Genomic DNA, 144179 nt, shown 5'->3' with positions numbered 1-144179 from the left:
GTGTCGGACAGGCACCGCACAAAAAGCCGAACCCCCCGGATATGCCGAAGGAAGGCAGAAGCCACGTGGCTGCAGGACACCACCATGGAACAAATTAATCCTTGACGAGATGAGAAGGAGGAGAAAAGACAGGAAGAGCAACACGCTTCAACAAAGACACAAAAACACCACAGCCAACAGGCAAACAGGGTTGGCCAGAAGAGCAAAACCATGATTAATCATTTCTTTGATGGGACTTTAAACAGGAAGGAGAGGCCACATCCTGTCTTTGAACAGTCACATCTTCAGGGAAAATTAAGCTTAAAGGGGACCTATCATGTTCATTTCCGGCGCTTTGTGGACTCCTATAGAGCAGCTATACACAATACCACACACAGAAAGCTTTCTAGATCTTCCAGATTCTGCAACACTTTCTGCAGTGTTTCCATGGACTTCCTACTTACGACCCAAACAGTTTATTTAATTTACTCTACCCCCGGTTCTCCTCTAGGTACGCGCACTTCACTGTGATTGGTCACGATCCTAAGTGCTCCCGAGGACTTCCGGATACATAGGTAGAAGTTTCGAAACCAAAAACTCAACCAAAACCAAGCATGCAGAGCCATCCAAAAGTTTTTTCAGGGCTGACTTCCGTATGCGCATAAGTCATTATCTGAGGGTTTGGCATTGTTTAATAAAACAATAGAACATTGTAACAACATTTATAGGTCAGAAGAGTGGGGAAAGCATTTTAACTGTCTATTTATCCCTTTCAATCATTCATTTCTGTTATTCCATCCATCCAGCCAGTCTGTTTCACCTACAGCTCAAAATAACGATTGACATCTACTATTTGGAACACCTAAACTGCCAAATATTGTTCTTTGATTGCTGACGGGATGCAGGAAAACTAACAGTCTGGTAACATATAACTTGGTTATTGGTCGTAATCTTACAAAATGATTACCTTTTGACTATATTGATATTGTTTTGAAAAACTGCTTGCAGTGTATTCCTTCCTAAAAATGCCACATTACTTCCTACTTGGCCGCTTCCAAACTCCTTTGGGTTTCATTAGTCAAATACGATATTAGCATTAGCATCAGCATGGTGCTCAGGTAATTTCTTGACAGGCTTGTGCGGGAAAACTAATTTCACTATCTATATTTGTATGAGCAACATCAAATATATTCATAAATCATGCTGTTGTCTTGTTAAATACGACCTATTAGTAATAAGTATGCATATTTAAGCATGTTTACATTTAAGCATGTTTATATTTCTTGCCTAAATGACGCATTCAAGCACAAAAATGTCTAAATGCAGCATTCAGTTTGCTACACTGACCATAAAGGAATAGGTCATGTGGGTAAGTATGTGTTTACGTCAGAGTTAAAGGTTGCATCAGCTCATGTGTCCTCACTTACGACAAACTGGTTTAACCGCAAAGACAAAGCTGAATGTTGTCATACGTACAGTGTAGCGCTTCTTCCTGACAGGCACATTGTGTGCGCTGTAGTCACCAGTGCAAGCTCAGTGCCTCTGTTGTAGTAGTCATCCTGTGGGAAGCACATGGAATAAATAACAGGCCTTGACGCAACAGTTGAGTCCCGAGGGGACTTGGACGAGGAGCAGAGGGAGCGCTATGGGAAAGTTCAGTGCCCTTGAAGGGGGCCCGATAAGCCCAAGGTGATATAAGCCCAGCTTGTTTGTGTTTTAAACATTGGCAACCACTGCTTGCATGACGCATGATTGCAACAACTCATCTTAGAGCGGGTTTGGAAAACAACAACAACAACAAAAAAAAATGTCTGTCCAAAGGTTGCATTAAAATGGGTGTGTGCGTTATCTTGGTGATCTCACTTTGTGGGGTCATCGTAACACTGTGTGCGTAATGGACTTGTTCAGCTTGTTCAGTCGTCACACACACACACAGGCGTCACATGAGAACACTCTTGGACAATCATTTACATGACAATAGTGCTTTGGAGCACTTTGAAACAACATGTGTATCATTTCCTTGTAATGATAAAAGTAAAAAAGACTGCAGTACACATTGACCACAATACACACAATACATTCTTGTGTGTAATAAAGACTTTGTACTTTGTGTCTTTGTACTTGCAAGTCATTAATGACAATAGAATAATCAGAATTTCTCGGAATAAGGTTGGAAATAATCCACAAATTGCAGTAATACACCAGTGTAGAGGGAAACGGTTTCTCTAGTATTTCCGAGTGCAAGGGTGTTGACTGAAAGTATGCATGGACCAGTTTGATGTTTTGTTGGTATGGTAACAGGTAAATATGCTAAGTTATATATACCGTGTATATTTTTTTAAACTGAATCTCATCTTTTTGATATACAGTACATATAGGTGAAAATGTGTCTTGGTAAACTAGCTGTTTTCTCATTTTTGCTGTTTTTTTTTCACCAAATTTACTGTCATAATATTTTGACCCATGTTAAACTTTTCCACAATGTAATATTCAAAATATTATTATTATTTTTTGTCACAATATTACGACTTTGAAAAAAACATATTTTTTCTTTAATATTTCAACGCTATGCTACTAAAATTGTAATATTTTAATACATTTTAAAATTATAACATTTTCTCTTAATATTTTGATTTTATTCTTGTAAAATGAATGCTGATTTTTTCATTTTTGTAAAACGAATGCTGATTTTTCCATTTTTTATTTTGTAAGTTTTCTTGTAAAATTATATTTTTAGAATGGCAGACCAATAAATAAAACAGTTGCAGGCCACAAATGGCCCCCGGGCCTAATTTTGGACACCACTATACTCCTACCAAGGGTTTTTAATGGTGAATAATAACATGGAGTTTCTTTCTTTCTGATAATGGCTACTATCAGCAGAGCATGCAAATTATAATGTCCTTTGTGTGTAAATCCTTCAAAGGATTCTTTTTTTTTTTTTTAGCAAGTTGTGTAAAAACACCCTTAACAGAACTGCACGAAAAAGTCAGATTTCTTTTCCATCCTTCCTTCTGCTAAGTGATTGGATCCGCCTTGTTGTGCAAAGCTGCAGATGCGTAACCTGACCTTGTTCCATGCAAATCAAATGAAAGCTCTCACTCAACAAAGACGGTATAAAGTTCACCTACGTATGCAGCATTGCCACACAGTCGGAGGGCGGAGTCAGACAACCATTGAGAAGGAGGAAGTGGTTTCACGCTGACTGAAAAGTCTGGCTCCACCCTGGGTCGCCCGGAGGGAAAAAACACACCACCCTTTCCCAACTCTGCACTTTTATTAGTATCACGTACTCATCTGCTTGTGCAACAACTTTCCTCTGCTAATTTCCTCCTCCTTCCCGGGGGCTGTGTGACGTCGTGTCCTCACATGACAAACTCGCCCTGATGGAAAATGTGCTTGGCTCCATAACAACACGGCGAGCAAAGTTCACCTCCGACATGAAAAGGCTTCACCGCTCTAGCGTGATCCGGTTAAACATTGACAGCGGGGGAGAAGCAAGCGTTTTGAACGATGGCAAACAACATGTTCATTAACTCAAAACATGCCGAAACATGAAACTCATCAAGTCATCCGACACTGGCGGAGAACAATGCGTGCGGACGGCGTTCCCATTATTATGAAAGCGCTCTGTCACAAGACAAACGCTTGGCTAGGAATGCTGTTGTTACACAAGCGGGCTGTTGACACAAGGTTTAAACATTGAACTGCTTACACACACACTTTGGCACCCAAAGGGGGGGGGGGGGGGGGGGGGGGGAGCGTCAACCGCCCCAGCACCACTGGTGTGTTTGTCTTTCCACTCCCGGCTCGTCTCGTTCCCGCCACCTCCCTTCAACAGCCATTGGGGGGTTATCAGAGGAAAGTCCTATGACTGCAGCCAGGTGCAGCACCGTGTAATGATTCACACAGCAGACACACACACACACACACACGGTTGGAGCTTTGCGGAGGTCACAGGGTGCGTATGTGTGTGTGCTACATATCATGTGGCTCTGATCTCTGGCTCTGGCGCACAGGGTTCAGCAGGAGTTCACTACAGATTCATTATTCATGCATCTCTGTGTACCGAATGATGGCACTTCTGGTGGAAAACACGCATCTATGTTCAGCTACTTTCGCTTTCACTATTTAGACTCCTCAATGTGGAAAAAAACGAATTACACACGTGTATTTATTTACAGACTTGGCTCGTCGACACGAGACGGCTGTAAGCAGAGGGGGGGGGGGGAATATTTCTGTGATTCCTCACAGGCGTCTCTTTTTTTTTAATGTGTGTTGGCAACACTTTGAAAAATCCCTGCTTAACAATTCCAGGAAAGCTGAGCCACCTGGAAATCTCATGACTTCCCGAATCTAATTCCAGGCCAAGCTATCAGACGGCCTGACTAGAAGCTTTCATTCAGGGGGAGTAAACACTGAATGTCAAGCATGTTTGCCAGAGCCGGTGTTGAATCAGGCATTAGTACTCATGTAACGCCCACGGTGAACTCAAGTGCCCCTGCAAAGCCCTGATTATATTTTGTACTCTGTATAAAAAAAAAACAAAAGTACACTATGAACTCCTGCGAGAAAGCCGGCACAGGCTGTGTAGTCTATTCTTGTTGTTGTCAAATGCAGTCTCCACTTAAGTCCAACCATATAATAACACATGCGACTTGGCTGTTTGGACAACCTGTAATTGTACCCAAGACGCTCACAGAGCAAAATAAGGCAAAAATGAGAGAAAGGGAGAGCAAAACAGCTCAAAAGGCATGACACCCAGCAGGGGGAGAATCCAGAACAAAATCCCCTCTCATGTCACAGTGTGCTGCGTTGGCGGAGCGTGACCTCATCCAAAGTTTACACTCAACCGCCTCGTGCTGTCGGGTTTATCTTTAAACTTGCAAAAGCGGCACATTCCTGCTCTTAGTGGCAACAGAAAAATGTCAGAACTCAGAAACCACGCTTACGCACACACTTCACCAAATTAGCAACGCGTTTTTAGAGTGTAAAAGCACACGCGCAGATAGACTTTCACGAGGCGGAGGAGGAGGAGGGGTCGACATGTTTATAGGTCACTTCTGTGTGTGATTACTCAGCAGGCTGCACCAAGCTTAGCTCGGCTTCAGACCTCCTTTTTTTTTTAAAGCGGGCCGGCAGCTAGTAAATAGCTGCGAGGAGTGTCTCGGCCTTCACAGCTGATTGGCTTGATGCTTGCCCGACTTCAACAGGAAGTGACCGATGTGGGTCCAAGAGGGCGACCAATAATAGTTTGTAGTAGAGTGTGGTCATCGCGGGACAAAAAAGATGGGAATGTGGACAAGCCTGAGGGATTTGGACATCTTGACTCACACTGTGATTCGGTTCTCTGCATTGTCAGCATGCAGTGAGCAGTAATGTGGGTCATAGCGTTGTAATGTTCGTGTGCAGTGAACACACCATTGTTGAAAGTACTCACTCAAACCCATTAGGTGTGAAAACCTACTATAGCAACATCGAGTAGTATTCAAGGTACCGATGACACAAATGACTCAATCAGTCATGTTTTTGCTCATTTGGTCCGACGAGACACTCCTGTTGCGGTTATTTGTTGCAATGGAGTCGAACGGCACTGTATCATACCGAGACTAGATTTCTAATAATTTGCCTTTCCGGTGCAGCTAAAAGAGGTAACCAAAATATTAGAAACCAATCAAAGCAAAATCGAGTGATATTTTTAAGATTAGTGTAGCTAATGCACACCTTTTTAGTATACAGTTAATCCACAGCCATCTTATACATAACACAGTTTCTAATGCCTCAGTTTTAATTCAATATTACTCATATTACAAATATACAACATAAAGTGGCCAGAAATATTTCAATATTGAACAAAGCAAAATTTGTTCTCAATCAGAAATCACTCCACACTCTTTATTGCTCTCTGGTTCTACCATATCTTACTTATTGTGTGGAAATATGGGCTAATAACTATAAAAGCAATCTTCACTCGCTAAATGTACTGCAAAAAAGGTCAGTAAGGATAATTCATAATGCCGCCAACAGAGAACATACTAACTCCTTATTTCTAAAATCACAAATACTTAAACTTGCTGATGTAGTTCATCTTCAAACAGTTATATGCTAGGACTACGTTAAAAAGCCATAGCATTTCAGTATGTGGAATCAAACTATGGAATGGATTGAGTAAGGACCTCAAACAATGCACAACGATGAGCCAATTCAAGAAACAATACAAGCAGTTGATGTTTGCTAAATACAAGGATGAAGAGTCTTGAACCAGTCATGATGTGCTATACATATCACTATATTGACACTTACTATGGTACCCATTATGTCATTGGATGCTCATATCGCCTCGTACTTCGGTACGTGACATAAAAAAAACAAAAAAAACTATATTAGGAAAGCAGGAAGTGAACAAATGTAACAGTTACTGATTGTAAAAGTACCAGATGGAGGGGTAGGATTTAATAAGCTTTGCTTCTTCCTACTCCTTTTGGACATGTGGAACTGTGAACTGATTATGGGATGCACTCAATTGTAATCTGATGCATGTTCAAATGAAATAAAACCATTACCATTACCAATACTTTCACTAAGATATTGCATAACAATTTCGTCCACTTGCCCTGTACTGTAGTGTTATGCAAAAATGAGTACCCAACTAAAGCACCCTATGTGTTGCAGATTGAGCGCAACTGCTAAATAATCTGCCATGGGGCCTAAGAAAGTTGTGAGTGATGATTTGCTAAAGAAGGTGAGAAACACTAAACTATGTGACACATTGAGGAGGCCATCTTTCTTGCATTGGGTTAACTCCCTATTGGGGAAAAGAAAAACTGCATGTGCGCACAAACGGTCGTGTAAAAAGTAGTAACGCTGCGTTTTTAACATGTGAAACGTCCGGTTGTGATGTTGTCATCTGGTTGCACAATGGATGTAACTGAAGCTCCGATGACAAATCATTTCCCTTCCCCTTTGTTTGGACCCTTTCATGCTTTTTTTTTTTTAATGCAACTGTGTGTGCAGCAAACTGCAACCACGGTAAAGCATCTCTCTGACAACAAAAACTGTTGTAAAGGCAGACATTTTAATCAAGCTCTTGCATTAGCGCAGGGGTCTCAAACACGCGGCCCGCGAGCCAAATGTGGCCCGCAGGATGCTAGTTTAGGCCCCCGCCTTGATATGAAAGTTTAATGTTAGTGTGGCCCGCGCAAGTTTGCTATGGATGCTGTATGGTATCATGTACCCAGAAAAAATTATTACGTTTGATTAATGTACATGATAAAGGTTAAATAACTGTTAATAGTTATCCTCCCTATCCGTGTGGAAGTGGTAAGTTTTTGGCTATTTAAGTTTAAAGGAAATAAGTTTAAGGAAAAGGAAACCGTTTAGGTCGCTAGCTCTTTAGTTTGCGAGTTAGCATGTGTCTCAAGACCCTGCAGTTGCGCAATATGTTGTAAATAAAAATAGTATAAATGTGACTATAGTCGTGTTTTGTCATGTCTACAGGGCTCTAATAATGCTTTGTTCATTTTAATCTGAAAAAAATAATTTGTCTACCCACCAACTATATGTGGTTTCTTAAGTTTTTATTATTTGTCGTTTTATTATTATTATTATTATATTTATTTATTACTGATTGATTGATTTTCTTTATTCTTGATTTGTTTATTTATTTGTCATCTTATTTTGTGCAGAAAAATAAAAATTAAGATATTTGAGAACAGTGGAATGTTTTATCAGAGCTTTTCTTGTAGAAAATCGGAACCAAAGCACTGAAAAAGTTTGTATATTTTTCTGTTTTTAATAAATGCGTTTTGTTTTTTGTTTTTTGGAAAACCTGATGCGGCCCAGCCTTGCCCAGACCCTAGCTCCAGTGGCCCCCCCAGGTAAATTGAGTTTGAGACCCCTGCATTAGAGGGTCTTATTAGAATGTGAAGGCGTATCAGGAAGTATTCAATTGTGTTTTAGCTTGTTTGTAGCTGCAGTAAATTCTATTTGTCATGTAATTAGTGAGCAGTGAGGCCTCTCTCTCTCTTGTTCTGTGTGTGTGTGTGTGTAATGCTGAGCGTGTAAAGCACTACCGAGTTGTTGCATGCTTCTCAGAGGGCTGTGACAGGGCAAAAGCACAGAGTGGAAATAATGAGTGACATATCAGCCATGCTACCCAAAGAGCTTTTAGAAAAAAACCACCACCACCTCCCCTCCCCGAAACCCACTACCCCCTCCCCCCCCCACCCCCACCACACGCCTGCCATTTTGAAGGTCAAATGAGAAACAAGAGAAGTCAGTGCAACCGCTCCACCTCCACCACCAACGCCACCTACGACTGACTGGTTCAAACAGGCCCTGGGAGGAAAGGGAAGAGAGAGAGGGGGGGGGGGGGGCATAGCAGTGGGGAAAGGCCCACTGAGCATGCCCAGTGATGAGGAATGCCGTGTGATGGTAACACGGGCTCTCCCATCTGCTGATGCATTGTACACTGCTCGCCCCGGGCCCCTTTCCATCCAGTCTAGAGAGCAGCCAGATCTATTTACCACGGAATGAACACAAAGTCAGTAGCTGACGCACACACATGCACATCATACACATACATTGTGCGTGCGCAGTAACAACAACAGACGCGATGCATAGCTTTTCACCGCAGCACAGCCGCCGTACAATGACACGCACAGGAATTTACTCATGCATGCAAAAAAATAGTAAGGCGCAGGTTGAATGAAAGGCCTGATATATTATTCAGGGAGAATCCCTTTTTACTCCAGTCGAGGGTTACAATGCAGCTTATTCTGCTCTGGTTGCACGCAACGCTCTTATATAAAAGTAGGGTACGTTCGCACTGCAGTGGCTTGCTAAAGTGAAAAGTTTTTCCTATGAAATCGAAACAAGAATAAATAAATATGTAAAATCCAGGTCACATATAAACAACATTTTGTATTTTTTGTCTAATAGTAAAATACAAACATAAAGCATTTCAAAGATGCATTCAAAGACAATGAAAAGTGGTGCTCTCCACTGGTTATTGGGTGTCAGTTGTGTTTGTTGAGACACAAAGGGATGAGTTATGTACGTCACAACAGGCACAATAATCCAGAATAAAAACATATGCTACTTTTGCAGGCTTTAAGATGAAACTAAACTTTGGACCTCCTACGTCACTTCTTGACTTCCTCTCTTTCAGGCCCCGGAGGGTACACATTTACAGTAAAACACACAAGCACCAGTCTTATTTATGTTTTAGATGACTTTATGTATAATATATTGGGAAATATGAGTATAAAGACAACTATAGGGGTATTATTTCATGTCTTGAGGGCTCTAGACAGACTTTCTTTATTGTCATTGCACAATAACACAGCAGTGAAATTGCCAACGAGATGTCGTTGCCTGGCTCTCATATAATAATAAATAATAATAATAATGTGGTGAATAAATAGATGACATCAAATATGAACAACAACGTACAGCATAAACAGTAAATTGCAATTTTAAATAAATAATAATAATAAATAATAATGATAAAATAATAAATAGGGCGGCACGGCAGTCGAGTGGTTAGCGCGCAGACCTCACAGCTAGGAGACCAGGGTTCAAATCCACCCTCGGCCATATCTATGCGTTCTCCTCGTGCATGCGTGGGTTTTCTCCGGGTACTCCGGTTTCCTCCCACATTCCAAAAATATGCTAGGTTAATTGGTGACTCCAAATTGTCCATAGGTATGAATGTGAGTGTGAATGGTTGTTTGTCTATATGTGCCCTGTGATTGGCTGGTCACCAGTCCAGGGTGTACCCTGCCTCTTGCCTGAAGACAGCTGGGATAGGCTCCAGCACCCCCGCGACCCTCGTGAGGATAAGCGGTAGAAAATGAATGAATGAATGAATTAATAATAATATTAACAATCCGAAATCCTACTTCTGCGGGAATTCACTTATCACAGTTGGGTCTAAAACCAAATAAACACTACTTTAGCTACTTATGACAGCAAAGTGGAGATTGTGGAGTCAGTTCACCCCAGGGTTGGGGTACTCCACCCAGTGTGTGGCGTGAATGAATAATGAATTTCAATGTAAAGACAGAAAGGGGCTATATACGTAAATCCAACCTATTGTTCTAGTATTATTATTATTGTCATTTCTAGTCGCCTATCCTCAAATGTTCCAATGAGTAAGGAAGAATCTGCCTGATCCCGATGAGAGAACAGCTATGGCATTTTTAATGGTTTATTGTCTCTTGTAAACAACACTGATGTCTTCCTCTTGTTTTGGCTGTTAGCACCACACATGCTGAGGGGCTTTTATCATCGTAGTGTTAGGGCTCTTTGGGGCTAAAATGCCACAGCCAAGCAAAACAATTTCTAGAGAATTGTCATCTGTGTCCAGTTTAGTAGAACAAACAGGGTGGTGGGGAGGCGTGCACGCTCTCTATCACACATGCAAAGGGAGAACATTGCATGGGAAGCTAGTTAGCCTATTTGTACAGCACTTTGGTCAATGTGTTATTTTCCCAATTGCTTTTATATATACGCATTTTTCCATAAAGAGAATATGGTAATGGTAATGGTTTTATTTCATTTGAACATGCATCAGATTACAATTGAGTGCATCCCATAATCAGTTCACAGTTCCACATGTCCAAAAGGAGTAGGAAGAAGCAAAGCTTATTAAATCCTACCCCTCCATATGGTACTTTTACAATCAGTAACTGTTACATTTGTTCACTTCCTGCTTTCCATAATACAGTTTAAGGTTTTTTTTTTAATAATGCACCTCGTACCGAAGTACGAATATATGAATATCTATGTTTTTATGTATGTTTTTACTACTATCATTACTTATGTTTTTACACTTTTATCAGGCAAGTCATAACCATTTTCAAGCTATTCTAATTTAAATAGTTGTGCTTTAGTTTATAGAGGATGTTGTTCATGAACGATGACCTTGTCTATGAGTTTTTGTTTCTATAAAAGTCTCGGTAGCATATTCACAGTCAGTCAGCTTTGCAAACTTACTTGATGGATGAAGTGCTGGACATAAACCCTCACAATCACGCTGCAGGGGCGCCACCAGGAATTCTGGGCCCCATGAAAAAAAAAAAAATCACCCTGAGCCTTCCTGGACAGATGTTGTCACCATCATCTAACTGAACCAACAAGAGCTTTACATACGTAACTTCAACTCTGAAGGTTTGCTTGTTGTTGTTCACTAGTACTGGTGTAATAATGGCTGCTAGTGAGTTGACCATGCAACAGTCGGATATTGTATACGATTCACGATCAGATGCAAGAGAACATAACAAATGTGCTACATAGTCCCTGCAAAGATACTAACCGAATTTGTGACTCAAAAAAGTGCAGTTCCCCTTTAAAAAGAAACTACACTTTTTGGATTGTCCACCATTCACTTTCCTTAAGTGAAACATCAACACATATTTTTTGTCCCTTTCCTGTGCATTCCAGAGCGATAAAACAAGTTTATATGAGCTAGCTAACAATGGAAGTCATGGGATATATACGTATTTTGACTAATAAAAAAACAGCAACAGTAACCACGTTGCCATGAGGAGTTTTTCTCTTTCCGAATGACCTTTCCGAAAGCAATGGTATACATGGAAAGGAATATTCCAATCGTGTGTCTACATGCGCCGCTATAATCAAACAAAATAGTAAATGGAGCATGCACAGTAAAGTGTAAACACCAACATCATGTGATACCGACTTCGAGTTTTTCTTTCACTTGTTGGAATAACTCCGTATTGCCAGTTTTTCGTTCGTCCAGTCTTGAAATTTAGTTTGAATCAAAAACAAACTTTCCACAGCAGTCCAGTGCTGATTGCTCACCTCCATTTTTTTAAATCGAAGAACGTCTGGATCTGCGTGTTACGTAATATCTCAGCATTCGCTGAATTAACGCACCCGGGAACAGGAAAAGATAAAGTTCAATCTTGCTAATATTTTATAATTAAGCTCGGCACATGTTTTATATAGATATATATTTTCTTTTTTAATAAAACTGGACTTGTGAATAAAGTATAGAAGGGTTTAGATTCTGTTCCACAGATGGCGCTAATGCACACGAAAGCTGCTTGCCAACCGCCAATAAACAACAGAAGAAGAAAAACACCACGAAGAAGAACGCACCCTGACAACTTTCCATTTGAGCGGGTACAAGATACCTCAATCGGATTGGGGAAAGGAATATTCCCGATTATATATTCATTCAGATTGGAACTTTCTTTCAGAATGAGGTGTATACAAAGGTTACATTCTTTCCAATTGAGCAAATAACCCGAATGGAATTGGAATATTTGGGTCCATGTAAACGTGGCTATTGTTCCAGTCATATTACTGACTTGTATATTAACCAAGCTAGAACAATATTATTATTGTAGCAGCTAACATGTCACGTCTTGTGCTGGAAGACACAGCCATCCCAATGAGAGCGGACATCGTAAGTGTTGTCGCTGCTGTTGTTGTTATTGAAGGAACTAGCATGAGTATGTGTATCAATGCACTTGGGAAATAAGTTTGGGTAGTGTTTTAAAACATAAAAATGTGGCAAGATACATGTTATCATCAGTGTACGTGTTAATACATGATCACAGCATGTACATCAAACCATGCAACGAGGGTTTTTGTTTACAGGAAATGTACCTTTATGCAATATATATATATATATATATATATAACATGTATACATCTTTTTGTTTGCGTTGATAAAAGGATTTATATACAGACAATGTTGATACAAAGGTTACATTCTTTCCGTTTGAGCAAATAATTTGGGTCCATGTAAATGTGACGATTGTTCCATTCATATTACTGAATTATATTAACCAAGCTAGAACAATATTAACGTGTAACGTTGTTAGAGGGTTTTTGCTTTCAGGAAATGTACCTTTATGCAATATAAATATGTATAAATATATGTATAAATCTTTTTGTTTGTGTTGATAAAAGGATTTATATACAGACAATGTTGATACAAAGGTTACATTCTTTCTGTTTGAGCAAATAACCCGAATGGAATTGGAATATTTGTGTCCATGTAAACGTGGCTATCGTTCCATTCATATTACTGACTTGTATATTAACCAAGCTAGAACAATATTAACGTCTAACGTTGTTAGAGGGTTTTTGTTTACAGGAAATGTACCTTTATGCAATATAAATATAATATGTATAAATCTTTTTATTTGTGTTGATAAAAGCATTTATATACAGGCAATGTTGATACAAAGGTTACATTCTTTCCGTTTGAGCAAATAACCCGAATGGAATTGGAATATTTGGGTCCATGTAAACGTGGCTATTGTTCCATTCATATTACTGAATTATATTAACCAAGCTAGAACAATATTAACGTGTAACGTTGTTAGAGGGTTTTTGTTTACAGGAAATGTACCTTTATGCAATATAAAATGTATAAATATATGTATAAATCTTTTTGTTTGTGTTGATAAAAGGATTTATATACAGACAATGAACTAGAATATTTGTGTCCATGTAAACGTGGCTATTGTTCCATTCATATTACTGACTTGTATATTAACCAAGCTAGAACAATATTAACGTGTAACGTTGTTAGAAGTTTTTTGTTTACAGGAAATGCGCACTTGAAGGATGCTAACCCCAAAACGGGACATATCTCCTGTGTGTGTGTATGTGTGTGTTTTGCCTTCTTCTGCATAATTGAAGGGGTCTGCTTTGTGCAGCCGGGGCAGACGCTGACAAGGCACCCAGGGTGGCACTCTTTAACTTGGGTGACAAAATGCCGCAGCATGAAAAAGCGATGCTGAGGTGATCTCCCCGGCTATTTGATGTCAAAATAATAAGTCAGCTGGAGTAGAACTCGCAAGCTGATGTGCCGGCCGGGAGTGAGAGCTCCAAAATGCTAATTCCCAAAGAGCGGCGATGGAAATCAAGGTGCCCTCTTACGTTGCATGAATAATTGAGGCGTTACGAGTGTGTATGGGAAGGAGTCTAATGTGTTCTTTTATTTGCAAAGTCACGTCTGCGCTCTCTGATATGATAATGAATCTCCCCTCCAGTAATTGAGCTGTGCTTTACAAAATCAGGCCAGGCCTAATGGCGTATTGTCTCTCAGTAGATGAAAAAGACAGCAAGATGGGGATGTGGCCATCTAATGACACCAATAACGAGTGTTTGGGGGGGAGGGGGGGTGGACATAGTAACCATTTAAGTCAAAAGACTGAAAGAACAAGGAGGGGATTTGGAGATTTGTCCTTCGCTGTTGTGACCTTCGGCGGTCGAGTGGTTAGCGTGCAGACCTCACAGCTAGGAGACCAGGGTTCAATTCCACCCGCGGCCATCTCTGTGTGGAGTTTGCATGTTCTCCCCCGTACATGCGTGGGTTTTCTCCGGGTACTCCGGTTTCCTCCCACATTCCAAAAACATGCTAGGTTAATTAGCGACTCCAAATTGTCCATAGGTATGAATGTGAGTGTGAATGGTTGTTTGTCTATATGTGCCCTGTGATTGGGTGTACCCCGCCTCTCGCCCGAAGACAGCTGGGATAGGCTCCAGCACCCTCCACAACCCTTGTGAGGATAAGCGGTAGAAAATGAATGAAATGAATGAAATGAATGAAATGAATGAAATAATAAAATAATAAAATAATAAAAAATTAAAAAATTGAGGTTTCCTCCCACATTCCAAAAACATGCTAGGTTAATTGGTGACTCCAAATTGTCCATAGGTATGAATGTGAGTGTGAATGGTTGTTTGTCTATATGTGCCCTGTGATTGGTTGGCGACCAGTCCAGGGTGTACCCCGCCTCTCGCCCGACGACAGCTGGGATAGGCTCCAGCACCCCCGCGACCCTCGTGAGGAAAAGCAGTAGAAAATGAATGAATGAATGAATGAATGTTGTGACCTTCATATTTTTGACCCTGAAACCACTACAGACGGCGCCGCCCGCTCCTCCGCTCTGACGCTCCTCCTCTCGTCTTTCTAAATCAGGAGGCGCGTGCTCACCGCCATGTGGCTCTCCGCAACTCCCCGTGACCTCCATTGCGTTACATGCGAATGTTGCAGCCTTGCACACTTATCCATCCATCCAGCACTCGGATACATTTTTAACGCTCCCCGCGACCACATTGCACGCACAAATAACGAGAGACAGACAGCTGCAGTTCAAAGGCGAGCAACAGCTGTGTTCCATTGTCCGACACCCGGCCCGTGACATTTGAAGCTTGGCTGCCTTTAAACGCGTCTATTCTTTCTCTTGCCTTCTCTCTTATTTGCTCCCTCCATACTTCCCGCTTTGTCCTTCTCGCTCGCCATTCCTCTGATGTTTTGGACAATGTAGAAGTCTGCCTGGATACCGCAATGTCTCAAATTCTCTCAGTTACCACGGTGGCGGTGGAAGGAAGAGAGGGGGGGAGGGTCGGGGGTTTAAACGTAGAATATGCTTCTAATTTGACGCCCACAGGAGGCAAGACACTCAATCCCGTGTCTTTGCCGTCTAAAAGGGCGCTAGAGATATACTTGGCAGGATGTGTTTTGCATTCACACCCCACCCCCACACTGCCATTTCCACACCCCACCCCCCCCGCACCCCCCAGCATGTGTGTCTTCTAAGCCCTTCATTTCCCAGAAAGGAGTCCAGGATTTGTGAGCGGCTACGGGCAACATCTCCAGAGAAGGATGAGTGTTTCCTGCAAACAGTCGGGGGGGGGGGGGGGGGGGGGGGCACTCTGTCTGTGTGTGTGTGGGAGGACAGCTTCCACAGAGACACTATCCAGTAACACTTGAAGAGCGTCATCAGGAGGGAGGTGTGTTGCGTGTTTGTGTTTTTTTTTTTCCCTGAGAAAAAAGCCCCAGAGGCCTTTGGGGCCGTGATTGACAGTTACCTCTGTTGATGGCTACCCCGCAGGGACGGAGCTGTCTCGCAACAGCTGCCGCCTCAATCTCGACCCTGAAGCTGTTGCTAACTTCAGGATGGCTAAATACGTCCAAACGTGTCGACTTGAAGTGAAGCGTTTTTTTTGTTTTTGCTAGCAACGCTCGTCTTCACGGCCTGATAATCCCGCTGATGTGCACACAAAGCACGAGAGAGAGAGGCCTCGGTCACGACTCCCCCCTTCCTTATCCTGCTCGCCGTTGGGTGCGGACGTGAGGAGGAAGAATGACTTGATGGGGAGTTGTGCAAGAAGCGCTCAGGGCGAGGCTTGAAAGGCGAGACAACCGAAAGTGCTGATGCACCAAAAAAAGAGGGAGGCGGCGTTTTGTTGAAAGCACTCGGAGACAAAGGAGTGTTTCTACACGAGCATTTAGAAGTGAAACCTGATCAAAGCGGCGTCGTGAACACATTTTACTTGGCTGATTACGAACTCACACACGGTGCCGACTAGTGGCCTGGAATGCATATTACAGTTTCAGTTTTTGCAGGATGATGTGTTCGTTTGACAAGATTGACCTTTTTACTTCTAGCATACGGACGGCGTTTAAAAACATTAGCCTTTTGTTGACATAACAGTAGCATGTATTATGCAAACACAAACGCCGGTCAAGGGCTGCACGGCGACCGAGTGGTTAGCGCGCAGGCCACACAGCTAGGAGACCCGAGTTCAATTCCACCCTCGGTTCATGTGTGGGTTCTTCCCAGGGACTCCGGTTTCCTCCCACATTCCAAAAACATGCTAGGTTACTAGCCAAATCCAAATTGTCCATAGGTATGAATGTGAGTGTGAATGGTTGTTTGTCTATATGTGCCCTGTGATTGGCTGGCCACCAGTCCAGGGTGTACCCCGCCTCTCGCCCGAAGACAGCTGGGATAGGCTCCAGCACCTCCGCGACCCTCATGAGGATAATTGGTAGAAAATGAATGAATGAAACGCCAGTCAAATGCTAAAAACACAAACACTGGTCAAGGGCTGCACGGTGGTCGAGTGGTTAGCGCGCAGGCCATGCAGCTAGGACACCCGAGTTCAATTCCACCCTCGGTCATCTCGTTCATGTGTGGGTTCTTCCCAGGTACTCCGGTTTCCTCCCACATTCCAAAAACATGCTAGGTTAATTGGTGACTCCAAATTGTCCATAGGTATGAATGTGAGTGTGAATGGTTGTTTGTCTATATGTGCCCTGTGATTGGCTGGCCACCAGTCCAGGGTGACAGCTGGGGTAGGCTCCAGCACCTCCCGGGACTCTTGTGAGAATAAGCAGTAGAAAATGAACAAATGAATGAAACGCCGGTCAAATGCTAAAAAACGAAAAATGTTCGATATTGCATCACTTGGCGATTCAAACGTCGCTCCCTCACTCTATCATGGTTTCTCGATAACAAATGTATGATTGCTGTTCCGTGGTTAACTACGGTCTAATTATTAGTCAAAAAACATGATATAGCATCACCGTAGCATCTCCGACATGACAAAAATGTGGTCTCCCTCCATTGTGAGTGGAAGTGGTAAGTTTTTGGCTTCTTACGCCGTCCTTCTTCCCCACTCTGAGTGAAACCCTTTCTTAAGCTTAAAATAAATAAATTGTAGGCTATCCGGTTAGCTCGGTGGCGTGCTATATTTAAATCGGTGGCTGTCTCGTGTCCCTGAAGTGATCCCAGAGCCGATGCAATGTGGTGTAAACAAAGAATAACAGGAGGGTGAAGGTGACTAAGGGGTTTAGTTCATGCCTGCAGGACTCTAATAATGGTAAAAACATATTTATAAAGTCATAAATAAGTTTTCTATGAGGTGAGTACAAAAATCGTATAACCAGTTTTTTGGTCGGACTTCCGTTTTGGTTTTCCTTTGTGCTAATTTTTGGTTCCTGTTTCATGTGGCGTGATATGCAGCTTGTTTCTCCTTAATAATCAGCGCTACTAATTAAGCGAGATGCATTCCACGCAAACAGGAAAATGCAACACTTTTGCATATTTACAATCTGAAGGCAAAACTTGGATATAATTCCACACTACAGACATTGATGTCAATATCGTTATTGGACGATAAACCAGTCCTGATATGTCTCAATCGGAATTTTATATCAGATGATATCAAACAGGCCTACTAAAACACTTCAAGGTGTAACTTTAGCTACTGTGTTCAGCAGACTCCTTTTATTACACTCATATTTATTTACGCCACATTGCGCAGGCTGCAGGATCACTGTAAGGACATAACTGTCTGCGCCGCTAGTATAGCAAGCGATCAAGCTAACTAGTTAGCCTCTCCAATTGACTTATTCTAATGTTAAGTGTTTCAAATGGAGTTGGGAAAAAAGACAAGGTAAGAAGCCAAAAACTTACCACTTCCACAGGGAATGGGAGGAGAACCTTTTTTCACCGAGACCTGACATGGATGACTCCATGCAGTGTTAAGGTAATGTTAAGGTAATGTTAAGATAATGTTAAGGTAATGTTGAGGTAATGTTAAGGTAATGTTGAGGTAATGTTAAGGTAATGTTGAGGTAATGTTAAGGTAATGTTGAGGTAATGTTAAGGTAATGTTAAGGTAATGTTAAGGTAATGTTAAGGTAATGTTAAGGTAATGTTGAGGTAATGTTAAGGTAATGTTGAGGTAATGTTAAGGTAATGTTAAGATAATGTTAAGGTAATGTCATGCCTCAATATAAGAGAATACTTCATTTAACTTTCAATATTTTGTGACTAATAATAAATAGTCCATGGCCAACCACAAAACAGCGATAATTTATTATTATAATCAGGGCATAAAAATGCAATATCAGTATCAGATTTTTTCCCTTTGTGTGTGTGAGCTATGTACACAAATACAATCATGAGTGACCAATCATCTTATTCGGGCTGAACAAAAATATACACCAATTTTTATGCGGTTTGGCTTGTAATTGTAAATAAATGTTACCTTTTAAACATTACCTTATTTTTATGCGGTTTGGCTTGTAATTGTAAATAAATGTTACCTTTTTTATGCGGTTTGGCTTGTAATTGTAAATAAATGTTACCTTTTTTGTGTTATTATTAGTAACAAACATTATGATCTTCAGTCGCTTAGGACATTGCTACATTACTTAGATATGTTACTATTATATTATTATAAGATGTTTGGTGACACTGCCAACTGGTGGCCCGGCATGCATGTTACAGTATTGACGTCATTTTGAACGTTGATCGTTTTATCAACATTGTCGTCTTATGTCGTCAAACAAGAAGATTTATACATAGCATAAAGGTACTTTGAAGCCAAAAATTCAGAAACCAGATGTTAGCGAGGACATGGCCTGAACTCAATGAGCGCTAAAGGGTCAGACGGCCCACCGAGAAGGGGGCGATGGAGGTGTAGGGGATCTATTCCAGTAGAGAGAGAGAAAGGTCACAGTGTAAGCTGATAAAGGTGGGAGGCAGAACTTCAGGCCAGCTAGTCAGCTGACGCCTGCAGCTGTGTTTGGAACATCAATATGAGCCTTGTTCGGCTTTCTACAACCCCCCCCATCCCCCCATCCTCATCCTCCCAAACCCTCCCTTCCTCTTTGCGCTCACTCGGCATCCCCTCTCTCTGCTCGCCCCTCCTCTCCTCTCACACTGTTTCCCTTTTATCCAGCTCTGATTTATGAAAGTAGGGCATGTGCCCATAACTGCTGCATCAAGGCACATGGCTGAGCCTCCAGAGGCACTAAAGCTCTGTTTACATCAGCCCAGACAACTGCAGTGCATTGCACAATCGCCACAGGCAGGAGTTATATAAAGCACAGGCCCACATTGGCGCCATTGTTTTTGTTTTTCTGCTTTTCCCCCCCACCTGTAATTCCTGCACCGATTTGTACGGACACTGTGCTTTGGCATGCAACTTTTCCTCAATCCCAAATGCCGGGTGTCGCGTTACTCATTTCCCAGGCCGCCGTTCCGTGCGGATCACAGCGGAAGGTAAAGGTTGCAGGAAAATTCAATTGATGTATTGTTTTGTTTTCAGTGTTATTTTCCGCTATGTCGTTCACTCACGCACCGGATTCCATGGTGGCTTTGTGTTGGGCTTTATTATGGAGGAGTACTGGAGCATGAGGATCAAATAACAAAGACGGTAAGCAAACGCGGTGACTCGAGCCTACGAGCATGTTTGGGGATGACAATTAGTCCCACACGGAGCGGCAAAGCACGTCATGGGCTGTTTCCATGGCAACAAATCAGAGCACTCAGTTGGTGTGAGACGGAAATGTGTGTTAATATAATAATGAGCACACATGAGAAACATTTCAAACGGGTCCAACACAATGCTGGTGTGACGTAATTATATTTGGAGTATGGTGCATCTTGGTGAAAAAAAAAATAAATAAATAAATAAACCACATACGTCATCCTTGTTAATCTTTCATGAAGTGACTCACAGGGTGCAGCCCGTCTTTGAAAAGCGTCTTAACAACAACATAAAAACATGACCAGCTGCTAAAAATACAGAGCGGCCAAACCTAATGGATGCAAGCCACATTTCCAACATAAACAAGCCGGAAAAAAACTTGGGAATGTTCACTCCAAGTAACCTTCCCTGTTGGTGGACTAAAGCTGTGCTGACTCAACACGGGGCCACTGGGTGCAGCTGCATGCCTGAGCCTCCTGGACTACAAGGACACACTCATTTCAAGCTCGGGGTTGGGGGGGGGGGGGTCTGTTCTCAATATTTCTCTTGCCTGCTCATGAATCATGGCAGGCACGGTGCCCTCGATGTGGTCATGGTGCGGTCAAAGCGGCCACACAATCACTACTCTCGTTTTATATTCAAGATGAAAAGAATTTGGAGAGATTCTCCACGACAAATTATTTATTTTTTGATGACTGACAAAAAATGGGGGCGGCACGGTGCTCGAGTGGTTAGCACGCAGACCTCACAGCTAGAAGACCAGGGTTCAATTCCACCCTTGGCCATCTCTGTGTGGAGTTTGCATGTTCTCTCCGTGCATGCGTGGGTTTTCTCCGGGTACTCCGGTTTCCTCCCACATTCCAAAAACATGCTAGTGTAGTGGTAGGGTGCCACTAACGATCAATAGGGGAGGGGTTGCCACCCGGAGGGGTGGGCACAAGGGATGGGGGGTTTCCGCTTCCTGTTGTGGTTGAGAGACGGGGCTTTCATGTCTTACGTAGCAAAGAGTGCAAGTTAATGTTAGAAAAAATGCAAGAAAAATAAAGTTTTCTCCCAAATTCGACTTCGATTTATTTTATTTTTATTAACTAAATAAAACTAAAATAAATTAGATTTTAACTATTTTTGTACTGGACAATGGAGGTTTCATGTTCTCCCCGTGCATGCGTGGGTTTTCTCCGGGTACTCCGGTTTCTTCCCACATTCCAAAAACATGCTAGGTTAATTGGTGACTCCAAATTGTCCATAGGTATGAATGTGAGTGTGAATGGTTGTTTGTCTATATGTGCCCTGTGATTAGCTGGCGACCAGTCCAGGGTGTACCCCGCCTCTTGCTCGAAGACAGCTGGGATAGGCTCCAGCAACCCCCGCGAACCTCATGAGGAAAAAGCAGTAGAAAATGAATGAATAAATGAATGACAAAAATGGCTGAACACTGTCATTCCGTCAATTGTTTCCCACGACAACGACATTTTCAGCCATCAACAAACAATACAAACATTTTAAAGCGGTCTTCAAAGGGATCCTTTCTAAAAGACAAGTGTTATTATTCTGTCATCTGTCAGTTACTGATTGTAAAAGTACCAGATGGAGGGGTAGGATTTAATAAGCTTTGCTTCTTCCTACTCTTTTCGGACATGTGGAACTGTGAACTGATTATGGGATGCACTCAATTGTAATCTGATGCATGTTCAAACGAAATAAAACAATTACTATACAAATATTGAACTTGCTTGAGCATGTTGTACTACGGTTACTCATCTGAGGTCTTTGAACACCCCAAATCCAAAGTATCAAAACTGCCATTTTATTTCATAGGAAGGCCACTTCTTCCAATTGTTGTCTTTTCTCCTTGCAGAGACAAAAGAAGCTTTGTGGTGCAGCAAAGCATTTATATTCTCTAGCAGAGAGAGAGCGCCCTAATCGAAATAAGCACACACACACACGCTGTGTATTTTTTACTCGATGCGCTATTTTCGCCTTGTGCTTTTCACTCTTTGTTGTTCGCCATCTTCGTACGAGTCGTCCTATCCTTGGCGCTCTCGCTTCCCACTCACTCGCTTCCCTCCCGGTTGCCCACGCTCCTCGCCTCCTCTCTTCATAGCTCAGCTGTTACTTGGCAACGTGGTCCCAGCTGGACCAGAAGCAGCAGCCACGTTGCCATGGCAACAGAGCGCACGCACGCAGGCACACACACACACACGTGGTAAACACCTTGTATTATTTATTTTTTGTCGAAGAGGCACATGAAAGCCCGGCGTATGTTCGACGTGCTACCAAGATGCTGATGAGCCAGCGAGGACGCTTGTCAATCAAATCTGATAAAGCAAATCAATGGGAAAAACGGAATAGATTGAATTTTTGGAATGTGATGGACTGGATTGATTGCTCAACATCCATCCAGCGGGATAAAGCCCCCCCCCGTTGCCCTTTATCAAGCACGTCCTGTGCCAACATAAATTCCGAGCACTCAAAAGCCGAGTGCACGCTTCTGGGAAACAGACCTCGCCTCCGTGTCCTGCCTGAGTAACACTGCATCTGTCGTCATAGCAACCGTATCCATCATCTGCAGGGGGATCAATTGATTCATTATTGAGTGAGACGCAGCCCCCACTTCTCTGCTTCCAGTTCACGTCTACTTACTCCGTCTTCCAGCATCAATTATTGACGCGAAAGGCTACCCACTCACTGGGATGGGAAAAAAAAAAAAAAAAAAAAACATAAGCCGTGTCAAGGCTCCCTCGTGGAAATATAATTCACATCCTACATTTTCCCTGGAAAACATGCACTTGGACAATCTTTTTAAAAAACGCATCATTTCATGAAATTCTAGTTGAAGACAAATGAGCGAAAGCGTCAAACATAAATGTAAGATAAGACAACACGGGTATAGCGTGTAAAAACGCCGCTGTGTGGAGAAAAGCCATTTACCGCCGCAGGCGAGGACGTGCTTAATACAATGATAGCGTCCTTTATTGCGGCCTTTCATCTTATGGCCGCACACCCTAAGTAGAGCCCGGTGGCGGCACTGGGGGCGTTGTCTTGTTTGGAAAGAAGGCAAGAGGAAAAGACAAATGTAGAATATTGGAAAACGTGTTCTCAATGGATGATGTCAGCTCTTTGCACTTTGACATTTTAACGTGCTCTCTAAAGGGAATTACATCATTAGCTCCCTTTTCCCAGCCTGGCTCAATGATGGGAAACCTCCTAATGGATGTCAAAAATGTTGTCCCAATGGAAGAATGGTGTGTGTGTGTGTGTGTGTTTAGGAAGGGGGGGTGGGGTTTCGCATATGATATGTGGAGAGAGGCCTTGCTCTTATTTACTTAGCATCATGAGCCGCACTAAAAGCCGAGATCAAACCGGCATGGCTGCACTGAGAAAATCTTTTTCCGGCCCAGACGACCTCGTGTTTAATCACCCTCCCTCGCAATGGATTTGTTGTGTTAATTATTGCATGCATTTGTAATTACAGGAACATATTCAATTGGCAGCAAGTATCTCGTCGGCTTTGCAATTTTGCCACTTAAGAAATGACATCCAATAACCGAGTCATTAATCATCAGCGCACGCGTGTAAAAAAAAAAAAAAAAAATCTCGGGAAGAATGGAGGATTTCTGATGGGAAAGGTCAGCAGTCGTTACTATTTTAGGTCAGGAAAATAAACAGCATCTATTCTATGACACTAGCCAACCTTTGATTTATTTTATGGTTTAGTTTATGAACATGCTGACATGGACGTACATCACTTTGACGAAATTCAACATGTCTGAGAGAAATTAGGATGAGTAGGACGAGAGCGTAACCACTGAAACATTATAATGTTTAAACATTGTAATTCTATAACAGGCCTAATTATTCATATTCAAACATAACACTCGGAACACGAATGACAAGAACATGACAGCTAATCAGTCACCGCCTAAAGGCATCAGCAATGTTATGAGACGTGATGTTAGCTTACATCACTTGCTGACATGCCGTTACTGAGATGGAATAGGAGGGAAAAAGGTTCTCATTCAGTGTGGAAGTGGTAAGTTTTTAGCTTTTTTGTCCTTCTTCCCCACTCTTTTTGAATCACTTTGAGAATAAGAAAATTAGAAAGGAGTGGTTAGCGCGCAAACCTCACAGCTAGGAGGACCAGGGTTCGATTCCACGCTCGGTCATCTCTGTGTGGAGTTTGCATGTTCTCGCCGTGCATGCGTGGGTTTTCTCCAGGTACTCCGGTTTCCTTCCACATTCCAAAAACATGCTAGGTTAATTGGTGACTCCAAATTGTCCATAGGTATGAATGTGAGTGTGAATGGTTGTTTGTCTATATGTGCCCTGTGATTGGCTGGCGACCAGTCCAGGGTGTACCCCGCCTCTCACCCAAAGACAGCTGGGATAGGCTCCAGCACCCCCGCGACCCTCGTGAGGAAAAGCGGTAGAAAATAAATGAATGAATGAAAATTAGAAAGGCTAACCAATTAGCTCTGTAGCTTTCTATGCTAGCGGCGGCCGTCTGTTATGTCCCTGCAGTGATCCCGTAGTCTTTTCATTCATTCATTTTTGACCGCTTATCCTCACGAGGTTCGCGGGGGGTGCTGGAGCCTATCCCTGCTGTCTTTGGGCGAGAGGCGGGGTACACCCTGGACTGGTCGCCAGCCAATCACAGGGCACATATAGACAAACAACCATTCACACTCACATTCATACCTATGGACAATTTGGAGTGGCCAATTAACCTAGCATGTTTTTGGAATGTGGGAGGAAACCGGAGTACCCGGAGAAAACCCACGCATGCACGGGGAGAACATGCAAACTCCACACAGATATGGCCCAGGGCGGTGTACTTTGCTTTGTGTACTTTGCACTTTACTTGCACGTTTGTGCCACATGGAAATATGCAAGTTCCCAAACTGGAATTTGACTCTGTTATTTGTGAATGTATGGAGACGAACCTTCCGTGTCTTAATTGTTGATAGTAGGAGAACATAACATAACATAATAACATAACATAATAGAGAGAAGCGATGTTGTGCTATATTTATAGCATGTATATGCTAATAAAAGCAGCGCTTTGAAAACAAGCAGAAGTTGCTCATATTTTAGGCATGCATCGTCACAGTCGCCACGAATAGACTCCAGGCAAAAAGGGAGCAGATCAAAGCTTAGCGTGAAATAGGTCAAAATGGTGGGTATTCATGTTCTGCGAGCCCATTGGGAACATGTAGCTGTCAATACAGAAAATCATCATCAGCGGGGGGACGGAAATGTGATGGAATGAGGGCTGGAATAGTTTTCTCCGAGTTTGGCACGCACGCTGACAATGTGTCCAGTCGCCTGCTGCCTGCAGGGGGATTTGGGTGGCGAGTGCGAAGCGTTCTGAAGGATAGGAAAGAGCGGCTTAGGTTCGCTGAACAATCGCAAGCCTGACTGCTATTTCAATTGGATTGGGAAGGCCGGATGAAATCATATTTCCAGCGGGACACAAAGGGGTCCGAAGAAGCGCTTGCAGTCCCGAGAATGAGAATGAGATTTAGCACACGATGTCCCCTCTCTATTCTCCACATCATCCTCTTGACGACTTTCATTCCAGACTTGCCGTTGTTATCGTCTCGCTGCCTATGAGAGCCTATAATCTTCCTCCGCAGTTTGTTGAGGAAAAGCAGATTTAATGTGACAAATCTAGGGCCTCTGATGACAAATAAATCAGGAATTTGCCGTGATAAGTACCACTCATGTTGTCGCGCAGAAGAGTGGGAACGACAGGGAAGGGGGGGGGCTGGGTTTTGTTCCCTTTTTTGACCACAGGAAATATCATCACCCGGAATGACCTTCATTCATTCTACCGCTTTTCCTCACAAGGGTCGCGGGGGTGCTGGAGCCTATCCCAGCTGTCTTCGGGCGTGAGGCAGGGTACACCCTGGACTGGTCACCATATAGACAAACAACCATTCACACTCACATTCATAACTATGGACAATTTGGAGTCGCCAATTAACCTAGCATGTTTTTGGAATGTGGGAGGAAACCGGAGTACCCGGAGAAAACCCACGCATGCACGGGGAGAACATGCAAACTGAGGGTGGAATTGAACCCCCGTCTCCTAGGTGTGAGGTCTGCGCACTAACCACTAGACCACCGTGACGCCCCCCGGAATGACCTATAGACTTATATAGTTTCGGGAACAATCGGAGTCTTAAAGAATATGTCAATATATGTCAATGTCCTGGGGTTTTGTTGGGGAGTCCGATGTTCCCACTCTTCTTTTGTTGTTTTGTCTTATGTAAGATTCTGTGATTATATGTGTGGAAAAAATCACTTATTGAATTGCTAACTGCTATGGCGTGGAGAAGGGGTAGGATTTAATAAGCTTTGCTTCTTCCTGCTCCTTTTCAGACATGTGTAGTAATGAGGTGTTGTGTGTATATATATATATACAGTAAACCTCGGATATATCGGATTCAATTGTTCCCACTGGTTTTGTCCGATATAAGCGAAATCCGTTATATGCGTATACCGGAAAATGTCCGTTTTACGCATATATCGGATTTATATCCGGTATATGCGTAAATCGGATTTTATCCGTTATAAAAAGGCACTTCCTTGACTATGTTTCCAATGTACCTGGACGCGCAGGCAACGCTGCAAATGACGTCATATAGCGGCCTGTCACGATTCGACGAATCGGAGCGCCACGATGCGGCCATCCGATATATGCGAGGGAAATTTAATGGAAATGCATTGGAACGGGACTGGAGATTTTGTCCGAAATAGGCGAAATCCGTTATAAAAAATCCGATATATGCAATGAATTTTTATTGGAAATGCATTACAGAAAAATTGGTTCTTTTTTATCTGTCCGTTGTGAGCGAATTTCCGATATATCCGAGTCCGATATATCCGAGGTTTACTGTATATGAAGATATGTGTATATGTATATATACATATATATATATATAGATAGATATTGTAAGTGTATATGTGAGAAAGAATAATGTAACATAGTATGCATGTCTGAAATAAATTAAGAAAAGAAAAAAAAAAAGATGATTGGCATGGAGTTGGATGACTTCATCCATGAGATGGACAACACTCAGTCCAGACTGGATAACGTTATGAAGAAACTGGCCAAAGTTTCCCCACATGACCAGCGATCGCCGCCAGTGGTGCGCCACAGGTGCGCTGCTCGCCATCCTCTTTGTTATCCTCCTCCTGCTCTTCATCCTCTGATTGACAGACCTTCATCCTGCATCTGTAAACCGGAGGTCAAAGTTTGCGATTTTTAACAATTCCGACTTCGATGGACAAAGGTTTGTCTTCATCCCGAAAGCTTGTCCCGTGTGTACAGACGCTAGCGTACAGTCATCATCATCTTCCTCCTACTCATCCTCGGAATACGGTTACATAAAGAAGCCAAGTGGAGAAGCATCCTGCATGCACAGCCTGCCATATAGTGTGCATGAATGAATGAATAACAAACGAGTGGGGCAGATAAGAAGCCTCCCCCTCGTTTTGTGCTGGCCTGACATTCAAATGGAGGTTTTTTTTTTGCGTAGGGAACGGATGAGACACTCAGCTCAAAGCTAAAGTCTTCAGCGGCCGCGCTTACACAAGATACAAGGTGTCCAACTCACTTTGTAGTTGCGAGGCGAACGAGTGGGTTGCATCTCGCCGCACCGCGCCGCAAAGCGCCGGGCAACACAAGACGATATAAAAAAAAACTCAGAAGTTCCTCCAAGGTTACATCTTGTGCACAAAAAGAGGAAATGTGTTCTTTTTTCCCAATGATTGTAGCAGTGGGAGTAGGGATGACTTCACCCATGTTTCAAGGTTACAGTCCCCTTCATCGCTCCCATAAAAAAAAAAAAAAAAAACAAAGCTGGTGTGGGAGAAAGATAGAGAAGAGCCAAGGGAGGGTGACACACAGAGATAAGGAGATGATGGTATAATAGTGCAAGTTTCATCACAGTCAGGCGGAGGAGGAGAGTGACATCCAGCCTCAAAAAGAAAATGATTTCAAAGCGTATTTCATCCCAGATTATTGCATGGAGACATGTTCTGCAACGAGGCAGATGGATTTTTTACTTTGGAACACTTTAGAGTGGCTGATTGAAGGCCCAAAAGCTGAAGCTCTGCTGGAACAAAAGCGTCGCCGTTCATGTTTGGAAAACTGAAACAGGACATAAGCGGCGTCCTTTTGTTGAGCTCCGAAGCCTAAAAGGCAACGTTTGAACGTTTAGAGCCGATTCCGCTCGTCATACGGTACGACAACACAAGTACACAACTGGTAGTTTGTAGTATTGTACCTGAACAACCTCGTGATTAGGGCTGCAACTAACCGATTAATCATTGACTATTTTTCAATGAATTGAAAGGTTAAATGAAACTCCATGGTAGTACTGCCATTGGTTATATTTAACATACTCTATTGTCATTTAGTGGCGGCTGGAGAAGAGTTTTATTGTGTCAAGCAGGAGTTTTGTGCATAATGTACAATACATTATTATCAATAGTACACACAATAATGGCTATAAGTAGTCCAATTTACCACAAGTAGTTAAAAAACAAAAACAGCAAGGATAATTCATAATGTCGCCTACAGAGAGCATACTAACTCCTTATTTCTAAAATCACAAATACTTAAACTTGCTGATATAGTTCATCTTCAAACAGCTAAAATAATGCATAAGGCTAAAAATAACCAATTAGCTAAAAATGTCATCCAATACTTCTCTACAAGAGAGGAGAAATATGATCTCAGGGAAGAACTACATTTGAAACACTTATATGCTAGGACTACGTTAAAAAGCCATAGCATTTCAGTATGTGGAATCAAACTATGGAATGGATTGAGTAAGGACCTCAAACAATGCACAACGATGAGCCAATTCAAGAAACAATACAAGCAGTTGATGTTTGCTAAATACAAGGATGAAGAGTCTTGAACCAGTCATGATGTGCTATACATATCACTATATTGACACTTACTATGGTACCCATTATGTCATTGGATGCTCATATCACCTTGTACTTCGGTACGTGGTGCATTATTAAAAAAAACAAACCTTAAACTGTATTATGGAAAGCAGGAAGTGAACAAATGTAACCATTACTGATTGTAAAAGTACCAGATGGAGGGGTAGGATTTAATAAGCTTTGCTTCTTCCTACTCCTTTTGGACATGTGGAACTGTGAACTGATTATGGGATGCACTCAATTGTAATCTGATGCATGTTCAAATGAAATAAAACCATTACCAAGATAAGATAAGGTTGTGCAATTCTAAATTTGCAAACATGCAACATTTATTCCAAATACCAAACACAAAAATATACACTGGGATTAACATGTATAGGACCGTATTTTCCGGACTATAAGTCGCACTTTTTTTCATAGGTTGGCTGTTCCTGCGACTTATACTCCAGAGCGACTTATACATGAAAAAACTGTTTATGTTACATAAACACTGGACACCTTTTCTGTTCATATTTATATTTTTTGTGTAGCTGAATAAGCATTGTGTTAGCATATCTTACATCTATTTAGCCTATTCTTTTATTAATGTTAGAACTTGCCTTCCAAGAGGACGTAATGTCTGTTTTGGTCAAGTAGTTTGTAAAATAAATTACCCGCAAAAAATGCGACTTATACTCCAGTGCGACTTATGTATGTTTTTTTCTACTTAATTATGCATTTTTGGCTTTGTGTGACTTATACTCTGCAACGACTTATAGTCCAGAAAATACGGTAGTTTGATTTCCCGTTACTGTAGAACTTCGGTTTTTGAACAATATCTTGTGGTGCTTATGGATGGACTACTTTATTCAGCCATCTTGGATCATACACCCAACAGCAAGTACTTGTAAGGCTGCTTAATTATAACATAACAAATGAGACGTTCGCTTGCCTGCATGTCATTCTGCAGTCTTAGGTGCACAAAGAAAGAATCCCATGCATTGGTGACTAAGTCCAGTCGTGTTATTAACGTGTCATTATTACAAACATGCCTGTTAGCATGATAGATTTCCTAACTGTTACATCACAAGTCTTTGCTTTTGTTCCATTTTCGGTGATTTGTTATGAGTTGTGGACTACAGCTACACACGATAACAGTCTCTGGTTCTTGCCAATTAGTGTCCTCCATGTAATTAGGACATTAAATGTTCCTCATGCTTCTTTTTGCGTTATTTTCTGCATCAACAACCAGAACTGTTCTTCTCTAAAGTGAATTGTGTTAATATATTTGGGGCATCTGGAACAGATTTAACTGGATTAAAGTGGCAAGCAGGTATTGTTTTTAAATGTTTGGTACTGGACTACAAGTGTGAATACTCCCTTACCGAGTTCCTGACATGTAAGTGTACCTTTGTACTCCAAAATAGCCGCAGCAGCACTCTAGTGTTTGTTTTGGTGAAACACAGAGCAGAGCGGAAGTGGAGGATTGCTGCATTCTTGCTGAGGCCCCACATTCCCCAGAGTTCCACCCCCCCCCCCGAAAGCCCCTCCCTCCCACGGCCCCCCAGCTCGCCTGCTTCCTGTGTATGGCTTGCCTTCCCTTGCATGCCCTGAGCAGGGTCAACTCACCCCCCCGCCGCCACCCCGCAACCCCACCTCCTCCAGCACCCTGCCGCTCCAAATACATTATTTACTCTCTCCGTCCCTCCCTTTTGCTCAAAGGAATCAGGACAGTGAGAAATAACACCACACTATAACACCCCCCCCCTTTCCACATACACAATTCTACACACACATGATCGACCCCTCCTCCTCCTCCTCCTCCCCCACCACCAGCAGCAGCATCACCCCACCTACTTGCTCTTTTCTCACTCTGCAGCAGGTTGAAAATAGAGTGCAGGGATGGGTAGCCACAATGGGGAACTCTGTGAGGCCCGGGCCCTCCCATTAATCCCCTCTGACATGCCTCCCCAGGGCAGGGATTTGCTACAAGTCAATGCAGGAGAGCGACAGTATGCAAAACAAGCCTGTCTGACTCTCTCATGCTTTTCAAAGCAGCTCTGCTGTGCCAGAGTGAGACAGGAGGGCAAAAAAAAAAAAAAAATCCAAGTCTGCTCAGTTAACCCTTGCTTCACCCCGCTGCTCGACATACTTTCATATGGTCTGGCTCTCTTATACGTAGTGTTGATGACGGCTCTGACAGGACGGGAAATGTTACATGTTTTTTTTTTCTCCTCCATTATCCTCTTTGCCTCCATTCCTCACACATTTGGCAGCCTGACAGAGCGACTCGCTCGGCGTCAACAGGAATTCACACGTCATGTGATGCATTCACTCCTGTCAGGCACAGCCGGCCTATTGAATTTCAATCTTATCAGGGATCTGTTGATGAGGAGAAAAGGTGGAGGTTGGGACAGGATGGAGCTTAAGAAGAGGCGGGTCGGGTGCACGCGGTCCCCACCCTGCAGCTCCACGGGGAACGTAAACAAGAGGGTTTGAATAGAAGCTGGGCCGCAACCACAAAGCTGCAATGGAAGGCTTGCAGAATAGCTTTGATGAGAGCAGAGAGATGGAAAAACAACACGACAGCAAGGCTTTAGCGGGAAGAGAAATCCGCCAGGATTTGTAGCCCGCTTTGGATTCACGTGATAGGCTCGGCGGCCTTCCCTCCCTCTTTTTTTTCCACCCATCCGTGGACCCTTTGAGACGGAAAATGGGTCATCTGTGTGCAAGTTAATACTCTCAGCACGTACAGTGGCGCTTTTATTTTTAGGACATGCCTTCTTCTTCTTCCCCCCTCCTCACATGGTGAATGACACAGAGGTGTTGGGTAATGGGCTCTACTCGTGTTTATTATTATAGCTGCTGGCACCGCACGCACACGTCTAACGTTCCCCTCCATGACTGTGTATATTTGACAAGCCGCACAGAGGCTTCCACATGCATGACATCAGCCACGAGGCGCAGACAGAGTGACTCTGGGCATCAGGTGTTAAAACACTCCACGGCGCATACCCGCGAGGCCGCTCCGTGATCAACACATAGCCTCCTTGAAAGCCCCTCAGACCGGACCCGAAGCTGCCATGGCAACCGCATACAAGCCTAGCTATTTCTGGCCGCTCGACTCCCAAACACAGCTGCTCCTGCAGCACCAGCAGTCATCCCCACCTGTCAAGATACCCAATCTGAGCTATGCGTGGCATTTGGCACAAAGGATCACGACCTGACATTCACACAGACAAATAGCAGAGCAACAGTAATTACTGCCGACATTTGTTGACGGGATTTTCCAGTCACGGCTTGCAGGGCTCAAATACTAATAGTGGACACTAGCGTTTAAAAATGTGTGGAAGTGGTAGTTTTAGAGAAAGCCACACATACCCAATATAGGGATTTTAACATGACCTTCGGTGACAGTTTACTTCCTGGTATGTGTATAAAAACCGCACATTCACATTACAAATTCTAGATTATGCGTACGCATTCGGAGCACATGATAGCTATAAGTCAGGCACAGGATGTTTTCTTTTAGGGCTGTCGTGATCACATCTCTCATTCACTTATACAGCAAAGTGGGGCAGACTTGTGCTGGGAGGTCGTGCTCAGAGCAACAGTGCCCCCTAGTGTACAAAAGGGGACTTGCACGTTCACCCTTTTTTTCCCCTTATGTCAACACGAAGAGCTGACTCATTCAGCACTCATGCACTCACGGCTACAGAATGAACACCGCTAATAATTACAAGCAGCATCTGCTGTTATTTAACTGGCACAGAAACGTACCTTCAAAGATGCCAAAGTGAAGGCATCATTGTTACATGCGCAGTAAAAACAGTGACGACTCACCTGCAGTCAAATGAGTACTAATATAAATACTTCACATTTTAAAAGGGGCCTTAGTAACTTTCTCATACTAGCAAATATGGGTGTACCTTATATGGCCTATAATAGAAAGCACATTTGTATATGACAAAATATGCAAAAGAAAGTACAGATTAACATCCTGCATACATAATCTCCTTTCAGTCATTTACATGCATTTAGAATTATTTATGCATGCAACATCATTATTGGAAAACTATTAAAAAAAAGTTTTAACCTTTTTGAGTCAACTGCTGATGACATCATATATGGGTGACACAGCTGTCTTCTGGTTGTAGCTACCATGTTGTTAGTAAGCAATAAAAACATTAAGAACACAGCTGGACTCAGGTAATGTGTGTAACATATTGGACACTGGAAAGTGAATGTAAACAAAGGCAATATTTTGACCTGCTACCCGGGGTGGACACCAACTATGATTCCACGGTAACTCTAAAATAACACTTTCCACACATTGCACGTATTATTACTAAAGTGTACATCTTCCCAAGCGGAAAGAAAATACATTGCACAAAAATATACTACCATTTAGCCCCCATTTTTGAGAGTTTTCTCCTAGAGGTAAAACTTTTTCCATGTATGTAAAAGGCCTATTTCTCTGAAATATTGTTCACAAATATGCCAGTGAATGCTTGTCCTTTACCAAGATACAATGGGTGTGGCATATCAACATTCTCATTATACAATATTAAAGAGAAACAAGCCCTTTGTCTCTTGATCTTGGGAATTCAGCTCATTAAAGATGAGAGCAAAAACAAAAGTGGTGCGTTGTTGAGTATTTAGTACATGTGAAAGTGTACCAAGTACAAGAAAGTTAACTGTGTCTTGCCTACAGTCAAACGTGGTGGTAGCGTCATGGGTTGGGGCTGCATGAGTGCTGTGCCATTAGCTAGATCTTGGAGATCATCATCCACTTCCATTAGGAAACTTCTCCAAAACAGGCCAAAAGCGCCTCGCTCAGGAAGCCGAAAGTGATGGAGCTGCTAAGTACATCTCCCCCCGACCTCAACCCAATTGAGCACCTGTGTGGAATCCTTAAGCAGGAGAAGAGCAAGTCAGTGGCAGGCAATATTGACAAATGCGGCTCTGTGGTGCAGAATGTTACTTCATTCTAACCACTGTTTCCGCTTGGACACATTTCACTGCAGCACACAACTTTCTGTGAAGAGGGCTGCCTATTTTGTGGAGGAGCTGTCAATAAAACAGTGTCTTGCATGAACTGCAAGCGGTAGGTACATTTTCAATTACTTTAGTCCATTCCAGTCAGGTTTACTCACTAACATAATTTCCGAAATTCCACTAGTGAGTTCATAATGCAAGAGGATTCAAGAAAATAGCAATTGGTCTCATTCAATGACAGTAAATCCAAATAGTTGACAGACTATTAGTTATATCACACTTGCACATTGTCAGTATTGTCCTTTAAGAAAGCAATAGAAATGGTTGCTGAAATGTGAGTGGTGTATTTCTTCTGTGACACAGCCGGTGCCAGCTGGGTATCCTTCAGCTCTCTCAAGCCAACAGGATAAGTGGTAAATGTTTACAAAGTGTCAAGTAGAGAGAAAAGGGGTTCCTGTTGTAATTTCCAACTCTTCTAGACCATATTTTCCCTGCCCCAAGGACACAAACAACAAATCACTTCCTGTGCACATGCACACAAGTCAATGACTCTGCAAGACCGTATGCATGACTTCATGGAAAGTGGGACATCTTGCACACAGTATCCACTCTCTACTTTGTGGGCGGTGTTGTGTATTTTTCATTCTAGAGAATGTAGCCTTCTCTCGTTTCCTGGCAACGTCAAGCCTGAGAGCGGAGAGAAAAACAGCTGCAGACGGACAGGAAAATAATTACCACTCTATTTGGCTTCCAAAAGACACTCTGTGGACTCGCTCTCTTTCACTGAAAACACAATGACCCCATTCATATACATATTTTTACCCCGCTGGCTTAAAACGCACTGTAGAGACAAGTGAGTATAATTAGATGAGTAACATCGACCTCCTTGTTCCAGCAGTTTTAGGAAGAAATCCCCAGGAATATTTCATCACCAAAAAGAGAGCAGCTCTAGTGTGCGTTGCTACTGCCATCTATAGGCGGAAAGACACAAGGAGACGCTTGTATGTGGACATTCTTTTATTTTTGGAACTGCACAATAAATAAATGTTGGCAGTGTTAATGTGATTTTTCCCCTTAAATATATCTTTAAAATGTTGGGGTAAACAAAAAACAGACATGCTTGAAGACAATTTTCAGGGGTGGCAATATGTTTTGATTACTATAACATTTTAAATACAGTTTTAGAAACCATAGAGGCATGCATTTTTTCCCACAAAAGTCTGCCAGCATGTAGCTAAAATTTGGACTGCAGATACACAGCACCTCTACTGGCTGCATTGAAGTACTACACCCAATTTTGATGAATAGACATTTTCCACATCCCCTCAGAATTTAATATCAACCTACTGATCCCAAGACAATGATCTGTACTCTGATAAATCATATAATTTACAAACAAATATTCTTTAGCCTCTGTGCTCATTATTACCAAGGTTTAGAGGTTGGGCATGGAGTCATGTTAAATTCACAGAGAAGTTCAGACATCTCATTCAAAAAGAATTCAGGTTAGAGCCCTCATTTAAACCATGCAAACTTTTATGACCCTTAATCTAGCAGACCCTAACCCTTCAGAATCAAGAATTATTAGGAACTGGCATAGAAACAAAGAATCGGAACTGCCGAACCCTACCAATATTCTACCTACCTACCTACCAATCACAGTACAACTTACCAGTCCATCCCATGTCGTCCTCCCCTTGAGATGCCTTGCTGAAATACAAACGATCAACATTTACATGTCATTAATAGCATATACAGCATTTATCAAGGCATCAATAAAGATAAGTCACTCACACTTGTGTCTTAGAGGTGAAATAACCTGGAGCGTGACAAGTGGCTCTCAGTTTTGGATGTTCTAAGATTGATCTTGCACCTTTTCTTGTGCCAGAGGCCACATATGGCAACTGGGGGGTTTTTAAAGATGCAATGAGCAATAATAAACGACGGAACATTGCTAAGCATGAGGGATGCTTACATCAGCCATGTCGGTGTGCAGTCAAGTACGTAGGGGGCACCAAACCTGTGAGGACAGAAATAAATCCTTAATCACATGACATTTGGTATAAAGTGCTAGAGTTTTTCTGTTCATATATTTGGACTCATGCTACGGTGGGCAAACTGTGCTCAGAGTCCTACACAACTAAAAAACTATAAAAAAAAAATACTGAAAGTTCACAGACAAGCCAGACGTGAGGGACATCCATCTTACTTTTAAAGATATGGTATGAAAAAGCACAAACACTTGGCCGTAATGTTTGACATATAAGAGCAACCAATTTATGTAGCTAATGTCAGCTTATAGAACAGGTCCAGTTTGATGGACCTTGCATTTATTTTATGGTGTTTTGGGTGCTTTTCCATCACTTCTGTGTAATTGAGTGTTTACCCATATCGGTCACTGTGGTATCGATCACTTAATGTCGCTACATTTATGATATAGCCAAAAAATAGCACTGGTGCATTTTTATACGACTGTTACTATCTACACAAACCAGCAAAGTGAAATTATATTACTCAACCTGCACAACCTTTGTCTGAAATGGAACAAATATAAACGTTTATATATACACAAACATTTATACCTGTGTATGACTAATGAATTGGTTGAACATGTGGTCAGTCTACCGTGTGGTGGCTAACACGTGGTTGTTCAACATAGGCCAAACTAGAAACTAGCTCACGTGTATGAAATGGAACAAATATAAACGATATATATAAATATAAACAAACGTTTATACCTTTGTATGACTAATGAATTGGTTGAACATGTGGTCAGTCTACCGTGTGGTGGCCAGGACGTGGTTGTTCAACACAGGCCAAACTAGCTCGAGTGTATGAAAAGGAACAAATATAAACGTTTGTACCTGGGTATAACGAAAAAAAGAGGTCTAATGAATTGGTTGAACACGTGGTCAGTCTACCGTGTGGTAGCTAACACGCTCCAAGTGGTTCCGCTCACCAACACAGGCCAAACTAGCTAACAAATAACGTATCTTAGTTGGGTGTAAAGTGAGGATTCGTCTAAAACGACAAAATATGTAATGAAAGAGCGTAAGCTTACCGTTCTCAACAAAGCAAGAGGAGGACCAATGCTAGCATCTTACCGGGTAGCAGCACAGCTAGCTAACGTGTTAAGAGGAGCGTCGACGTTCTATTCCAAGCTTTTTAATTGGCTGATGACGTATGCGTGCCCGGAAGAAAGTAAAACCTGATTGGTTGGCTGTTAAAAATAGGCCTTATTCACTGACCAACCAAATAACACGATATTAAAAGGTTACGAGTGCGTATGGTGGGCGGGGAAAATACGTGGGCCAAATAAAAGAAACTAAAAAATGTTTAACTTTTGTTTATATAGGAAAAGCGGTAGAAAATGAATGAATGAATGAATGAATGAATTTATAATAACAGACAATCTGGATACTTCACAAACTATGGCATTTATTTCAAACAGACGCTTCTGCTTTGCATTTTTACAATAAATTACACAATGACCATCATTGGATGAGCCTAATAAATACTATTTCAACAAGCTCCTTTGTCATAATCTCTGACCCTGACCAATTTCTATGCAGTTTGGAAATTAGGTATGCTTCATTCAAAACCACCATTCTCTTACAAGAACAAGCAAATGAAGAACAGAACTGAGTACAAACTGAAGCAAAATAAGACATTTTAAAGAAAAAAACAAAAGGAAAAAAAACTATTTAAATGGATAAGAGTCACAAAATAAGCGTTTTTCTTTTGAGAAAAAATATATGGGGACAAGAGGGAGAACAAACATGCTGTAACTCTCAATATTTACACCCAAACTACAGTTAAACGCATAAAACTGTCTGTACAGAAAAGTACAATATTAACAGTGCAAGATATTAAATAGCTCGACTCAAAACACTTCTCAATATACAAATCTAACAAAAGCATACACTTACATACAAGTGCTAAACAAAATGTAACTTCGGGTTATCATTGAATAGGGCTCTACACAAAGGAAACACTGGAGATGTAATCCGAAATGCATCCATATACATTACTGTATAATATAAAAGCACATTTACAATAGCTTTACCTTTATTCTGGTCATAGTACGTGAAAAGAAAGAAGATTTTTGGTAAGGGTGAATAGAAGAAGCCTTGTGTGGCAGTTGGCATGATGCAGTATATGAATAATTGATCCTCTTTCCAATGAAAACAAAGTACAGTAACTTCATGTTTGCAACACTGTACACGCAGAATTCAGCTTCATCGAGCCCGTAAATAACTCTTATGGCTATTTTCAAGTTCATTATTCAGTTGGAGATGAGTCGAGACTGACTAGTGAACAATGTGGACATACACAGATAGTTTTTTTTTTAAAAAAGGCAGGTGAAGTGAAGTAATGCGACCATTGCATTCACCATCATTGCACGGATTTATACCCAAGCTGGATGAGTATTCAGTAGTAGATTACAGGTGATCCAGTATAGTTCTGTGTTACCGTTTACATTTCATTTAATATAACCATATGCTGTTAAATTCCACCAGTATTCATTATTCACAGCTCTTCACACACACACACACACACGCGCACACATACACACACACAGCATTCTTAAGTCTTTTATAAGGGATATAATTCCAGGCAACCCTCTGATTTGAGAAGAGGAGCAGGAAAAAAGTGCTGTCCTTTCTCCAAGTGCCACAGGGAAGAGAACAAAAAGGCACTACAGTATCATTCCATGATCCAACCACTGTGGCTACATGTGGACCGTAGATGGCTAAAAAGCTATCTACATGTCCACCGCTAAGACTCAATGCAAACCTGTGCATGGCTGTGGAAAATGAGCATTGTCAACCAATTTAGTTTTTGTTGTTGTTTTTTTAACATGTATGATGACGGTGGAGAGGGAACATGGTTAAGTTAAAACATTTAATATGCCCTTAATGCCAATGTGGCAGTGTTCCTCTTAATTCCTCATAATTAAGACAGCAAGCTCAGGCAGTGCCATGTAGAGCTATGAGGACAGAGGACAGGAGGGAGTCGATGGAAAGGAAAACACCCCTAACCGATGCATTTCATATCAAATTGAAACAGTTATTGCTTGCAAAAACAATTCTTATAAATGTTCAATTAGAATTAAGTAGAGCACAAAAGACAATCGTGTATCTTTTAGACAAATTTCATCCCCCTACGCAATCGTCATAAAAGTGCACTTAAGTGCCATTAGCTTGCCGAGAAAACAGTTGTCAATAAAAAATAGTGCTTGTTTTTTTTTTTTTTTGTCGTTGTCTGGTGTTGTGCCCCAGTCGTTACAGTATGTAGTAGGTTGACTTGTCCATCCTGCAGGAAGGGAATGGGGATGATGGCCCCAGGGTGCTGGTTAAGTGCTTAGTGCGGCGGCTCTTTGCTACTACGTCCTGTCACCTGCACTCCACTGATACCCCAGAGTTCTGTGAAGAGGAGGAGGATGAAGACACCGGCGGGTCGGCCAGTGTCAGCATGACTGCTGCTGTCAGTGAGCTCGAGGACGGTGATGAGGACGACGATGAAGAGGATGCGGCCACGGTGCCTGCGGAACAGAGATGATTGGTTGAGAAATTGGTGTCCTCAAAAGGAAAACGGAATTTCCCAGAAGGGTCAATGTGAATGAAAGAATTCCAAATAAATGAATGAAAATGGGCGGCACGGCGGTCGTGTGGTTAGCGCGCAGACCTCACAGATAGGAGACCAGGGTTCAATTCCACCCTCGGCCATCTCTGTGTGGAATTTGCATGTTCTCCCCGTGCATGTGTGGGTTTTCTCCGGGTACTCCGGTTTCCTCCCACATTCCAAAAACATGCTAGGTTAATTGGTGACTCCAAATTGTCCATAGGTATGAATGTGAGTGTGAATGGTTGTTTGTCTATATGTGCCCTCGTGAGGAAAAAGCGGTAGAAAATGAATGAATGAATGAATGAATGAAAATGAAAGAACTCACTTTCCCTTTCCTTCTTCTTCATGCGCTTTCGTCGTCTGTCGATGGAGGCCACCTCAGACTTGAGGGAGAGGTAGTGGTTCCTGATGTCCTGAAGCTTCTCCTGAAGGAACGAGATCCTTTCTAGACTGTTCATCTTCTCCAGGTCAGCTAGTGGGGATTGAAGAAGTTCATTAGTGCACCATCAAAAGAACTCATGAAGATAAGACGGGCAGATGAAATTGTGCTAAACAAGGTTTGCCCTGATCTTTCCAATGTCAAAGGAGTATATAGTTTTTCCATTCCACACTTACACATCTGGAAGCTCCACTTGTAGACCCGTGACGATCTTCCGTGGCTTTCCCGGTGCTGCGAGTGGTCAGCATCACCCTGCTTGTGGTACTTATGGCTTGATGGGGGAGAACGGCCGTGACACTTGTGCGAAATGGCAACCTTGACATCAGCTGCGTCATTCTTCGGGGCGGCTGGTTTGGCGGAGCCTTCAACCACAGACTGGTCCTCGCTGTCACTGCTGTTGGCTGAAGGACACAAAGAGTCTGATTTTGGCGCCATGTGGCAGGATGTGTGGATGAATAAGAAATAAAAAAAGGACTTCATGTGAGCTAGCCCATGCTAAAGTTGTGTTTACCTGTTTTCCTATTCTTTTTGGGAGGCACACCAAGGCTCTTACGGTTTGGCTTGTGTTTCTTTGAGACACCGCCAGTCTGTGATTCTTTCTGCCGTTTCTGACTCACAGACCCTACAAGTGGATGAAATTAAATATGGAGGACATCTTCAGACTATTTAGCATTGAAGCTTGAGCTTGATGATCAATGAAAAATAATACTAAATTTTATTTGCATGCGCTTTTCAAAATACTCAGTTGAATAAAAACAAGTAAACAGAGTAAAAGATACGTTAAAATACAACATTCATTCGTTTATACACAGTTAAAACATGAGTAAAAGTAGGGCGGGGCACAGCAGTCAGGTATAAAAAGTTCGATTTAAAAAAAAAAAAAAGTACATTTGCAGCTTGTACCTTTGGACTTCTGCTCGCTCTCCTGCTGGCTGCCGCTGCTCAACTCCAGACTGCAGTTGCTGCTGCTGTTAGAGGACAGCGTGGCCTCAAACACCTTTGGTGGGGAGCCCGCCCCTTCATCCTGGGGAAGGTCCGGCAGCTCCCCACCAAGACTCTCCACTTCCACTGTGCTGCTGTCGGTCTCGCTGCGCCCGCCCGCCACTTCCTCCTGCACCAATCCTGGCAAGAGACGGCCAGAACCCGACTCTGGAGGCAGGCCAGGAGGTGTGGGAGGCGCCTGTGGAGAGGGAGGCTGTGCTTGACCAGAGTCTTCCACCGTACTGCCTCCTCCTGAGGGGGACTCTGGTGTGGTGGGTGGTGTGTTGAGTACAGAATTGCTACCACTACTGGGGAACTCTTGTAGTTTGTCATTATCCATCTGCTCCTCCGAGATGTCGTCGTCAGGTCCTGCATCCTGTTCAACACTTGTGTCATCCAGGCATGAAGGTACGGGTGGAGGAGGAGAGTTAGCAGCTTCTGTGTCTGAATCGGAGAATAACTCCTTTAGAGTCTTTTTAGGCCATTGCGCTTGAATGCTGGACCACACGTCCTTTTGGCCTTTGGAGCGCACGGCCGGCTTCTCTTCTCCATTTCCGGACACCTTGGACTTCTTTTCAGGAATGTCCCAGAACCCAGCTTGTCTACTGGATTTGCTCTTCTCCTTAGTCCCGTTGTACTTTTTGGAAGGGGAACCTTTGGTTTTAGGGCGACTTCGTTCACTCTCCTCAGCCTGGGGCCCAGAATGTGCTGCACCCTCCTCATCGGAACTGGTGCTAGACGAGGCACCGGTTCTCTCCTCCATGGCACCACTGCTCCTTTCCTCCAGCTTCCTGGAAGAGCCTCCAGGCAGCCAGTCTGCACTTCTTGTGGTCCTCTTAGCTTTGGACTGGTTTTTGGGGGGCCTCTCTGCTGCACCTTCGGATTTCCTCTTCCTGGTGTTTGCCTCCACCATCAAATCAGGCGGGCTTTTGCGCTTCACCGCTTCTGCACTGATTATCTCCTGGTTCTTCTCTGAAACTGCAGGTTTGGATCCATCAGGTGATGTGTCACTCTCTTTCCGTTCTGAGGGTTTTTGAAGCTCTGACGTGCCCTTTTTGTCTCCGCAAGTGGGGTGGTCCTCTCGGTTATGCTCCTCCTCATCCTCATGCTCACTTTCATCTGTGGACAGCTCAGAGGCTGAAGCAAAGATGAAAAGTTAGTTTCATCATAAACGTGATGGGAGTGACAACCTCATCAAGTGTGCAGCAGAACTAGATGTTTGAGACATTTGAGACGTTTGAGACTGTTGCTACCTTGCAGGCCATTGAGTATAGAAGTGATTTCAATAGACTTGACAGGAGACTGCTGCGGAGTCCCTTGGTCCTCCACACCCTGGTCCAACTTGGAAAATACGTCCTGACTCAAGTCACACTTGGATCGAGGCGCGCGGTTACTGTTGGGTGAAGGATCAAGGACATCTTTGTCATCGAGACTCTCCAGCCTGTCTCGCTCCCTCTCAGCTTTGTTCTAAGAGAATTAAAGACAAGTCAGTGATCTCCCTCATCATGAACCATGAGGGCAAAAAGCCAAAAACCTGTCAAGAGTTGTACCTTTATTTTTTTGCGGTGCTTTATTTTTGGTACATTCTTATTGGCAGGGCGAACAATCTTGTCTGCTTTGATCCATTCATCATATCTAAAAAAGCAAATGCAAAGACAAAAGACAGTTTTTCATCAATCAGCGCAATAAGAGAGGAGCTCAATAAATTCTCCTCACGCCGCCACACACCACACGGCCACCTCCGCTGTCTGGCCCAACACATTGCTGTGATACAATAAGCCTCTATAGCAAAGGAATAAGTCCCATGGTGTTAAAGATAAAGCCTTAGAGAAACATATTTACACCAACCACCACAACCAACACAACAGAGGGTGCTATGCGGGTCATATGAGGAGAATGAAAAGTTGCACAATATCACACACGCACGCACGCACACACACACACAAGACACAATGCAGAGAAAATCCCATTGTCTTTGAGAGAGTACTACGGGATCACACGACAACAATGAGACAATGAAATGCAATTTTTGCTAGTTGCCCTAATGCTCTACTTGGCACTACATTAAGCCTAGCCCACTGGCGGGGAGGAGAGGTAGAGGTGAGTGTAGCAGAAGTTTGCTTGGCCTCTCAAATATTAGTATATCTCAATATGGCAGGCTCTAAAAAGAATTATAACTGCAACAACTGCATGGCCAATCCAGGCAAAACAGATAGCAGTTTCAGCGTGTCTCTAAATTTGGCTGAGAGACAGACAGCTGAGGGGGGTGGACAGACAGGGGATTCAATCACAACTGGCTAAGAGAGAAGCTGAGAAACAATCCACACCAACCCCATGCCCAATTCTGCCACAAGAGGGCCCAGTAAACTCAAAACGAGACACTGGATCGGATTGATTAAGCAGAATTGTGAGGAAGTCAGGGATATCCATGAAAATGGTGATCCCACTGGCCAATTTGAAGGTTAAGATGTGATTTGTCTTTAGGGTGAATACAGAAGTTAGGTGATTCTCCCCACGTCCTGTCTTACCTGACGTTCCAGCCACAGTAGTGCACCAGGTAGAGCACCTCTCCCCCCTCCACGTCTGCCTCTTTCACAGTGGCCTCGTACGTCTTCAGACTGCGGCCTCGCCCATACCTCACCTGCACCTTCATCCCCGGGGGGTAACACTCAAACTCCTCCCCTTCCTCCCCCTCCTGACTGTTGTCATCCCTGCAAGAAAAACAGTTCAGCACTTCCTGTCCCTAGTCTGCTCCACAGAACACTACAGAACCCCACACGCCCACCCTGCCGTACTACATTCTAATGCATAGCCTCTCAAGATCTCTGCAACATTCCCATCCCTGACTGTCGTCTACAGCAACCCGAATAATACAGCGAAAGCCTTACAAACCACAGCACTTGAGGTATTGCATAAATAGAATACTTATTACTATACTATCTCTCCAGCCCTACATGCATAAAGCTCGCTTGGGATTATCATTCACACGCTGTAGAGAGCAAAACAGCCACAAGGAGGAGCCAGTGAGAAACAGTCAGGAGACGTCAAAGCTGGAGGGTCTACTGGCAGTGCAGGGGGGAGTGCCGGTTAAGTGGCTAAAGCTCAGGGGCCACAGGGGCTCCAGAGTCACAGGGGGCATGTTAGCACAGCAAAGCACGACTTGGCAGGCAACACAGCAACCTGAAGCACAACTACGATCTTCAATTGTCTTTGCTACCATAAACAGCAGCTCAGAGCAGGGGATCCCTACTAGAAACTCCAACGTCCAACATGGCATAATCAGGACAATGACATTATCCGTGCAGTAGTCCACACAGGACAACCAAAGAAGCAGATAATACTCAAAATACTGAAACAACAAATGCAGGATAAAAATAACATCTACTAAGAACACTGGTTCCAATAACATCTTGATTATTGGGAATATTTACCCAAAATGAAATCTAATTAATGAATGATACCAGTGAATTAGACTGTAAAACAGTCAATGGGTCAATTAATGTCAATATCAATTAAACAAATTAATTTGGATAAACTTTATAAAAATTAAAAATTATAGAAATAGAATCAAATTTCCCCGTGTTGTCAGAAGTGAGCATGGTGATGTCCAATAATAAATATATACGTGTAGAGAGTTATACCAAAATGAGAAAATAAAATTACAGTAACAAACCAACAGTTTTACTGTGAGAAATCGGCTACTATAATATAGTATATTAACGATATATTCTTATTTCACAATATGTTACTGACTATGTCACTTTTGGGTGTCTCTATGTCTCTATCTATGCCTAGCTGATTTTTTTAAGGATGAACACAACTTTTTTATTTTCAGATTAAAGGACCAACAAGTCAGCACAACTATGGATGAGAACATGATGGCATCCTATTCTGGAGTCATCCAGCATTAAGTACTGCACTACGGCACCACATAGGCAGTTCATTTACAACAGTTCAGCCTCGTCACAAGTACAAATTGAACAAACACCCACCAGACCTCAAGTAAACAGCCACAAATTAGACGCTGCTTCTCTCCCCATCGCGAAGCGACTTAAAAGACACCCTCACAGGCACGTTTTAACAACCAAACGCTAACATTTGTCCACACGCAGAGTTAATCTTGCCTCTAAAAGGTTACTGCCTTGTAGACGTCTAGTCGTCTAATGCGTCAGCAACAACAATCACACTCACACGCACACTCACACGGAACATTTGATAAAGCTGAACACAAAAAAAAAAGCCAAGAAGGAGCTAGAGTGAGAGAAGAGAGGACAAGTGGACAAGTCGCTTTGTCAATATAAGGGCAGGGTGGAAGTCAAGAGGCCTTGTTGTGTGCACTGACAGGGTGAGGCTAGAGAGAGACAGTGTAAAAGAGTGAGTGATAAGGACAGAGAGTGAGGACAGTGTGACATGCCAGGTGAAAAGGTAGCAGTCAGGCTTTGCCAGCTGATGCTGACTAAGCCATGAGTAATAATAACAGCGCAGTGGGTAAAAGCGTAGTTAGGCAAAGAGAGGGAACCCTTCCTCTCTCGCATCCAGGAGCAATGGGAGTATAGTGGGAATTAGTGCTATTAATGTCCGGGTGGATGCTGCCACCAAGCAAAGACAATGGTTCCTTAACAGCATCCTGCTAATATTCCTGGAGACGGATAATTGCACAGTGACGCCATTCCGCCCTTGATGTGTTTGCACCATTGTGCCACGGTGGAGGAGTCGTCCCTACAAATCACCTACCCAGAGTTGTCCTTGCTTTCTCGCTCCTCATCATGCTCCTGTTTGATGCTCTCGCTTCCCAGGCGAGACGTCGAGGAGCCTTCATCTGCGTCTCCCGAGGGTGGGGTGTTGTCTTCCTCCTCCTCCTCCTCCTCCTCCTCCTCCTCATTGTCATCATTGTTATCTCCAATGCTGTCCTTTCCCTCAGCTTTTGAAGACTCACTTTTGTTTTGCGCCAACTCGGGTTTCTCCTCCTGAGGGAGAGGGATGCTTTTAATATAAAATGATTTGTCAAACAAAATGTGCGTATTTATCAGGGGTGTCACGAGATCTTGTGAGATTTAAACATGAAGAGACTTCTCGTTTGGAGAAAACAGGGCAGCCATAAGCCAGATTGAACTATGGCGTCACTACTACGTATAATAATATATAGTATGGAAGTGGCCGTGTGCTAGGCTCTAGTGGATGCACACATGCTTTAAACACTGCAGTCCAACCTACCTTGATGTTCCCCACGTCAGCCATATTAACATCTGTCACATGTGTTAATATCCAGGAAGAAGCTGTACTAATTCTACTAACGATCCAAGTTACGATAAGTATCAGATCAAAATACGTGGATGTTCGGACTTCAATGCACTAATAACCGTTACCATTAAACATCATCGACGTTAATAATGATAGCTCGGGTCTGCTCCGTGCAGATGTCCGACTACAGTGCACCATGGCGGCCACAGCAAGTGACTCCCTCCGCTCTATACAGAGCATGTGTACGACATGAAGGCATAACATAGGGACCATAACTCCGCTTCATAACATACCTCATACAAAGAGGAGATCTTTGTTGACAATTTAGCAGCATGGTTGTTACATTTAGCAATTATGATACAGGCATTAAATGTGAAGTTCAGGAAGTGTTGCTTGCATCATGCATATATTCCGTAATTAAATAGAAGCGGTCTACAAGGGGAAGTATCCAATTCCACCACTTGACAGAGTGAAAGATTACATATTAAAGGAAATATCGCATTACGAAAAGCACGGCAAAATATGAATTCACCTTGCAGACTACAGACTGTGTGTTGATTGTTTCTCCATTCCTATGGTCCTTCTGTTCCTCTGGGGTGGGTGACGTGGCTGCTGGGCTTCCGCCCTCACCCTCTGACTTCAACTCTCCCTTGGCGGTCTGCTTCAAAGGGAGGTCCATTTTGAAGGTGATGGCTGTGGAAGTGCAGTATTCCTCAAAGCCATAAAGGTACCTGCATGAAAGCACAATTTTTGTCACATGGAAAAAAAAAAAAAAAAAACATTGTCCTAAAAACCAGCTTGACTCATTGGGTACAGAGCAGTTTACAAACAAGAAACATTTGCCCTGAAGAGCCCCGATGGATGCGGCATTTGTACATACTTGCGGTAAGCACATTTGACATTGTAGCCAGCAGCTGAGTTGAGCACAGGGATTCCGAGGTCCTGATAGACTTGCTTCCAAACGGAGCCACTTTCAATCTGCCCAAACAGGAGAGAGTGGGGGGGGGGGGGGGGGGGGGGTTTGGGGGGTTAGCACACAGTCCACTGGAGAGCCATGACCAAGTCCGACTATAATAAAAAGTCACTGCTGTGCCATAGTAGTACTCACATTGTCAAAGCCTCCCAGTTTGTTCACCAGTCTGTAGAGCTTGAACAGGTTGAGGTTCTTGTAGCCCAGAACAGGCCGCTTGTTGATGGGCGTTCCTTTGGAGCAGATTGAGAGTGTAAATAAAGTTATGACCAACCACCAAAGTAAAATATAATCATTTAAGTACAGTCTCTCCATTGGTGCATATTTAATTCAGTGCCATTGCTAAATAACCCGCCATGGGGCCACCAATTTGATAAAAAAGGCGAGAAACACAATCAAATTAAATCTTGCCAGGATGTATGAGAAGTCCACATAAACAATATTCATCTGTCATTTGTAATGGTTTTACATTGATTTCTGTATTAACACTATAATTATTCAAAAAAGGAAAAAACAAGTTCACATTTTTGGGTGTCTGGAACAGATTGGATTTATATTTACACCATTTTTAAAGTATATTTGCGTGTCTTTGTCTGTCTGTTACTTAGCAGGCTACTTCCTGGTTCATGGAGGATTGTAGGACCACAGTGACCCAAAAAGTAATAATAAATTCCTTTATCACTACTTAATACTACAGTATTAATTGGCCCTGTACCCTAGAAAGCGCCCATGAATGATACGGGAAAAGGCCGAAATGATACTGTGTCAAAGCCCAGGGCAGTGATACTGATAAAATATAGAGTTTAACCATGTCCAGTATCAGCCCCCGGAGCTGTCCACTCAGAGCGCGCTGCTCTGGTATCGTGCCCGTGAAACAACCAATCAGAGAACAGCGCACGAGCGTGAACACATAGCGTTTGTTTTGCTGCAGTCTGTGCTCTGTCAACACGTCAGATTGTTGATAAAATAATTATTGTTGAAATATTTTTGCAATTATTGTGTTTACACTGTTTAGATATAATACATGTAATAAACTGAACATTTTCTGGAAACAAATTGGTCAAAATGGTCTTTTGATTAAATAGTCCAGTAAACCTCGGATATATCGGACTCGGATATATCGGAAATTCGCTCACAACGGACAGATAAAAAAGAACCGATTTTTCTGTAATGCATTTCCAATAAACATTCATTGCATATATCGGATTGTTTATAACAGATTTCGCCTATTTCGGACAAAATCTCCACTCCCGTTCCAATGCATTTCCATTAAATTTTCCTCACATATATCGGATGGCCGCATCGTGGCGCTCCGATTCGCCGTTGCCTGCGCGTCCAGGTACATTGGAAACATAGTCAAGGAAGTGCCTTTTTATAACGGATAAAATCCAATTTACGCATGTACCGGATATAAATCCGATATATGCGTAAAACGGACATTTTCCGGTATACGCATATAACGGATTTTGCTTATATCGGACAAAACCAGTGGGAACAATTGAATCCGATATATCCGAGGTATACTGTATACTCATGATTAAATAGTATGTGATAATAAGATCATCACATGGTTTGTCTGGTATCAGGCCCAGTATCATGCCTCCGCGTGCCAGTATCAGCCCGAGACCGCACTTGGGGGCATGATACCTGGCCTGATACCAGACAAACCATGTGATAACCTATAAATATCAACACATTAATCTAGATCCTCATCCAATGCAACCAATTTGCTCACGCACCACAAAGTTTCAGTTCTTTTTTTTTTTTTTTTAGTTAATAGCCTGCTAATTGTGTCTGTCCTTCCATTTCCTGTTTCACCATACCAGGGAGATCGGTGTGAAAAAGCTCATTAAGTAACCACTAATTGTTACATTTGTCTAAACTCACTTCTGTCTTCCATGAACTTGTAGAGCTGCTGCAGAAAGTTCTCCCTCTCCTCCGGGTAGGGCTCCACTTCCTCCTGTCGTCAGGAGTACAAGGCAGTTTGAGGCTGATTTCGCTTGAAGTTTGTGGAGAAACAAGCGTGACCAAGACTCAGTGTTCACCTCCTCTTCTTCGCCATTCGCATCTTCTTCCTGCTCCTCCTCTTCTTCGTCATCATCCACCTCGCTGCTAGAGCTTTCCTCTTTCACTTCAGTCTTCCAGGTGTTGGGAATGACCAACTGCTGCTGGAACTCCAAGGCTGCATCCAGTGCTGTTTAACACACAAACACATGGGGGGGGTTAAAGATGATAGACGACTATGAAGGGAGCCACAGGCTGCCCACCCCGGTTTAAAGTGTACTGAACTCACCTGGCTTGAGCCCTGCATCCGCTTTTGGGGGACAATCTGCATCGATCTCTTGAACATCCTTCCGCAGCACCATGTAACTGCAAAACAAAGTGATGCCGATTAGCAGACTTACAGGTAGCTTTTCGCGGAGTGAGATAATAATAATAATAATAATAATAATAATAATAATAATAATAATAATAATAATAATAATAGATGTACTGTAATTTCCGGTGTGTAAACCGCTACTTTTTTTCCTCACGCTTTGAACCATGCAGCTTACATAGTGATGCAGCTAATGTATGCTCACGTTCTAATGACATCTTATGACATCTAATATACTTCACAATAGCCATTCTACATTTCATACACAGACCCTCATCATGGAATACACATGAAGCAGCTTTCAAGTTAAAGGCGATCGATTAGAAACTTTGGCTTGAGTCCGCCAATGGATCGTGACAGCGTGGAGCTAGACCGAAGGCTGGACGACTGCGTGATGGACAGGACTAGCTCAAGGGCTAATTTAAGTCCAGGCAAAATTGCTAACTGGGAACGACAACGAAAGAGAGAGCCAGACGGACATTACGAGGCTGTTCAATTCCAACACTGGCAGGAAGATGAAGATTACGATGAATTACTTTTTTGGTAGGCTTTTGTTTAAGCCAGGGGTCTCAAACTCAATTTACTTGGGGGCCACTGGAGCTCGGGTCTGGGTGAGACTGGGCCGCATCAGGTTTTCAAAAAAAACCCCAACCATTTATTAAAAACAAAATTTTTTTAAAAACTTCACTTTGGTTCCAATTTTCTACAAGAAAAAATCTGATAAAACATTCCACTGTTCTCAAATATCTTACTTTTTATTTTTCTACACAAAATAAGATGAAAAATAAAGAAACAAATCAAGAATAAAGAAAATCAATGAATCAGTAATAAATAAATATAATAATAATAATAAACCGGCAAATAATAAAAACTTAAGAAACCACATATAGTTGGTGGGTAGACAAATTATTTTTTTCAGATTAAAATGAACAAAGCATTATTAGAGCCCTGTAGACATGACAAAACACGACTATAGTCACATTTATACTCTTTTTATTTACAACATATTGCGCAACTGCAGGGTCTTGAGACACATGCTAACTTGCAAACTAGAGAGCTAGCGATCTAAACAGTAGCCTTCAAGTTATTTCCTTTCAACTTAAAAAGCCAAAAACTTACCACTTCCACACGGATAGGGAGGATAACTATTAACAGTTATTTAACCTTTAACATGAACATTCATCAAACGTAATAATTTTTTCTGGATACCATACAGCATCCATATCAAACTTGCGTGGGCCGCACCAACATTAAACTTTCATATCAAGGCGTGGGCCTCAAACCGCGTGTTTGAGACCCCTGGTTTAAGCCATCGTCTTACACAAACTCTTTGAAAAGCAAATGCAAACTACGGGTGGAACCTATAAATGTAGCAATCTTCTTTTCTCTTTAAAACTTAGCGGGTGTGATTTATATTTCTGTGTACTAAACAGTACGGATTTTACGGTACTACATATAAAACTACAGTTGCACTCCAATACAAATTGTGATTTTAATAAACTTGCAGTACTTTGCAATAAAGTGACAGTAATTTACAACAAATGATAAATAATTGTGAATCCAGGTCAATAGCCAGTTTGTGTACTTTGCAAGCTGTAGAACTTTCCACTGTTGCTATGTTAACCACAGCTGTCCAACTAAGAATAACCCTTGTTTGCCCTCTGGATGTGTGACCTTGCCTTCCCTAAAATATGTTCTACGGCCATTGTTTCTGAAAGTCGCATCAAAGGGTGATCACAAATTATCTCAAACTGTGTGTGCATGTGTGAAAACATTGATTTATGACACAATTTTTTGGATGCGATATCTAATTAACAAAAAAAAAATGCACACCAAAGAACCAATGAGGACTTAAAAGCCGAACACGAATAGTGATGTAAATATGACAACACAAAGACATGTGCCTGACAGCACAAACTTGTACTCGGTATTAATAATGAGAAACAGTCACAACCACCCCTTTCATCTTGTTATTCCTTCCACATAAAAGCAAGCAGATTGAAAAGGAAACAACCCTTGAAAATCTCATTAATACCCACATAGATTTTCCATCTTCACACATTATTATTTCTGGAATCCAGCCCTTGATACACGGCATTGATTTCTGAGGGTAAATTCAAATTGCGACAGTCAGTAGTCGTGGTAACAATATCTGAGAAGAATATGACCTGCATTTCATCTGAGATTTATCTTCCCTCGAATCGACAGTACCCTTCACCTGACCATTAACCACAAGACACGATAAGAGGTCTTTTCACACTTTGTGTGCTGTAATTATTTGCTGGTGACTTACACAGGAGATATATTGCAGACTGCTGACTTAAGGGGGAGGTACAGTGCCTAACAAAAGTCTTATCACTTATACAAGCTGTGGGAACAATAGGTGATAACTTCACTTTTAGTTGCTCATTCGGAGTCAAAAATAGCTTATATGAAAGGCAAAAGCCTCTAGATCAGGGGTCACAAACTCAATTTACTTGGGGGCCACTGGAGCTCAGGTCTGGGTGAGACTGGGCCGCATCAGGTTTTCCAAAAAAAAACAAAAAAAAAAAACAACGCATTTATTAAAAACAAAAAAATTTAAAAAACGTTGCTTTGGTTCCAATTTTCTACAAGAAAAGCTCTGATAAAACATTCCACTGTTCTCAAATATCTTACTTTTTATTTTTCTACACAAAATAAGATGAAAAATAAATAAACAAATCAAGAATAAAGAAAATCAATCAATCAGTAATAAATAAATAAATATAATAATAATAATAAAACTTAAGAAACCACATATAGTTGGTGGGTAGACAAATTATTTTTTTCAGATTAAAATGAACAAAGCATTATTAGAGCCCTGTAGACATGACAAAACACGACTACAGTCACATTTATACTCTTTTTATTTACAACATATTGCGCAACTGCAGGGTCTTGAGACACATGCTAACTCGCAAACTAGAGAGCTAGCGACCTAAACGGTAGCCTTCAAGTTATTTCCTTTAAACTTAAATAGCCAAAAACGTACCACTTCCACACGGATAGGGAGGATAACTATTAACAGATATTTAACCTTTAACATGAACATTAATCAAACGTAATAATTTTTTCTGGGTACATGATACCATACAGCATCCATATCAAACTTGTGCGCGCCGCAATAACATTAAACTTTCATATCAAGGCGGGGGCCTCAAACTAGTGTCCTGCGGGCCACATTTGGCCCGCGGGCCGCGTGTTTGAGACCCCTGCTCTAGATTATGCTTATTACAGCAAAATAAAGTCACTGGTTTTATCATTCAATTATGGCAGAAAGGTCAGATTGTGCATGGACAAAAGCCTTTCCTTTCCTTCCTTCGGAACTTAAGGTCAGGGTGCCTTGGTAGGAAGAAATAATATTGGATATGATAGTGTATGATTTCCATGAGCTTGGAGTACTCCATCCATATGTCTAAGCAATGACTCCATTTTCATCTTCCAAGCCTAGTTTCTCATGTAACGAAACATGTTCAATTATGTTTGTGTGGCTGGGAAATCTTGGAGCATCTTGACCTTCTTCACTATTGGGAACTTTGATGTGGAGGCTGGAGTAGAGCACCATCCCACTGAAGAACTTTGCCTTCTCTTGTGATCTTGGATCCATTCTGCACATCTATGGCTAACCCCCATAATGGATGGAACCACCAGCCATGATATTTTTCCACTAAACTTGACTGTTTACTGGGTGAATCTTGGGTTCATGCGGGTTCCAAATGGTCTTTTGCAGTATTTGTGGTGATTGCAATGCAGTTTAATGAATTATTCATCAGAAAATAAATAAATACAACCTTCCACCACTTTTCCACTGCCCACCCTTTCTGTAAGCTGTGCGTTTTGGCAAATGCAACACCATTGTTAAGTTCTCTCTACAGTCATGTTGCCCACAACCTTCCAAGTTACAAAAGTTCCTGATCGTGAAGGTCGGGTTTCTGCAGGATTGCCCGGCCAGTCACCAGACATGAATTACTGACATGTTTGAGGTTTGATGAGGAAGGAGGCTTGGAAGATGAAGCTGAAGAATCTTCATGAAGTCTGGGCGTCATGCAAGATGGCTTTCTTTGTCATTCCACAAGTAGTTTCAAATAGTTATTATTGTAACTGCTGGGACGTATGGATGGAGTCCTCCTAGCTCATGGGAGTCATACATAATAATAACTCTTCTTACCAAGGCACCCTGATTTTATGTTCTGAGGTTTTTGTGGCATGTTTGTGCTTTCAAGGGAAAACATTATTTTGGTATGCAACAAGATTTTTGTCCAAGCACAATCTGACCTTTTTGTCCCAATCAATTATAAAACTCAATGAATAAATACAAGACATTTTTTTGCTATAATAAGCCTAATCTAGGGGGCTTTTACCTTCCATTTAAGCCATTTCTGATTGCAAATGAGCAACTAAAAGTGGAGTTGTTATTTATTGTTCACAGGCCAAAAAACAGCTGTAGGCCGCACTTTGCACACCCCTGGTATAAACAATCCATGGGCATCTCAGTTTATTTACCACATAGACACATAGAAAATGGGTGGATGGACACCGTCTTGAAGACAGTTGATTGCATATACAATGTCAAATGTCAAACCCACTGCACATACAACAATTTGTCTCTAAGCATAATTGAGAAGAAATAATAGCATTGTTTCCCCTTAAAGCTGTGGCCAGAAATGCACTCAAAGCTTTTGCATTCACACTCCATAAATCAAATGTTTATACAGCTTGAAAATGATGCAGTCATGTTTTTGTTTTATTAAAAACAAAAGCATGGCACAGTTGATCTGGCATGTTTAAAACATGACTTCAATGGAACAGTCTGCTGCTCAAATATTCATTATTGCTTTAACGAATGATTTGGACTCACAATTTCCCATCCTTGAAAGAGCGGACAAAGATGCTTTCCTTCTTCATTGTGATGTCATCATGGCAGTCAGGGGAGGTGACCTTAGTGCACAGAAACAAGAGACAGTGCAGAGGTCAGACGAGGCAGCTGATGGTGTGTGTGTGTGTGCGTGTGTGTGCGTGTGTGTGTGTGTGTGTTATTGAAGTCAATATAAAGTGGGGGGTGTTACAGTGTGAGTGAATGACTAGAGGTTTCTGCGAAGGCCAACACAATCTGTATAAGCCCAAGATTGTTTACCCAAGTTGAACAGCACACGGTCAAGAGCCTAACCCAGGGGAGGCAGCACTGCATGGTCCTGCTCTCTTAGTACCATTTACAACACAGTAGCATAACATTAGTTTCTGAATAACACATTTACTCGGGTACCTTTTTTTAGAACAGTCTAACACACACACCATGCGCTAGAGTGCAAGCTAATGAACAAGTTGTATTATACTCCATTAGCAAGGACACACTATCCAGCTCCATCAGCTGTTGCAAACAACATTTGCCAGTGTATCTATCTCTTCGGTATGTGCACATTTAGAGGACACAGCAGTGTGTAGTTCCCTGGCCTGTCACAAGGAGGCGGCATGGCGCTCGGTGACCAGCCCGCCAACAACAACAAACACTGTAGGCGGGGCTCTGCTGACTACACAGTTAGAGGGGCAGCTTTTCCCCACCAACATCTAGTAGGGACTCTTGCATAAACAAAGAGGGATTGTCACCATTTCACTGTGTGCTATTGCTGGTGAGTTAAATGTGGTATGGAGACAAAGTTTTGGAAAGAACAAAAAGATTGTGCCGTATTCTGTAGTGCAAAAATCATGAGAAAGCAGTAGATTTTTTTTTTTAAATGTAACAATCCAAAAATGCTTGGCAGCTCCTGGGCTTATTTTTGGCTATCAGCAACTTGCATGTGGCATCCCATAGTGAGTGCTTTCTCTGGCAAAAATCTACGAGGGCTGATGAAAGATAAAACGGCAACAGTGCTCAGCATCTCTGATGCCTGTTACTTCACAGAAGAGGATGAAGAGGAGGACAGTGAGGGAAGCGCTACTGTGAGCTCACCAAGGCAGGATACCACGTGCTCTTCTTTTTATCCCCAGAAGCCACTCCCTCCACACAGACCACCTTGCCAAACAGATCTTCATTCTGCCGCTGATCGCTCTCCTCTTCTTCACTGGAGGATGAAGACAAGTCCTCCTCTTGGCTGTGGGATGAGAAACCAACAACTACTGAGGGGACTACAGAATAAAAAGGCAGTTCATGCATGCACATGAGAACAGTATCTAATAGGCTGTGGTGAGAATGGACTGACGCAACACATTGCAAAACAACCTGTTGATTGTTTCATTGTGGAAATAAATGGTTGTTGTTTAGAGAAAAACACTTCCGGGTATTGGGTAAGCCAGAATTCTATCAGATAAAACTATGCCATCACTAGTGTGAATGGTAATACACATAATATGGCAGTGACTGCTCCAGGCAGGAATGGAAGCGCATAGTAAACGCTTTGCACACACAATAAACCTTGCAATCCAACCTACATTAGTGTTCTCGGTGTCACTCACTCGCAATGTTTTGCGGCTGTTTTGTTGTATCCGCTTTTTGAGGAGTGACACTGGGAACACTGAGGTAGGTTGTACTTGCAAGGTGTATAGTGTGTGTAGAACACGTAATGTGCACTCCCTAAACCGCCTGCAGGTCCATATTACATGTACAGTAAACCTCGGATATATCGGATTCAATTGTTCCCACTGGTTTTGTCCGATATAAGCGAAATCCGTTATATGCGTATACCGGAAAATGTCCGTTTTACGCATACATCGGATTTTATCCGTTATAAAAAGGCACTTCCTTGACTATGTTTCCAATGTACCTGGACGCGCAGGCAACGCTGCAAACGACGTCGTATAGCGGCCTGTCACGATTCGGCGAATCGGAGCGCCACGATGCGGCCATCCGATATATGCGAGGGAAATTTAATGGAAATGCATTGGAACGGGACTGGAGATTTTGTCCGAAATAGGCGAAATCCGTTATAAAAAATCCGATATATGAAATTAATTTTTATTGGAAATGCATTACAGAAAAATTGGTTCTTTTTTATCTGTCCGTTGTGAGCGAATTTCCGATATATCCGAGGTTTACTGTATTATCATTCATAGCAGTGACGCCATAGCTCATAGTCAGATTGGCTGCCCTGTTGTTTTGCGAGACAGCTATTCTCCTGCCTCGAGATCTCGTGACACCCTGAATAATTTATCGTTTTTGGAACATGCCCAACACTCAAAGCTTGAGAGAAATGGGCTGAGGTAGTCTTTGCATAATTCTGCTAACTGAAAAACAAACAGCAACATAAACAAAACCAGCGGTAATAATCTATACCCCAACAAAGTCTTGTGTTAAGCCTTTTAACAGAATGTAGTGGAGTGGAGTATCTTTGGATAGATGAGGCAGCTCATTCAGCCTCTAAATGTGATCATGCAAGCAGCATCAGCGAGCAAACAGATCCCCCACCCTTTCGTTCTCCCTCAGTAGGCCCGCTCTGCTAATCTCTGCACATACATACACACACACACACACACACGTGCGCACAGTCTGGCATGAACAGTAAATCTGCCTGGCTGCTATTACAGCTACTACACCAACAACACCATGTAAACCATAAATCAAAGTCATTAACAAAAACACTCTTGCTACTCAATGAAGCAAAACTACAGTTTATGTAAAGAAAAATTTTCCTTGTATGATGACCGGTTGGAGGGTTGGTTTAGTCACCACTGACAAGTCATTAAAAAATAAATAGTATTAAAAAAAGTACAGCATCCTGTAAAATGCGCTTAGTTTCTTGTCTTCAAAAACAAAAAACAATCAATCATTAAAAGCCATAAATTAATATGACATGATCCCCATATTGAGTGTCTATAGCAGGGGACTCAGACATGCGGCCCGTGGGCCAAATGTGGCCCCCGCCTTGATATGAAAGTTTAATGTTAGTGCGTAATGCTGTATGGTATCATGTACCCAGAATTTGATTAATGTTCATGTTAAAGGTTAAATAACTGTTAATAGTTATCCTCCCTATCTGTGTGGAAGTGGTAAGTTTTTGGCTATTTAAGTTTAAAGGAAATAACTTGAACTTATTCTTGATTTGTTTTATTTTTCATCTTATTTTGTGTCGAAAAATAAAAAGTAAGATATGTGAGAACAGTGGAATGTTTTATCAGAGCTTTTCTTGTAGAAAATTGGAACCAAAGCGAAGTTTTTTATACTTTTTTGTTTTTAATAAATGCATTTGTTTTTTTGGAAAACCTGATGCGGCCCAGTCTCACCCAGACCCGAGCTCCAGTGGCCCCCAAGTAAATTGAGTTTGAGACCCCTGGTCTATAGACTCACCGTTTCCCATACACTCATATTTGATGGCCCGCCACAAATAAATTTGGACCACCACAAATAGATTTGGCGCTACCCGTTAAGAATTCTCACACTCGACTTTTGTAACATTTTACAAACAGTGTCACTTCTTGCGTTGATCAGTAATGCAATTCATTTAGTAATTCCAGTCATATTTGAAGCACCGATGGATTTTCCTAAGAGTGTGTGTGTGTGCGTGTGATGTTTTACTGATGTTCTGATATCATTATAGTGGGAATAAAAGCGACTGTATAGCTGGGTTTATTTAGTTAAGTGTCTGACAAATGAGCTTTTACTGATTTAAGACTACAGTTGATTAATATCCACTATAAATGCATACAAGATGCTGATATTGAGTTTATTTCAGTAGATTTGAGAATGACAAGAAAAACAAGAACTTGACTTGTGTTTTTTGTAGGTAACTTAAGTAAAGCAAATCGATACACCAGTTTCAGGGTTTAATACTCAGCGGTACCTGTTAACCCTCACTCATAAAGCCATTATAAAAAGGAAGTTGCCCAGCGGAGTGTGTGTGTGGGGGATGTGGTCCCATATTTCCCGTATTTTAAAATGCAAATATTGACATGCACATGTGTCATATCCAATTACGCAAAGGATATGATGACAGATAAAGTGCTGTCCTGCAGGAAAAAAATAGAACTGGTTCTACATGAAACATATGCACAGTCGTTCTATTCTACCTACTAAAGAAAAATGTACTTCTCCGTTGAAACCATGTTGTCTCATTTAGTGGAAATTTCTATATCCAAAATCAGCAGTTGGTGGCAGCTCCATATTTTGCGCATCTAAGGTAAGTGGATGAAAGCATATTCATTTGAGTATCATCTAAGCCCACACACACACGTCAGTCAACAGAGGACTGCTCTGTGATGCGACTGTTCCAAACGGTTAAAAGACATTTATCAGATCAATCAGTGCTGACTGTGCATTACGTCCTCCGAGACGATGACTTAAAACTAATGCTTTGTATGTTGTCAGTAATCTCTATTCAGGCATAATTTTAACACTTGTAAAAGATTGTAGTGTTGAGGAAGACGAGCCAAAGGTGCCAAAGTGTAGCTGTGACTCTTCCAAGTCAATATTGCGTCAATGCCATTAGCAATGGTGTCTGGATGAGATTATTAAGTAGAGTGTGCTCTTTATAATCGCAGTGATGTCCACTGCCAAAACCCTGAAGCAGTTTCTTTTCCCACAAGAAAACCGTAGTCTGAAGTAAGCATATCAGAACATAACACACCCACCCAAAACTGAGTGGATTTTCCTGCTCCCGGCCCCAGAGATGTTTAAAAAGAGATGGAAATGAGAGTAAGTCTTTGCTATCCGAATACTTGGGATAAGGGGGAGTCTCTTTCTGAACAGTGCGGGTTGGCAGAGAACTCACATCATTTCCATCTGCATCACTGGCTTCTGCCACAATTTGAGTGACGCTTGAATGATACAAAAAAGAACTGAGGAGGGTACTCACATTGGGTTGGATCGTCTGCCCCTGTTACCCTTCTTGCCTATGACAGGTGTGCCAAAGTGCTCAGGGTTGGTGAGGGGAAGTCTGTCGAGCGTCTGCAGAGGAAGCAAACGACAGTAAAGTGACTGTAAGTATACGGTATTTACATGACAACTCGTCTCACAGAAACCTGTCCATTCAAATAATGTATACATACAGTATTTCACAAAAGCGTATTTCAGAAACCACTTTATTATATCCTTGAGGGACAATACTAGATTAAACTATAACAATGTAATCAGTGCACAACTTGGAAAGCGGCACATATTTGCTCTCCTATGAAAGTCAACAAACAGCCATTACTGTCTAAACAGCTGGCAACACACGGGAGTACACCTCACAGTGAGCATGACCATGGTGTCAATATTTGGGATGAATTAGAAAAATGGCTTAGTTAAAGTAGCTCTATTGCAGAAAGAACACTCTTAAAACATGCAATTATAATAATAATAATATAATAAAATAAAAATAACATTACATAAAAAGACTTTCATATTATAGTGTGTAACATATATTAGTTATATCATGTAAAATAGTATAATAGTTTGGGAAAATATAAATAAATAAGTACATTAACAGTTCATACAAGGGCTGATTGGCGTGTGGAATGAATGAAGTCCTATAACGTTCACTGTGGGAATGGAACTGGAGTCATGTCCGTTACTAAGTAACGTGTTAAAGACATCATTACAGCAAAAGTATTTTATAATTCAGCCTCTCAACAACACAGGAACGAGTTCTGGGTGACCAGATAGTTCAGAACGATGATGTCAACGACCCACCGCCGCGTCATCGCTCGAAGTGAGCTTTGGCAAAAAGCCAACATAATATGTGAATATTTCGACAGGCATGACGCACCTACATCAACATTTTCCTGATATTTTGTTGTCTTATACTACATAATGACTAATTAATTAAGACATTCAGTAAGACATTCCGACTTGACGTGACGCAATGTCATGTGGTTCCGTCTGTGTGCCCGTTCAAAGTATATTATATATACTATACACTAACTCGGCACAGGCTGCACGGCGGACAAGCGGTTAGCTCGGAGACCCGAGTTCAATTCCACCCTCGGACATCTCTGTGTGGAGTTTGCATGTTCTCCATGTGCATGCATTGGTTTTCTCCGGGTACTCCGGTTTCCTCCCACATTCCAAAAACATGCTAGGTTAATTGGCCACAGGTATGAATGTGAGTGTGAATGGTTGTTTGTCTATATGTGCCCTGTGATTGGCTGGCGACCAGTCCAGGGTGTAACCCGCCTCTTGCCCGAAGACAGCTGGGATAGGCTCCAGTACCCCCACGACCCTTGTAAGGATAAGCGGTAGAAAATGAATGAATTAATAAATTAATGAATAATTCGGTACACTGTGGGCCTGACTTTTAAAATATAGATAGTATGAAATTTGTCATAGAAGCACATAATGTATAAAATAGTTGTCAGACATTGGATACTAAAAGGTAATACTCCCTAAAGATTTACATTTAGCACACACAGTGATTACATTTCTCATATTTGCTGTGATATCAGTTGGTGCTGAATATATGCTAAACACCAGCGTGAGACTGATTGGATTTGTGATTTGCCTTCAAGTGCTAGAAAGAAACAAAGTAAAGAAGACAGATACTGGCCCTGAACAAAAAGCAAAGAATATACAGTGCAACATGAAATGGGGGCCAGTGTTTGTCCAAAAGGTGCATGGCAGCTTGATACTTGCCTCACTCTCTGCAAAGTGACGGGCGCCTTTAAGGCAGAGGGAGGAACGTCTTAATGTTTTCTCGTCACCGTCGTCAAACACTGCAGGGGTAACCATACAAAAGACAAAACCATGACACAATACCACAGACAATTAAACATCAATTTAGCACATATTTGAGCGAGGTAAAGGTAAAAATGTACAATTTTATTTGCTATTTCTTCAATGATATCAGCACCTGTGGAGAAAAACGATGTGCAGCCGTGACGTATGTATTTCTTTTCCCACGGAGAAAAGAAAAGAAAGAATGTGTAAACAGAAGATGTTTTCCAAACAACAAGAAAAGTCCCAAGGGCACACTTAAGTAACTGGCAGCAGCTAAATAGACTGTGGAGCTGGTTACAGCTTGAGTAGATTTTGTTGGCGGGAAAAACACACACACTAACGAGACATGTCAATCATTTTAAATGTAATCATTGCAGTTATGCAACACGGAAATGGTTTTGAGCGTTAACTTGGATATGGTTACCCTGAAAGGCTGTGAGAAACAAAATTCGCCTTTCCGTATGAATGATTATGATCATCCTTAGCATCCAATAGCACTGCATCAGATGTGATCAACTGTTTAGCTTTGCTATTTTGCCACAGTTGCACTCTCTCATGTTGCTGTTTTTGGTTGAATCAGTCTGTTGTTTTCACAGGGAAGACCTGCAGTGCATAATAAGGAAATAGACACAGTTCACTAATAGCGATGCGGTGAGCAGGTAAAAAGGCCAGCTGTGTCCCCAGGGACTTGGCCAAGAGCAAAAGTAGATCTACGGGAGAGTAAATATTGAAGCCCATCTGCACTGAATAAAAAGAAGCAACTGTTCAAGATGATCTTAAACATAAGATCAAATATTTGGAAATTCTAATGTCAACCCTAGAAAATGATGACATAATTATATTCCATATCATGATAACAGATAACGTTTCTAATAACAATGACTCACCGACTGTGTAAATACTTGCGTCGGTCAGCTTATTGATTGTGGCCTCCTGGTAAACTCCATCCTGGTTCTTCACTTCGACAATAGCACCCACCTGTGGGACAAAACAGTTGGCTTCTTAATAGAGGTCTTACACCGCTGTGCTTTTCCTTGGCCGCCCCGCCCCACAGCCGTGGCACGACAGCCCCAGCCGTCCACAGCCGTGGTGAGATTTGAGCGGCCAGCCGCCAGCCGTCGGAACAAGCGCAAAAATTAAATTACCTCTTTTCAGCTCAAGATAATATAAATTGTGTGAAAAAGATGATATAAGGAAGGATTATGGGCAATATAGGTGAGCTTTCAAGAAACAAATGAGGCTATCAATATTTTTTTATATTAGTTTTCCACAGCCGTGGCCATGTTCTTGAGATTTCTTCAGCCCGCCCCGTTAGCCGAGGAGTCCGGCCAGCCGTGGGGCCAGCCGCTCCGTGTAGACCTCTACTTCTTAACCAAACAAATCCTATTACCGTACTGACCAGAATATAGGATGGTGCAGCCGTGGTAGTCTTATAGCCAGTGTGTATAGGATTATCCATGCAAATCATCAGGTGGCGCTACGCAGCTTACAACAAACAGACCATAATGAGGCCTATGAAGAAATATATCATGTACTTCACTGATATTGAAATTATGTTTTTGGTCATATTTTCTGGTCTTTGATTTATTTATTTATTTTGTAAAGTGTAGTCCTCTTCTATTTGCGTATATTGAAATATAGTTTGATGTACATGTAGTGATGTCTTCCATATAACGCAAACTCAAATGACACATCATGTGGTGTCATTTGAATCAAAACCAAAAGTTCAGTTAAAAAGAATCATCCATCCCAGCTCACCTTTAAAGGGCCTTTGATGCTTTCATCGTGGACCTCAGCTGTGGAGAGATTTGCTTTAAAGGTCACCTGAGGAGGAGGAGGGAGGCAATGAAGAGGACCGTCAGCGAATGGAATGATGTATCAATTCTGGAACAATAGCGACTGAGAGCCAAACAGGTTTGTAAACAGAAATTAGAACTGATATAAAAGTATGAGTGTCGTTTCACTCAACAGCAATGACACGTTTAGATTGTAGTCCCCCTCCCTTCCCCCTACAGAATGTGTTTACAATCAAAAATCACTTTTGAAGGGAAATCTAAGCATGTAGGCCTACTAGTTCAAAGGACTAATTTTGCTGTTGCTGTGATTTGGTGAGGATGATATAGCTCTGATCTAGTCTTAATCTGAATCCTTACAAAATCATATTCCATAAATATTACCTTATAACAAGCAGTAGCTACTAAATCAGATATCTCTTATAAGCTTCTGGTTCAAACACCGAAGATCTTAGTTCAATGCGAGTTCACAAGATTTAATTACTGATATGAACAATTAAAAAAACCTACAAGGAAGAGTGTGGCTTCTAAAACTCTGGGGTCATAAAGTCAGATTTGCACATTTGCATTTTTTTACAGAATATATATATATATATATATACATATATATATATATATAACTATAGTCCCTCTGAAGTACATTTGTTATTTAGATATATGGCACTTTTGTAAGCAGTTCCCACCCAGGTCTTATATGAATATAATGTGAAAGTTATATCAGTGTGATTAGGTTGAATTTTGGCCAATCTTTAAATGACAGAAATAATTTCCATAATTAGTTGTGACTTCTATAATATAATCAGCAGCAACCTTTTTCATTTTCAGACAAAAAGCACCAGCTGTGAGGATCTACATGAGGTTTCTCTGTGAAAAATCAGTGTGTTTTGCCAAGCTCTGTCTCAACACCGTCAGTTACTACGGTGCCAAAAAAACATGTCCCACTCCAATAATGACTGTCAGTCACCTCTGCAGCAAAATGCTTGTAAAGACAGCAGTTCTGAAGGAGTCCGGTGCTGGAATACTGACAGGCAGATGTAGGTCAACTGAACACAGCACAGCTTTACTTGTGCCATACTGATCCATGTGCGTACACTGGCCCAAATTACAATCCTGAGGAATCTGCTCATAATTGTCAGTACGGTGACAGAAAGCAAGCCTTCGGGTAGTACATTTGGTATGTCCCCCGTCCATTTCGAGTGTAGCAACAGCAGAAAAAGCAATCGAAAGCTAGCTTAGAGGGACGGATCAAGACAACAAATGAAAGTAACAGAGATGATGTTGAACCACGGTCATGTAATAAGAGCTGAGCTTCCAGGGGCTGAGTTTCATCAGATATGGTGAGAATCACATTCCTTCTCTTGCAATACAAGAAGTCTTTTCAGCACCTGGGAGGGTACAAAGGTTGTACATCAATAACATCTGACCTGTCTCACAACCCAGTGTTAGTTCCAACTGAGACCTTTAGCTGTTGTGGCACCAACACTAAGGCAGGGCTCGACAATAACGATGTACCGATGGCCCGGGGCAAGTTAAAACAAAATTCGGGCAAGTAAATTCAATCAGTGATATTCCCGTCGGGCAAGTGCACTTTGGAATGCCATACTGCCAAGAGTTTTTTTAAAAGCGGTTCTTGTTGGGTGTTGGTAAAACACGGACTGCGTAATTCCGGTGGTAATTTGCAAACCAATCCTTGCAAATCTTGAAATGGACCAATCAGAATTGTTTATTTAGACCGCGGTCCGCAGTCCGCGTTTTACCCACACCAGTTCTTGTTCGCGATCAACCAATCAGCGATGGTTTGACTAGGAAAACATCTATCATGGCGTCCCTGCCCACATGGTTTAATTCTTCAACAACTTCTGAAGGAAAACAGCAAAAAGTGACGAACCAGTGCCTCCTAAACAAGTATTTTATTAGCGGCAGCAAATCAAATGATGGCACAGGTGAGTGAATCACATTGCTGTGACAATTTGAAGTGGTCACAATGAAACACCACCGATTAGATCCAATACCAAGTGCTGATTTTGCACAAGCTACAAAATCTAGCGCTTCCATTTCTCTGTGTATTTTTCTCACCTTTGCTTCACAAATTATTGTTTGACCATTGAGCATTTTTTTTTTTTCTGGATTAAAAACACTTTACTAGTACACAAATGTGTCTATTCAATAATGTTTCATTGTGGTGCACAACTTATAAAAGGCAAAGTGCCTAGAAGTCTCTTGACAATCCAGATTTCTATGCAACGTCATGATCTATGTAGGAAAACAACCACAAGAAATGATAATCATTTCATCTTTATTTGAGATTCTCATGTGATGCCACAAAAATGAGATGATATCATTATGGCAGTCTTTTCATTTTACATGGGGCAAGTTCGGGCAAGTAGTTCTCACCTTAAGGATTCCCCACGCACAAGTAATTTTTGTTTTTAATGTAGAGCCCTGTAAGGGCACAATCACCCTAGGTCATTTTAATCCTGACGACCTTGGTTCACTTCCTTGTGAACTCCGGTACAGGTATAGTTGACTTGAACTCAAATGTGAATGCTACACAACACCAAAGATGGGAACGGGTGTTAATAGGCAGAAAAAGCCATGGATAAATTGGTATTGGAAGAGCGCTCTCTGTTGTTTGTCCCTGGGGTATTCAAGCCAGCAGACAGAATTTTTGTTTGGAATATTGGAGTTTCGTCTCGTAATATATTCATGAACTTCCAACCAAGTTGTGACTTGCATGTGTTTTTAATGCACACACAGCCTTTGGTCAGGCGATAAAAAAAGCCAGTGTGAGCACTAAGCACTAAGCAAATCCTACCATTTTTCCTTTGTTGCTGTACTGCACTGAAAGTGTAAAACTAAATTTAACATGGAAAATCGCATTCAACATCCCATTCAGACCTTTACATCTCTGTCAAACATAAATCAGTACAGGTTATAATTGATTGATTGATTTCCAAAAAAGTAATTGTGGCACACTTGAAAATATAGTGTCCGCATTGGTTTAATTTTGTGTTTGAGATAATATACTATTTGAAAGTATGGTGATTATTAATAGTTATGAGATGTTATTGTACTATGCATTACTGACATTCGTGGATTTGCAGTTTGTGTGGTTCGGTGCGAGGTGGAAACCTTTGTATCTCTCCGGTTGCAGCTATACGGAGACACTTCCTGGGTGATTTGATTCCGTAAAACAAGTAAATGTTATAGAGAAAGTTCGTTGAAAAACATCAAAGACATAACCGCTACTCCGGCTACTGAACTGTGGCTAGATGGCCACCCAGTGGAATTGCAGGGTCTTTAAATGGATATAAAATGGTCTAATTTTGAATATAAGTTGGTTACAGTAGGTTACCAGGATACATTATCATATTTTGACAGTTGCCCCAGTAATCTTTGGGATTTAATGATATTTTAGCACAAATGTGAACATTTTGATAACGCGTATGTCACTATGTAAGCATATTGTAAAATACGTTAAAAGGGTTGTTATAATAAACAAATGTAATTAATGGCGATATGTGCCAAAACACATGTGATTAATCACAAGGAAATTAAATTACCTGGAAATGTGAAATGATAAGTAATTGAGAATGGGAATGCTAATAACTGGAGTGATTTGAAGATGTGTATTTTGTATCCGAGTTTGTGTGTGTGTTCAATAAAGAGACGCAATTTGCAAGGGAATACCACGCATCGTCCTCACTCTGGGGTCTGCTGTCCTGCCTGTATTCCAATTCAGGTAAATTATCTGCGTTACGGTGCCCACGCTTGGGACCCGTAACATAATCATGCATCCTAAATATATGTGGGTAATTCTCTTGAATGGGGTGCCAGCTAGGGTGCCATCACTTCGAGGCACATGACCCACAAACGCCAGTTATTTGAGGCTACAATCATATGAGTACTTAAACGACATTTGGTGACAGCAACAGTTTGTCATAATAACGACGAATGAAATAATACAAAACGGAACTTGTGTTTCAGCTGTGATTTATATATATATATATATATATATATATATATATATATATATATATATATATATATATATATATATATATATATATATAAAACACTTCTTTGAATATATAATATATTCTTATAATATAACACTTCTTTGTGCACCAAAAGCATTTTGCTGTTTTCAAAACATGTAGTTTGACCATAATTGAGCAGGACTATACAGTATGTAAATGAGCTGACATTTCCATTGACACCCAATGTAAAGTTGCACCTCATTTAACATTAGCGCACTTTTCGGTTGACATTCAAAATATTTTCTAAATTTTTGTCAATTAAAAAAAAATTGTTAGTGTAAATAATTGAGATTAAAATTTTGAAACAAATTTTTTTTTACAAAAGTGCAAATCAGTGAGCATTTTATGTATAATGTTGCAATTGACATTTCAGTAAATAGCGCCCTGCTGCTATGAAATATACTCAAATGTGATATTCTTCTTTCTTGTTTTTCTTCATAAACTAAAACAGAACAAGTGATGCTTTATTTTAATATGAAAAGTGGTTACAAAATAACACATTTTTGCTTGCTATGTCATGATTCGGTTACCCCTTTCAGGAGAATGACCCCTATATAACATGTGGCTGCAGGAACTATAACGACATACAGTACACATCGAATATTCCATGACATGCATACTAATATTGTCTAGAAAAATACAGCATACTAAATGTATTCCACAATGTCGTCCTTGCTCATCATGCATGTACTTATTGTTTCACAGTAGGTAAAATCAACATGGGGCTAATTGACTTTTAACAAGCCTTCGAGTGAAGAACAGCATCCCAAGACGGAATGTCACACAAACCTTTCACTCGAATCACTCAAAGGACCCCGTGCCAGATGCTGCATCCATCAACTTGTTAAACAAGCAGATCGAGATTAATGATCTACATAGGAACTCATTAGAGTGGAATATTCAGAATCAGAAACATAGTCTGCATGGCCAAATGACAAAGACGCTTTTTGATTCTTAATGGTGCGGCATTGGAGGCAAAAGGCTCCATCGTTTAACGTGAATTTATGGTGCGCCAGCATGGCAGATCAATGTTCTTTTGTCTCGACAGGATGAACTACAGTACACTGACACAGTCAAAAGCCATCATCTAGTCTTTGTTCCTCCCACACACTAGCAAGACAGACAAGTGATCTACCCCTCCTCTATTGTATTAACCAGATGCTCGGCCCCACTGGGGAATGATAACGATACAGTACAGTGCGTATCCTGCAAAGACATCAACAAAGCATGAACGTAATGGGGGGGACTACATTTGAGCTGCCATACGCGCTGAGGGTGTGGGTGAGATGGATGCCTGAGGTCCTAATGGGTACCTGGTGGGCTAGACTAGATCCTGCATCTGTCTCGTCTGGGCCTGAGGACGTTTCTACAACTGCCTCTCTAACTATCACTAGTCATGTATAAAAAGTATTTTTAAAAAAAGATTAAAGACACGTCTTTTTAATCAGGCTTTTATCTAATATTTTTAAACTTTTGTTATGTTTTTATCTTCTGCGATTGGCTGGCGACCAGTTCGGGGTGTACCCCGCCTCTTGCCCGAAGACAGCTGGTAGGCTCCAGCACCCCGCGACTCTTGTGAGGAAAAAGCGGTAGAAAATGAATGAATGAATGAATGTTTTTATCTTTTTAGTCCTATTTTATGCTTTTAGTTTTTAGCTTTTAACTCCAGTGTTTCCTCAGGGGGGGTCCTCCACACTGGGGGCTGTGTCGGGTCTGCCATCCTTGGGTCCCTTCGACCCGGCCGGCTGGGGGTTCTTCCCTTTAATGTGGGGGTCCGCCCATCTGTCGGAGTCGGGGGGCCCGAGTGCTGGTCCCCCGATGGCACGGCCTGTGGCTCCTCCCAGTGTGGACGGCCCCAAAGGTGGCGTTTCCTTGATCCTCAGTGCCATGCCATGTCTCCCTACTGTGTGTGATTGTGTGTGTGTGTGTGTGTCTAGTATGGAGGTGCTTTCTTAGTAATTGTTTTTCCTTTTAATTGTGGTAATTGTTTTTAACTCTTTAAAGCACTTTGTGTTGCATGTCTTTGCAGGAAAAGTGCTCTACAAATAAAGTTGATTTGATTTGATTTAACCTCAGGTAGCGCTTCATAGTGCAAAGGGTAACAACAACCTCCAGCACAAGAAAACAGTTTCAACCACTGTTATTTGAACATGACCACATCATCATCTCTAAACTGAGCATGTGTTTGTATGAATGTGCTGAAACTGAAACTGATTTAAAATCACTGATGCTAATTAAGCCTTGTGATCCACGGGAGTGCAGACAAACCATTTTAATATTACATCAGAGGCAGGCTTTGAAATGTGTCTTACCTTCGCCTTGACTAGCCGCTTGGCAGTCTTAATCTTGGCCTCACAGAAAGCCCCTCTGTACTTGGCACTCACATCTGTCCCCACAGTCAAGTAGGGGGGCTCCTCCAGAGTCTGATGAAACACAGCAGAATAACATTTAAATCCAAGACACTTTCCATATTATAATACATATATGAATTATATATACAGTCACTTTGCACTTTGAATTCCGCAGTTTCGCTCTCACGGTTTTTCAAAAATATATTAACTCATTCACTGCCAGACATTTTCTCACAGAAGAGAGCTCCATGACAGTTTTGGGGCATTTTTGCTGAACTTTCAAGACCCACAGAGAATATTGAGTTTTAGGACTATATAAACATTGAAACGATGTAAAGAAACTTAGACATAGACTTTCTTTATTGTCATTGCACAATAACACAGAAGTGAAATTGCCAACGAAATGTCTTTGCCTGGCTCCCGTGTAATAATAAACAATAAACAATAAACAATAAATAATAAATAATAAATAATAAATAATAAATAATAAATAATAAATAATAAATAATAAATAATAAATAATAAATCTTTTGACTCTAATTTCATTAAAAAAATTCTAGCCTTTTTAAATTGACAGTAGAACAGAGAGTGGTTTCAACAAAAACATTAATAATAATTATTAATTGACAATTAATAAATAAACATTAAGAATAATAAAACATAACTAATTTTGACGGAAAAAAATGAGAAAATTAGCTTTTCTGCTGAGAAGCAAATTCAAGCAGAACAGTGACTTGCATCACATTTTTGTATTTTAGTGACACCTCAAACATCGGAAGAGTTGTTTACATCTGCGAAACAACAAAAACAACACAGAAAAAAATATTTTGATGACAAGAACAAGATTATTCACAGATATAGAACATAACATTACAAAATAATATTCTATTTACCGATGTTTACATGTGTTTGAACTATTTACCGATGTGTGCATGTATGTGTGGTATTTATAGACCAACAGCAACGTCACCAACGTCACCCGTATCCTTTGCGATCGCGACTGATCCACAGCCAGACAAAGTCATTTTAGTCTCTGCTGGACTCATCGCCATTTCCCTCTGTCAGTGAACAATTTGCCAATTTCTGTGTTCTTCATATCCAAGCTGTTGCTGATGATTGAAAAAATAGAACTGTTGCCCCCTGCTGGGACAGAAATACATTGCCTACACGTCTCAAATTCACACACAAGATGCATAGGACTTTGATCTGTAGATCCCACAAAAAAGCAAAAGACGACGATAGTCAAAAGTCTTTGGCAGTCTGTTACTTTTTGAAAAAACGTCAATTATCAGTCATAAATATGCATATTTAAGCAGCAATTATGGATTTCTTTGTCCAAATCATCAACCATAAAATGACTAAATGTATAAATATACAAATGTATGTATCGTGTAGTACTCTGCACCAGTCTTTGTAATGTTACTGTAATGTTTGATGAGACACTCAAGCACCAGAATTGATGATCTGAGTAAGCTTTTAATGCAAGTTTACACTATCTCACAACATCACAATAAACCCTAACAAAGCTACTGTTGTGGTCATAACCCCACACCAAGCTAAAATTCAATTCTAAACTCCCAACGTTGCTCCCTGTCCACCCCCTAGAACAGGGGTCTCAAACTCAATTTACTTGGGGGCCACTGGAGCTAGGGTCTGGGCAAGGCTGGGCCGCATCAGGTTTTCAAAATAAAAACGCATTTATTAAAAACGGAAAAAACTTTTTCAGTGCTTTGGTTCCGATTTTCTACAATAAAAGCTCTGATAAAACATTCCACTGTTCTCAAATATCTTAATTTTTATTTTTCTGCACAAAATTAGATGAACAATAAATAAACACATCAAGAATAAAGAAAACCAATCAGTAATAAATAAATAGAGAAAGAAACCACATAGACAAATTATTTTTTTCAGATTAAAATGAACAAAGCATTATTAGAGCCCTGTAGACATGACAAAACACGACTATAGTCACATTTATACTCTTTTTATTTACAACATATTGCGCAACTGCAGGGTCTTGAGACACATGCTAACTCGCAAACTAGAGAGCTAGCGACCTAAACGGTAGCCTTCAAGTAATTTCCTTTAAACTTAAATAGCCAAAAACTTACCACTTCCACACAAATAGTGAGGATAACTATTAACAATTATTTAACCTTTAACATGAACATTAATCAAACGTAATAATTTTTTCTGGGTACATGATACCATACAGCATCCATATCAAACTTGCGCGGGCCGCACTAACATTAAACTTTCATATCAAGGCGGGGGCCTCAAACTAGTGTCCTGTGGGCCACATTTGGCCCATGGGCTGCATGTTTGAGACCCCTGCCCTAGAACCTCTCTGAACATATTTACTGCAACACACACAAGCATGAGTATTATTTATGCCTTAAATGCCTAATTTTCTGTTAATGTGTCTACTAATCAAGATTCCTTTCATAAATAAGGAAATTCCCTTTGCAATTTGCAGGATCGTCACGATCGGATCTGGAACCATTTACCCGTGATAAACGAGGCATGACTGTATCTGAATTAAGCTTCCTCCATCCCGGTCACTGCTGTTGTGGCCTTTGGCAAGGAGAGGCCTTTGGCAGAATTTGGCGGCTACATTTCTGTCAATTTACCGCAGGCCAGCTGTGACTACAGATGTAGATTATGTAGATTATTATCATATTCAACCTAATGACAGGTGTATTCTGAAAGCTCAGGTAGGAGGATGCATTACAAACATTGCTTGGCCAAGGCCAGCAACACATAACCCATCCCTGCTCAGTGAATCATCCATGGAAAACGCATACCATCTGTTGTGGGTATTTGAAAAGGAGCCACTGAGGGAGCAAGTAAAAAGGCCACTACACTCCTGCTTTGAGACTACAAAAAAAAGAGAAGTGCTCATAAAGCAACTCCACTAGCTTTCGGTCATCACTGGATGATTATCTCCTCCAATGAAAGGTCGACGCACAGAGAAAACATTCTGTGCGTGGGTGAGGGAAGACGATGCTTGTGTGGTTCTGAGTGTTGAAAAAAAAAGGGGCCAAATAGTGATATAAGAATGAATGAAGGGCTGGCACACACAGTCCAACTAATTCTTACAGGCATACACTTGGCCGACCCTTCATGGCAGCTGTTAACTTTTAGACTTCCTTGTTGACACTGTGGAAATAATCACTGAGCAAAACAAGAGACATTGATCTCCACAAATTCATCAAGTGCATGGATGCCCCGTGGAGTTGTCAATGTTGCATTGTTATACAGGAGACATTTGAGGAGTCTACAGGGCATTTTCATCCAAGCTTTTGTCCAATAATAGATATAATAATATTGCGTTGCTTGTCTGAATACACAGTATATCCTGATCTTGTTTAGTTTATTGTAACCCGGGGAGCTCATACAAAGCCAGCAGTTGCAATAACCTTCTCCACCCCAGTAAACAACAACTACATGTAAGAAAAGCCTATGGAATAGGGAAACTATAGTAGCTAGATTACGCGCTAAAATCACAAAAAACTAATAATAATTTACATTAGCCTAGTTTGCATCTTTATTCCTAAACTACAATTAAATCTCAATTTGAACTAGAATAATTAAAACCTAATGGAACTATAAATGGAATCCTGTGGAAAAACTACAGCAGTGTTTTTCAACCTTTTTTAAGCCACGGCACGTTTTTTACATTGGAAAAATCTCGTGGCACACCACTAACCAAAAATGTTACAAAATGTCACCACGACCTCACACGTGCATCAATAAGTCTATCGGAGGAACAAGGTAGGTGTTGCCACACGGACCAATATTACATTGCTCTGCCAGTCTTTACACCACAGACACTCCAGAGTAGCCACGTTTTTACATGACCACTTTTTCTCTTTCCGAATGACCTTTCGGGAAACAATGGTATCCATGGAAAGGAATATTCCAATCTCTTGTCTACATGCGCCATGAAAATCAAACAGAATAGTCAATAGGGCATGCCCAGTAAAACGTAAACATCAACATCACGTGATACCGGCTTCCCCAAGTTATTCTTTCACTTGTTGGAATAACTCCGTATTGCCAGTTTTTCGTCTGTCCAGTCTTGAAATTTAGTTAGAATCAAAAACAAACTTTGCTTAGTCCAGTGCCGATTGCTGGCCTCCATTTTTAAAAGTAAAGAACGTCTGGATCTGCGTGTTACGTCATATCTGAGCATGCTCTGAAAGAACGCACCCGGGATAAATTTAAACAGGAAAAGATCAAATTCAATTTTGCTAATATTAAACTCAGGACATGTTTTATATAGATATATATTTTCTTTTTTAATAAAACTGCACTTGTGAATAAAGTATAGAAGGGTTTAGATTCTGTTCCACAGATGGCGCTAATACACACGAAAGCTGCTTGCCAACCGCCAATAAACAACAGAAGAAGAAAAACACCACAAAGAAGAACGCACCCTGACAACTTTCCGTTTGAGCGGGTACAAGATGCCTCAATCGGATTGGTTAAAGGAATATTCCATCCCTGTTCAATTCTTTCCGTTTGTTTGTGTCCATGTATACTATGGACATAATGGCTATTGACATTATATTTGCAAGTGATGATTAATAAATGTTAATTATAAAAAGTGATATTGGATAATTCCTCACGGCACACCTGACGGTTTCTCAAGGTACACTAGTGTGCCGCGGCACAGTGGTTGAAAATCACTGGACTACAGTATATGTGCATCATTTACTGAAGACACGGCACCTCTCATTAAAGGATGTTCGAAGGAATTACATTTTTTTTTAAAGATTAAGACAGCTGTCTACCAGACCTGACAGAATAATCAGAGGCCCGTCATATTCTGCACATATGCAGACAACTCCTGAATACAGACAAGTGACAGCAACACATCTACAACAAAAAAATTCCGAGTGACATTTGCTTTCCTAAATGTTGGTGGCCTGTGGCTACATTTGATTGTGCCACACACCGTGATAACACGCATAACGCTATGAGATGACAAAGACGCAACGATGATCTATTTTGGCGGCACATTAGCGAGCGACCGGGCTTGCAGCCTGGCTTCAACCTCATTAATCATGCAGGTGACATACAGAAACTGTCAGCAGAAATAAACATGCACAACTAAGAGGTAGGTACGCCTGCGAATTCAACCTGAGTTTTGGTTTAGTGTTTTTGTGTGTTGACACAGAATCAAACCTGTAAAACAAAATGGTAAATGGCAGCATGTGATTCTTGACTAAAATGTTTACATTCATTCAAAAAGAAGGAAGATGGCAAAGTCATTTTTAAAGAAGTCTTTGCTTTTCAACATCTTCATTTCATGCTTGATGGAATGCAGCTTTGGGAAACTGCTCTTATTGTGAAGATTTAGAAAAGTCAGAGGGGGGGGGGCAATGTTTTCCTTGTATTGAATCACTGATTTCACTTTTACTTTCGTTTTAAAAGTAGTTCTGTCATGTAGTGCTCTGAGCTGAAATCAGTCGCTCACTTGAGATCGTGTGTCCAAGAAAGTAAAATCTGTCTTCAAAACTCAGATTACTGCTATTTGAAGTACGTGTTATTATTTATTTTACTGTCTATGTTTGTGTTGAGCTATTGGTGCAGGCAGTGTTTAGTTCTCGTTCAGTGACAGTGAGTGTAAATGCTGGTCTGTCTACATCAGGGGTCTCAAACTCAATTTACTTGGGGGCCACTGGAGCTAGGGTCTGGGTGAGACTGGGCCGCATCAGGTTTTCCCAAAAAAAACACAAAAAAAACGCATTTATTAAAAACAGAAAAATAAATAAACTTTGCTTTGGTTCCGATTTTCTACAAGAAAAGCTCTGATAAAATTCCACTGTTCTCAAATATCTTACTTTTTATTTTTCTCCACAAAATAAGTAATAAATAAATAAATATAATAATAATAATAAAACGGCAAATAATAACAACTTAAGAAACCACATATAGTTGGTGGGTAGACAAATTATTTTTTTCAGATTAAAATTACCAAAGCATTATTAGAGCCCTGTAGACATGACAAAACACGACTATAGTCACATTTATACTCTTTTTATTTACAACATATTGCGCAACTGCAGGGTCTTGAGACACATGCTAACTCGCAAACTAGAGAACTAGCGACCTAAACGGTAGCCTTCAAGTTATTTCCTTTACTTACCACTTTCACACGGATAGGGAGGATAACTATTAACAGTTATTTAACCTTTAACATGAACATTAATCAAACATAATAATTTTTTCTAGGTACATGATACCATACAGCATCCGTATCAAACTTGGGCGGGCCGCACTAACATTAAACTTTCATATCAAGGCGGGGGCCTCAAACTAGTGTCCTGCGGGCCACATTTGGCCCGCGGGCCGCGTGTTTGAGACCCCTGGTCTACATCCAAATATAGTCATATAATCAAATCTTGATTGACACAATAAATAATCTGTCACTTAAAATTTGTACGAACATACAGTAAACAAGAAGGTAAATTAAATTGACTGCTGCTTTGGTAATAGTGCTACATGTGCTGGCAACAGTGGCAGGCTGCTACTTGGATATAAGTTTTCAAATGATTAAACTGATTCTTTTTGCATAATTTTTGAGGGTACTGACCACCAACCTTTGGCCGGATTTGCTCCACATCACTTTGCAGAAACCCAAACCACACAACTTTCTTTGAAACAATAGCCTCAACAAGATCTATTTTGTTGCCATCAGCTCTGCCTTCAGCACTATTTTTCGGGCAATTTACTAATAAAAATGGTGCAAGAAAAGGTCAACTTTTGTTGATATCATGGGCATTCCCACTGTGTTGGATCAATTAAATATGCTCACAGCTGATCACTATAATCCACCCGAAATTTATCGCAATCACCAATCAATCCTAGCCTTAGCTAAGGGTATATCCCTCTTAAATACAGCCACTTGCCCTTTGCCAGTGGTGGAGACTGCAAAACATGCAGGGCTCGACAATAACGATGTACCAATGGCCCGGGGCAAGTTAAAACAAAATTCGGGCAAGTAAATCCAATCAGTGATATTCCCGTCGGGCAAGTGCACTTTGGCATGCCATACTGCCAAGAGTTTTTTTTAAAGCGGTTCTTGTTGGGTGTTGGTAAAACACGGACTGCGTAATTCCGGTGGTAATTTGCAAACCAATCCTTGTAAATCTTGAAATGGACCAATCAGAATCGTTTATTTAGACCGCAGTCCGTGTTTTACCCACACCCGTTCTTGTTCGCGATCAACCAATCAGCGATGGTTTGACTAGGAAAACATCTATCATGGCGTCCCTGCCAAAATCTGAACTTGTGAAGGAAAACAGCAAAAAGTGATGAACCAGTGCCTCCTAAACAAGTATTTTATTCGCGGCAGCAAATCAAATGATGGCACAGGTGAGTGAATCACATTGCTGTGACAATTTGAAGTGGTCACAATGAAACACCACCGATTAGATCCAATACCAAGTGCTGATTTTGCACAAGCTACAAAATCTAGCGCTTCCATTTCTCTGTGGATTTTTCTCACCTTTGCTTCACAAATTATTGTTTGACCATTGAGCATTTTTTTCTGGATTAAAAACACTTAGTACACAAATGTGTCTATTCAATAATGTTTCATTGTGGTGCACAACTTCTAAAAGGCAAAGTGCCTAGAAGTCTCTTGACAATCCAGATTTCCATGCAACGTCATGATCTATGTAGGAAAACAACCACAAGAAATGATAATCATTTCATCTTTATTTGAGATTCTCAGGTGATGCCACAAAAATGAGATGATATCATTATGGCAGTCTTTTCATTTTACATGGGGCAAGTTCGGGCAAGTAGTTCTCACCTTAAGGATTACCCATGGGCAAGTCATTTTTGTTTTTAATGTAGAGCCCTGCCATGATCGTGTAAATAAATGCAAATACATTTTTTCCTGATTTCAGTTAAAACAGTCTTGTGTACAAAACTCTTTGAGAATCTGTTCAACAAGCACACTTCTGACAGTTTCCATTAGCACAAGCTTTGATTTGCTTTTACTGGTTAATTATTTAGCCCAGCTGAATTCTGAGGGCAACAGACCTTGAAATATAGAAAAATGAACATGACAATGGCAGCCTGTGATGGCTTCAGACTATTCATACCATTCATCAACCAAAACACCCAGCTTTTACCGTTAACAGGAAAAAGGGACGCATCTGTACAAATGCCTATGAAATACACCCTCCTACAAACAAACACATTTGCAACAAAACAAGGTACAGCATCCTGTTTGAGGCCAGTCAATTCCAGTGGCTTTCACCCTCACCACTTGAGTAAATTAAACAAGTTATTTTTTTAGCAGTAAAGTCTGCCCTCTGCACTGGATACTCGAGCCAACATGAGGTATCCAAGACACCGTGGACATTTCCATTGCCCTGTCAGCAATGGGTGTAACACCAAGCAGGTTCCAGCACCCATTGCTTACATGCAGTCATCTCCTTTAGCTTAAAGCAGCTTTCTTTTGGCTTAAGAGTCTTGCTACTGTGTCAGACAGACCAGTTTGGTTCGTTAGCAACTGTGGCTACTAAACTTCCACGGCTTAGCAGGGCACAAGTGACAAGATAAGACCAAAGCCCCATTTGCAGTTGTCATGTGCACATGTTCTTAAACATAAACACAGAAGTATTGTATATGTATTGTCTATTTTCTTACAGCAACCTAACATCCCACATTGAGGGCATGATCCAAATGTATGATTTGGCTAGGGTTGTCATTTAGCCTTCGTAGCTCCTCCAAATGAAGGACATAAAAGATAGCATGTTGCATGAGTTCAGCCAGGCGGAATTCCTGTGGCTTTAGGGAGCTCGATGTGTGACAAAAAAATATCGATTTGGCAAACCTTCATATTTAATCTCACAATAGATAATTGATACACTCATATGTTTTTTTTTCTTTCACTGTTCCTCCTCTGCAGTCACCATTTTATCATCTCATATCATCCAGGAGGTGCTCCCTCTCATTAGTGGCAGAAACCTGAGTAGAGGTCAGAGAAAAGAAACAACAAACAGCATCATGGCGGACCCATGCAAGTTAAACTGAAAGATTGGCCAACAAAGGTGGGACAAGGCTGGTTGGGGACATTGCCGTTTGTAAGATAAAAGTATCTATTTTTGTTAGGTTTCTACTTAGTACATATGATCTACTTTAGATTTAGACCCACAAGATGTCGTGTTTTGAGAATGGATTTTAAACAATCCTGTTTACAGTCATTTTGCACTAAAACAGTGTCACTGTTTGTACTCCATTATGTTGTAAAAATAGAAATTAATTCATTCATTCATTTTCTACCGCTTTTCCTCACGAGGGTCGCGGGGGTGCTGGAGCCTATCCCAGCTGTCTTTTGGGCGAGAGGCAGGGTACACCCTGGACTGGTCGCCAGCCAATCACAGGGCACATATAGACAAACAAGCATTCACACTCACATTCATACCTACGGACAATTTGGAGTCGCCAATTAACCTAGCATGTTTTTGGAATGTGGGAGGAAACCGGAGTGCCCGGAGAAAACCCACGCATGCACGGAGAGAACATGCAAACTCCACACAGAGATGGCCGAGGGTGGAATTGAATCCTGGTCTCCTAGCTGTGGGGTCTGCGCGCTAACCACTATACCGCCGTGCCGCCCTAAAATAGAAATTATGAAATATTTTGTTTGTTTTTGTTGAGCCATGTATCGCAAATCATATCATATCGTGAGATACCCTGAGACTGACTCAAAATATGTTAGCACCTCATTTATAAGACCCGATCCCATCTAGGTGAAGGGGCGTTCTTCCATTTTTTTTCTCTGCAGGCTTAATTCAGAATAACAGCAAACAGAAGCATGGCAGTCAAAACAGGCATTTTGGGTCCTCCGCCACTGATGTGGAAAACACTCAGGAGGCACACAGGCTTGATTAAACACTTACAAATGGGACTTGGCATGAGGTGACCAAAAACACCTGCGACTGACGTGGAAACTAAGCCCTGCAGAGGGCCTTGTTTAAATCACGTCTGTAAGACAAAAAAAATGAAATGTGACGACTGAAAGAGCTACTCAGTCATCACTAGGACACATAATAAATAACTTTAATCTTCTTGTCTGACAGAAAGCACTGCTCCTGCTACGTATAGCACATCAAAGAATTATGAAGGACGCTGGCAACAGCACAATTAGTTGTCAGCGTCTCGGCGGCAATTTTCACACCTTAAGCCAACTTAGTAGAAATTAGCGGCTGCTTACAGTACAGGCTTGAGATAAATTGCATTATTTACACTGAGCAAGAGAAAGCAAACTATGACCTAATTGCATGATCAGACCCACCTGTTCCTAACGGCTGGTAGCATGCAGACCGTATTACAAATATCCAAGCGCTCGGTTGCACTGAAATAAATAAAGCGTCTCACTCTGTGTGTCTTTTAGTGTGTGTCCAATTAAAGAATGTTTCCAGTTGTCTTAACATGAGCCGTCTCTTTACATTCCACTCTATCACACACTGAATCATCACGAATATGTCATCAGATAATTCCGTGTACCCCACCTCGCCACAATCAGATCAGAGAAAAATAAAGATGGAATTGATTCCAAATCTTGCAGGGCATTTTTGCAAATAATGGCGCCCGTGTAGTCTGGATGATCTAATCAGCAATATTTAAAGATGATGCAGTGATGACATACTGATCAGATTAAGAGCTAACACAGGAGGCTTCCGTTGTTCACAAGCTAGCAGTGGAGCTTTCGGCACATCTGAACCACATTTAGGAAATCAATAAAGTGTAAGCAATATGATGAGAAATTATGCTTTCTTATTGTGTGTACTAACACAAAAAAAATGAGGAAAAGAGAGGCCAGCGGGAAGAATCAGAGTTCCCTGAGCTCAGCCGAAATGAGCAGTTTCCCAGAGCGCCACAGAAATAAGCAGGGTGGTCGACTTCCGCCGCCTCATCCCTTCCGCTAAAGCAAACACACTTTGAGAAGTTTCTCTGTCATTGCATACAGTGCGAAATGTGAGCGTTACGACAGAAAACGTATCAAAAGTTACATTATCAGCTTTGTATTACGTCCCCTAGTTGTGTTGTGTGCACAATTAATGTTGAAGAGAGACATTTTGAGGCGCTTGCTAGCTTGCTATATGCTATCAGCGAGGGACGTCTCTTCTGTCCCTCCAGTGATCCCGTAGCATATGCATTAGTGGCTGTGTGGTATCAACAAAGAATAACAGGAGTGTGACGGTGACTGTAGGGGTGTTACTTCATGTCGATAGGGCTCTAATAATGATTAAAAACCAGATTTAGAAAGTCATAAACAATTTTTTATGCTTCAACTAAAAAAATTCAGTTTACCAATACTGAATCTTGCTTCATGGAAATACACTTTTCGTGGTTGCATCTGGAACAGATTAATCAAGATTAAAAAAGGATGTATGCATTATTTGTATACTTGCTTCTCTAGAGACGAGAATACTGCGAGCTAATGGTGCTCAATTTAAACACTAATATGTGGTGAAACTAATTTGTTACTGTGAACTTTTGCTCAATAATTATTAAATATATGAGATAGGTGAAATGTTTTTGAAAGGATATATATTTTACGGTGGAGAAGTGGTTAGCGCACAGACCTCACTGCTAGGAGACCAGGGTTCAATTCCACCCTCGGCCATCTCTGTGTGGTACTCCGGTTTCCTCCCACATTCCAAAAACATGCTAGGTTGATTGGCGACTCCAAATTGTCCATAGGTATGAATGTGAGTGTGAATGGTTGTGAATTGTCTATATGTGCCCTGTGATTGGCTGGTGACCAGTCCAGGCTGTACCCCGCCTCTCGCCTAAAGACAGCTGGGATAGGCTCCAGCACCCGGCCGCGACCCTCGTGAGGAAAAAGCGGTAGAAAATGAATTAATATATTTTACTGCAAAAGTAAGCTTGCCAAGTGTTACTGTGAAATGTGGATTATTGTACTTGTATACAGTTTAAGCATATTTTCACATGTCATTTGTTGATGCATTGAGTAGAACAAAGTAATTTAAATGTGAGATTTGAAGCTTTAAACTGATTAGAGAATGGCAGATAACTGTCCTGATTGTGGTTATCAGACTGTCCTTGGGTCTACACTGACTCTTGGGACAAGTTATTTCATATTGAAAGTGGCCCAGTTTGTTATTTTTCACAACCACAATATTGTACTGTTATTGTTATTGAAAAAAAGTTAACCAAATGGTCCAGTTAACCACACTCTGTGTGTCTGTGTCATTCCAATATACTCTGTTTTCTCCGAACCAAAAGATTGCACAATGTTGGTGCATTAAAGCTGGTCGAAGATGAATACACAAAATTACATGACCATAGCCTAACAAATGCTCATGTCTAAGATGGTTAATAGATAAACAAACAATCTCAACCACTAAATGAGTTATAGCGCTACGGCTGAGATAAAACAAAGCTGATTCATTCGATCATGTATTGCACATCCACAGGCTTTCTTTTGGTGGAAAAAAACAAGAATAACAATTGCAACAATAGCTGGCATGGTGTGAGATCACAAAATTAGCTAATTTATACAGTTTAAATAAAGGTTCTGGGGAAATACATAAAAACAGCGTGACAGTGGATGCATTGTAAAATGAATCACACACTTTATCAACCCACCTAGGCGCCTCCATCAGCCAGCAGATAAACCAACCAGTTATTAAACTGTGAGGGTTGTTTGAGAAATACACCTCATGGTATGAAATTATTTCTCACTTGATGCATATAAATAACAGTGCAACATTCGCAATAAAGAGAATATCAACTGTTATGAACACGGGCCAATACCACAATATTAAATTATAATGGCGTTTAAACTATCAATCATTTCCGTTTGTATTAATTGTTTAGGACCTACACGGAACAAATCAATATGAACCAAACACAAACAGCTCGTGATTTGGTTTGCAACATACCGGAGAAGAGGCAAAAATGTTAATCACTGTGTGAATATATATTTTTGCCTAAAACAAAGATAATACTATAAGTCTGTTTTCATGGATGACTATGGAAATAAAAAATATTCACAAGAAAACAACATTAATCAAATACAGTTGTCTCTTGTTTATCGTGGTTAACTGGTTCCAGAAAATGTTACAAAATTTAGTATTACGTATGTGATTAATTCTATCTGATAAAACATGAATAGAACTTTAATTTGATACCGCATTCACTTTTCTGAAAATGTTAGCGCAGATGACAATGGGCATGATTAAAAAATAATTGAGAAGCACTGCGCTTAACTAAGCTAACCCAGCAAGCTTTCACTGGTGTGCACTGCTGTGCCAAGAGTTACGCAATTTTTTCGCTTACTTCACCTACCGATGTTTTCAGTTTCCGCTATGAATGAGTGGTCTGAGCTAGCTATCAGCGTGCCTCTCGCAGCCGTGGCTGTCGTCCCTATTTCACACACAATCCAATCTAACAACTATAACAGTTTCCTTTATTGCAAATGTTGACCTGAAATCGGAGAACCTTGTGTCAAAAATAAAAACATTTTATCGCTTTTTTCACTAATCACAGGTGGTCTCAAAGCAAATAGCAAGGATGCCTCACATTCAATTCAGTGTGCTTGAAATTCATTCATTCATTTTCTACCGCTCATCCTCACGAGGGTTACAGGGGTGCTGGAGCCTATCCCAGCCGTCTTCGGGTGAGAGGCGGGGTACACCCCTGGCACATATAGATACTTGTTGCCAATTAGCCTAGCATGTTTTTGGAATGTGGGAGGAAACCGGAGTACCCGGAGAAAACCCACGCATGCACGTTGGAGAACATGCAAACTCCACACATAGATAGCAGAGGGTGGAATTGAACTCGGGTCTCCAGGCTGCGCGCTAACCACTCGGCAGCCATGCAGCCTCTGTAAAAAGCAGTTAAACAGTATTTTTGTGTAATAAAAGGATTTATCTGGACTCCTACATGTTTATGCCTACAATAACACAATTGCGGTATTCAGATGCAAAGCAACAATAGAGACACAATAAACAAAAATTATTGGCCGACTTTAGTATACAACATTCAATAAACATTTAAAGCTGAACAAAAAGGAACGTGTAAGGAGGAAAGACTCACACGCCCTCTCATTCCAGTTACACATACAATAATCCTGCTGTGAATTACTTCTTTGTGCACAGCAGAATCACAGCAAACCTAGTGACCGTTGCTTCAGCACAAGTTGTCTTGGCAATACCCCTGCAGTTCTAACTACAAACAAACATAACATCTAAATACTGTACATTGGAGCAGCAGGTCCTTTGTACTCGTATTTGATAATAGCGCCGTAAATAATGAATAGAGATGTTTCAAACATACAAGGATCTGCAAAGTGCAAATCATCCTTTTTTTTGCAAGCTCCAACCTGAGTGAATTATGCACAAAAGTTTACATAAAGCCTCATTATGAATCTCAGAAGGTTTGCCAAATCTGCTCTCGTGTTTTTTTTTCTTCCTTTTTTATGTTTCTGTGGAGAATGAATGAGGCTTTTACTATAGACGTCTGTTACATTTCCACACTGCTGACTGAAAACGTAACCAAGGACGCACAAACACTTGCACAATGCATGTTGTGCTTTGGCACAATTGACACCTAAACCCCCAATCGTGTGACAGGAGGCGAGTGCTCAAGTGCTGCACTTTTTCCTGCCTGCAGCCCGCTTGGAAGAAATAGGAGCACATGGGCGCACAATGTAAACATGTCATAATAAATGTAAGCACTCCTCCTCACGGTTATTTGGGAAACAATAGCAACAAATTGGAATAACCCAAAAAGTCAAAACACGGCTCACTCTTGCACATTAAAAATGCATTCGCAATGTATGGGACATACCATTTCAGACAGTGATTGTACAATCGAAATACAGTAAACAGTAATAACAGCCTGACTCAAAATAAGCCACAAAGTTGGCAGCTAGGTTTCACCAAGACAATGTTGACAGAATCTCAAATGTTGTGGAGCAGTGCAGGTTTTGGTATAAAATATGATTTATGAGTCATGTGCTAACCTCCCATAGTCAACCATCACAATGTTGAAACTTAAAGCCTCTAGGGCACAGATACAGCTACTCATTAAATGAATTAACTACAGCTTTTAAAAAAACATGCACCTATTAATATTTCACCATATATTAAAGTTTTTACTTTGAAGAACACTTATTTCACTGTTGATGTTTTGGTAATGCACTCAGTAGTCACTCTGGTTGGCAGGCGTAAAAGGAGGAGCTGAAAATGCATCACAATCATTTTCCTCTCTTTTTATTAAAGAGGCTTTATGGGACCTTCAACAACCCCCCCAAAAAAACAAGCACTACTACACAGGCTGGAAACAGCTGCTCAAAAATACATGTGCATAATTAACAAAAGCAATATTGTTTAAAGTTACTGGGAAAACATACTATTTTGCAGTGTCTGCTGATTATTCTTAAACATATGGAGTACTTAAAAGACAATTTGAGACGGAACACAAGTGCAAATCAGTTGCTTAAATGCCTTTGGGGAGAGGGACTTGCATTCCGACGTTTTTTAGTCACTTGATATACCAAGATGAGTGAGGTGCTACAGTATCAGATGATTTAAAAATTAAAATAAATCAACTTTACACATGGGGGGGGGGAAGAAGAAAAAACACGAGTATGCAACTTCAAGCACTGTGCACCAATGACAACCTCCTTCTAAAGTTTACCAAGGCCAAGTTTTTAAATGAACTTTTGAAAAGTGAAAAATTCATAGTTGGTTGAGTGTACATGCTCATTTTCTGCTGGCTAACCCTGAAGTTGAAATTGCATACCACATCCTGTTGTAATACATACAGGTATTGGCTGCAAAAGAGCAGTGTAGCATGAACGCAGGTATTACATTGAAAAAAACACAAGGAATAAAATTATAAATAACATTGAAAAAATGCACAAAACCAACAACCAACGTGTACTCGCAATTCAATTTTAGTGGTATTTTGGCAAAAAAAGAAAACACATGTGTGCTACATATGTCTCTCTTATAATGTCTCTGGCAGATGAAGTTGGTGTCATCAAACCACTCAAAACACTGCTTGCTACTTTGTTGTATACTGTATGTTCATGTATTGTAGTGTGTGTGTGTGTAGTGTAGTTGTAGTGGTGACATGACACTTGACCAAACAAGTCATACGAGCATAGCAAAAGAACTAGAGCTTGTTTTAACTGCACCAAAACTGAGAAGTGTGAACGCACCCTCATAAATAAGCCCAGATGGGTCAGCGGTTTAACGTTATTGATTGGAGTGGAAGAAATACATAAGAAAAAGTGAGAAAAGCCTACCTTCATCTCTCTTTGAGTCCTCTAGGTGACCAGTGTGGCGGTCCAGCGGGCTGAAACAGGTTTCAAAATATGTTAGACGTGACAACCTGAGTGTGCAACAACAAAACAAGAGTTATATGATGACATCATTTTGCCTGCTTGGATGCACTGTGAGAAAAACCTGGGCGGGTGGAAGCACACATCAGGCAATTATGACAACAAGCCATGATGTGCACGTTTCTTTTGGCAGTCGACGCAAATGCAAGTGTGATGTCCTGTCGAGTCACAACCCCCCCAACAATATCAGTGTTGCAAAGTAAGCCGGGGCGGACTGATCACTCTCATTCGCAGAGCCCCTAAAGCCGTTTATGTAATGGCCCGTGTGTATGTGTATATATATGTGTGTGTGTGTGTGTGTGTGTGTGTGTGTGTGTGTGTGTGTGTGTGTGTGTGTGTGTGTGTGTGTGTGTGTGTGTGTGTGTGTGTGTGTGTTGAAGCCCGTCAGTCAGCCTTGTGGCACTGAAGGGCACACATCGCCTAAACTAGTCTCCAGTCAAACTATCACCGGTCTGCACAAATGCACGGACAACGTTGCAGTCGGGAGTGGGAGCAAAGTGTGCACAGACACACACACTCACAGTGGGGGCAGCATGCTGTCTGCACCAACTCCCTCCACTAGATCAGCGGATGACGCCATTTCTGGTGCTGACAGTCGGCTACCATTTATTTATCGGGACATTTTCAAAAGCAGCGCACCCAGTGCATCTGTCCCGATCTTTACACCAATATGGAAGATCTCGCCTATAAAGCAAAACTGACCCTGAGATGGTTCGTGTTTTTTTCCTCTCCCTGGACTCGGTGCCGCTTGCTAGCGAAAACAGAGCCACGACAACACTGGCTTTTTACATTCACATGTCATACGAAATGGGGGCTAAAGGACGTCAAGTTGAGCAAATCAGTGGGGGAAAAAGTCACTTTCACGCCATGTTCTACTGAGCGACATGTCTGCACTGCTTCTGACAAAGGAACAAGCCCAACAAACGGTTCGCAACAAGGTCAGCTTCCTGGGGTGGGGGGAGTTCGAACATAGAGGGGAACGACCGAAAGCCTTAAGAATGAAAATCCCTAAGAAGAAAAAAAATACAATCGAGCACAAGCATAAATGGGAGGAAATAGTCCACCGACTTTGCACCTTCAAGCACCGCTGATGAAGCGGGGGAGTTTCTTCATACAAGCGATGCCTGGTGTGGCACAAACCACACACTTGACACTGCAACGAACCGTTAGCCGTGACAAAAAAATATGAGTTTCAACCTCAACGGCGACAGAAGCTTCGATCGTTGTTGTTGTGTGTTATTATCACTTAGACGCCTATGGCAGGCAAAGGCTGTGCGATGGACGAGGATTCCTCCGCTCAACAACACAAAACTGGTGCTCTCCGGTAGCCTCGGAACTATTCAAGCCCAACCGTCCGCTGGCTAAACCCTGTTCACCGCATAACTTTGCTTGTCGTCGAGCCGACCGAGTTGTTTTCGCTCGTCGGACCCGGTGGTTCCATTCATTCCGCCAGTTAACAAGTTAAGCTAACACACAGGGAAGCAAGCTAGTGAAAACAAGATGTTCAAAATAGCAATGGCTTTTGTCTTTACCTGCGCTGTCAAGTTGCACAATGCGTCCGTTTTTCGACGAAAGTATGCTAGTAATCCATAGGGACATTGAAGTGGCGACTCTGAGAATGTTTTAATGTCGCTGGTCGGCCCCGGGGTCGGCGTTGATTACGGGTAGATAAAATGGTTTTCGCAGAGCGCTGCTGTTTTTGCCTTGTTGAGAAGCTTCTCTCCAGCCTGGCTCTTTCTCACATCCTTCTCCCCGCCTTCTGAGTATGATTGACGGTCACGTTGGTCCCGCCCTGTCGTTTCTGCGCAATCCAATTGGATGACAACCATTACTTCCAGACGATTGGTTCATCGTGAAGAAAACCTAACCATTGCACTACATATGAAATAAACGTACTGGCTGCTTGCCACGATACAGAAAAAACTACTACACTCAGAGCACGAAAACACGGGTGCGTTCGATTCAATGTAAGAGATATCCCGATATGACGGAGTTGTTTACTTTCTATGAAATTAACAACCGGAAGCAGCTATCGGGTAATGTGGGTGTCAAAGTGCAACACACAATGCTCGACACCCATATTAAACCACCACCCACATTCTCCGCGCCTGCGCCGATGCCGTGGGCAAGGCATATAAATGCTAACTTTTCTGACAGGCACGTATGTACAGTTCCGGAAACAACACTGTAAACGATTCCGTGAGTCTGCCCGTAGCGTTAAGCGATATATATGGTAGTTTTATTCGCTACCCTATTGTAAAGTTTTACTGTGGAAGATAAGACACAAATGCGCGTCCGAGGCGAGTTGATGGTGGCATGCTAACACCTAGCCACCTAGCCGCGTGTGGCTAACCGGAGTAGCCAGTCAACATTGGGAACAGCAGACAGAAAAGGTAGGTGGCGCTGAAGGAGCTGTACGTCGCATCTGCTTTTAAGTACACTCGAATAATATGTTCTTTGAACTGCATATTCTTTGTTTCAACGGAATAAACGAGTATTCTTGGGAATACAAATTAGGCTTTAGATGTGGGCGTGAAAGATACTACCAACTGCTACTGAATGATAGCATTGTACTCTGTTAAATATGACTATATTGCTGGCGTTATATATATTCGAACCATTTGTTGTTCGCCATAATAAAAGGGTACCGATTTTAATGAACTGTTTTAATGCGTATGTATATTTTTTGATGTGGAAAGGTAGTTTTTTATACAGTTTTTCTAAAAACATTTTTCCTGTGAGTCGTATGATTGTGCCAAACATCCTGTCACGTGATTAGTCAGTTCCCACTCATTTTAACGGCTGCTAGTTTCCTTCCATTAAGAAATTCTCAAAATACTGCCAACAGGAGCAGCAACGTCAAATTTTTAAAATTACATATACATATCAATTACAATTATTTAGGGGATTTAACTTGGTAAAACCCTTACACCTTTATTTATGTCCATCCGTACATCTATTTTCTATCCGACTTGTTTTCATTGGCGTCACGGGTGAGCATATCCCAGTTGACTTAGGGCAGTGTTTCTTAAATAGTGGGGGCCCCCCTGAGAAGTGCTGTTAACTGTCAGGAAGGGCGTTAGAGGCAGTGAAAGGCTTTCAATATTAGTGCAGACCTGCCAACGTGCTTGCATGCCAACGTGTATGCTTCACTGCTCTCTATTTTGTTGCATTTCATTGGTTTCAGTTTAAAAAAAAAACAGCAGCCCTATTATTGTCACATCTGTCTCACGCTTGTCATCTTTGTTTTTTTGTCAAAGGTTTTAGCATTCATGAGGCAGATGGCATGCAACACGCATTTCCATAGAAATAACATATGTAGTCGCTACATTGTAACATAAGACTCAGATATAATGGAAGCGCACAAATGACTGTATATCAGCACATCCACTTGAATAATTTAGGCTCATGCACAGTTTTAAAGGATTGTTTTTTTCTCCTAAAATATCAAAGCCCCATTTTCATGAAAACATTTCCATCTTTTGTGTCAAGTTTTGAATCAAAGTGATGGACGGTGAGCCAGAGGCAACCCCAGAACGAATTCTCCTGGAGCCATACAAATACTTGTTGCAGCTGCCAGGTGAGTAACTACACCACTACCAGTGAGACACCACGCACTGTTCAATAAGAACTCATCTGTAAAAAATGGTTTTCTTCCAAATTACATTTTCCCAATAAAAAACAAAACACATTGATAATGCATTAAAGTTACAACATACGTGTTATCAAGACAAATGGGTGAAAATTGTACAACAAAAACTGCCTTTCACAGAACAAATAATCAACACCAGCCACATGCCCCATTAATATAAATACATTAAACTAATCAAGACTCCCTTGATTATTGCCTCCGCAGGAAAACAAGTGAGGACAAAACTTGCTCAAGCATTCAACCATTGGCTGAATGTTCCAGAGGACAAACTGCAGGTGGGAAATTGAAATAACATCGACAGTAATTGCACAATCTCTCCTGCGTGGGAACACGCGGTACTTAGGTCAAAATTAGATTCGTTGTTTTAGTAATTATATAATGAAAGAATATTTATAACACCTTCTCTCATAAGTACAATGTAGCGAGCAGACCTCCGACAAGGTCAAGTGTTGATAAATGCGGGGGGGAGAAAAAAAAAACCTCTCGTGTTTGAGTTTTAGTCAGCTGACTGCTGCCGGGTTCAGGGAGGTGACAGACGGACAGCGCTATCATAATTCTTAAGGGAGGACCGTTCCATTGGTACTTAAGTAACTCAACTGACCAAAACAGACTCCTGTGTCCACACCTTTTATCCATATTCTCACTCAATTTCTAAGGGGACTGCACCTCTACTCAAATTGGATTGTTTTTGTAGTTTTTGCATGATCCTGTCCTATTGTGGGTCATCCAATCATCATGAAACAGTCATCCAGCTATACATTCAGGGTCACTATAGCCTATCCCAGCTGACTCCTTGAAACACACTACACCCTGTGTTGGTGTAACCAGGAATAATTTGCAGGAATGGGAGGATTACATCTTTCCCAGGATGCTTTGTTGGGAATGATTGCTTTTGACTATTATGCCTCTATAAGGTGTTATTTTGTGTAGACATTGTGTGATCGTTAAATTGGTGTAATTTCTAGTGTACAGGTTTTTTTTTTTTACTTTTGCTCTAAATCTGGCACCCTTAGTAAGAATGGTTATGCTATATATATAATACTGTGGATGCTTCATACCTTGAAATGTGTGGAGGAGTCCTTTGGTGCCTGCAGCATCTTCCAAGCTGTACTGTTTGTTGCGGGCCAATTCCGTGTTATTTTCCTATCTGACCCACAGCGGCCTGAGTTTGACGCATGCTGTATACCACACACTGTCTCGGTCATCATACAATATTGCGTGCATCATATTATATTTTACCCTTCGCCACATTGAATCTTGTAGTATTAATAAAGATGTGGACAGACTACTCCCAGCATTGGATCACTCACCAACACCAAATCTTGCGATACTTAAGTATATACAGGCTCCTTTCATTTGGGTGCTTTCATGTGCGGTGCTAAAAAAACAAAAAAAACAACACTGTACGAAAACATGGCGAATGATGTGCGCTTCACCTTGAATGCTTCACTTTAGCTTGATGAAAACAATTCTTCATGATCATGATGATAATAACTGCAATTGTCTCTGTGGGCAAAACAATTTAGACATTTTTTATGTGTACATCAATCATTTATCCAATTGGGGGAGCTCGCTACACAACATTAGGGCGGGAATGTTGTCACATTTCATGGATGCTGCCTGGCTTTGTGACTTAATGTATGCCTCTGTGTTCCACTTCATATTGACATTTCCCTTTGCACTTCACGTGACCTACATATGTTCATATTATAAACAAATTTGACTTTAGTCCTCTGCGACAAGCCTTGTAATTCCAATTGAGAGTGAATTATGGCTCACTGTGCCACCCCTTCCTCCTCCCCTCCCTCCTTGTGTGGCGGCTCGGTAAACTCCTGCTGAACCCATCATGCAGACTGTGAGCTCTCCTCTCAGCATCGTTAGCACTTTGCTGCAAAGAAAGTCGCCACCATGGAAACAACTGTGACAGTGGAGCACTGTGTCATTTATTTGGACAAATATTTGTATAGCACAATGTGGAATATGTGTATCGTTACCAGAATACATTGCAGCCAATATACTGGCCGCTTTTCAACTGCTCTGTCTAGCAATGCAGTATCAATTTAACAGTATGTTTATTATTGTGCTTGAAGGAACTGCTCTATACTATGCCATTCCTGGCATAGTAGTCAGTATTGTTAGTGTACTTATTGGGCTAATATTGAGTAGTCCAGTAACACCTCTTATTAAATTGCATCAGAGGCTTGCTATGATGCATGTATATTATTATATTTGTCCGTATTCACTACTTGTATCAAAGAATGTATTCATTCATATAGGATGGTATGATCCACATGTGGAATGAAATAGTCATTACTGTATCACGGTGTTCAGAATCAAGAGGTGGCCGTCCATTGCCCCCCCCCCCCCAATCATGTGGCAAAATTCTAGCTTGCATCGTTGACAAAAAGACAGCCAATACGGACTACCGACTCTCTGGCGGTATCCTGCACTCAATGTGTGGCAAAGACATGTCTGTATTCTTAATAGATCACTGTTTGTGGCTTTGGCAAACAGAGACTCACAGTGTCAGCAAACTGTGGTGCTAATCAATGAAGACTTGTGGAGCACCGAAGGCACGCAGCACTTTAGACGCTGGCCGTCTCGCTAAACACATTCCAAAGCAATTTTGTGGGCTGCGCTCGTTATCTTGGAGCCATTTATTGATGTGAATTTGGGTTTTGCTGTGGCAGCACAGGTGATGCCGGAAATTCTGTTCATTTGAGCAGCGAAAGGAATGTCAGACAGCAATAGGGGTTGTTGGGACTACAGTTTGATGTCCACAACTTCTGCACACCACAAATTCTGCATACTTCCTATTTCCAATGGTCATGTTTACATTTGGAGTTATTGTGGCGTCCTCATACTGTGTATAAATGGCTTGCTAAGGTTTCAGGGCGAGTGAAAGGTTGTTTGGCAGCCTTGGCCATCTGCCTGACCCACTAAGCCTCCCTTTGTGCTGCTCGGCCACATGCAAACACTCTTACTATCCCAAGCGTTTGAATCAGAATTTCAGCAGGCTGTACCACCAGCAAATGCCCGACAGTAACTATACACTGTTTCCAACATATCTTTTCACCATAATAGGAGGAATTGGAATTCATTCACTATATATCACTAATTCACAACACAAGGTATCTAAGACGACTTTAACAGGGTGCATGAATTAAACTGAATCCTACATGAGAAAACACTTTGAGGTAAGGGAGAAACTCGAGATTATTTAGCAGTAATGTCTTCATAAGCATGTAAAATGTCATTGTAGAACACACTCAATCATTTGTATCCTTGCTTCTCTAATATTCATTATCCATTGTTTATAATGTACTGCCATCTGGCGTTATTTGAACATTTTGATTAGAGCACAGATCTTAAAGTATTGAGTCTTTTGAGTGTCTCATTATCCCTGTAAGATTTTTAGGAACACATTAAAAGGCATCCAATTAAGATACCTTTTCTGAACAAACACAATTAGTTATTATTACATTAAAAATACAAAACCAATTTCAATTTCCATTAATGATGTATGAGGTCCAAGTATTGCAAAAACATAAAATGGTGGCGTTTGCTCAGAACTCTTTATATTTGTAATACCTCCCACCTTGCCCTTTATTCGAAACCCCTCTGATGTCTTTGAGACCTATGAGTGAAAACATGGCGCCCTCTGCTGTTTGCAAACTGTAGTGCAATAACAGTACTGTGAGTAACTACTGTCAGTGATCCCTGTATCAATGCCATTCTGTTTAAACTAGGAGGTCACTTACCTGAGTAGTAACGATGTTTTTGTGATGTTCAGGTGATCATCGAAGTGACCGAGATGCTGCACAACGCCAGCTTGCTCATCGACGACATCGAGGACAGCTCCAAGTTGCGGCGAGGCTTCCCCGTGGCCCACAGCATCTACGGCATTCCCTCAGTCATCAACTCTGCCAATTATGTGTACTTCTTGGGTTTGGAAAAGGTGCTGACGCTGGAGCACCCAGAGGCCGTGCGCGTGTTCACCCGGCAGCTGCTGGAGCTGCACCGCGGTCAGGGCCTGGACATCCACTGGAGAGACACGTACACGTGCCCCACCGAGCAGGAGTACCGCAACATGGTGCTGCAGAAAACCGGAGGGCTCTTCGGCCTGGCGGTGGGCCTGATGCAGCTCTTCTCCGCTTGGAAACAGGACCTGAAACCACTCCTGGACACGCTGGGCCTCTTTTTTCAGATCCGGGACGACTACGCCAACCTGAGCTCACGTGAGTACAGCGAGAACAAGAGCTTCTGCGAGGACCTGACGGAGGGCAAGTTCTCTTTCCCAACCATCCATGCCATATGGTCGCGTCCAGAGAGCACCCAGGTGCAAAATATCCTCAGGCAGCGCACCGAGAACATGGACATCAAACGCTACTGTGTGGACTACCTGGAGAAGGTCGGCTCGTTCGCGTACACCCGTCAGACGCTACGTGACCTGGAGGCCGAGTCCTACCGACTAATCAGGGAGTTTGGGGGAAACCCTCAGCTGGAGAGCTTGATCAAACTCCTCAGCCGCATGCATCATGACGCCGAAACGACAGGAGAGTCCAACTGTGAGCCGCACTCCAGCCAGAACCACTGAACTCTGCACCGACACCCTGCAAGTTTTATGCACATTATTCATCCATGAAAATATTGTAGAACATGTTCACATGGTGGTGGGGCCCTGCAGTCTTTGGTCCGTTTGCTTCTAACAGGGAAAACGTTCCCGTCTGGTTCACATTATCACAGAGAGCGAGAGACATTTCATTTCCTTCCAAAGCAACATACCCAATCACTATTGTGTGAATGAGGCGACATTTTAAAAGCACTTCAAGCACCTTGAAGGTAGACGCTATATAAATGAAGCCCATTTGCCGTTTTCTGAAGTCACTCTTTAAACCATGCAGATGTTTTGAGTGCTGCAGTGACACACGGGTCCGCCACTCATATGCCTACTTGTTATGCAACATATTGCTATTACATTTAAACTAGCGAGCTTGTTTTTTTATGCTTTGCTTTGCCTGTTGGTCCATTGTAGTCCGGCTATGAATCATTGCAGGATTATCATTTATATTTTATTTTTCTAACGCTCATTGGATTTGTCATCGTACACAATCATTTTCACTTTCAAATGTCCATCTACAAAATAAAGGTTCTTCAAAGATTGTCACATTTTGAGTTTGTCAGCTTAGAATGACATTTTAAAGCTTTCCTTGCACAGATGAATTGGATAAGAGCCGTTTACTGTGCATTTTGAGAGCCCAGGCTAAAAATAAATCAATCAATTCCAGTGGCTGTCTGCACATAAACCATAAACACAAAACCTAAATACTGACCTCTCTGGTTTCTGTACTCTACACACGTCTTGTATTATTTCCATATCCAGCAAGTTGAGTATAAAAATGTAAAAATCAGAAAACCTTGAGCGGCTTTTTACACAGGCTGGTTGCTAGGGACATGGCTGCTAGCAACTTTTGTCTGAAGTACAAAGCCCAAGTCATCCAACACCTGCATTTATTTATCTGCTTTGTGATATTAAATCACACCAGTAAAGCCTCTGTTTACCCTCTAACACTCCATCATTCAAGTCATTTTTAAATGCGGTGATTCTTCAAAATGTCTACTTACATTTTGTTTTTTAAAAAAACGGTGAAAGATGGCATTTGTTTCGTTCTCGTGACAAAATGCAAATGCATACGAGGCTGCTCCACTAGAGCTGACTTGAGTCCATCACAGTAATCAAAGCCTCTCACAGCTCACATTTCTTTATCAGGGATGCTCAGATTGATTTTCTCCACTCACTGTGAGTTTTGTTTGAGAGCAAAGCGTGGTGGTGTTGGTGCGGGGAGCGATAACCTACCAGCCCCGCCCCCTTGCTCTCTGCAAGATTTGCTTTATTTATCATCAGGCTGTGCTTTATGGAAATTTTGATAAATATTCTAATGGCAACAGAATTTGTTTATCTCCCCCAAATGTTTTTTAGCTCAGATGCATGTTTGACTGACAACATACTGAATGCATTTACAAAGTATGTTCAAAGTATGTACAAAAAAACAACAATGAATCAATGAATCAATGGTTAATCAGTTACCCAATTAATTTACAAATATTTTAGTAATTGACTGATCAGTTTTTGATTTAAATATGTAGTATATATATCCTCAGATTTCAGAATTTTCAAATGGCAACCTGGTGTTCGTACACTTATTTGCTCGGTCAGTTCAAATCTTGTATTTCTGAATAAAGATGCGGGAATTAAAAATTCTCCGGGTATTCCGGTTTCCGCCCACATTCCAAAAACATGCTAGGTTAATTAGTGACTCCAAATTGTCCATAGGTATGAATGTGAGTGTGAATGGTTGTTTGTCTATATGTGCCCTGTGATTGGCTGGCCACCAGTCCAGGGTGTACCCCGCCTCTCACCCGAAGAGCAATTAATCACATAGAGAAATACATTTTTATCCATCATAAGTCGGGAAGTGGCTGCACGGCGGTCGTGTGGTTAGCGTGCAGACCTCACAGCTAGGAGACCAGGGTTCAATTCCACCCTTGGCCATCTCTGTGTGGAGTTTGCATGTCTGGGGTTTTCTCTGGGTACTCCGGTTTCCTCCCACATTCCAAAAACATGCTAGGTTAATTGGCGACTCCAAATTGTCCATAGGTATGAATGTGAGTGTGAATGGTTGTTTGTCTATATGTGCCCTGTGATTGGCTGGCCACCAGTCCAGGGTGTACCCCGCCTCTCGCCTGAAGACAGCTGGGATAGGCTCCAGCACCGCCGCGACCCTCGTGAGGATAACAAACTCCACACAGAGATGGCCTAGGGTGGGATTGAACTCGAGTCTCTTTGCTGTGAGGCCTGCACGCTAACCACTCGTTCATCGTGCAGCCGTATCAATTGTTAATTTAAAAAAAACACATTTCCATCTAGATTGGAATAGTCCTAAAATTGCAAATATTATTAAAAGTTACAATGTGATTCCTGCCTACTGAATGTAATAATCATGAACATGTGAAGGTGTATTTGAATGTATGAAGAAGAAGACGAAGTCACCGAGGAGACAGCTGTTAGTTTTGCTAAATGTCCTCAATGCAAGGTAACAAGACTAGAGCTGACGTGATGTATAGAGATGAAAAAAAAAGCCTGGTTTAATATTCATGTCGCTGCACCCACAGCAACATGTGCTCATGCATATTTTTACCAGCACTCACTTGTTTGCAAAACCCTCTTGCCTGCCTCCCGGCATCCCATTTGGGATAAGGAGGAATAATGAAGTATTCACTTGTTTCAACCTTTTCTTAGCATGCGTCAAAGTGTCTCGGAGTTTGGAAGGATTGCATCGGTTGTACTGTAGCCGCTGTGGTAGGCAGGCCCGTGAGCTCATTTGTGATCCTCTTATGACTGTCACTCACTGAACTAATTATCCGTCTCCGTCTAACACACATGCAATATCGTGGCAGATCTACCATATGACTGCAGAAGGAGTCAAGTGGGCTTATGAAACAACATGATTCACTCTAGATAAGCGGTGGAAGGACTGAAGGCAAATCATTTATGGAATATTTCATCTGACCTGATCCGCTGCGTCACGCGTTTTACAGCTATGTTTGCAAAAACAAATGACACCTTCTGCAGACGGCATGGAGACGATTATATTCCGAGTGGGAATGAAAGTGTTGCCCCATCAGGGGTATGCTTGTGTGTCTAATATTACCTCCTCGTTCCTGTGAGTCATAAACAGTCAGAAATGCTGCTTTTGCTTGCCGGGTGTCATGAATAAATGATTTCCTCCTCCTCTTTCTCCTGGAGAGTACCACACATGGATGGGTGGATGAGGGTGGGGCGAGGGATGGCGGGGTGATTGACAGCGGTGTGGAATGCTCTGCATGCAGAGTAAAAAAAAAAAAAAAGTTGTTAAAACGAGGATGCAGATGCAGGCCACTCAACAGACTGTAAAGTACTCTTTATTTGAGCTGAATAAACACATTTACACGCTGATTGTAGTCTGATAATAATTAGCATGTGGGTGACTGCTAAGAGATTATGATTAGGGATTGACCGATATGGTTTTTTTCAGGCTGATGCCGATATCGATTTTTTTTCCATCACCCTTAGCTGATGGCCGATTTTTCTTGGGCCGATACTGCTTTTGCTCCCTCAATTTACATGAAAAAATTATAATGATGGGGCGGCACGGTGGTCTAGTGGTTAGCGCGCAGACCACACAGCTAGGAGACCAGGGTTCAATTCCACCCTCAGCCATCTCTGTGTGGAGTTTGCATGTTCTCCCCGTGCATGCGTGGGTTTTCTACAGATACTCCGGTTTCCTCCCACATTACAAAAACATGCTAGATTAATTGGCGACTCCAAATTGTCCATAGGTATGAATGTGAGTGTGAATGGTTGTTTGTCTATATGTGCCCTGTGATTGGCTGGTGACCAGTCCAGGGTGTACCCCGCCTCTTGTCCGAAGAGCAATTAATCACATATAGAAATACATTTTTAGCCATCATAAGTCGGGAAGTGGCTGCACGGTGGTCGTGTGGTTAGCGTGCAGACCTCACAGCTAGGAGACCAGGGTTCAATTCCACCCTCGGCCATCTCTGTGTGGAGTTTGCATGTTCTCCCCGTGCAAGCGTGGGTTTTTTCTCCAGGTAGTCCGGTTTCCTCCCACATTCCAAAAACATGCTAGGTTAATTGGCGACTCCAAATTGTCCATAGGTATGAATGTGAGTGTGAATGGTTGTTTGTCTATATGTGCCCTGTGATTGGCTGGCGACCAGTCCAGGGTGTACCCCGCCTCTCGCCTGAAGACAGCTGGGATAGGCTCCAGCACGCCCCGCGACCCTCGTGAGGAAAAAGCGGTAGAAAATGAATGAATGAATGAATGAAAATTCCAGAGTGGCATGTGACTCATGTGAAACCTCTATAGTTTGTCGATTAAAACATGCATCACGGCTGGCGACCATTCCAGGGTGTACCCCGCCTCTCGCCCGAAGACTGCTGGGATAGGCTCCAGCACCCCCGCGACCCTCATGAGGAAAAAGCGGTAGAAAATGAATGAATGAATGAACATGCATCACATCCACATGTACGAGCCTTGCCTTTATCTGCAGGTGACTTCTGTAGTGTGCAATCCCTGTGCTAAACTAACCATGAATACATCAAAAAAATTCTAATAATTCACCGCTTTTCTTTGTCTTGATGCATGGAGATGAATTCTTTCGGTTCTTACACTGATGTCTCAATCATTCAACGTCATGGGAAAGTTGAGAGTCACAATAATTGATCTCTGCAAGAGAAAAGGCTGCTGAAAAACAAAACATCTAACTCTTGTCTATTCCCGGAAAATGAGTTAGAGCTCAGTGAATAACACAGACTGTAATTCTGTTTAAAGATATCTCTACGTAAGACGGAAGGTGAGATGAGGGCTAAATTAGACCTGTGAAGAGACACGTTAGTAGTGTGTGGGTGGACATATTCACAGAGGCACAATGTTGGTAATTTAAACCTTTTTTTTACATCAGCAAATGACCCCCCCCCCCCTCCAGTGTTCAGTGGCGTTTAGACAAATTAAATAAGTTCATCTCCTGAGGAAGCAGTCAAGCACAAATGAGAGCTTTCATCTGCGTGTTATTTCCTTGTTTTTTTTCCTCTCACTTCACCAAGAAGACAAATCAGTGGAAAAAATAATGACGAGGGAGGGCAGAAGCAGCGGTGAAGTGGGCTTTTAAGGAGCGTCGAACGCATGCAGATGTGACTTTGTTTTCTCCCAGCTCTCTGAGGAAGGAGGGGGGGTGTTCTCAGAGGGACCACAGTGCGTGTTTAACTGTCAGCCTAATTGCACGAGTGCATTTTTTTTTGGGGGGGGGGGGGGGGGGGGGGGGTACGTCTTGAACAAAACGTGGAAATCTCATCTAAAAAACCGTGTCAATATTGATGATAATCGAGAAAAGCAGGTGGTTTCTCCAATCCAAAAACCTTCCACATACTCACCGCTGAATTCAAGCTCCAGGAAAACAACCGCCACTCGGCTTCAGAGTGATTTTATATTCCGTTTAAGATGTAAAAACGGACTTCAGTAGCAGAATAATGCATCTGCTGGCTGTGTTTCTTCACAGTTGTTGAGCAGACATTGAAGTTGGAAAGAGGAAAAAAATATATACTGTATATACCAGTGTTTTTCAACCTTTTTTGAGCCACGGCCCGTTTTTTTACATTGGAAAAATCTTGTGGCACACCACTAACCAAAAATGTTACAAAATGTCACCACGACCTCACACGTGCATCAATAAGTCTATCGGAGGAACAAGGTAGGTGTTGCCACACGGACCAATATTACATTGCTCTGCCAGTCTTTACACCACAGACACTCCACAGTAGCCACGTTTTTACATGACCACTTTTTCTCTTTCCGAATGACCTTTCGGGAAACAATGGTATCCATGGAAAGGAATATTCCAATCTCTTGTCTACATGCACCGTGAAAATCAACCAGAATAGTCAATAGGGCATGCCCAGTAAAACGTAAACATCAACATCACGTGATACCGGCTTCCCCAAGTTTTTCTTTCACTTGTTGGAATAACTCCGTATTGCCAGTTTTTCGTCTGTCCAGTCTTGAAATTTAGTTTGAATCAAAAACAAACTTTGCTTAGTCCAGTGCCGATTGCTGGCCTCCATTTTTAAAAGTGAAGAACGTCTGGATCTGCGTGTTACGTCATATCTGAGCATGCGCTGAAAGAACGCACCCGGGGTAAATTTAAACAGGAAAAGATCAAATTCAATCTTGCTAATATTTTATAATTAAACTCAGGACATGTTTTATATAGATATATATTTTCTTTTTTAATAAAACTGCACTTGTGAATAAAGAATAGAAGGGTTTAGATTCTGTTCCACAGATGGCGGTAATGCATCGGAAAGCTGCTTGCCAAACCGCCAATAAACAACAGAAGAAGAAAAACACCACGAAGAAGAACGCACAAGATACCTCAATCGGATTGGTTAAAGGAATATTCCATCCCCGTTCAATTCTTTCCGTTTGAGCAAATAAACCAAATTCAATTGGAATATTTGGGTCCATGTATACTATTGACATAATGGCTATTGACATAATATTTGCCAATGTTGATTAATAAATTTGGTTTCTCAAGGTACACTAGTGTGCCGCGGCACAGTGGTTGAAAATCACTGGTATATTCCATCTGTACATGGATTCAACACAATAACCGGAATGTGCGCCAGTCCCCAAAATACACAAGAAATCCCATTCATCTCTTTGACGCTTTCTTTATGAGCTGCAAGGAGTCGGTGTTGCAAATAGTACAATAATTAATCTACATGGAATCTAGGCTGCTATTACAAATACGGTAAGGCCACATCACTATTTTGCACAATGACACCTACAGTACAAACTGGGTGTGCCAGAAAACTTGTCACACATCTGCAAATAATGCAGTCAATAACCACGTTTCCATCAAGTGGCTCAGTTCCGTTCGCAACAGAAGAATTTTGCCTATCATTTACAATCCTTATATGAAACGTGAACATTTATTTCCCTTTTCTGTGCATTATAACACAAGAAAACGAGTTAATATGAGTTAGTTAACAATGCACAACAATGGGACGCTCCTATTTCGACTATGAAGCCCTCTAAAAAAATGTTGCATGATTTGATATACATGTTGTAATCATGCATTAACACGTACACTGATGATAACATGTAATAGTAGCAGTATTTTGCCGTATTTTGATTTAAAACACTACCCAAACTTCTTTCCTAGGGCGCATTGATACACATGCTAGTTCTGTCAACGACAACACTTACAATGTCCGCTCTCAATGGGATGGCTGTGTCTTCCAGCACAAGACGTGTGCTCCAGTCCTTAGGTATAAAAATGCTGATGGCAAACGAGCATCAGTCAATTATGTAAACAGTACACTGCTAGCGTTTTTTTAGTTTTTTTTGTGAGGGCTATAGCATCAAAATAGGTATTTTCCAAGGGGTCTGTGTTTAGCTAGCTTATATTAACTCATTTTCCCACGCTAGAATGCACAGAAAAGGGAAAGAAACGTGTTCATGTTTCATGGAAGGTTTGTGAATGATGGCCAAAAAAAAGTGCAGTTCCCCTTTAAATGCTTTACCATCATTCACTCATTCATTTTCTACCGCTTTTTCCTAAGGAGGGTCACGGGGGGGTGCTGGAGCCTATCCCAGCTGTTTTCAGGCGAGAGGCGGGGTACATCCTGGACTGGTCGCCAGCCAATCACAGGGCACATATAGACAAACAACCATTCACACTCACATTCATACCTATGGACAATTTGGAGTCGCCAATTAACCTAGCATGTTTTTGGAATCTGGGAGGAAACCGGAGTACCCGGAGAAAACCCATGCAAACTCCACACAGATGGGCGGGGGTGGAATTGAACCCTGGTCTCCTAGCGGTGAGGTCTGCGCGCTAACCACTAGACCGCCGTGCCGCCCGCTTTACCATTATGATTTACAATATTTTTAAATGGTGGCTATTCATTGGGTTTAGAAGTGGCAATCTGTGTTTAGATTGAGTGTTTAGCTCCTCCCTCCACTTTGTACCCCCAATAAAAAGTTAGAGAAGTGTGACCATTCCAGGGGGATGTTTTGGAACTTTTTAAGATGGGAACACAAAACTGAACTGAACTGCTTGGTGGAAATGAGGCTAATGAGTAAGTTCAAGAACAGGAAAGCAGGAGTACCAGTAATTATTCATGAATATAACGGAGCATTGTAGAACTTTGTAAAATGATGAAAAGATGACGGTACAGTCTAGTACGACCTGGTGGTCTAATTGTGAGGATTTGAACAGCTAAATCAATGAAAACATCACAGTTTGAGGTACAAAGAATGCAGAGAAGCCAAAATGTCAAAAGCATGTGTTTACGCAGTGCTGCATGTTGAGTGCGGTCCAGACCTTAGCGTCCCCAAGGACATCCACAGGGGTCCCCGCATGTCCTCTTTCTGTCCCACAGGACACGCAGCTCCTCTGCCGTGTGTTGTGGGGATGACAGCATGTCCAGGTAGCATTCTTTTTCACACAGCCAGCTGGGGTCCTGGCCAGGAGAGGAGGTCGTGTTAACATAGTCCTGGTCTCTTTGTTTTGCTCACTGAACATACTGCAAATAAGCCTCCATGTTGGAGAGATTAAACAACACGATGACAAGCAGTGGTGGGATCAAGTCACGTTGTGTTTGACCTTGGGCGTGGCGTTACCTTCACTGAAGAGGTCATGTTGTCATTGTCCTTTGTTTATACTATGTTAGCAGAGTTACTCAAAAACCACAAAACTCATTTCTACTAAACTTCATGAAAAACTGGGGCATGGTGCCTTGGAACAAGACATTGTATTTTTTCTTACGTTTGGATTTACAAAGATTTGGATTATTTTGCCAAGTGCATGCCGAATAAGAAATTCCACCACACACCCCTAATATGGGCTGCACCATTGCCCTCACACATTACTGTTTCTCAAGTGTGGATTATGCTTCTGTGTAGCCACTATGCGGTTCCCTGCAACACTATTAGGATTCTTTTATATAGGAGCTGTTCAACGTTTTCCATCGAAAAACATAGTGGACATATATTTAAAGTAGGGCTGTCAATCGATTAAAATAGAATTTAACTAATTAATTATGCTTAATTTCACTCCGGTTTCCTCCCACATTCCAAAAACATGCTAGGTTAATTGGTGACTCCAAATTGTCTATAGGTATGAATGTGAGTGTGAATGGTTGTTTGTCTATATGTGCCCATGTGTATATGTTCATCATGATTAATCACATTTTAACTCATAATGAATTGCAATTAATCACATATAGAAATACATTTTAGCCATCATAAGTCGGGAAGTGGCTGCACGGCGGTCGTGTGGTTAGCGTGCAGACCTCACAGCAAGGAGACCCAGGTTCAATCCCACCCTCGGCCATCTCTGTGTGGAGTTTGCATGTTATCCCCGTGCATGCGTGGGTTTTCTCCGGGTACTCCGGTTTCCTCCCACATTCCAAAAACATGCTAGGTTAATTGGTGACTCCAAATTGTCCATAGGTATGAATGTGAGTGTGAATGGTTGTTTGTCTATATGTGCTCTGTGATTGGCTGGCAACCAGTCCAGGGTGTACCGTGCCTCTCGCCTGAAGACAGCTGGGATAGGCTCCAGCACTCCCCCGCGACCCTCGTTAGGAGGCCCTCGTTAAAAGCGGTAGAAAATGAATGAATGAATGATGGTAAAGCATTTAAGGGGGAACTGCACTTTTTTTGGCCATCATTCACAATCCTTGAAACATGAAACATGGCTCCAGGCTCCAGCACCCCTGCAACCCTCATGAGGATAAGCGGTAGAAAATGAATGAATGAATGAAGTCGGGAAGTAAATATCTTGTAAAATTAAATCATTGTAAATTATTCCAAACACATCTAGATGACCTTATTGAGTGCATTTGTGGGGTGCACCGCTCAGAAAAACTAACTCTGGGCTCCTACTGGTGGATGGTGTGTATTCATTTAGTGCTTTTAGTTTGATGTTGTTCCTGGCTTAGTTTTACGTAATACATAATACAGAAGAGAAATTAGATCATTATAACGTACATATGTGAGGCTGATGGGATCTAAATCTTTCCCGGTGACTAGCTAGCCAGCAGATCCATTATCGTCTTCAGTCATGGTCACATTGACACATACATCGACTCCCACATACTTGTCCTCGGCTATGCCTGCCAGTAACTAGCAGCTTGTAAGCCAATTATTAGCCCACAATTAAAATCAGAAAAATTATCCGTATGCCAATGTACCACTGTATAAATGACAAATAAAAAAATGCCGGCAGTGCATGATTTATATATTTAGGAAAAATCATGTTAGCCGTGAAATTCGAAGCACAAATTGGTGAGGAACAATAAAAATCAGTGTTGACAGAAAAACAATGTTCTAAGTTCATTTAAGAACTTACCTGATACTTCTGTGGTCCAACAGCTGCCATCCATATGCCCATGCTTACGTCTTCTCCCTGTGACGACATATTTGTTAGCTCCTCTTCTGCGTGGCGATTGGTGTTTAACAGGCTACCTGGTAGGCCTTTAGACTCTCCGCATTACTGGCCAGCCACTGGACCAGGTCACGTGACACCACATAGCCGGAGCCACACGCGAAGGCCGGGTAGGCAGGACTGGCGTACTCCAGCTCCTGCCACTTCCCGATGCGATCCACTGCCCAGCTCTGCCTGAAACTGGGGCAGGAGGGAGTATTATAGCAAGTACAATGTCAGCACATCTCATGTTCACATGACCTTTATAGAGATGGTCTAAACACAGCATTAATGTAAAACCCCCGTACTTACTTTCCCCACCAAAAATGGCTGCGCTTGAGACTCTTGTGGTCGATCTTCATTAGAACCGAATCCACGTCGATGTAACAATCATCGTCAGTCTTCAGGAGCAGATTAAAGTCAGCACTTTCCACAGACCTGTCATGTGAAGTATCGCTTTCATTACTACGGCTGTTAAAACTAATTAATGTATTTTCTACCGCTTTTTCCTCACGGGGGGTGCAGGAGCCTATCCCAGCTGTCTTCAGGCGGGAGGCGGTGTACACCCTGGACTGGTTGCCAGCCAATCACAGGGCACATATAGACAAACAACCATTCACACTCACATGTTTTTGGAATGTGGGAGGAAACCGGAGTACCCGGAGAAAACCCACGCATGCACGGGGAGAACATGCAAACTCCACAGAGATGGCCGAGGGTGGAATTGAACCTGGGTCTCCGAGCTGTGAGGTCTGCACGCTAACCAATACGACCGCCTTGCAGCCACTTCCCGACTTATGATGGATAAAAATGTATTTCTATATGTGATTAATTGCAATTCATTATGAGTTAATGTGATTAATCCTGATGAAATTAATAATAATTCATTCATTCATTTTCTACCGCTTTTTCCTCACGAGGGTCGCGGGGGTGCTGGAGCCTATCCCAGCTGTCTTTGGGCGAGAGGCGGGGTACACCCTGGACTGGTCGCCAGCCAATCACAGGGCACATATAGACAAACAACCTCCACTGTATCATATAAACTAGAAATAACAGCCAAAAACGTAAAAAAAAAAAAAAAAAAGTTAAGAGCATCACAGCATGTCATAGCAATCCCCACACCATGAAAATAAAATAGCGCACAGATTTTGTTATGATTGATCAGACCCAAATATGAGAGGCCTCAGCATATGTCGGGTTAGATTCCAAGTGAGGTTCTGACAGCAGGACATTTGTTAGGCAACGACACATTTTTATTTTAGATTGCTGATTTCCTCAGAGGGCCGGACCAATTTAGAGACGAAGAGCTGAGTCATTAGCACTTGACTTACCATTTATAGAACTGAAGCAGTTTGGAAGGCACATTCCTGTAGGTGTCCACCACGTCCACGAACACCATGTCGCCGTGCCTCAGGCTCTCCTGCTGCAAGGCGGCATCCTCCTGCCTCAGCCCCGAGGCATGGTGCTCCATCCTGGCTGGACGGCCCCGCAGGAGCTCTGACAGATTGTCCCCGTCTGACACATTGGAGGTGGGAGGGGTTGGTTTGCACAGTACATAAAAAAATCCACTATCTAAAAAAGCACTAATTTGAACTACACAATGGGACTTTCGAGGGAGGCAGAATGGATAGTGATGTGTGAGGAGTTATACGGCAAATCTGATATGGTTTTCCCAAAAGTACCTCAAACTTGTTTTCAGATGAACTAAAACATAACACAAAAGTGTGAAATCAATGAGACGGCAATCAATAATACAGCAAAACAAGATGAGAGGTTGGTTGGTCCTCAGGCAAAAAAAAAAAAAGATTTATAACAAGGTTTTGAAATGTTTACACTGGGAAATATTTCAGAATTAAGACCAACCATAGATGGTGAAGGTGAATCCTCCAGCCAAACCAGGAAATCCAAGAGCGCTTCTATGGGGCAGGATGCCTTCTGCAATCTGTGGATGAAACAAGCAGCAGGAGTGAGCTAACTTATTAAGATTTAATGCTCATCCCATTCATCTACAGCAGGGGTCTCAAACTCAATTTACTTGGGGGCCACTGGAGCTAGGGTCTGGGTGAGACTGGGCCGCATCAGGTTTTCCCCCCCAAAAAAACGCATTTAGTAAAAACAGAAAAATATACAAACTTTCAGTGCTTTGGTTCCGATTTTCGACAATAAGAGCTCTGATAAAACATTCCACTGTTCTCAAATATCTTAATTTTTATTTTTCTGCACAAAATAAGATGAAAAATAAATAAATCAAGAATAAAGAAAATCAATCAATCAGTAATAAATAAATATAATAATAATAAAACGGCAAATAATAAAAACTTAAGAAACCACATATAGTTGGTGGGTAGACAAATTATTTTTTTCAGATTAAAATGAACAAAGCATTATTAGAGCCCTGTAGACATGACAAAACACGACTATAGTCACATTTATACTCTTTTTATTTACAACATATTGCGCAACTGCAGGGTCTTGAGACACATGCTAACTCACAAACTAGAGAGCTAGCGACCTAAACAGTAGCCTCCAAGTTATTTCCTTTAAACTTAAAAAGCCAAAAACTTACCACTTCCACACGGATAGGGAGGATAACTACTAACAGTTATTTAACCTTTAACATGAACATTAACCAAATGTAATAATTTTTTCTGGGTACATGATACCATACAGCATCCATATCAAACTTGCGCGGGCCGCACTAACATTAAACTTTCATATCATGGCGGGGGCCTCAAACTCGTGTTCTGCGGGCCACATTTGGCCCGCGGGCCGCGTGTTTGAGACCACTGATCTACAGCAAATGCAAGAAAGAACATACGGAGGAGAACTTGAGGACGCCTCCTCCATCATTGAGCTGCACACAAGATGAGTTGACTGTGGTCAGTCCGTCGGAGTCCGAACTCTCCCACACCAGCGTCCCCTCAAAACCCTGAATGGCACATTTTTTTGTCTCATGACTTCATGTTGCAAAAAAAACTTGTATTGAATTCCCAACACACCTTGGGCAAGATGAACTGCTCCACTGGTTTGTACCATATGCCGCTCATGAGTGTGCCTGTGTTGACGGCGCTGAAGCGAGCCGTCACCACAGCCTCCTGTCGAAAGCACGCAGCTATTCATTAGGACACCGTGTTCATCTTCGTGTTGTCGACAAAACAACAAAGTACGTACCTCCTGATCCAACTGGAGGAGCTTCACTGTCACGTTGCTCTGAAGTTCAGGCTGGGTGCGGCGGGGAAACACCCCCAACCTGGTGATCACCACCGGGTGGAGAACCTTAAAATCCAGCGCAACAGCAGACACATCAGAGGGGACAAGCACCGCAGCGTCGGACACCATCACGATTTCTCTCTCCGTTTCCTGCCCTGCCACTGAGTCAGACAAAGAAGAGAAAACACGAGTATGATTACTATGCTTGCATGCAGAGGTCTCTTTTGTTTGGCCAAAGGAAGACTTTGGTGATTTCTCAGGGAAAATGCATTACTGACACTCTGCGAGTGTGTAGATCAGGGGTCTCAAACACGCGGCCCGCGGGCCAAATGTGGCCCGCAGGACACTAGTTTGAGGCCCCCGCCTTGATATGAAAGTTTAATGTTAGTGCGGCCTGCGCAAGTTTGATATGGATGCTTTATGGTATCATGTACCCAGAAAAAATTATTACGTTTGATTAATGTTCATGTTAAAGGTTAAATAACTGTTAATAGTTATCCTCCCTATCCGTGTGGAAGTGGTAAGTTTTTGGCTATTTAAGTTTAAAGGAAATAACTTCAAGGCTACCGTTTAGGTCGCTAGTTCTCTAGTTTGCGAGTTAGCATGTGTCTCAAGACCCTGCAGTTGCGCAATATGTTGTAAATAAAAAGAGTATAAATGTGACTATAGTCGTGTTTTGTCATGTCTACAGGGCTCTAATAATGCTTTGTTCATTTTAATCTGAAAAAAAATAATTTGTCTACCCACCAACTATATGTGGTTTCTTGAGTTTTTATTATTTGCCATTTTATTATTATTATTATATTTATTTATTTATTACTGATTGATTGATTTTCTTTATTCTTGATTTGTTTTTTTATTTTTCATCTTATTTTGTGTAGAAAAATAAAAAGTAAGATATTTGAGAATAGTGGAATATTTTATCAGAGATTTTATTGTAGAAAATTGGAACCAAAGCAAAGTTTTTTAATTTTTTTTGTTTTTAATAAATGCGTTTTTTTTGTTGTTTTTTTTGGAAAACCTGATGCGGCCCAGTCTCACCCAGACCCGAGCTCCAGTCTTCTTCATGTCACAAAATGATGACGCACAAACGGGCTGAAACAGGCACAAAGAAAGCATTTGATCGTGCTAGCGAGTGCAAACACAGACTGCTGTAGCACTCACTGGCACCCTAGTTTATCCGTGATCGTAATCATGAAAGTTGCGTTTTCCGCATGTCGACTGTTCACCAACAACCGCAGCTGACTGCTGTCATATGTCAAAGTAACGTTTATGATGTGGATAACACATGCAATCAACCTACGCTGATACTAAAATATAATGTGTATGCGGTACATAACATAATTTATTCTGTTTTGAGTGGCATCCAAGCCATGATATTGACTTTTAAAAAGCAAAACACACTGTGAAGGACATAAACATAGCATAAACATAAACATTGAGAGCAGTATGCAAATGTAAACACAGCAGTAGAGGATTGTAGACCTTACAAAAAGCACATCAAAGCTAACAGTTTAAAAGCAAACACTGCGCAATGTAGTGGAATATGATCAACACTGCAGTGCAAAGACTGGACCTTTCATCTGTAAAACACTTTTACTGGAATCATCTAATCATGTGACCCTCCGTCTGTGGCACCTAGCTTCCATGCTTGAGGGTAAACTTCTCCTAGGTTTCTTTGGTCTGATAATGGTGATTATTTCACGCCGTGGATCGTGAGCCACATGCAGCTCTTTGCACCGTGACCGCGTTGCATCAGTAACACCATTTTAGTGAGAATGTGCTCTGAAGTGAAACAATACACGCTTTCTCTACAAATATCTGATGGAATACTTTGCATCTTTGAGAGATCAAATGGTGGAATGATGTGCTTGAGACTGTTGCTATACTCAGTCCACCTACACACAGATCAACTCCAAAATGAAAGCGCAAATGCAAAAAAAAAAAAAAACATACATAAAGAGTACAGAGAATGAGTACATGTTGGCAGGTCTGAAAATGTAACTATAAAATGGTTAGCGCTATACACTTGGTCACTTGAACTTTATTGTAAACTTCATCAGCAGGTACAATCATCATTACACGTCCAGCTCACTTTCGGTCATGTGTCTCCCTTAAATCGTTCCCCGTGCAACCTGTGTTAACCAGGAACCTTGACATTGCAATCCTATTGGAGCAGGCGCTATTGTCTTATTTCTTAAATTCAATATCATGTTTTGCAATTTTTTGTGGTGGGTTATTTTCCAGCCGTATTGTAGGTTTCCATTCTTTAAGAACCTGGGAAGTGACCTGCTGGCTATAGTTGACTTAAGCTGAGTGCTAGCAACAGTTTAGCAGTGTAGAGAGCGGCCGACAGCAGCTCCTGTGTGAATGTGTTCTCTGCTTGTTAAATGCAATTGAAGTGCATCGTGAGTCTCTGCTTAAACTGCGGCAGTCGAGTAGTATTCTAAACTGGTGTTGAGATGGTAGTAACGTTACATTGATGACGTACGCTGTCTATGCTAATGATGGCTTATTTGCTATCGTCTTATTTCATAAATTCAATATCATGTTTTGCAATTTTTTGTGGTGGGTTATTTTCCAGCCGTATTGTAGGTTTCCAGCTTTTAAAAACCTGGGAAGTGACCTGCTGGCTATAGTTGACTTAAGCTGAGTGCTAGCAACAGTTTAGCAGTGTAGAGAGCGGCCGACAGCAGCTCCTGTGTGAATGTGTTCTCTGCTTTTAAATGCAATTGAAGTGCATTGTGAGTCTCTGCTTAAACTGAGGCAGTCGAGTAGTATTCTACACTGGTCTCGAGATAGTAGTAACGTTACATTGATGACATACGCTGTCTATGCTAATGATGGCTTATTTGCTATTATTATGTCTGCCGTATTGGGTAATACAAGGGTAAAGCTGGCTATATGGGTGTGGTTTCATGTTTTTCATTTTAGCACAAGTTTACAGAGTGTTTTGTACAGTCTATGTCAGAAGACAATAATAGAAGAGCTCCTTGACATTTTGTGTTAACAGATAGGACCTGTGGGGATGACCTGAAAGAGAGCTTTATGACTGTTATTGAGCAGGCAATTTGCTGTGGCAACGGTGTGATGGCATCCATAAATGCACTCGCAGGGACATGTCAGGAAGATCACATTTGTGGACAAAGAGCAGATATGGCCAAAAAAAATGTTTCCGTAACTCTGCTGCCTCACCATTCTTTAAGAATGTGTCTGTTAAGTATGTTTGGCCATGACTGTAAACCGGAACATAAATGCGGAAAAACACGTCTCACTCCTTAACCTTCCTCTTGTGTTAGCTTTCTGGTATCATCTCTTATGTTAACGGGTCGGTTTTGACCCATGTATTAAATCAGCTATAAAATACACTAAAAACAATAAGTTACCATCAAATTTGCTTCTCATCTCTTGGTTACCTTCTTAGGCTTCCTCATCCATGAAAATGTTGGTTTTAATACTTTTGGTTTGGGCATGTAGGCCTTTTTTTGTCACTATACTCTTCGATTTCAATTTCCAAAAGTGTTTGAAATAGAGTTGAAATAGAGTTTCCTGACAATTTTTTTTTGTTTTATTTTGTTGAAAGAGTTTCCTGACAATTTTTTGTTTTGTTTTATTTTGTTGAAATAGAGTTTCCTGACAAAGCCTTGATGCAATAAACAAATGTTATGTGGTTCTTTTTATGCATTAAAATGTAAAACGGGTCGGTGTCAAACCTAACACAATAGGAAGGTTAAAAGCACTGTTCTAATTGGTCGAACTTTTGTGCTTAAGCGACTAATTACGAAATATTTTTCAGTGTGATTTTCTGGTTTGTATCTTAAAATCTGCAAAATGTATGTTTTCTGCTTAGTGGGATTACCTTTTGTGTACATTTTAAGGATTATTTTACAAAGAGCCTATCACTACATGTAGCCTTTTATGCATTTCTAATACAATACTTCTGAGTTCATGTATTTTTTATTAGCTGATGTGAAATATTGTTTATTTATTTTTCTTTGGCCCAAACAAACAGATTCATCAATGCCACACAAAGCAAGAAAAACACTGCAATTTTTCCCTAAAATTGCTTCAAGGGTAACTCATTTGTCTTATACTATACCTCCATTCTGACTGTTATTAACATAAACCTTATCGCATGCTGGCAGGAATAGCATTAGCCTTAATTAGCATTCAGACAGCCAGCTAGATGAGTTTATCATCAGTCAAAAAGTGGTGACAGAAATCCATCATTTACATTAATTAATAACAATTCAGGACACATTCAATCAATATCATTTAAAACAAAAAAGTGTGGCTTTTTTTTTTTTTACACATTCTGAGGTTATTTATTGCATATAGGCCAGTGTAACTTTTTACCCTCTACCTGACGGCAGCAGGTGGAGGGTGGCGTGAGGAGGGTCCGTGATTAGGGTGACCTTCCAAATCAGCAGGTGTATCATTTGGATAAGTGAGCTTGGGGTGAACCAATTATTTTTGCTATGCTGTTCTGACGTACTGGAGAGTTTTGTTTTGGTTTATGGTGGCGGAGGACGCTATACCAGGAAAAACGTTGAACGCTGAAGGTGAGACCGACTCGAATAACGAAGGGAGGGTTCCACAGCGGATGAAGAACGCTATGGTGCGAGACTCTTTGTGTTCCATCCTTGCATGTAAACACTGTGGATCACATACACAACAATGGATACTACATATGTTCCCCATCACTGAAATCATATAGCAAATAGATGTCATCACTGAAATTCATTCATTCTTTTTCTACCGCTTTTCCTCACGGGGGTCGCGGGGGTGCTGGAGCCTATCCCAGCTGTCTTCGGGCTGAAGAAAAATGATGGCTATTATAATGGGAAATACAATTGAATGCGACTTTAGGGGTGTTATTTAATGTCCAGAGTTTGTTTGGTTTGTTTTTAAAAACCATATAAAAAGGTCATCGACAAGCTTTCTATGCCAGGAAAAAATGTGATTTGTTCATAAGGAATCCTACTTTGGAATAATTCACTTATCACAGTCGGGTCTGGAACCAATGAACTTAAAGGATTTCTGTATATCTATAATGTACAAAAAAATGTGTTCTGTTCAGTGAGCATCAAAGCCCAAACTCGGTGTTCCCCATACACTCATGCAGCCCACCATAAGTACATTTGGACCGCCACAAATAGATCTGACGCTCCCCATTCGCCCTCGCTCATAGACACATTATAATGGGACTGTGAATGTGGCTTGTTGTTCCAACGACAAACAATAGATGGCAGCGTTACTCTGCTTCTTAATATATTGTACCTCATACTCGGGTTGGCCGATATATCGATATTTTTTAAAATATTGATATTTATTTGAAGCACGATAGAAAAAACAAGCACATCCTTCATATAGTAGTGCTTTATTTATTACTTATTGTTTTTGTACCAATACATTGACTTAACTTTTTCTATATTTATTATAAAAAATTGAATATATTATTTTATTTCAGTGGCTATTTCTCTATTGTTTACATTTTAATAAAACTTTGCACACTTATTTGGCTTTGACTTTTGTCTAAAATCAGTTTATGGAAAAAGTATTGAGATATATGTATGGCAATATTCTACCTAAATACATCAGGATATGAGTTTTGGTCCATATCGCCCAGACCTACCTCATACCCACCTGGCCTGCCAGAGAATAAGAACATGTAGCACATGAGAGATCTTGAGTTGCTTTACTATAGCTACAGCAACAGCTTTGCTGCTACATGGAGCAAGTATTCAGACCCCAGAAATTCTGTTTTACAAAAAAAAGTCACCAGCAACAAATCTTGAGACTTTTTTCTGGTCGTATTGGACCCACGCAACCCACCACCACAAATACATCAACTTGTGTACTTTTTATAAAGCGTATTGTGTGTTGTGTGGGGCATAGCTTAGGCATAGCCCACAATAATGTGACATTTAAGGCTCACAATATCACAGACTGCATTACAAAGACTGCACCGTTAAGTAAGCCCCCCTAATATACTGGTAGAGGAAAAACTGTCGGCGTAATATAGCCATAGTCCCTATGATTACCGTAATGGCACATACATCAAGCACAGTCTCGAGCTTCAGAAAGCAGTGAAATTAACAGTTAAGGCTTACGGTAATTTAAAAATTGTATCACAAATCCTTTTGGCAGCGACCGCTTTGTTGTTAATAATAATAATAATACTTCAACGTAGTTTGCCCGTGTCCGCAAATCCAGTTCTGATAGCTGTAATTATGTTTTCTTCTAGTAGTTGCGTCTCAGAGAAGGTGAGACATAAACAACTATACCTTCTAACTGCAAGCCTGTTCAATTATTCCAGTGCTTCACTTTATACGTCACAGTCGAAGCTGAAGCTGTGACATTGACTGTGTATTTCCTTCTATGGTCCTGGCTATGGGAAGGAAAAGCAGGATGTCCTTGAGCTGTAGGTGAATAGGAATAAAAGGCGTTTTTACTTCTATTCAGAAGATGCATTCATTTGCTTCCTGAGACTCCCGCCTCCGCTCGGTACCGACAATTGGACATGCGAGCAATAGGTTGCATTTAAAAGCAACACATGACATTTATGTTACCTGGCGCTGTGATGTTGAGTAGAGAGCAGGAGTAAGGATCCTCTCTGTCCTCCTCTGGGATGGGACACCCATGTTTTCCCAGGATAAACTTCACCCCCACTCTGAAACAAGGACATAAAATTGTCTTTTAAAAAAAAAAAAAAGTGAGTCCATCTATCCCCTCCTTGTTACCATGGTTACAATGGGATTGCTATAGGCCATCACATCCCATCTGTGAATAGGCTGCACAGGGTGAAGGATGTGGACAATATTGGCCGCTAGTCAAGTAAAGAAAATAAGTTTGGTTATTTGTTGCCGGCTGCAGGCATTATTTTCACTTCAGGAATGCGGCCAAAGGGGAAATAAATAAAGCATAGTGGAGGTCATTTTTCCTGACCTGTGCTGGAAGTGAGGGTGATGGCGCAAGTAGCCCAGCCAGGTGTCCCTTATAGCTTGTCGCAGCTTGTAATGATGCCTGGCTGACAGAACTCCCACCAGAACTTCATAGAATGGTACCACCCCATCTGCATTGGACACAAGCCACTCGGTGTGAGCAGAGATGAGCTAATGGCGAAATGTGACATATTTAAAAATGGCTGACGAATGAATTGTTTGACTCATTTAAAACGATAAAGGTTGCCGCCAAGCAACGCCCCTATTTCGCTCAGTCACAGTATTTTACAACATAAAACAAAGCAATACTTTTGTAATAATAAGTAGATATACTAACCGCTAATACAGTGTTAGCTACACAAACTTAAAAAACAAGTCAAGCGGCTCGGTAAAGTTAGCCAAAAAGTAGGTGCCGAATCCCGGCCAAAGTACCCGAGAGCGAGTCGTTGTCCAGCGGGGTGGAAGACCGTCGGCGATCCAACCACAAGTGCACCAGTACGGCGAGAGCACAGGGCAGAAGAACCAGCGCTAGCCTCCGCATGGACGGAGCCCTTCATTCAGCCGGAGTGGCGCCGAGCTTAAGCAGAGCAGAGCGTTCTCCCGGGTTGAAGCGAACCGCACTGAGGACCGTTCCGAGTGGGAGCTTCATTTGAGTTTCGCAGCTCTCTCGGCGGTGCACACAGCACCGCCTCATGTCTGCCTCCGCTGAGAAGAGAGCTGCACCAATGGGAGGCGAGGAGTCTTGCCGAGGTGCATTATGGGACTTTGCGTCCATATGTTATCCGTTATACTGACGATACAAAAAACTATTATATTGAGAAAACCAACAACAGCAGTAATAATTATAAACAATAATAATTATTATTATTGTTATTATTGTATACTGTATATATTTTATATCTGTCTTACAAGTGTATATAGCGAGCTAGCAAAGTTGCTATATAGCAAGCTAGCTATTCAGCTAGCTGGTTATGAACAATTTGTTAAAGGGGACCTATTATGCTTTTTCCACTGTTCTGACCTATAAATATAGTTAGAATTGTATATTTTTGCCTTAAATGATGCAAATGTTTCAGATAATGAGGTTTACTCATTTGGAAGTGAGTCCTGAAAGAAGTTTGAGAGGGCTCAAAACGCTCGGGTTTCAAAACCGCGTGGTAAAACTGCCCCTTTGTGATGTCACAGAGAGGGCGGACTTCCTTATATGGGCGTGTCTGTAAACCGGATTGCTAGCAAAGCCACATTTGTTTACAATTCTTAACAAAGCTAACAGAGGTCCCGTTGTTCAATGGTCATGGGCACACCGGAAAACCACAAGTGGCTGTTTTGTGTTTTTAAACTAAACTAAATTATTATTATTATTATTATAAACAAAATTATTGAACCTCTCAGGAAGGGATTATGGACACTAAATTTAAAAAGATATGTTGGTCAGTTTTGAGCTGATAATCAGTCTAAATATGTTTATTGTGTTTATTGTGACTGCTAGCTATGATGTTATCAGCCCATAATGCATTTCACACCAGCAAGATGGCGCCACATTTAAACATCATTATGTTATTGATAGGACTTGGTGGCCCAGTGTTGACATTTTTTCATTCCAAATCATCTAACCAGTACATTCATTCATTCATTTTCTACCGCCAATTAACCTAGCATGTTTTTGGAATGTGGGAGGAAACCGGAGTACCCGGAGAAAACCCACGCATGCACGGGGAGAACATGCAAACTCCACACAGAGATGGTCGAGGGTGGAATTGAACCCGGATCTCGTAGCTGTGAGGTCTGCACACGAACCACACGACCACCGTGCAGCCCCTAACCAGTACATTTCTGTCATAATTAGAAGAAGAGTAAAAGATGGCTTACAAGGCGTACCTTTGAGATGGCAACACAACTTTCCGGAGTACTGCACATGAATCTTTGAAACGTTGCGTGTTGGAGAGTGACATGTGAGCCAAATGTCTCCTGACAGACAGCCAGCTGTTGTCCTGGAGAGGCGGCGAGGGGCCACCATGAGTGGCTGCCTCCGTGCTGGTACGCTTTTCATTGACTTGGAAGTGTTACTTTCAACGACCTGCTCCACATTTTTGGACTCCCAAGATAAAAGGTGCTAAATCTGGACTAGTTTGCTAATGATATTGTTCTATATCAAAATTGCATCTGTTTATACAATAGATATAGGCATTTTTGCTGAAATATAATATTTAAAATGTGGAAATGTATAAGTTCCAATTTTTTATCTGTCAAGCAATAAACAAGAAAAATCGATTTAATATCTTACAAAAAACAAGTTAAAGTATCCCTTAAAACAACAACTTCCCTTTAATCAGAACAAATCTGAAAGAAACAAACACAATTCAGAGAGATTTCTGCAAACAAAAACAAAACATTCATTCATTTCATTCATTTTCTACCACTTACCACCTGGACTGGTCGCCAGCCAATCACAGGGCACATATAGACAAACAACCATTCACACTCACATTCATACCTATGGACAATTTGGAGTCGCCAATTAACCTAGCATGTTTTTGGAATGTGGGAGGAAACCGGAGTACCCGGAGAAAACCCACGCATGCACGGGGAGAACATGCAAACTCCACACAGAGATGGCCAAGGGTGGAATTGAACCCCAGTCTCCTAGCTGTGAGGTCAGCGCGCTAACCACACGACCGCCGTGCAGCCTAAAAACAAAATATTTTACGTTAAATAATATTCAAATGAATGGATTTCAGATAGAACTGGTTGCTTGTCGATACAAGTACACTGTACGTTTTGATAATTATTTTGCATACATTTACTATAGTCAATGTACACTTCTGACTTACTCTGTGACCCAAATCAAGAAACATTTCACTACTTTTGTTTGGGAAGCATTTAAACCAGTTAAAAATTAAAGATTTAAGATCCTGCAAAATCCCAAATCATTGCTATTCTCACCGATTTTGTGCACACTTTGGGTGCTTGCTGCTCAATTTAGCAAATAATGAGCCGCTGCTGTTTGTCAGTGTGATAACCTACTGGCCTGGGGATGATTACTTTCCTGTGCATTGTATAATTGCTTTCATATTCATAAATATGCACGTTACGATGATTTATTCCTCTCTCTGCTGCACCTTCTTTAGGAAAGACCGTCTCATTCACTTTTGTGTTCCGTTCTGCCTTTGACGTCTCATTCAGTCATCTCCCTATTTGTATGTTGATGGACTGTATGGTCTTACTAAATCAGGAGTAAATACTTCCTTTTAAGTGGTAACTTAAACAGAAAGTAAGGCTATAAGAGTGATTCACTCAACATTTTCCAGCAGGAAGATGCTTTGACAAGACATGATGTGTAGCTGTACAATGATGTATACAGTATGCCTGTAATCGTAAAACTGTATTTAAAAACTGTGCGAGGTACATTATTGGGTATAAAAAAAAATATGTGTACATCCATTATTAATGTTTTTTTGCCATTCGAATTTCAAATTAAGAAGGCGGTGAATTATAAGCTCTGACGTTTTACATTGCATGAATATCATTGGCTGAAAATAAATCAGGAAATTTTTTTAAACAGCAAAATGGGGGGGGAAAGGTTGAAATATTGCTAATAATAATGCACTTTTGTCACCTAACACAAAGTTTTTTTTAATATATATATGATTTTGTATAAAAACATTTTTCAATACAAATTTTGGTCGAGTGGTTAGCATGCAGACCTCACAGCTAGGAGACCAGGGTTCAATTCCACCCTCGGTCATCTCTGTGTGGAGTTTGCATGTTCTCCCCGTGCATGCGTGGGTTTTCTCCGGGTACTCCGGTTTCCTCCCACATTCCAAAAACATGCTAGGTTAATTGGCGACTACAAATTGTCCATAGGTATGAATGTGAGTGTGAATGGTTGTTTGTCTATATGTGCCCTGTGATTGGCTGGCTACCAGTCCAGGGTGTACCCCGCCTCGAGCCCAAAGACAGCTGGGATAGGCTGTCTTGGAAAATGAATGAATGAATGAATTAATTTTTGGTGCAAAACAGCAAAATAAACTACTTTTAAAACTGACCACAACTGGGGTTAAAGGGCAGCAGCTGTACCATTACAGTAGTTTGGTGAATTCTGCCATTTTATTTGCATACTGTTGGGGTATAAGTACTTTTCTTTCATTTTCGTTTCAACCTACACAGTGTATGATGTTTAAGGTGGTTTACTTGAAACACTGCTTGTACAGCTAATTAAGATTTCATCAGTGAAGCCGTTTGACGCCGGAAATGATCATTTTCTATGGGAAAAAACATATTTGAACAAAGTGAGGTTGACAAGCTTTACTATAAAAGCTCTTAGTTTAATGCTTGACCAAACACTTTGGAGATAAGAAATCACCACCAGAGGAGAATGACTGGAAACAAATCAAAACGTTATTGCTGCCATCAGCAAGCTATAATTTGTGCGTGTGTGTGTGAGTTTTGACTTTGCTTTTAGTTTTGTTTGTACTTCTAATCTCCACGTTATCATGAAATCAGCTACAGGGAGAATGATTTGCACCCTTGAGAGAAGTGGACAAAGTTGACTTTTGAATTTTAGCTTTCCCTTAAACTGTCCACAATCTTGGAAACGGTGAAGGTCTTGCTTTAATGTCAAGATTCTGATGTTTTAGGTCAGGGGTCTCAAACTCAATTTACCTGGGGGCCACTGGAGCTAGGGTCTGGGCAAGGCTGGGCCGCATCAGGTTTTCAAAAAAAAACAAAACGCATTTATTAAAAACAGAAAAATATACAAACTTTTTCACTGCTTTGGTTCCAATTTTCTACAATAAAAGCTCTGATAAAACATTCCACTGTTCTCAAATATCTTAATTTTTATTTTTCTGCACAAAATAGGATGAAAAATAAATAAACAAATCAAGAATAAAGAAAATCAATCAATCAGTAATAAATAAATATAATAATAATAATAAAACAGCAAATAATAAAAACCTAAGAAACCACATATAGTTGGTGGGTAGACAAATTATTTTTTTCAGATTAAAATGAACAAAGCATTATTAGAGCCCTGTAGACATGACAAAACACGACTATAGTCACATTTATACTCTTTTTATTTACAACATATTGCGCAACTGCAGGGTCTTGAGACACATGCTAACTCGCAAACTAGAGAGCTAGCGACCTAAACGGTAGCCTCCAAGTTATTTCCTTTAAACTTAAATAGCCAAAAACTTACCACTTCCACACGGATAGGGAGGATAACTATTAACAGTTATTTAACCTTTAACATGAACATTAATCAAACGTAATAATTTTTTCTGGGTACATGATACCATACAGCATCCATATCAAACTTGCGCGGGCCGCACTAACATTAAACTTTAATATCAAGGCGGGGGCCTCAAACTAGTGTCCTGCGGGCCACATTTGGCCGCGTGTTTGAGACCCCTGTTTTAGGTGCTAAAATGTAGATTGTATGCACTTCGAACGCCTCAAGGAGAACGGAGCAGAAAAGAGACAAGAGCATGAAGGTGTTTGTGGCTTTGTGTGCATCATATGAACAAATTACGTTTGATGAGTATTCTGTGCATTAGGTTTGTTGAACTTGAAGATTTTGTTCATAGTGGGATGAGAGGGGATTCTCTCAGTTTGTACTTGGGCTACCACTTTAAATATGATTCTTCACTTTCCTTGTCAATTTGGTATTGAATTAATATGCAGACCATAGCCACCCTTGGACGGCCATGCATTCCAGTTTTTTCAATATGTTCATTCATTCATTCATTCATTTTCTACCACTTTTTCCTCAAAAGGGTCGCGGGAGAGTGCTGGAGCCTATCCCAGCTGTCTTTGGGCAAGAGGCAGGGTACACCCTGGACTGGTCGCCAGCCAATCACAGGGCACATATAGACAAACAACCATTCACACTCACATTCATACCTATGGGCAATTGAATTGTGGATTCAATGGAATTGAACCCTGGTCTCCTAGCTGTGAGCTAACCACTTGACCGCCGTGTAGCCTACAAACAAAACATTTTATGTTAAATCATATTCACATATAACTGGTTGCTTGTAGATACACTGTATGTTTTCATAATTATTTTGCATACATTTTCTATAGCCAATCTACACTTACACTTACACTTACACTCACATTCATACCTATGGACAATTTGGAGTCGCCAATTAACCTAGCATGTTTTTGGAAAACCCACACATGCACGGGGAGAACATGCAAACTCCACACAGAGATGGCCGAGGGTGGAATTGAACCCTGGTCTCCTAGCTGTGAGGTCTGCATGCTAACCACTCGTCTGTCGTGCAGCCTAATATAGAGTAATTTTTCATTCATTCATTCATTTTCTACCTCACGAGGGTCACGGGGTGCTGGAGCCTATCCCAGCTGTCTTTGGGCGAGAGGCGGGGTACACCCTGGACTGGTCGCCAGACAATCACAGGGCACATATAGACAAACAACCATTCACACTCACATTCATACCTATGGACAATTTGGAGTCACCAATTAACCTAGCATGTTTTTGGAATGTGGGAGGAAACCGGAGTACCCGGAGAAAACCCACGCATGCACGGGGAGAACATGCAAACTCCACACAGAGATGGCCGAGGGTGGAATTGAACCCTGGTCTCCAAGCTGTGAAGTCTGCGCGCTAACCACTAGACCACCGTGCCGCCCCTCAATATGTTCAAGATACTGTAAAAAGGTTTGATTTTTGTGTGCCGGAGTACGTTGTACATGACTGCAGATCAAATGTCAACAAAGGAACTCGACTGTAAAAAGTTGGGGAGTGAAAAGTACCCTGATTACTCATGTTTCATCTTGTCATGCACTTATGGAGTCTCCCTCTTGTGGTGGCTAGGTGCAATGCCGCTTTAAGTACAGCATCTCCAATTGACATTGTTGTTATGAAGAGATGAAGCACATTTGATAGATTTATTTAATTCATTTAATCCATCAAAGGATTTACAAAGCTTGCTAATTAAATGCATTATTTATTGATTTATTACAAAAACAATAATACGATTTAAGAATACAGCTGCACATTGTCAACAGATCAGACCTCCCCGTGTGATGACGTGTGCAATGGCCAGCAAAGAGGCAACATTTCAGATCATACCAATTCTCGCTATTTTGAGAAATAAAACCATGCAATATTCATATATTTAGCATTTAAAATTTGGCACCATTCTAAGAAATCAGTGAGGGGAACCGCGAGGGCATTCTGAGAAATATCCTGAAATTATTCTTCTAAAAAGACTCATCTTCAAGTACCAGAAAGGAAAGGAATAAAAATTTCACAGATTGGTATGTTTGTTTTTTAAAAAATACCGACATATTATGAATTAACTGCATGATTTGTACATGGTTTCCACTGTAGGTATCATACAAGCTTAGTAGCACTACACGTCATGTCTCAGTCGGTGCTGTGCAACAAATATTCAATAAGAACTACTCATAATAAAGATATTAACAAACCATCATCGACAATTCATCATAAAAATTTGTAAATGCTATTTAAATACCATGTAAAGGAAATGTCTCAACAGTGTGCTTTTTCTTCCCGAACAGAACCCAAAATAAGAACAAAAAAAAAAACAAAGTACGGGAGCCCAGTGTGATGATGACACGGCTCTCCAAGGGATTGGCACTGAAACATACTGTACACTGGAACAGCTGCTTGGAAACAAAGAGGCGGCCGTCCAAAAAAAAAGTAGCAGAGGAACATGCAGGCCTTCCGTTTTGGCATCAAAGGCCTCGCCGTTCACTCAAGGAAACATGCCCAGCAAACACGTGATCAATTCCGACTTGGGAAAAGCATTCTAATCAGAAGCTGCGAGGTGAAATGGAAGTCTGATTGAAGCTTAAATGGAACTAACGACCTAGGTGGAATACATCAGGATGAAGCTAGGAAGGTTTATTAGCTCATTTGGACTAAAAAGGCGTGCGCACACAGCGATGTTGTGTCGCTTGAACAAACTGATGAGCTTTCTTCTCACCGGAATATTTCACTCTGGAAGCTATCTGATGGCTGTTTGGATGTGGACTCCAATAGTTTGATTAGGGGGAAAAGCGGTGAAATGAACCACGTGTCACGTTGTGGTCGTGCTTTCAGTGCGGTGTGCTGCAAATACCTCAAGCTTGCTCACTGAAAGGCACTGATGTTCAAGATAACGCAGAAATGGATGACGATATTTACTGGGCACATGTCTGTTTCCTGAGGCATGTTCACATACGATAAAAGCTACCCAAAAAAAAAAAAAATTCACCTCTTACCTCATGAAGCACTGAAGCAAAGGCTGTTCTCTAATAAAACAAAGCAATAACAAACCTATGGAACAAGACATGAGACCGGGCTCCCTCCGTAGAACCCCTCAGCCGCCAGGACAGAGCCGACCAACACCAGTGTCCACCCGGTTAAACTCAACTGGACGCCCACGGCAAGTGGGCTTCAGGTGTGGTGAAGACAGAGAAGCCAAGGCGGCTCATCAGAGAATAGCGCAGAAGAACTTCTTCTCCCGGAAAGGGTTCTCGGAGGCGGGGACGGGCACGATGAGAGGGTCCTCGCGTATGTGGGCGTCGCAGTATGCCATCAGGTCTGCGGCGGCTTTGGACACCTGTTGATAACAAGACAGGTGAAGATAACCTAGTGGCCGAGATAGAATATAAGACGACCCCGCTTAGAAAATGTCAGTAAAATCAGTAGATGTCGACATAGGTGGTTTTTGAGGGAGTTTTGGGGGTTCCTGTCCAGCAGTGTATCTTCATAAGGAGGTACATTTAGCCAAAATATGGTTGTTTTACAAGAATAAAAACTAAGGACTAAGTAAGGACCACAACGATGAGACAATTCATATATTCATATATCACTATATTGACAGTTACTATGGTACCCATTATGTCATTGGATGCTCATATCACCTTGTACTTCAGCACACGGCAAATAAAAAATAAAAATAAAAAAAAATAAAAAAATAAAAAAATAAAAAAATAAAAAAAATACAAAAATAAAAAAAATTAAAAATTAAAAATAAAATTAAAAAATAAAATTACACTATATTAGGCTGCACGGCGGTCTAGTGGTTAGCGCGCAGACCTCACAGCTAGTAGACCCGGGTTCAATTCCACCCTCGGCCATCTCTGTGTGGAGTTTGCATGTTCTCCCCGTGCATGTGTGGGTTTTCTCCGGGTACTCCGGTTTCCTCCCACATTCCAAAAACATGCTAGGTTAATTGGCGACTCCAAATTGTCCATAGGTATGAATGTGAGTGTGAATGGTTGTTTGTCTATATGTGCCCTGTGATTGGCTGGCAACCAGTCCAGGGTGTACCCTCTTGCCCGAAGACAGCTGGGATAGGCTCCAGCACCCCCGCGACCCTCGTGAGGATAAGAGGTAGAAAATGAATGAATTAATAAAATATATTAGGAAAGCAGGAAGTGAACAAATGTAACAGTTACTGATTGTAAAAGTACCAGATGGAGGGGTAGGATTTAATAAGCTTTGCTTCTTCCTACTCCTTTTGGACATGTGGAACCGTGAACTGATTATGTGATGCATTCAATTGTAATCTGATGCATGTTCAAATGAAATAAAACCATTACCATTACCACCAAAGAACGTCTATTATAGCATGCTCTATTTGGCTCATTATTAAATGAGGATTATGGGTCTGTGGACTGTATCAACCTTTCACATCCCCCTTGCCTGGAGGCCTCGTTCCCACAGTGTAAAAACGACTATAAATGTTACAGAGTGTATCTAAATGCAGATTCCACTTGCAAATAGAAGAGGAGCAGCTGCATCATCGTGATGACCCGGGCTTAGAGATCTACAAGGAGGACATAGACATCTGATGTCCTGTCCTGCTGGGATGAATGCAACACAAGAACCACGCAAGCACTCTTAAATAAGCAGGATCGTTATGCTGACCATTTTACATGATGGAGCCGCATCACACACGGCTATATCTGTATTTATAGCTTGGACAGTAAACAATATTCGTCTATTCACGGGAGACATAAGATGAAAGTGCATTCAAAGGCCACTTCTTGAGGTACACACATAAAACACTGAAGATGCAGTCATTGCGCTCAGTTTAGATTGACTATTAGAGCGTTATTGATTTAACAATATCTTCATTGTGAGTGGAATACAAGTGCCCTGCATTATGCTGAGAGCTGTTTCTAGTACGGTATTTGGGTTACCTCATTCAGGTGCATGAACAGCAACTCTCTCTCTCTGACACAGTCAACCAAAACTGACCATTATTATTCATTCATTCATTCATTTTCTACCGCTTTTTCCTCACGAGGGTCGCGGGGGTGCTGGAGCCTATCCCAGCTGTCTTAGGGCGAGAGGCGGGGTACACCCTGGACTGGTCGCCAGCCAATCACAGGGCACATATAGACAAACAACCATTCACACTCACATTCATACCTATGGACAATTTGGAGTCACCAATTAATCTAGCATGTTTTTGGAATGTGGGAGGAAACCGGAGTACCCGGAGAAAACCCACGCATGCACGGGGAGAACATGCAAACTCCACACAGAGATGGCTGTGAGTGGAATCGAACCCAGGTCACGTAAGCATGACTTTAGTTTTTGTTTTTAAAATAATGGTTAAAATTCTCTCAGTAGCCACGTTTACTTTTTCCAAACGTTTACTCTTTCCAAATGGAATCTTTCCAAATGACTTTTCTGAAAACAGTGGTTACATACATGCAATAGGAATATTCCAATCTCTTGTCTGGATGTGCCGCTATAATCAAACAGAATCGTCAATGGGGCATGCCCAGGAAAGCGTAAACATCAACATCCTATGCCCATGCCTATCCCAGCTGGTGGCCAGCCAATCACAGGGCACATATAGACAAACAACCATTCACACTCACATTCATACCTATGGATAATTTGGAGTATTAGAGTTACATTATTTCCAATGCAGCTACCTGAGCATATGAATACATTGTCAACCTTCTCTTGTAAAATCACAAACACCAACCACATTGATTGCATTCACAAGTTGAGGTCACCAAAAGTTTGGTATAATAGGATTATATGTGGAAAAAAAAAACCTACTAGGGACTTAAAAGCAACAACATATCACCTTAATTGAAGATAATGTAATATTTCCAAGCAAATGTTGTACTATTATGAGAATAAAATGTGTAAAAAATGATTTCACAAGAAAGAGGTCTTATCGTGATAGGAAAGTTAATTCTAATTTAAAGGGTACCTCATAGGCTTTTTTCACTTTTCTGACCTATAAATGTAGTTAGAATGTTGTATTGTCGTGTTAAACGATGCCAAAGTTTCAGCCCTGAAAGAAGTTTAAGATGGCTCAAAACACGCTGTTTCAAAAGGCGTGGTAAAACTGACCCTTTGTGATGTCACAGAGGGGTGGATGTCCTTATATGGCCGTGTCTGTAAGCCGGATAAGCGCTCTGCCCCTCTATTTACTTACTAGCAAAGCCACATTTGTTTACAATTCCTAAAGACGCCACCATCAGGCCCAAGTGGTTGGAGTTCCTGATTCCTTACCAGCAAAAGAAATGAATTTTAATCTGCCAACGACCTTTCATACTGGATATTTTTTCACTTTTCTGACCTATAAATGTAGTTAGAATGTTGTATTGTCGTGTTAAACGATGCCAAAGTTTCAGCCCTGGAAGAAGTTTAGGATGGCTCAAAACACTCTGTTTCAAAAGGCGTGGTAAAACTGCCCCTTTGTGATGTCACAGAGGGGTGGATGTCCTTATATGGATGTGTCTGTAGGCCGGATAAGCGCTCTGCCCCTCTGTTTACTTCCTAGCAAAGCCACATTTGTTTACAATTCCTAAAGACGCCACCATCAGGCCCAAGTGGTTGGAGTTCCTGATTCCTTACCAGCAAAAGAAATGGATTTTAATCGGTCAACAACCTTTCATCCTGGATATTTTTTCACTTTTCTGACCTATAAATGTAGTTAGAATGTTGTATTGTCGTGTTAAACGATGCCAAAGTTTCAGCCCTGAAAGAAGTTTAGAAGTTTAGGATGGCTTAAAACACTCTGTTTCAAAAGGCGTGGTAAAACTGCCCCTTTGTGATGTCACAGAGGGGTGGACGTCCTTATATGGGTGTGTCTGTAAACCGGATAAGCGCTCTGCCCCTCTGTTTACTTCCTAGCAAAGCCACGTTTGTTTACAATTCCTAAAGACGCCACCATCAGGCCCAAGTGGTTGGAGTTCCTGATTCCTTACCAGCAAAAGAAATGGATTTTAATCTGTCAACAACCTTTCATAGTAGATATAAGAAAAAAGACGTAACTACAAGGATAAGTCAGCAAACAATGAAATGATGTTTCATCAGCACATCCACATCAGAAAGTTTGGTTTTGCACCATCGCTTCTTTTGTTCTGTCATCAAACTAAAATGGCTATTCAGGTAGGTCTTTATCTTGTTAGCTATTATTTCAACCATCCATCCATTTTCTATTTTGTCCTAACCCAGGTCATTTGGGTATTCTGGGGCCTATCCCAGTTGACTTTTTGGACGAGAGGCAAAGTACACCCTGGATGGGTCGTCAGCCAATTGCGGCACTGTTAATTTGAGTGTGGCCCTAATACACCCTCGTAGTCGTTATTGTTCAATATCCTTCTCTAGATAACCTCATTTAGTTATGACAGTACTGAAGTCTGCACAAAGGAGAATATTAACAAGAACTTTCATTACGATGAGGATAAACTGCATAATTACTCTGATAATCAAAGTGAATTATAGTGCAAATTTAGGAAGGTTTTCTGCTGAGAAAGTCAGTGTGTGTGTGTGTGTGGTTAAGGTCCAGACTGGCTGTAATTACACTGCAGCCCCATGATGCACAGAGAGTCCTTCTAATTAACACAGTTCACGTTCCTTTGGCTGATTGAGCGATTAATGAGAAGGTCCCTGAATGGGCCGCTGCTCCTGTCTGATACACACTCCGAGTTGTCACGTCCCTTAATTAAATCTAGAGAAGCACCAGACACTGACAACAATGCTTTCCTACCGCATCCGTCCGTCTCTGCTCTGCTCTGCTTTTTATGCCGCTTTCATTCATTGATACACTCAACTTCACAACATATTTCATTAAATAAATATACACGTTTGCTTTTCTGACTAGTCATGTTACAAAGGTTAAAAAAGTGTATAAGATTTGTATTTTACTCATGGTGTATCATTTGGTAAGTCATCATGGAGAATTTTACGTGCAATTTACGTCTTTCAAATAGCAAATGATCTCCAAATTGCATGCATTCATTTATTCATTGACAGATGGATGAATGGGTATGTGAGTAGGTAAACAAATAGATAAATAGATAGATACATGGATGTATGGCAGGTGTTAGTCGATGGATGTGTCAGTGGACAAACGGGGGATGTATGGCTCGATGGATGTATGAGTGGATAAACAGATGGGTGAGTGGACAGGTGGATGGACAAATGGGGGGGGGGGGGTGACGTGTGAGTGGACAGATGCATGGTCGGATGGAGGGATGCATGGGTCAACGAATGCCTGAGTGAATAAGCGGATGTGTGACTGGATGGACACAGGGACGAATGGGGAGATGTATGGGTCAACGGATGTGTCAGTGGATAAGTGGATGTGTGAAGGGACAGATGCATGATGAACGAGAGAACGTATGGGTCAGTGGATGTGTGAGTGGTTATACAGAGTAGCATGGAGACAACCATGACGATTGTAGTGGTCAACACTAATGTAAAAGTCACATGACTGAGGACCAAGAATGAAGAAGAATAGTTGAAACACTTTCACTCTGTCATTAGCCACGTTTATACCAGGAGCTTTTTCTCTTTCCGAATGGAATCTTTCCAAATGACTTTTCCGAAACCAATGGTATACATGGAAAAAAATATTCCAATCTCTTGTCTACATGCGTCACTATAATCAACCAGAATAGTCAATGGGGCATGCCCAGTAAAACGTAAACATCAACATCACATGATACCGACTTCCCCGAGTTTTTCTTTCACTTGTTGGAATAACTCAGTATTGCAAGTTTTTCCGTTTGTCCAGTCTTGGAATTTAGTTTGGATCAAAAACAAAACTTTCCACAGCAGTCCAGTGCCGATTGCTCGCCTCCATTTTTAAAACTGAAGAACGTCTTGAGCTGCGTGTTACGTCATATCTGAGCATGCGCTGAAATAACGCACCCAGGATATATTTAAACAAGAAAAAAATCAAGAAAAAATTCAATCTTGCTAATATTTTATAATTAAACTTGGGACATGTTTTATATAAATACATATTTTCTTTTTAAAGCAAAACTGGACTTGTGAATGGCGTATAGAAGGGTATAGATTCTGTTCCACAGATGGCGGTAATGCACACGAAAGCTGTTTGTCAACCGTTAATAAACAACAGAAGAAGAAAAACACGACAAAAAAGAACGCGCCATGACAACTTTCCAATTGAGCGAGTACAAGATACCTCAATCGGATTGGGGAAAGGAATATTCCACCCCTGTGAATCCGTTTAAATGTTCATTCGGATTGGAACTTTTCTTTCGGAATGAGGTGTATACTTTCTGTTTGGGCAAATAAACCGAATGCAATTGGAATATTTGGGTCCATGTATACGTGGCTATATAACACATGATCTACAGTAAGGCCAATGAATGTTTAGTTTCCTTCCTGCAGGCAGCTTCAGTAGTGCTGAGTGTGTATGAAGGATGATGAGGAGCAATGAAGCTGCATGGCAGGGTTCCAGCCTGGTCTGCAATGCTGAGCGAGCAGCCTTTCCACTGTGGGGAAATCTTTCTCAGAACACACGGCGGCAGGCATAATGAACGACATGATGACGCAAACTTTTAAGTCTCCATCGCACTCCTGAAACTTGACACACACAAAAAAAATACTGCAAGCTAAAGCTTATTGAAATTGAGGATGGCTAAAAACCACAGTCAATATTTTAACCGCATAATGCCTTGAAGAATGTTCACACACTCCAATGAAAAGCTTCCTGAAAAGTACTAATCGATTATTATGTGATAAAAGACAAGTCAATCTTTTTAGCATCATGGTGAAAACAAAGCACACAGAACTTTCAGAAACATGTGTGTGCTTGAATGTCTCATCAGCGCAAAGAGTGAGTAACGAGAGAGGAACGGAGTTATTCATGGTTATGTGTGTACTCAAATAAATCTAACAAAACAGTCCTCATCAGGTACTACCGTCTAACAGTTTCCCTGGCCGGAATCTGTCTATAGTGTCCCAACTCTAAAAGAACCACTATGATTCCTCACTGAAGTTATGAATACGTCTACAGTCCACATCAGGTATTACCGTCTAATAGTTTCCCTGGCCGGAATCTGTCTATAGTGTCCCAACTCTAAAAGAACCACTATCATTCCTCACTGAGGTTATGAATACGTCTATAGTCCACATCAGGTATTACCGTCTAACAGTTTCCCTGGCCGGAATCTGTCTATAGTGTCCCAACTCTAAAAGAACCACTATCTATCCATTCCACACTGAGGTTATGAGTACGTCTACAGTCCACATCAGGTATTACTGTCTAACAGTTTCCCTGGCCGGAATCTGTCTATAGTGTCCCAACTCTAAAAGAACCACTATCTATCCATTCCACACTGAGGTTATGAGTACGTCTACAGTCCACATCAGGTATTACTGTCTAACAGTTTCCCTGGCCGGAATCTGTCTATAGTGTCCCAACTCTAAAAGAACCACTATCTATCCATTCCACACTGAGGTTATGAGTACGTCTACAGTCCACATCAGGTATTACTGTCTAACAGTTTCCCTGGCCGGAATCTGTCTATAGTGTCCCAACTCTAAAAGAACCACTATCATTCCTCACTGAGGTTATGAGTACGTCTAGAGTCCACATGAGGTATTACTGTCTAACAGTTTCCCTGGCCGGAATCTGTCTATAGTGTCCCAACTCTAAAAGAACCACTGTCATTCCTCACTGACGTTATGAATGCGTCTACAGTCCACATCAGGTATTACCGTCATTCACAGTCACATTCATTTAGAGTCTCCACACAGAGGTGTCCAAGTGGAGATTCGAACACACAACCACCTAGTTCTGAGGCAGATGTGCTGACCACAACTTTCACTGAGCAACCTGATAAAACATCTGAAAGATGTGACTACTACCTTCACGCAACAATGAGCCAATTAGCTGCAAATAGCAAGCTGCTATTGTTAATTGTTGCGTTATATTGATTTGACGCTAGCTACACAGTGGTTAACCATTAGGCTTGTTTTAAAAATGAGATGTGAGCCGCATTAGCAACTTTTATTACCCTTGTTAAAGTTAATAGTGTAAAAGGTGAAAGTACAAAAGTACTACAACTTAAATAAACGTTATTGATATCAAAATGCTACTTCAACCATTGCCCATAAGGTTTTACGATGACGGCAGTTTGACTCTGGTACAAAAACTGGTACGAACATCCCAAAACAGACTTTGTATTTTATTGAGATTTTCATACATTGTAGCGTCTTCATAATTGATTAACCTATAATGTCTTGCAACAGGGGCTGCATGGTGGATGAGTGGTTAGCATGCAGGCCTCACAGCTAGGAGACCTGAGTTCAATTCCACCCTCAGCCATCTCTGTGTGGAGTTTGCATGTTCTCCCCGTGCATGCGTGGGTTTTCGCCCACATTCCAAAAACATGCTAGGTTAATTGGCGACTCCAAATTGTCCATAGGTATGAATGTGAGTGTGAATGGTTGTTTGTCTATATGTGCTCTGTGATTGGCTGGCGGCCAGCTGGGATAGGAATGGGCACAAGATGTTGATGTTTATGCTTTCCTGGGCATGCCCCATTGACGATTCTGTTTGATTATAGTGGAACATCCAGACAAAAAATTGGAATATACCTATTCCATGGATGTAACCACTGTTTTCGGAAAAGTCTTTTGGAAAGATTCCATTTGGAAAGAGTAAACGTTTGGAAAGAGTAAACGTGGCTACTGAGAGAATTTTAACTATTATTTTAAAAAACAAAAACTAAAGTCATGCTTATGAGACCTGGGTTTGATTCCACTCACGGCCATCTCTGTGTGGAGTTTGCATGGTCTCCCCGTTCTACCCGTTCTACCCGTTTTCTCCGGTTTCCTCCCACATTCCAAAAACATGCTAGGTTAATTGGCGAGTCCAAATTGTCCATAGGTATGAATGTGAGTGTGAATGGTTGTTTGTCAATATGTGCCCTGTGATTGGCTGGGATAGGCACGCCCGCGACCCTCGTGAGGCTAAGCGGTAGAAAATGAATGAATGAAAAAGGCATGATGGGACCCTTTTTAATGAATGATGGGGTGCTTTCCTTTCTCCTTTGTCACCAATAACAAAATAAAATGAAAGACTTCACCCACTTTGCCACAAAATGTAGAAACCACTGCTGAATTCCTGGTGGCAACCCCTGTTACGAACGACTGGTACGAACCTGTACGAACCCTGGTTTGAAACCATGCAATGGCAGCTATTTATTATCATTAACTACTGATATTGACACTGACATGGATACTGGCTCTCTCAGGCCCACTGACGGCCCAAGTACCAAATCAAATCCACTGACTGCTACTGCCTGCTACTAAAGACACAAATCAAAAAGAAACAAGTTCAGCTATGTCTATTGAGTATATTGTGAATAATTATGCTAAATAATGCTAACACTATAATAATAATGCTTTTCATTTTCTCTTCCCAGAACTGGGTGGGCCTGTACCTTCTCCTTCCCCCTCCTCTCTCTTGAATACATGTTATGCTAGCAACATGTTTTTCAGCCAATATTAGGCCATATGCGGATAAAATGATTGTATTGAATTAAAATAAGTAAATTGATTTCATGTGTCAGTAATACTGCAAATACTGTCTAGAAACACAGGTGGTCATTTTTGATTATGGTGGACATAAAAGGGCTAGGATGCGCTAGGCTAAGAGAGGCTAGGATAAGAGAAGCTAGGCTAGGATTGGCTAACGATAAGAGAAGCTAGGCTAGGCAAGTATATACAAGGCTTAGATATGCTAGGCTAGGATAAGAAAGGCTATGTCAGGCTAGGATAAGAAAGGCTAAGATATGCTAGGCTAAGCTAGGCTAAGATATGATAGGCTAGGCTAAGATATGCTAGGCTCGGATAAGAAAGGCTAAGATATACTAGGCTAAGAGATGATAGGCTAGGCTAAGATATGCTAGGCTAGGATAAGAAAGGCTAAGATATGCTAGGCTAAGATATGATAGGCTAGGCTAAGATATGCTAGGCTAGGATAAGAAAGGCTAAGATATGCTAGGCTAAGATATGATAGGCTAGGCTAAGATATGCTAGGCTAGGATAAGAAAGGCTAAGATATGCTAGGCTAGGATAAGAAAGGCTAAGATATGCTAGGCTAGGATAAGAAAGGCTAAAATATGCTAGGCTAAGAGATGATAGGCTAGGCTAAGATATGCTAGGCTAAGAGGCGAGGCCATAATGACCAATCTATACCAAATGCTTTGCTTTTCTCACAGACAGTGTATGTACATTTATAAATGACATACATAAATATGTCAAACTTTTCAGTGAAAAAGTTATTTTTGTTGTATGATAAAGAAATACACTTGAAGCTCCATACCTTTATCCTGTCCATGCAAGCCTCCATCTTGAGCTGCTCCACAGCTTTCCTAGCTTGGGAGATGCTGGCTGTGCTGTTGTTGGCGATACCGTCCTTCATCGTGCTTCCTGTGGCAGAATATGTCAGCATCACTATCTGCTCATACTTTAATACTTCTTGAATCCACAGCAGAACCTCCTCTACAAGTGTCACGATGTGTTTAATGCCAATGTGAAATGCTATCATGTGTGATATCATATGAGAACTCAGCAAATATCATGATATTTCAGAAGTGTGTGGGTTTTTTTGTTGTGATGCCAGTCAGGGAAATTTTCAAAAAAATGATGGAAAATAAGAATGGAAAAGTGTGATGATAACCATAGCACTAGCATTTATTGCCACATCAAAAGGGTGCTCCTCGCAAGTTTTCAACAATAACAGTCATTCATTCATTTACTACCGCTTTTTCTTCACGAGGGTTGCGGGGGTGCTGGAGCCTATCCCAGCTGTGTTTCTTAGCCTAGCATATCTTAGCCTAGCCTATCATATCTTAGCCTAGCATATCGTAGCCTAGCGTATCTTAGCCTTTCTTATCCTAGCCTAGCATATCTTAGCCTTTCTTATCCTAGCCTAGCATATCTTAGCCTTGCATGTACTTGCCTAGCCTAGCTTCTCTTAGCGTTAGCCAATCCTAGCCTAGCTTCTCTTATCCTAGCCTCTCTTAGCCTAGCACATCCTAGCCCTTTTATGTCCATCATAATCAAAAATGACCTCCTGTGTGTCTAGACAGTATTTGCATGTGTTTGGGCGAGAGGCGGGGTACACCCTGGACTGGTGGCCAGCCAATCACAGGGCACATATAGACAAACAACCATTCACACTCACTTTCATACCTATGGACAATTTGGAGTCACCAATTAACCTAGCATGTTTTTGGAATGTGGGAGGAAACCGGAGTACCCGGAGAAAACCCACGCATGCACGGGGAGAACATGCAAACTCCACAGGGTGGAATTGAACCCTGGTCTCCTCACTGTGAGGTAACCACTAGACCGCCGTGCTGCCCACAATAACAGTCACATTTAATAATATAAATACTATAATATAAACTATATTGTAGTGGTGGGTTACTGGGACATAATTCACCTCGGAACGATCGATAGGGGAGGGGTTGCCACACGGAGGGATGGGCGCAAGGGACAGGGGTTTTTCCACTTCCTGTTGTGGTTGAGAGACGGGGCTTTCATGTCTCACGTAGCAAAGAGTGCAAGTTAATGTTTGCAAGAAAAATAAAGTTTTCTCCCAAATTCGACACTCCGCCTCAGACTGCAATTCTTCGGTGCTTCACTGGTGACCCCGACAGTAGTACCGAAGTCTTCCCGAAGTGATGGAAAATAAGTATGGAAAAGTGTGATGCTAACCATAGCATTATAATTTATTGCCACATCAAAAGGGTGCTCCTCGCAAGTTGTCAACAATAACAGCCACATTTAATCATATAAATACTTATTTAGGGCGGCACGGCGGTCTAGTGGTTAGCGTGCAGACCTCACAGCTAGGAGACCAGGGTTCAATTCCACCCTCGGCCATCTCTGTGTGGAGTTTGCATGTTCTCCCCGTTCATGCGTGGGTTTTCTCCGGGTACTCCGGTTTCCTCCCACATTCCAAAAACATGCTAGGTTAATGTGAGTGTGAATGGTTGTTTGTCTATATGTGCCCTGTGATTGGCTGGCCACCAGTCCAGGGTGTACCCCTGCTCTTCAATTCATGCAATCGCCACCCTCGCATGTAATTTGGCAGACCGTTAAAACAACTCAACTAATCCTCAAAGTCAGTGTGAGTATGTCTTCACTGAGGGCCACATCCTGGTATCAAAGGATGCGAGGAGCCACTTTGATATTTTCATGTATTTTTGTAGTTTTTTTTAGGCAAAAAAAAAAAAAGTGGGCACCCTTTACCATAATAGTTCATGTGCATACGTTCCCACATCTCCTAAGGGTGCCGAAATGGTTCAGTTGAATTGTATGGCTTAATGAAGGCTGTATGATGGCAACAACCAGGAAGTCAACATGTATCAGACTATATTTTTTGTGGCATATGTGTAAAAAAAACCCAAAATACAGTACTATAATCTCATATATTGCACCTTTATAGACATATTGTAGATCTATTTGTAACAGATCAGTGCTACTCCTATTAAAGGCCCAGGTTCCCCCCACCACCACACACACACACACACCTTCCCCATGACGTGGTCAGCAGCATCCACAGGAAATGACACCTGACCACAAATATCTATATTTGATATAAATCAAGGGCGCGGTGCATCTGAATGCATGGATAATTTTACATTATGGTTTTATATTTCATACAGAAGACGGCGCAGTGATGCGTTCAAAGAGGGGATTCCATTGAAAGCCAATTTATTGCCTTTCATCCTGGGCCTCCCCCATTCAAACACATAGAAGACGGTCAACATGGACGATATTCAATAGCGGATGAAAAGGATGGAGGTGATGTCTAAATATCAGTGATGGAGGCTTACCTGAAATATGTCGGTGCTTTTTTTCTCCCCCCAAATTGGAGAATTCCGATTGACTCCACCCTATACGCACACAAAGAAGATTTGTCAAATGTTAAAAGAAAACGAGGAGGAAACCCCCCCACGGCGTCGTCGCGGTGGATCCCGCTGTAGCAATGCCGGAATCTGGCCTCGGCAGGTCCGCTCCGTGAGTCGTGCGTGTTCCGAGGAAGAAGAAGAAGAAGAAGAGGAGGAGGAGATCTCGGTGAACACCACCGTTGCTGGGGTCGATGATATGCTAGCAAAAAAAAAAAAAAAAAAGAGAGTGGGGGTGAGGGATGGGTGTGTGGAGGGGAGCACCTCCGGATGACGACGAGATTCACGCTGTGTCTGAGCGGGAGCGTGAGTTCTCCGACCGCGTAGGCTTGACCCTGAACGCAGCAGGAATGGCTTCTTGATGAGCGTCGTTGCAGCAGCAGCAGCAGCAGCAGGAAACGTCAGTGATTTGCAGGCTTCCCCTCCTTCATCTTCATCAGCTTTGACATCACAGCCACACCCGCCTCCCCCTCATAGTAACAGCCGGAAGTTCATGACAACCACATTACACACAGTGCATACACTGTACAGTATACTCGGTCACATCATTAGGTACACCTACCTTAACAATGCCCCACTTAATAGTAATGGTAATGGTTTTATTTCATTTGAACATGCATCAGATTACAATTGAGTGCATCCCATAATCAGTTCACAGTTCCACATGTCCAAAAGGAGTAGGAAGAAGCAAAGCTTATTAAATCCTACCCCTCCATCTGGTACTTTTACAATCAGTAACTGTTACATTTGTTCACTTCCTGCTTTCCATAATACAGTTTAAGGTTTTGTTTTTTTTAATAATGATAATTGATGATCATTGTATGATATGACCATCCAATGACATAATGGGTACCATAGTAAGTGTCAATATAGTGATATGTATAGCACATCAACTTATATATTATAGGGGTCTCAAACTCCCGGCCCGCGGGCCAAATGCGGCCCACAGGATGCTAGTTTGAGGCCCCCGCCTTAATAGTTTGATATGGATGCCGTATGGTTTCATGTACCCAGAAATGACACCAAAATCGGCGTGCACACCGGACACAAATGACGCGATTTTGCCCCGCCCATACGCAAGCGAACAAGCTCGCCTGTTTTAGTTTTTCTCTCATCATCCATGACTGAGATCAAAGCACTGAAAAAGTGTTTTTTTTTTTTTTTTGAAAACCTGATGCGCCCCAGCCTCACCCAGACCCTAGCTCCAGTGGCCCCCAAGTAAATTGAGTTTGAGACCCCTGATATATAATAAGCTGATACCTGTATTGACTGGATGGCCAGTGGGGGGGCTACCAAAGCTCTGCTATTGTTTTTCGACCGTCTCTTAGAGCAATTGATAGCTGATTAGAGTGCTAAGGACGTTTCCAATACATACGTATTTTCTGGATTTTGCTCACCATCATGGTGGCCAAGCCAGGGCATAATACAGTAGTTGATGCTAATCTGCACACCTGTTTTAAATTTAGACTCCTTGGTTTACATGCCCACTCATGCTACTACAGAGAGCTTCTAATATTAACCAATTTACATGCCGAATTACGCTTTAGAATTTAAGTCCAAGTCAACATTGTGAAAAATACTTGACCAGAAGCGTCTAAAGTAATCACGAAAAACCGACCTACCGCTTGCAGTTCATGCAAGATGCGATTTTATTAACAGATCCTCCACAAAATAGGCAGTTCTCGTCTGCTTGCCCACGGAAAGTTGTGTGCTGCAGTGAAACAGCGGTTAGACTTAACTATGTTCTGCACCACAAACCCCCAACTATGGGGGTGACTGAAGAGTGACCCCACCGTACTCCATCACTAATAAGAGTGAACCACCCTCTAGAGCAGGGGTCTCAAACACGCGGCCCCCGGGCCAAATGTGGCCCGCAAGACACTAGTTTGAGGCCCCCGCCTTGATATGAAAGTTTAATGTTAGTGTGGCACGCACAAGTTTGATATGGATGCTGTATGGTATCATGTACCCAGAAAAAATTATTACGTTTGATTAATGTTCATGTTAAAGGTTAAATAACTGTTAAAAGTTATCCTCCCTATCCGTGTGGAAGTGGTAAGTTTTTGGCTATTTAAGTTTAAAGGAAATAACTTGAAGGCTACCGTTTAGGTCGCTAGCTCTCTAGTTTGCGAGTTAGCATGTGTCTCAAGACCCTGCAGTTGCGCAATATGTTGTAAATAAAAAGAGTATAAATGTGACTATAGTCGTGTTTTGTCATGTCTACAGGGCTCTAATAATGCTTTGTTCATTTTAATCTGAAAAAAATAATTTGTCTACCCACCAACTATATGTGGTTTCTTAAGTTTTTATTATTTGCCGTTTTATTGTTATTATTATATTTATTTATTTATTAGATTAGATTAGATTCAACTTTATTGTTATTGCTCACGTCACTGGTACAGGGCAACAAAATGCAGTTAGCATCCAACCAGAAGTGCAGTTTTATAAGTACCTTAGTAGTAAGTATGGACAGATCTATGTAAATAAAACTATAACAGGCTATGACTATAATACAGTGAGGATATGTACAGGGATATAAATGACTATAATATGGCTATTGTAGATACAGTATGGATGTGGCAATATATAATAACAGTAATATGTACAGTATTGCAGTGAAGTGACTAGAGTATGGTTATTGCAGATTATATAAATTATAAACAGTATGATCAATGAATCAACAAGATAGTAATATGTACAATAGTGCAATGAAGTAGTGCAATGAAGTGATGGGGGGGGCATAGATCAGCGGGGGGATGTAAGTAGTGGAAGGGGTGGGCAATGGGGGGCAGAGTTCAACAAGGAGACAGCTGTTGGGAAAAAGCTGTTCCTGAACCTGGTGGTTCTTGTCCGTAAGCTCCTATAGCGCCTCCTCCTATTGTAATGTACTGCTTTCTGGTCTTCCAATGGCGAGTCTCAAAAGCTTGCAGTTAGTACAAAATGCCGCAGCGCGACTTCTTACAAGGACACGCAAGTGTGACCATATTTCTCCAATACTAGCCAACCTGCACTGGCTCCCATGGCATTGGAGCCATGTTTGGGTTTGCAGTCGTGGGTGAAGAGAGAGTAGAGGAATGGACTTAACACACAGCCTTGTGGTACTCCGGTGTTTATGGTGAGGGTGGAGGAGCAGTGGTGGTCCAGCCGAACATGTTGCGGCCTCTTGGTCAGAAAGTCCAGTAACCAGTTGCAGACAGGAGCTGTGATGCCCAGGTCTGCGAGTTTGGCTACTAGCTTGGAGGGGATGACTGTATTGAATGCTGAGCTGAAGTCTATGAAGAGCATTCTGGCATATGTGTCCTTATTGTCCAAGTGTGAGAGGTGTACTCCTGTTCTTACGGTAGGCAAATTGATGGGGGTCCAGGGTGGGGGGAAGGCAGGATTTGAGATGTGCCAGGACTAGCTGCTCCACTGCCACTGGACGGTAGTCATTTAGGCACGTTGGGGCGGAGTGTTTTGGTACTGGCACGATGGTAGTGGTTTTAAAGCAGGTTGGGACAGTGGCCTGGGCCAAGGAAAGGTTGATAAGTCCGTCAGGACCCCCGCTAGCTCACCAGCACATGCTCTGAGAACACGACCAGGGATGCCATCAGGTCCTGCAGCTTTGTGTCCGTTGATCTTGCGCAACACTGCTTCAACGTCAGTAGTGGAGAGTCTTAGTGGTTGGTGATCAGCTGTCCATTTTGCCTTTATTGCAGATGTGTGGTTGTTCTTCTCAAAGCGAGCATAGAAGTTGTTGAGCTCATCTAGGAAGGATGTGTCAGAGGGAGGGGGGGAGGGGTTGGTGGGTTTATGGTCTGTGATGACTCGGATGCCTTGCCACAGGCGTCGGGGGTTGGAGTTGGAGAAGTGCTCCTCAACCCTTAGCTTGTAGCAGTGCTTCGCCTGCTTGATGCCCCGTTTCAGGTTAGCCCTTGCTGTACGTCTACTGATTGATTTTCTTTATTCTTGATTTGTTTATTTATTTTTCATCTTATTTTGTGTAGAAAAATAAAAAGTAAGATATTTGAGAACAGTGGAATGTTTTATCAGAGCTTTTCTTGTAGAAATTGGAACCAAAGTGAAGTTTTTTAATTTTTTTTTTTTTTTTTTGAAAACCTGATGTGGCCCAGTCTCACCCAGACCCCCAAGTAAATTGAGTTTGAGACCCCTGCTCTAGAGTGAACCCGCTAGTGAGTAACTAGCCAAAAACTACAAAGAGAAGAGTTAAAACACTTCAGTTAAATGAAGTTAACACACTTCACTGGAATGGATTGTGATCCTCATAAAGGTTCCAAGGTTCCTGCTCAAGAAGGCCCGTCTGAAGGTGACTGGTGAACAGTCAGCAAAGCAGAGAATGTGCTTTTTTCCCGCTCGGGAGAATGTGATGTGTTCAAATGCAGACAAAATTTCACATGTTTGCCAAATATAACCCGTAACGCCGTCCCGACTCTCGAACATGGAGGTGGAAACATTCTGTTTTGGGGCAGTAGGCCTCAGACAGAACACCAAAGATGTCTTCTATCATACGACCAGAGCAACAGAGGAGCGCCTCAAAAATAAACACATTAAGATCCCGGAGTCGCAGATTTAATCCCATATTCTATATTATTTTGTAAAGCTGTTATTAAAAATACTGTTGCCAAGAAAGTGACACAAGCGGTGTAACAGGTCTTCAAATATTTATATATATTTATACTCATCACTTGGTTTATTCACACACCCACACATATATATTACAAACAAAACTTTCAGTCCAAACTGCACAACCGAGCCCAGTGAGGTTAATTCAATCAGACAGATTTTTTTTTTTTTACAACTTTAGACAGGCTTCACTTCTGCATAGCTCAAATTTATCTAGAGAGAAAAAAAACACTTTAAAAAAAAACATTACATCGCATATTCCTTCATGCTGCTTTTCGTAGCAAGAGAGACGGTTGTGGTAAAAGGTGTCGGTGTAAATGTATGTACATGTAAGCACAGAAACGAGGCGAGGAAATCAGCAACGCGATCAGAAAACGTTCATTCATAACAAATATTCCCTTTCTTGTAAACAAGTGAAATGTAAGACATTGCTGCAGAAGGCTCAAAAGGCAAAAAAAAACAAACAAAAAAAATGACCTATTGCATGTCGTCAGATATTGCTCTCTGTGAGATGATTGAAGTTGACAGGCTGTGAATATTAAACCAAAAAGAAAAAAAAAAGTGCCATGATGATAATGAACAAAGTGCAGCAAAGTAGAAGTGGAATGGAAAAGAACATCTGCATGAAAACAGACATGCTTGGTCGCCTGTTCGATCGGACACACTTCAGGAAGTGTGTTTACCGAAATATACTTCAATGGTGTCGGTAGATGGCTTGCAATGTAGTGCAAATGGGCTGCAGATGAGGTCATATGAATAAAAAGGCATATCGATACCATATAATACATAGAAAGGACAGTTGCAAAGAGGAGCACGTCACCTCCATACAGTCAAGTGTCAATCTGGCATGCAGTAGTAGGACATCTTGGCCCGTCCTTCCTTTGGCTGTTACAAAGAGGAGCAGACAAGCCCAGAGATGGAACGTTTGGCTGTTTAGCCAAGCTAGCAGCTTAATAGGGAGAAAGAAAAACCAAAACAAAACAGGAAACAAGAGAAGAAAGCCACATGCAGAGATGCATTGTGTTTAAAGTGTCTGTTGCAGCCACAAGTCCACCAACCCAAACATTCCTTTATGTACGCTCTTATAATATATATTTATATAATATGGCTGGGGATAGGGGGGGGGGGGGCTTGCGTTAAAAGTCAAGCAGGGTATTTGAGGCTGTCATTTGTTTCTCTCCATGGGAGGAGTGAGGACACACCTGGGTGGTAGTAAACATCTCTCACACACGCATACATACATACATGCTCAGCCGGCGGCGTAGCTGCTTAAGAAAGAGTAGAACATGGGCAGCTTCATGCGCTGCTGGTCCCGCCGACACCACGCCATCACCGTGCCCTCGCTGTTGGCCGTGTACAGGTGGTGCCCGTCACACGAGTACGTCAGGCTGAGGCAAACAGAAGACTTGTCAAACAATCGCTACAACAACAAAAGTATACGAGAAAAGCATACACGCGCAATATTACCTGATGATAGGTTTGCACGACTTGGGAAAGGTGATCTCTCGCACTGGTTTTAAGTCCCACGTGCTCCAAAGTCTAAAAGGGAGATGAAAATTATGGTGGACAGATGAAAGCGATAAATTCATGAAAAAGAAAACACTCACCTGACAACTCCATTTTCTAGCCCGCCAGCGATGACGTTGACAGACACGCCCTCCGGTTGATTGGAGAACGCTACGGAGCAAATGATCTCTCTGCAGTGCACATGGCCGATGAGGTCTCCGTTCACGGTCCACAGACGCAGGTCGCTACCTCCACCCACTGTACACATGAACCCAATGTGGGTTCAAATGCAAGAACGATGAAGCCATATACCGTATTTTCTGGACTATAAGTCGCAAAAGGCCAAAAATGCATAATTAAGTAGAAAAAAACATACATAAGTCGCTCCAGAGTATAAGTCACACAAGGCCAGAAATGCATAATTAAGTAGAAAAAAACATACATATAAGTCAAATTTTTTGCGGGTAATTAATTTACAAACGGAAGGCAAGTTCTAACATTAATAAAACAACAGAGAACAGGCTAAATAGATGTAAGATATGCTAACACAATGCTTATTCAGCTACACAAAAAATATATAAACATGAACAGAAAAGGTGTCCAGTGTTTATGTAACATAAACAGTTTTTTCATGTATAAGTCGCTCTGGAGTATAAGTCGCAGGAACAGCCAACCTATGAAAAAAAGTGTCACTTATAGTCCGGTAAATACGATATATATATATATATATATATGTTTGTGTGAACAAAGAACAGGAGTCTAAAGGTGACCATAGGGGTGTTATCTCATGTCTGCAGGGCTCTAATAATGGTAAAACACGTATTTAAAAGGTCACAAACTGGTTTTCTATGCTCTAACTACAAATATATTCAATTTAATAAACATTAAATCCTGCTTTGGGGGCGGCACGGTGAGCTAGTGGTTAGCGCGCAGACCTCACAGCTAGGGGACCAGGGTTCAATTCCACCCTCGGCCATCTCTGTGCGGAGTTTGCATGTTCTCCCCGTGCATGCGTGGGTTTTCTCCGGGTACTCCGGTTTCCTCCCACATTCCAAAAACATGCTAGGTTAATTGGTGACTCCAAATTGTCCATAGGTATGAATGTGAGTGTGAATGGTTGTTTGTCTATATGTGCCCTGTGATTGGCTGGCCACCAGTCCAGGGTGTACCCCGCCTCTCGCCCAAAGACAGCTGGGATAGGCTCCAGCACCCCCGCGACCCTCATGAGGAAAAGCGGTAGAAAATGAATGAATCCTGCTTTGCCAAATGCACCTATTGGGGTCGGGTATGGAACCAATTAACCGTGGTAAACAAGGTACAGCTCTATTTTCTTTTCATTTGACCCTTTCCCGCCATGTTACTCAAATATTGCTTTGTTGTGGTCTGCATCAAACATAAAAGAAAAAAAAACACAATCTGCCTGAAATGCGAAATTGTCTATGGAACACATCCAATGACCTCCTGTACTTGACATAGGCGTCAAGGATCCTAAAAGACCACTGACTTCTAGACTGGAGCTTTCACCTGAATCACAAACTGTGGCGATGTCACCGGTGGTCTCGCTTGCAGAAACTGCTGTTACGGGGCTCTTGTGGCCGGTGAGGCTTTGCACATAACACAGCCTAAAAACAAAACAACACAACATTTTGTTTATTCATGTGTGTACGTGCGTGTGTGTGTGTGTGTAGGCCTTGAGCCAACCTGTTGAGGTCCCAGAGGATGCAGGTGCCGTCCGTGCTGACGCTGATGAGAATGCTGTAAGGTTTGCACACAAACAGGCTGGTGACCTCCCCCGTGTGTCCGTACAGGTGAACCTGAGACTCCACCTCCATCTCCGATGGCTAAAAAAAACACACACACACACACACACACACACACATTAGCGACACAGATTGTGAAGGATTCATCTCAGGTTTTATGACGTATTTTGGTTGGTGTTAACTGTCACAGAAAGGGAAGCAAGAATCCCTGTTTGAACCCCTTAATCCCACTTGTGGGCTCACTGGAAATGTGATTCAAGGGCAACTGTGATGTGACTAATGAGGCTGAGCGTATGAGCGCTGCACGCCTCTTAAAAGAAGAGGAAAAAAGCAGGAGTGGGGGGATGTGTGTGTGTGTGTGAGATGT

At 41.7% G+C, this 144179-nt stretch overlaps 5 protein-coding genes, 1 long non-coding RNA gene and 1 other non-coding gene across 16 annotated transcripts in view; 1 reads left to right on the top strand and 6 right to left on the bottom strand.

Moving 5' to 3' along the window:
• Positions 1-33985: 33985 nt before the first annotated feature.
• LOC131108040 (uncharacterized) lies at positions 33986-37151 on the bottom strand. The gene is made up of 4 exons (XR_009120389.1): positions 37040-37151; positions 35954-35998; positions 35773-35882; positions 33986-35688 (listed from the first exon to the last, which is right to left on the bottom strand). It is a non-coding gene; the product is annotated as an uncharacterized LOC131108040 (long non-coding RNA).
• On the bottom strand, positions 35775-35905 carry LOC131108322 (small nucleolar RNA SNORA14). Its single transcript, XR_009120446.1, has one exon. It is a non-coding gene; the product is annotated as a small nucleolar RNA SNORA14 (small nucleolar RNA).
• Positions 37152-37377: 226 nt separating the features above from the next.
• On the bottom strand, positions 37378-88188 carry arid4b (AT-rich interaction domain 4B). 2 transcript variants are annotated; one of them, XM_058058069.1, is made up of 24 exons: positions 87386-88188; positions 85758-85807; positions 69404-69514; positions 63017-63082; positions 62146-62236; positions 61175-61254; positions 59418-59509; positions 55583-55724; positions 54494-54573; positions 49531-49607; positions 49283-49431; positions 49125-49197; positions 47376-47470; positions 47148-47245; positions 46800-46998; positions 45761-45993; positions 43555-43737; positions 42577-42661; positions 42280-42493; positions 40949-42163; positions 40557-40667; positions 40222-40446; positions 39932-40078; positions 37378-39523 (listed from the first exon to the last, which is right to left on the bottom strand). In XM_058058069.1, the coding sequence occupies exons 2-24, from the start codon at positions 85761-85763 to the stop codon at positions 39375-39377; spliced, it is 3921 nt and encodes a 1306-aa protein (XP_057914052.1). In that variant the 5' UTR covers positions 85764-85807; positions 87386-88188; the 3' UTR covers positions 37378-39374. The 2 variants fall into 2 exon arrangements, with proteins under 2 accessions (XP_057914052.1, XP_057914053.1); XM_058058070.1 differs by lacking the exon at positions 43555-43737 and having other exon boundaries at positions 87386-88186.
• ggps1 (geranylgeranyl diphosphate synthase 1) lies at positions 87930-94669 on the top strand. The gene is made up of 4 exons (XM_058058073.1): positions 87930-88246; positions 89346-89433; positions 89710-89780; positions 93299-94669. The coding sequence occupies exons 2-4, from the start codon at positions 89361-89363 to the stop codon at positions 94100-94102; spliced, it is 948 nt and encodes a 315-aa protein (XP_057914056.1). The 5' UTR covers positions 87930-88246; positions 89346-89360; the 3' UTR covers positions 94103-94669.
• A 4770-nt stretch (positions 94670-99439) lies between these two features.
• b3galnt2 (beta-1,3-N-acetylgalactosaminyltransferase 2) lies at positions 99440-115428 on the bottom strand. 2 transcript variants are annotated; one of them, XM_058058071.1, is made up of 12 exons: positions 115149-115407; positions 114721-114847; positions 114345-114445; positions 107734-107933; positions 107562-107657; positions 107381-107491; positions 106426-106504; positions 105894-106077; positions 104875-105000; positions 104604-104763; positions 104488-104544; positions 99440-102595 (listed from the first exon to the last, which is right to left on the bottom strand). In XM_058058071.1, the coding sequence occupies exons 1-12, from the start codon at positions 115255-115257 to the stop codon at positions 102458-102460; spliced, it is 1488 nt and encodes a 495-aa protein (XP_057914054.1). In that variant the 5' UTR covers positions 115258-115407; the 3' UTR covers positions 99440-102457. The 2 variants fall into 2 exon arrangements, with proteins under 2 accessions (XP_057914054.1, XP_057914055.1); XM_058058072.1 differs by lacking the exon at positions 114721-114847 and having other exon boundaries at positions 115149-115428.
• Positions 115429-122133: 6705 nt separating this feature from the next.
• On the bottom strand, positions 122134-136371 carry LOC131108230 (guanine nucleotide-binding protein G(I)/G(S)/G(O) subunit gamma-4). Its single transcript, XM_058059109.1, has 3 exons — positions 135852-136371; positions 133328-133434; positions 122134-123319 (listed from the first exon to the last, which is right to left on the bottom strand). Exons 2-3 carry the CDS (start codon positions 133424-133426, stop codon positions 123191-123193), a joined length of 228 nt encoding a protein of 75 aa, XP_057915092.1. The 5' UTR covers positions 133427-133434; positions 135852-136371; the 3' UTR covers positions 122134-123190.
• A 2373-nt stretch (positions 136372-138744) lies between these two features.
• Positions 138745-144179, bottom strand: part of lyst (lysosomal trafficking regulator) — a 63980-nt gene continuing 58545 nt past the window's right edge. For 6 of the 8 annotated variants that reach the window (XM_058058299.1, XM_058058298.1, XM_058058302.1 and 3 more), the window contains 5 exons: positions 143754-143893; positions 143577-143674; positions 142154-142310; positions 142014-142085; positions 138745-141934 (listed from right to left, as the gene is read on the bottom strand). In XM_058058299.1, the coding sequence (XP_057914282.1) occupies positions 141796-141934; positions 142014-142085; positions 142154-142310; positions 143577-143674; positions 143754-143893 (606 nt within the window). In that variant the 3' untranslated portion in view covers positions 138745-141795. The remainder of the gene's footprint in view (positions 141935-142013; positions 142086-142153; positions 142311-143576; positions 143675-143753; positions 143894-144179) is intronic. The other 2 variants (XM_058058304.1, XM_058058306.1) reach the window with 1 other exon arrangement.

The sequence above is a fragment of the Doryrhamphus excisus genome, chromosome 20 (genome assembly GCF_030265055.1).
Source record: "Doryrhamphus excisus isolate RoL2022-K1 chromosome 20, RoL_Dexc_1.0, whole genome shotgun sequence".
NCBI classification, from domain to species: domain Eukaryota; kingdom Metazoa; phylum Chordata; class Actinopteri; order Syngnathiformes; family Syngnathidae; genus Doryrhamphus; species Doryrhamphus excisus.
This window is presented reverse-complemented; position numbering and strand designations above follow the sequence as displayed.

What these genes read in the sequence shown, in the direction of transcription:
- LOC131108230 (XM_058059109.1), bottom strand. Translation starts at nt 133,426, where the DNA reads ATGAAGGACGGTATCGCCAACAACAGCACAGCCAGCATCTCCCAAGCT. An exon ending in CTTGCATGGACAGGATAAAG is followed by an intron (nt 123,320 to 133,327) that starts GTATGGAGCTTC and finishes TGTTATCAACAG; the next exon opens with GTGTCCAAAGCCGCCGCAGA.
- b3galnt2 (XM_058058071.1), bottom strand. Translation starts at nt 115,257, where the DNA reads ATGCGGAGGCTAGCGCTGGTTCTTCTGCCCTGTGCTCTCGCCGTACTG. An exon ending in CACCCTCACTTCCAGCACAG is followed by an intron (nt 114,446 to 114,720) that starts GTCAGGAAAAAT and finishes TCCTTGTTTCAG; the next exon opens with AGTGGGGGTGAAGTTTATCC. An exon ending in TCCTCCAGTTGGATCAGGAG is followed by an intron (nt 107,658 to 107,733) that starts GTACGTACTTTG and finishes TGCTTTCGACAG; the next exon opens with GAGGCTGTGGTGACGGCTCG.
- ggps1 (XM_058058073.1), top strand. Translation starts at nt 89,361, where the DNA reads ATGGACGGTGAGCCAGAGGCAACCCCAGAACGAATTCTCCTGGAGCCA. An exon ending in ATACTTGTTGCAGCTGCCAG is followed by an intron (nt 89,434 to 89,709) that starts GTGAGTAACTAC and finishes TTGCCTCCGCAG; the next exon opens with GAAAACAAGTGAGGACAAAA. An exon ending in TTCCAGAGGACAAACTGCAG is followed by an intron (nt 89,781 to 93,298) that starts GTGGGAAATTGA and finishes TGTGATGTTCAG; the next exon opens with GTGATCATCGAAGTGACCGA.
- arid4b (XM_058058069.1), bottom strand. An exon ending in CACAGTCTGTAGTCTGCAAG is followed by an intron (nt 45,994 to 46,799) that starts GTGAATTCATAT and finishes CCTCTCCCTCAG; the next exon opens with GAGGAGAAACCCGAGTTGGC. An exon ending in GAAGAAGAAGGAAAGGGAAA is followed by an intron (nt 39,524 to 39,931) that starts GTGAGTTCTTTC and finishes TCTGTTCCGCAG; the next exon opens with GCACCGTGGCCGCATCCTCT.